Source organism: Beta vulgaris, chromosome 5, assembly GCF_026745355.1.
Source record: "Beta vulgaris subsp. vulgaris cultivar EL10 chromosome 5, EL10.2, whole genome shotgun sequence".
NCBI lineage: Eukaryota > Viridiplantae > Streptophyta > Magnoliopsida > Caryophyllales > Amaranthaceae > Beta > Beta vulgaris.
The window spans coordinates 10,250,589-10,388,469 of NC_079206.1; the positions used below are offsets into that span (position 1 = coordinate 10,250,589).

Below are 137,881 nucleotides of genomic sequence, written 5' to 3' on the forward strand. Positions count from 1 at the left end.
TCATCATAAATAAACGGATCGGGGCTAGAATTCTGAGCAGATTGACATTCAAATTGGGAAGAGGGGTCGAAACCATCTATTAATGTCACATCACAAGAAGAAAAATCATGAGAAGTAGACTGACAATTAGAACAATAAGGGGTGGTGACATGTAAGTTTGGGGTGAAAGAGCAGATGAAGACATCTCCCACTCATAAGTATCTCTAGCCAACCACTCAATTAAATCCCAACAATAATCAGGCGATTGGAATAGAAATCCTCCATCACACATAGATTCTACCACCATCCTAGTTTCTTCATTTAACCCCTCATAAATCACTAGGCACATATCCCATAATTCAATTCCATGATTAGGACCTATAAAATCACCAAGTCTGTGATAGTATTTCCAAAACAATTCATTCTCATATTGAGGAAAAGAAAAAATTGCTCTAGAATTACTAGCATATACATGGGATTCACATAACATATGAGGTAATTCAGGAGAACTCATGCAAAAATTGGGAGGATTTTGATATGATGCATCAAAACTGTAAACATGAGAATTCCAAAATTTGACTATGTTTCCTAGCAAAAGAATTATCCCATCATAAAATAACATGACTCCATGATACAAAAATTAAAAAAAAAATATTACAAAAGAGAAAAGAAAAAAAAATAATTTACAATTTAGTCTCACCAACAATAAAAAAACTAAATAGAAACAAAACCGTCTCCCCGGCAACGGCGCCAAAATTTGATAGGCGTGTCGCGCACCTAACAAAAATAAATAACCTAACTAATCCTCCTAACTATGTAGTAGGGTAAGTCAGAGTCGATCCCACAGAGAGAAAGTTGTTCTATGATTAGCCTTAAATAATGGTAAGACTAAAGGAGATTAATATCAAGAATAATGGTGGAATTAAACTATACTAATCAATATAAAAATAAAAGACTCTACAGTTAAGTATCCCCACTAGCACGAAATAATACAAAATAATTTCTACCCCAAACTAATAAATTAAATGTTCACAAGGAAAAGTACACCCTATAAAGTACCATAAACCTCTCCCGAGTATCTATGGCTTCTCTAATATGCATTCAAGCCTACTCCCGTGGAATCATGCAAATTAAAGACATTAAACACGGCACTTTAACTTCCTAACAATCCATTCTACCTACTCCCGTGGAGAACTTCATGTCCTTAATTGAAATACTCAAATCCGTCAAAATCCAACTCCCGTTGTGATCAAGACAATGGAATCATAACAATACTAGTTATCCCTAATCTAGTATTGGAATATGCACAATCAATTAAGCAAGAACAATTAACATTAATATGAGAATTTAAAGAAACAATCATGAATTAAATCATACTAGGGTTCAACTTAACCATAGATAAAAGAAACTACTCTATCATGAAATAAATAATGAAATCTAAAATCTACAGAAAACATAATAAAGAAATACAAGAAAGAAACTAATAAACTCATGAATTAATGAAAAAATAAAAACTAGGGTTTACACTAAAACTAGAGAGAAAAGGAGAGAGAAAAACTAAAACCTAAAACTAAAAATAACGTGAGAGAGAGGAGGAGAAGAAAAAAATGAAAACCTATCTAAATAAATATTCAATAACCTAATATGACTTGGAAAGTAATTTACAAGATAAGGAAAATCTTAAATAAATCATTAATACGCGGATTAGTGATCCGCGCGTACGCGTGGCATATTCCAGCAGAATCAGTGCAATCTTCCGAAAGGCATAACTCCTTGACTAAAAGTCTCCTCGGGGCGTGCCACCTATCGTTGGAAAGCTCTTCAAGTCTAGTTTCCAAATATGCTGGAATTACTCGATTCTAAGAATCACATCAAAAGTTATGATCAGAAGAGTAGACATGACTCCTTTTTCACATTTCTTCTAATGATTTTCCGCTTCGTTTTCGCTCAAATTCGTACTATAAAATATCTATGACGATCCTTATGCATTGTAGCTTCCTTCCAAGTGCTCCTAATCCTCAAGCTTAATTAATCATAATCCAAATACGTTCTCAATGCCTGAAATTCATCAAAAACAAGAAAACATACCGAATAGAAATAGAAAAACATAACTTAAGAATATAATGCACTAATGAAACTAAATATGAAACTAAATGCTCTAAAATGCAACCTAAATGAACCTAAAAACTATATATAAATATGACTTATCAACGAGCCTGTACAGTTTGTTTCCATGTCATCTCCATCGCTACTGATCTCTCTAATAGAAATGTTGCCAACAACACGCCCCCGACACGCCCCACCACTCGATATGGTCAATGATCTCCTTAAGCATCCGAATTGACAACACATGTCGTCAATAAATTCGGCAACAACATTTTCTCTCCCGGCGGGGGTGCTCCAAAACTTCACCATTGTATCAGGAATTTGGCTATTAACTTTGTAATACAAGTCTCTTACACTCCTAAACTTATTCTCCAAACCTTCAAATGTCAAGAATGTTATAATGGATTCAACAATAGTTTTAAAAATTAACTTGTTATGTTTTGTACAAATTTTACGCACCTGGAGAGAGTCGTGAGCATAGCTGTGCTGGGGAGGTTGTCGGTAAATGGAACTCTTCTTACTCCTTAAGGGCAGTTATAACCCAACAATCTTGGAATTTTGAAGAAAATCACGAAGTAACACAACCATAGGACCACGAGCTATCATTGTGCCACAATCAACAAGTTTAGGCTCAGAATTTTTTTTTGCTGCCGTGGTGAAAACCAGGGTTGAAAAAGAAGAAATCAGGGTTTAGATGAGGGGAAGGAGAAAAAAAATAGCTAATGAATTTTTACCTCGACGAAGAGGACTTCAGTAGAGAGAGATTAGGGATTGGGGATTGAGGATTGGGCAAATCCAACCGACGAAGATTTCAGCGTATCCTCCTAAGGTCAAATCCAACTGACAGAGATTTCAGCGTATCCTCCTAAGGTCAAATCCAACCGAAGGAGAATTTCCTCCTGATAAGTCATTTTTATATATAGTTTTTAGGTGCATTTAAGTTGCATTTTAGAGCATTTAGTTTCATATATAGGTTCATTATTGCATTATATTCTTAAGTTATGTTTTTCTATTTCTATTCGGTATGTTTTCTTGTTTTTGATGAATTTCAGGCATTGAAGACGTATTTGGAGTATGATTAGCTAAAATTGATGATTAGGAGCACTTGGAAAGAAGCTACAATGAATAAGGATCGTCATGGATATTTTATAGTACGAGTTCGAGCAAAAACGGAGTGGAAAATCATTAGAAGAAATGTGAAAAAGAGTCATGTCTACTCTTCTGATCATAACTTTTTATGTGATTCTTAGAATCGAATAATTCCGGCAGATTTGGAACTAGACTTGAAGAGCTTTTCAACGATAGGTGGCACGCCTCGGGGAGACTTTTAGTCAAGGAGTTATGACTTTCGGAAGATTGCACTAATTCTGCTGGAATCTGCCACGCGTACGCGCGGATCACTAATCCGCCTATTAATGATTTATTTAAGACTTTCCTTATCTTGTAAATTACTTTCCTAGTCATATTAGGTTAAAGAATATTATTTAGATTAGTTTTCATTCTCTCTCTCTCCTCCTCTCCCCTTTCACGTTATTTCTTATTATTCTAGGTTTTAGTTTTCTCTCCATTTTTTCTCTCTCTAGGTTTTTTAGTTGTAAACCCTAGTTTTCATCTCCTTCATTAATTCATGATTTCTTTTAGTTTCTTTCATTGATTTCTTTGATTATGTTTTCTTTTATAGTTTTAGATTTCATTATTTATTTCATGATAGAGTAGTTTTTATATCTAGGTTTTGGGAATCCATGTTTATATGCTATGATTTGATTGATATTTATTTGTGTTTGATTAGTTATTGATTTCTCTAATTGATTAGTGTTTTATTGTTAATCTTCAACTGATCAATTGTTTGATTAAATATTGTTAATATCGAGTCATAGATCGAGAGATAGTACTCTTTAGAGGCTTACCTACAATTAGCAAATCTGATTATGTTGAGCGACCGTACTAGCATATGTTGATTTGAGAGCGTTAATGCCTGACCAAGGATTAACCTGTGCTCTAGATATCTGATTAATTGAACCATTGATGATATTTTGATAGATTATAGTTATAAACATGGTGAACCATTACCCTAGATCTTTTTAGTTTGATTTTCGTAGTTTGATTAGTTTAGAACTTTAATTCAATTATTCTTGATCTTGTTTAGTTTCTCCATATCTTAGAAGCTAGATTAAAACGACCATCTCTCTGTGGATTCGACCCTACTTACCCTACTACATTGTTAGAAGGTTTTGCAGGAATTATTTTGACGGGTGTACGACAACCTATCAAATTTTGGCGCCGTTGCCGGGGAGACGGTATTGTTTTATTTAGTTTTTATTGTTGGTGAGACTAAATTGTATATATATATATTTTTTTTTCCTTTTTGTGAATATTTTTATTTTTTATCTATTTTTTTTTTTGTATCATGGAGTCATGCTATTTTGATGATGGGGATACTTATTTTGCTAGGCAACATAATAATAATTCTTGGAATTCTCATGTTTACAGTTTTGATGCATCATATCAAAATCCTCCCAATTTTTACATGAGTTCTCCTGAATTACCTCATATGTTATGTGAACCCCATGTGCATGGTAGTAATTCTAGAGCAATTTTTTCTTTTCCTCAGTATGAGAATGAAGTGTTTTGGAAGTATTATCATAGCTTGGTGATTTTATTGGTCCTAATCATGGAATTGAACTGTGGGATATGTGTCTAGTGATTTATGAGGGGTTAAATGAAGAAACTAGGATGGTGGTAGAATCTATGTGTAATGGAGATTTCTATTCCAATCACTGATTATTGTTGGGATTTAATTATGTGGTTGGCTAGGGATACTTATGAGTGGGAGATGTCTTCATCTGCTCTTCTACCCCAAACTTACATGACACCACCTTTAGTAGATGGTTTTGACCCCTCTTCCAATTTGAATGTCAATCTGCTCAGAACTAGCCCCAATCCGTTTATTTATGATGATAAGAGGGGTGGATATTTAATGAGAGCTATTTGGATGATGATAAGATTGAGAGAAGCGCTAATGTGATGGATGTTTTGCAGGAGGAAGAAATCATGGTTGAAATTTCCTCTTCGGAGGAAAGTCAAGTTGAGAGTGAGGTGATTTATGAGCCTTTATCGGCACTACATACTGTTTTTGAGTCTCATGTTCCCTTTTCACAACCACTTGACCTTATTCCTTCTTCTCCTATATTATATCGTTTCTTCTTTCTCCCCTTTTGAATGACTTTCATGATAATGTGAATAATGTACAATTAGTTTCTTTTCCTTCTTTTGAGTCATGTAAAAAGACTAACAATTTTTCTTTTCTTCTTCTTGTAAATATAATTTTTCCTTTGATTTTTCTTTTTGTAGTTTTAGTAATCTTTAGTACTAACTTTTTTCATTTTTCCTTTTCACTCTTATATAATATGCTCTGAGATGTCTGCAGGATCATATGATAAGCTTCTTCGAGCATTGAATAATTATGAATGGTCTACTAATCTTAAACGGTCATGCAAGACCTTAAATTTGCGCTTATCGGAAGGCAACTCGAGCTTTAACTTATTTTCTCTCTTCTTTTCTTTACTTTTTATTATTTACTCACTTTGATGTTGTGTTTGTTGTATCCTGTAGGTGGACCGAATTAAGAAATGAAAAGAAAAAAAAGAAAATTTGACGAAATCTTGACTGGGCAAGAGAGAAAATTCAAAAAAAAAAAAAAAAAAAAAAAAGAAAAAAAATCGCCCAAACCATAACCATCAATCCTCACACTCACTCACTCACTCACTCTTCTTCCCTTCATCCTGTTCAGGCTGTGTTCTTCTCATCACAGACCATAACCATCAAGAACCGGCACCACCACCGTTAAACACGGCCCTATAACCCACCACCATAGCCTGCCTCTCTCGCGTCTCCCTTCCGAACGCGCGACTCCCATTCACAACCGCCCCTGCTACTCCACTTCCATACCCGCGCCTCCTCTCCTTCTCTCACCACCTTCCCCACCATCAACCACCGCCATTCATCATCTTCGCACAACCAACACCCCGCCAATCCCCTCGCGACTCTCATTGCCTTCGCACCAGCAGCCCCCCTGTTTTTCGTCCCCTAATCCCCTGCTCTCTTCAACCGACCCCACGCACCACCACTAGCGCCACCGTATCCTTCCATCACCGACGACCACCCCACTTCTCTCTTTCGAACCCTTCCCGCCTGCTTCACTCCGTCGTCCTCTTCAGTTTTGACTCTTCACCCACCTCTGCACACCACCATCACCGATGAGCACCAACATCGTCACCTCGCCGTTGACTGTTGTGAGCGCACCATCATCAACCGTCGCCGTCGTCAGTTCGCAGCACCTCCCTCCTTTTTCCGACCATCCTTACGTCGCACAACAGCAGCCAATCCACCCTGATTCTCTCTTCTCGTTTAATTTTTTACTTTCTTATGTTTCATTTCCTTTTATTTTGTTTTTTCTGTTTTATTCCTTTTTTCTTTTGAATTCCCTTTTTTATTTTTTTTCTTTTTAATTAGTCTTCCCATTCTCTTAACCCTTCTTTGCATTTTGATTAATGGTGTTATAGGATTTATGCAAGTTAGCAACCAAATCGTTCAAGTTGGTCTTCCAAGAGTAATGCTATATGATTGTAAAGTTTATTCGACTCTTCATTGGGTTGTAAGTCTCTCTATTTTCTATTGTTAATACTCTTGATAATTTTGCTTGGATTTTTGTTTGAGATGACATACTTGTTGAATTCTTGTGACAACTTTAATGATCCATCGATTGTTGGGTTTCATATTAACGTGTGGCGTTAGTGGTGATTGGTGACTTGTGGTGATAGGTGGGTGATTTTGGTGTTGGATGATTGTTGGGGTTCAACTTTGTTCCTTCTCTAAATCTTGTTTCTTGCAGTGAGGACACTGCAAATTTTGGCTTGGGGGAGGAATATTCTATCTTTATTTGCTTTCTAGTGTAGATTTCATTGCTTTCGTAGGATGTTGCACGGTTTGTACTGCTTATTAGGAGTGGGAGTTTACGTGTAACCAAAAAAATTGTACTGCTTTTTTAGTTGCATTAGCATATTTCATCTCATATTAGCTTTCATATCATTTTAGTTGCATCTATGGGACTACTGCTAAGACTTTTTGTGAATCTTGTTGATATTTTACTACATTTGTTGAGTGTCACTCGTCTTGTTCATGATACTTCATAGCACGATTGTTTCGCAATTGATTGTTTGTGGTAAGATTAATTGATCTCTCTCTGACTCGATTTAACATTACTATGCAGACACCTTAACCTAAGTGAGCTTTTGTGCCTATAAATGACGTATCTGTGTCAGTTGTGTTCTTTCATGTGTGATTAGTTCCTCATTGTTGCATTGATCTTGACTTTGACTTGGTACTCCTTGATATTTTGATAGTGCATACATTTTGATATGATTAAGGCGTTTCATTTGATGATCTTAGCTCCAGAGTTATTCTTGTTTTCATATTATCCTTCCTCTAGCCCCGCTGAGCCTTTTCTGACTTTGTTTGATTAATACCTACATTACAAGCCATTGCCTCATTTGATTCTTGTCCCAAGCCTAGCTTGGGGGAGCGAGTATTAGTTTTGGTTTGGTTTGTATTGAATTGAAGTGCTCTATTTGTGGTTAGAAGGATGAAAAATATGTTTAGTGAGCTTGAAAATTGAAATGAAAGTTCGTGAAAAAGAAACACAAAAAAAAGGTGAAAAATGAAATGAAAAAAAGAAGTGAAAGAGTTGTGAATAAAGTGAAATAAAAAGGGTTATGATTGAATTTCTTAAGTCAAAAAGGTTGTTGATTAGATTTGGAGATTGTTAGTTGTTGCATGGAGTTATTATGACCTTTCATGCATGTTTTAGTTATATGATGCTCCCCCTTCTCTGGTTTTTCCACCACAATTCCCAAATTATTTCCATACTTTAACCTCAGCCCATTACAACCTTTAAAAGTCCTCTTGATCATTATGCATTGCATTGTTGAGTATTAAGTGAGTCAAAAAGTCAAAGTTAAAGAGTATTTGCTTCATCTGAGTCGACTTGTTTAGGTTGAGAGTCATTATTTAACCCTTAAACACATGAGAGATTTGAGTGCACATAACTATAGTGAGGTCTGTCATGTTTGGTTAAATCCAGTTTGGGAGAGATGGTTTGTGGTATGATTGGAGAGTCGATTGCGATACATGATATGCTATGCGGCTTTGTTCGAGATTGTTTCGATGCTTGTTTATGTAGTGATTATATCTCTTGTGTTCTCAATTGAGTTTTAGCCCTGTTGTAGTCCTATATTGTAGGTTGTCTAACTTTTCCGATGTTTATGTCTTATTGCTTGAGGACAACCAATGGTTTAGCTTGGGGGAGTTTGATAAGTCATTTTTATATATAGGTTTTTAGGTGCATTTAATTGCATTTTAGAGCATTTAGTTTCATATTTAGGTTCATTATTGCATTATATTCTTAAGTTATATTTTCTATTCTATTCGGTATGTTTTCTTGTTTTTATGAATTTCAGGCATTGAAGACGTATTTGGAGTATGATTAGCTAAATTGATGATTAGGAGCACTTGGAAAGAACTACAATGAAAAGGATCGTCATGGATATTTATAGTACGAGTTGAGCAAAAACGAGCGGAAATCATTAGAAGAAATGTGAAAAAGAGCCATGTCTACTCTTCTGATCATAACTTTTTATGTGATTCTTAAATCGAATAATTCCGCAGATTTGGAAACTAGACTTGAAGAGCTTTTCAACGATAGGTGGCACGCCCCAGGGAGACTTTTAGTCAAGGAGTTATGACTTTCGGAAGATTGCACTAATTCTGCTGGAATCTGCCACGCGTACGCGCGGATCACTAATCCGCCTATTAATGATTTATTTAAGACTTTCCTTATCTTGTAAATTACTTTCCTAGTCATATTAGGTTAAAGAATATTATTTAGATTAGTTTTCATTCTCTCTCTCTCGGCTCCTTCCCTTTCACGTTATTTCTTATTATTCTAGGTTTTAGTTTTCTCTCCATTTTTTCTCTCTCTTGTTTTTTAGTTGTAAACCCTAGTTTTCATCTCCTTCATTAATTCATGATTTCTTTTAGTTTCTTTCATTGATTTCTTTGATTATGTTTTCTTTTATAGTTTTAGATTTCATTATTTATTTCATGATAGAGTAGTTTTTATATCTAGGGTTTTGGGAATCCATGTTTATATGCTATGATTTGATTGATATTTATTTGTGGTTTGATTAGTTATTGATTTCTCTAATTGATTAGTGTTTTATTGTTAATCTTACAACCTGATCAATTGTTTGATTAAATATTGTTAATATCGAGTCATAGATCAAGAGATAGTACTCTTTAGAGGCTTACCTACAATTAGCAAATCTGATTATGTTGAGCGACCGTACTAGCATATGTTGATTTAAGAGCGTTAATGCCTGACCAAGGATTAACTTGTGCTCTAGATATCTGATTAATTGAACTATTGATGATATTTTGATAGATTATAGTTATAAACGTAGTGAACCATTACCCTAGATCTTTTTAGTTTGATTTTCGTAGTTTGATTAGTTTAGAACTTTAATTCAATTATTCTTGATCTTGTTTAGTTTCTCCATATCTTAGAAGCTAGATTAAAACGACCATTTCTCTGTGGATTCGACCCTACTTACCCTACTACATTGTTAGAAGGTTTTGCAGGAATTACTTTTGACGGGTGTACGACAGCCTATCACCTCCAAAGGTCAAATCCAACCGGCGGATATTTTCATTCTAAGCCTCCCGAGGTCAAATCCAACGTGAAGCGTCCTCACTTCAATAACAAATATAATACTGCACCATCTCGTATCCGCTTCAGCTTGCAAAAGAATAACTCACGGCTTCAACCTGAAACATATAAATTAGGGTGCTTTCTCTTATGAGAGTTATTGTTATTGTTGAGTTAATGAAGTTAACTATGATAATAATAACCATAAGTTTGGATTTCTGATAAATATGGGTTTACCAACTCAACTAACGACAATGTACGGCCATATACTATTGTTGTTGATATTGACCAGATAAGATTTCAGCACATCCTCCTAAGGTCAAATCCAACCAAAGGATATTTTGCCCCAAAAGTCAAATCCAACCAGAGGAGATTTTCATCCTATCCTCCCGAGGTCAAATCCAACCGACGGAGATTTCAGCATATCCTCCTAAGGTCAAATCCAACCGAAGGAGATTTTCCTCCAAAGGTCAAATCCAACTGGAGGAGATTTTCATCCTATCCTCCCGAGGTCAAATCCAACCGACGGAGATTTCAGCATATCCTCCTAAGGTCAAATCCAACCGAAGGAGATTTTCCTCCAAAGGTCAAATCCAACTGGAGGAGATTTTCATCCTATCCTCCCGAGCTCAAATTCAACCGACGGAGATTTCAGCATATCCTCCTAAGGTCAAATCCAACCGAAGGAGATTTTCCTCCAAAGGTCAAATCCAACCGGAGGAGATTTTCATCCTATCCTCCCGATGTCAAATCCAACCGACGGAGATTTCAGCATATCCTCCTAAGATCAAATCCAACCGGAGAAGATTTTCCTCCAAAGGTCAAATCCAACCGGAGGAGATTTTCATCATATCCTCCCGAGGTCAAATCCAACCGACGCAGATTTCAACATATCCTCCTAAGGTCAAATCCAACCGAAGGAGATTTTCCTCCAAAGGTCAAATCCAACCGCCGGAGATTTTCATCCTATCCTCCCGAGGTCAAATCCAATCGCGCCAAGACAAAGCACAAAAATGGCAAAGCAATTAATTAAGGGGACATTAAGCCATACAAAAGTATTAATTAAGGAAAGAATCAATCAAGGATAACAGTTGTAAAATCAGAGAAGATATGAAAACTGGTTTCGATTAAAAATAATAATTTATCTAAAATATTCCACAAACACAATTGCGCCACACATGCCCAAGGTAGGCCCGACCGGCTCTCGCACACGTGTGGTGACTAGTTTCTTCCCACACAAATCTCAACAATAAGGAAGGAAATTCTATATATAGAAGATAAAAAACACTCTAAACTACCAATGTGGGACAATGAGCTTTTTGTTCTTTTGAAGCAACTTTTGGAGTGAAAAAACTAACACTCCACTCATTAACTCCAGCACCTAAAAGCTACTCCAAAAGCTACTTCGCCAAATACTAAAATAATTTTTTAAAACTAAAAGTTACCTCAAAAGGTGCATCGAACACTCCCCAAGTCAAGGAATTAATACATGTACTCATTGGATAAGTTTTTTGCTAAAAATATATTATTAAGCATATTTTTTGCGGGTTGATTACTCACTGGATTAATAGAGTTTTTTTCCCGGTCAATTATCATTCAAAGGGGAAATCATTATTGAATTTGAAAGTTGCTCAAATTATCATTGATGTATGTGAATAGTACAATATTATGTGGAACATTTTTGTGTTAATTTGGATAAAATTAGCGTATTACGAGAATTTTTCAAGAAAATAAAAGGGTGTTTTGGATAGTATTTTTTTTAATATTGACAAAATTATTATTGTGATATGCACCATTCAAACATCTCAACGATCATTTGTTAGATTATTGTGCCTAAACACTAGACTCTTTAATTCTATATGGTAAAGTAGAATTATAATAATATCAGAAATGATTGGATGACAACATATAGTTAGAGTTTATCTATTGTAAATAAATATTGTATTGATTTTACTTTTAATGAAATAAAATGAGCCAAGAAGAAAATAAGTGTCTTTTTATGATGTGATTCAAATTTCAAATAGAATGTGAAATTCCCTGAAAAACATTTATGACAAGATTGACTCCTCCTATTATGAGATTTTAATTCCTTTTATGCGAATGTCACATGTATGCTATGCTCGAAGAGGCATCATTTTTGCTTCGAATGACTATCTAGGTATTTTCTAAAACTTCTAGAGTTTTGTAAAATGATGCTTCTTGTTGTATAATTCACTTTGAATTAAGAGTACCATACTCAATGAAATTTAACCTAAGATCATACAAGTATGTATTAATGGCTTTCTGAATATGAAGGATCATAAAATGTCACATTTGAGAAATAACATGAGTACATGACTATATATTAAAACGGACAAAACTTCATTACACAATGCAAATATCTATATAAAAGATTATCAAATAGCGACGAGCAATTTTAATTTCTAATTCAAACATTAAAAAGCAGTAAAAATAGTACATGTCATTTAATTTACTTGATAAAGTTTTATAAAATAATATTTAATATGTTACCTAGATTTGAAATAAAATCTCATTTACGTTACAACTAGGGGTGATAATGAGCATGACCTCTTCATCACAAATAGGGGTGTCAAATCTCAACTCGTTGTAGTTCGGCTCGAGGCCTTAACGAGCCAATCTAAATTATGACAAGCTCGGATAGAAAAGCTCGTGAACAAGCTCGATTACTTTTCTATATATGAAAATAATTTATTATGTATGTATACATAAATATTTATTCTAGATGTTACTCATTAATAAAATGATAGTTTTAATGTCAAAAAATAAACTCAAAAAACAAAAATATCCGAAAAAGAAATATACATTCATGAACGGTTCGGTAACGGCTCAGTCAATATCTAATCAGAACTCGACTTGATTCGTCAAATTTCGAGCTCGATTCGAATTCAAATGAACTTAAATGACCACGAGCCAAGCTAACAAGAGTCTCGACTCGACTCGACTCGAATCGAACGATAACACCCAGGAAAGAAAAGGAAAAAAAAAGAACAAGTTCGGGTGAAGCGAAGTTTTCTTTGTTCCAGTATCACCATTCACCATCATCTGAACACGAATCCAGTTCCTGAGTTGAGATCTGTTGGAGCATTTGAGTCCTTCAACAATGCCTGTAAGCTTTTTCTCTCTCCTCTTCTCTCTCTATTCTAGTAACTAATTAGATCTCTGACCTCTTTTTCAATTGGGCAATAATATGTATGGTATAAGGTTGGAAGATTGATAGAAGTAGCACCACCAAGCCCAGTAAGGTACTTGATCGGTGCAGCTGTGATGATGATCGGCGTTGTATTACCAGTTGGTTACATGATGTTCCGCAACAAGCGCGTTCCTTCTTCTTCTTCTTTCTCCAAACAGACGTAGGTATCTCTCTCTTCTTATCCCAATTTTCCCAGTAACAGATTACAATTTGCAATCAGTCTAATATTAGCGTCATTTAGATTTTCTCTTTGCTGGTAGAAATTAAGGGGGCGTTTGGTATAATCAATGTAAACGGAATGGGAAGGATTTGGATAAAGAGAGGAAATGGAAATAATAATTGTTACATTTACTAGTTGTTTGGTATCCTAGTGGAATGGAAAAAATTGGGAGGTTTATGATCTCACTAGTTTGATAAGGGTAACAAATGAGGAGGTTATGTTTCCCTTTGAGGGGTCGTTTGGTTCAAGGTATGGAATGGAAAGAGAATGGATACAAATAGAGGAGGGGAATGGTAAGGAATGGAAATAAAGGGTAACCATAAACTTCAAGTAATGGATTTTGTTACTTGAGGGGGAGGGAAGGTAACAAATTGGGGGAATCCATTACCATCAAGTAATGGTAATGGATTGATGAGGGGTTGAACCAAACAAGAAAAAAGGGAATCAGTAATTGATTCCGTTTCTCGAAACCCAAAAATAGTGAACCAAACGACCCCTGAAAGCGGTATTTGTTACTTAACGCTCGTACCAAACAATTAGAAATGGAAACGCTTATTTGAATAGTCAAACACCCTCGAAAGGTGTTTGTGATTTGGTGGGTTGATTGCATATATTGTAGATCCTTTTTCTTATTATTTGATGTGAGATTGGATTTGGTTGCAACTGTAATGGGTGTGCTGGTTGAAAATTTTGTTGTATTATAGGGGTAATTTAGTTGAATTAGGCTCTGAATTTGGTGTGATTTGATTGTATTTTCAGGAACAAAGGATTGATATAGAGTAGCTTTGATCTTAGAGGAGATTTATAGATGTCGTCGGCGTGTCCATTTGAGCATGAAGAGGAACACAAATACACAATGTGAAAGGGTAATGTAATGCACTGACATATCAGATAATAGTCATGTAAATGTGTGGAATTGCTGATTCTTGTTATATGAGAAAGGGATTTTGAATTTTATTTTACAAGTGTTCTTTGAACAATGAATGTTCTTGTATTGCTGTTGTATTGATCTTCTTTGAGCTTAATTCAATTTCAGCTAATATGGATTGTGATGACTCTTGCTGTCTTCATAGATGGAATGTCTGATGTCTCAGTATTTCATTGATGGATTTTGTTGTTCTACAGCCGATTTATTGCGGGTCCTGAAAGTCTTGCTTGAAATGTTAGTTGGTGGATGGTGAATGTCTTTTTGCTTTAAGCTATGTTACTCGGACCTGGGTACTCGTGTTGGGCAATGGGTACAGCCGATTTATTGCGGTTCCTGAAATTTTTGCTTGAAATGTAGTTGGTGGATGCTGAATGTCTTTTTGCTTTAAGCTATGTTACTCGAACCTGGGTACTCGTTTTGGGCAATGGGCACCAATGCGTGTCTAAGTGCCTGATTCATCAACTTTCTGTACTTTTTCCATGATTTTGACTTATAATGAAGTTTCAAAGTGCCTGTATCCAAATTAACATGTGGATGAGCCAACACGAGTACTTGAGATATAATAAAAAGCCTCATTAACATACGCTTTAAGCTTCTTTGGGGAATTTGGCATTTACATTTGATGCGAACTGTGGTGATTTACTAAAGATATCAATTTCTGAATTTTGATAATACATGCATACAGCCTAGAAACTCATCTTTCAGGATTAACTTTATAGTTGCATTCTGAGATTTAAGCCCAATCTAACCTTTCTCATCGGAATACCATTATCCATATCAACTTAAGTTCTTAATGGGAAATTCATGTTTTTAGTGGCTTGGAAAAGAGGATGATTTATTGGTTGTACTGCTCCTGTTTGAAAGCTTTCCTTGGCAGTATGATGGTGCACATGAGAATAATTTTTTAGGACAAAGTTTTTCCCTTTCAGGCATGATACTTCCTATAATGCAGACTATATATTCTTTTATTTATCACTTCATCTAGGTTATTGAATTCAAGCCATAAAGGTTCTGCTGTTCTGCATATCTACACAGCATTTGTGATTCACCTTATTTGTTTATGGGAGATTATATCTATTAGCAGTTTAGCACTAGTCTGTTGTCTCCTTAGTATCCCATACATCATCTAATATGCAGAGGATGTAAGCAAGTTCTCATTACTCTGGTCATCACCAATTGACAAGTGACAATAGGTTCATTAAAAGTGCTCTATACAGTGATACTACGTCATTACCTGCTCAACAAGCAGCAGAATGAGCGTGAAGAGAATTGTCTTTGCATTAAGTGAGAGAAAGAGCGAATCTCAAACGAGTTGCAGGACTGATGAACTTAAAATAAAGAGCATAGTGTAATCCCTCATTCTAATTATGCAATCAATCACTTTTCAGACGTGACCAAAACATTCATATTCTAAGTGGAGAAAATATTCTTTCTGTCAGTGTAGCTGTATTAACAGATGCAATGAATACATTTTCTATGATATTTTTCCTGTTACTACTGTAAGCCTGCTTCTACGAGTTCCCTCAATGGTCTTCAATCTTTCCATCTCCCAAGCGCTTCTCCCACACGGATTCTATCACCACGATTGATGTTGAATCTAAAGTCTGTTGATGATGCCTTGTCTTTTGATGATTTGGCTACTGGAGCCTGAAAGACAAGGACCACAGTCGATCCCATGTTGAAAGCTGCAACCTGTAAATTTTGGAAACATATAGAATGGCATGAGATTAGCAGGACTAAGTTAACAGTTCTCTAACACATTTTGGAGTTGAAGTAGACAACAACCAGTGTCAGCCTTCCAGAGTTCCAGAAATACACAAGATGATGCAACACACAAACATTTGTTGAAAATGGCAAAAACAAAGATTTATAAACAACATTTTGGAAATATCAAGAAAATCTAGAAGGGTAAACTAATTTTGAAGAGACATTCAGTTCCATTTCTAACCTCTTCCCCTTTCTTAACCATAAAGCCAACACCTTCTCGTTCATATATTCGCTCTTCAGGTGGCTCGAACTGTAGAAACTTCTTACTAGGACGATTTGTCCGCAGCTCTGGCTCAATGTAAAGCTGCCATGCAAGCAAATAAATCAAAATTCAAGAATTGACAATAGTCAAGAGAAGGTGTAAAAGTGAACTGGCTAGTCATAGATGATGTCTCATGAGGGTTGAACAATATCTCATTACATACATCAGTGGTCTTAGAGGAAAAACAATTTGAGATAATGATAGATCACCTCAATAGAGCCAATGTTCGTAGCACCTATTGCTGCAAGTGCTAAATACCCTTGTTGCCACTGACCTTCCAGCACAATCTGGAAATGACAAAAGAGAGAACTTTCAACTCAGGATGAAGTTAAAATCTCAGAGTTTTCTTAGTGTAGGAAAGTATGTCAATTCTGCAGCTGCAGTGTCTCTGCTGATGTTGAAATTAATACATGATCATAAAGCTGACTAGAAACACAGTCTAAAAGACTATCAACCTGCATATGACTCCCATGGTCCCGTGGAACTTCAACAAAAAGTTTATTTTTAAAGAGTGATGACAAAAGGAGCAACTTTGTCATATTATACTATAGATCACATCCAGAGTACTGAAGAAGCCTCAGCGGTATACCATTCTACCAAAATAATAACAAAAGGAAAGAAGAAAGGAAGGGCTTGATGAGTGCTGTAAAAGCATATTTTTAAGCTAAAGGAGTCTCCCAGTTTGACACTCACAAAAAAAAACTTCCAAGTTGACAAATGACTGTTGAATCCTGTTCTACACCTGCAATTGAAGTTAAAGAAGAAGTCTGCATACCCTTTCATTCTCGGTATAGAGGTTTCTGATTGTTTTGGTAGCACGCTCATTCACAGGAAAAAGACGACCTATAACAATAAAATGACCATCATTCAAGTTTCATCAATTAGATCAACAACCAACTGCACAAGGAAAGTGACAATTGAAGTAAAGCATAAAACTAATAGCAGCAGCAGGAGTGCATAACATCAGGTGGCGTTGCTCGCTCACGTCAGTTTGTTGGGGATAGGTGGACCAGTTAATAATTACAACTTATAAGTACTCAAGCAGCACGATCCAATACAGGAATGTCCTCTAATGAAGCAGTAAGAATCGTCTATGGTAACGTATGTTGCTTAACATCTTGAGAAGACAAGACACGGTGTTGTATCCTTCCGAAACTTCTAAATTCAAGTTCCAGCCTGCCAAAAGGTGACACAAACAGAGAGCATAACAATGCTTGCCAGAATCCTAAGAAAAACCTTCCATCCACTGATACTCCCTCTTCCCTCTTTGATTACCCTAGTTTTCTGACGTTTCTTTTTTGTTTGTCCCTTTAAGTTTACCCATACCATAGTTAGCAATGAGGGACCACCACTTTACTCTCACATATAACACTTTTGGTCCCAGCGGAAATCTCTCTCATCAACTCCACCCAACCAAAACATCAAAAAGTAAACATACTCCAATTGAGCAAACTTAGAGGAACGGCGGGAGTAACAGCTTAAACGACTTGAGTATATAAGAACATACTGGTTCAAGAACCTGAAGTTGCCATCCACACCATGAGTACTCAAATTATCCCTCTACACACAAATTCTTGTTCTAAATAGAGCTTTATATAGACAAATTGAATTTCTGAGTCACCTGAAAAATGTCTGCGGACAAGAACATTCCAGTCAACAGGTGAATGCACACGATGGTAGTCTCCAGGGCTCAGGTACAAGACACAATAAAAAAGACCCTTCATTGGGCTGCAAAATAAATCATGATGATCAGCGGAAATGAATATCTATGTAGTATGCACTAGTAAACTTCAAAGTGAAATTTGAACACTCCTACCAGAGACATGTGATAAGCAAACAAGACTGCAGAACCGAAGATATGTCTAGAATTCTTCTCTCAACAATATAAGTGTTTATGACAGGTGTTAAGTTATTTAGCTTATTAGCCACTCACCTAGCAGGTATTGGATCCTGAATTTTAGGTGAAGACAAAGAAACTCTCCACCATGACTTCTTAATTTGATCCTTGTGACTGTCTTCTACTTCTCCGTTCTTTTGAACCACATCTTTCCCAGAGACCATGGGAAGGAAAGAATTTAGTCCCAGAAGAGTGGACACAGAATAGGAAAAACCTTTAACTTGCTCAATCATGGCACCAGGTTCTTTCAACTCCCCGAATCTCACAACAATACCATCCACAGGGCTGATCTGTCATCAGGTAAGAAGAGCACCATACTAAGAACAAAGACAGATATCAGAAAGTGCTTATTAAACACATATGGAAACCAAGAAGCTGTTACCAGTTACCAGGCATTGAGGATCATTATCTATAGGTCTGCAACCCTCTCTCAGCCCCCGAGAAAAGAAATCCCGCATAGATGGATATTCTTCCAAAGGTAAAGCCACCTCCTCCAAGTCTGCAAATGACAGACTCAAATAAATTTCCTTTACAATTTTCTGAAAGAGCTCAATATGAATATAGACAGACATAGTAGATACATCATGGATGTCAACTGAACAAGGACGAGCACTCAGAGCAATGGAAGTAACTTTACTTGAATGAAATGCCCGCGCCCATGCTTTGTACACATAAGGCCTCATTTGTACAGGGAGTTCCTGCAACAAATTAAACAAGTGAAGGTCCATTTAGATCAACACATGACACAATGATACATTATAATAGATCAATGATGGCAAAGCATCTATGTCCTTGAGGTAAACAAGTTGCTCTAGTTACATAAGTGGAATCTGGAACTCACCACGCTCATCAAGGAACCCCAAATTCGAGAAATAGTGCGCAGTGGTAGGATATTCAAAAATGATGCCTAAAACGTCATATCAATCAAAATTAGAACACGTCAAACAAGTATCCAATGTTCGATCACTCGTGAAAAGCCATGCAAACAAGGAATTGAGCACATTACTTTTGCATCAGGTTGAAACCCAGGTTCTATGCCTCTCTCCTTTGCCTCCTCAACCTACCAACAAACAATTCTAATGTTTAAGACATCAAATCACTCTATCAATAACAACAGACATTTCACAAGCACACTAAGATAAGCAATATACAGGAAACCTCCCAAAGTTCATGAACCAAATGAATATGCAATACCTTAATAATCTAATCAACTGCTAAATTTCAAAGGAAAGCGGAATTTAACGATTGACCTGCAATTTTATTACTCGCTCTGTTTTTCGAAATACTCCAATTTAAGTTTAGCACTATTTATAGACTCTAATTTGACTATATATTTTTCTACATATGTATAAAACTCAATGTTAGCATACAAGATGACGTCGAATTTGTCTCGATGTATATAATTTTTTAGCAATGGATGATTAGATATTAATAGTTAAAGTTGTGCATCGGCAAATATGCCGGTCATAATAAGAAACCTAGATGAGCACGCATTGATAAAAAGCGTTCCCAAAGAACAAGCAATGCACACAGAACCAAAATAAGGAAACAAGTATGATAATTATCAAAGAATATAGAAAGTGAAATTGAATGAAAATAGACCTTCCTGTCATCGTAAAGGCGACGAGCATGAAGAGCACCAAACATTAGTATGGTAGCTACAGTTGCGCCTGGCAACAAAAATGTGTTTCCTGCATAAAAGAATGTTTCAACTTCATTTCAAATTATCTGCTTCAGTTACTGAAATTTCAAGTTATAGTAAGAGAGAGAGAGAGAATCGCACCATTAGAGCTGCTACTGTTATGGCCATCGTTAAGAGAAGCTTTAGTAGAAAAAGAGGTATGAAGCTTCTTGAGGAAGGAGGGATTAATGCGGTGAGATTGAAAGACGTTGAGATTGGAAAAGCGATTGAGATGATTGAATGCTGGAAATCTCCGATGAACCCTAAATTTCATTTTGGGGTTTTTTTTGTTGTTTATGGCTCCTCACTACTAAACTTAGCAATCAGCAGTGTGAGTTTGTTGCAGGACATGGAGATGGAAGAGGGACTTGTCTTGGCTGCCAAGACAGGTACAAGCGCACAGCGGAGTGTACACTGGGTAATTGGTATTGGTGGATTAATAGAATTACTAATGTTAATCACTTGGAAAATTTGAGGGTGAGGATAACCGTTTGGTTAGAGCTTCCCTCCGTGTTCAGGTGATTGTGGGGTCTATTCGTCTCTTCAAATTTACTTAACATCGCCTCAAAAAAAATTGAAATTATATTTCTAACCTTTTCCCTAAACCACCACCAACCACCTTACTCCACCACCATCCACCTCCTGCCACACCACCCCATTGCCACAGTCACCCACCAGCATCCCCCATCCTCCCCCTATCCCACCAGCCACCCCCATCCCTGCAAGCCCCACGAGCAGCACCCCCACCCCCTGCAACCCCCCACCCCCTGCAACCCCCACCAGCAGCCTAGATTGGAGTTCCCCATAATCTAAGCTCGAAGTCGTGGTGGATCGGGCCTTTAGCTTCTTCCTCTTCTCTTCTTTGGTTGTGCAAAGCCGTCGAAATTTTTTTAGGGACCATGGGTGAACGTCCAGTCCGGACATTCGCCTATGGTCCTTAAAAATTTCGACGGCTTTACAGGTGAGTGGTGGAGGAGGTGGCGGGTGGCAGTGGGGAGGTAGGTGATGGCGACTGGTGGCAAGTGGTGGTGGGGGTGGTGGGTGGTGTGGAAAAGAGGAAGGGTAAAATGGTCTATAAAAATGAACTTGGGGTGATTTAGGGCCTGTTCTCCCCATCTTATTTTCAGTTCAGTTCAATTCAGTTCAGTTCAGTTCAATTCAGTCCAGTTCAGTTCAATTCAGATCAGTTCAGATCAGTTCAGTTCAGTTCTTGACAATACTTTTACTCTCACATATCGCTATTCATTTCAGTTCAGTTCAGTTCAGTTTAGTTCAATTCAGTTCAGTTCAATTCAGTTCAGTTCAGTTCAGTTCAGTTCAGTTCAAATCAGTTCAGATCAGATCAGTTCAGTTCAGTTCCGTCCAGCTGTTTTATGCCGAAGAGAACAGGCCCTTAAAGTAATTTTGGGGAGACGTTAACCAATCCCATATTTGATATTCATCTTATCACGGGGTTTCTAAAAGGGTCCCAAAAAACATTTGCCAAAAAAATTATCAGTAGCCAAGCTCTTATCAGCCCCAACAAATGAAGTATTTTGAAATAAAAGAGAGATACTCCCAATGGTTTTTAGTCCCTCTATCTCATAATATAAGTCTTGTTTCCTTATAAGATGTCCCAAAATATAAGTCCTATTTTCAATCAATAATTATGCACACAATACCCTCATGAAAATAATTTGATTGCCAAAATATCCTCATAATTTCAGCTTTCAATGTATCATTATTAATGATAAAATTGAATCTTTTTACCCTATTAAACTTTTGTATACATTAAACCATGCAACATTAAATGTTCAGTTTTTACTTTTGTTTTTTAAAAAAGGCAAAAGTTATTTGCAACCCTTAGGGCTGCAAATAAGCATTAATTAGTTTCAAGATTCCTTCTAATTCCAACATAAAAATACAAAAGGGGCCATTGATTTATAGTGCAAATTAAATCTAAACTTTTTCAACACTTCCCAGTAATATTGTCAACCATATCAATTAATGACACAAGAACATAACGGGATTATAGCACCGACTATTTCATCATTGTCTTTACAAGTTCCATTATATGGACATCAAGCAAATTTCTATCAAAAGTTGTAGAAAAGCAACCTGATACTTTGGGCCAAAAAAGTAGAAGCCATATCAAAATTTCTCACTGAAAGCAAATTCTCTTTTCTTGGTTTTTCTCCCTTCCTTTTTTATCTATCTATATATATATTTAAAGTAGAATCCTTCAGGCCACGTGTCGTTCAGTTAGCGATTTCAATCCCACGTGGCATGCTCCTTTGATCAGTATTTTTTCGAAGCTCAATGAGAGTGTCCTCGTGTCAAAGGAATCAAAGAGTGTGAAATTCCCATAATCACGGATATCCCTTCCCTTAATCACGCATATAATTGATTCAGTAATTTATATAATTGACGTCAATTACGGATTCTAATTGATACGTAATCTATATAATTAAGGAAATAGTATCATGCTCCATTATTTAGGCTATGTTTAGTTCACCTGAAATTTTCTGATCTGAACTTATCTGATCTGAACTTATTTTTTCTGATCTGATCTGAACTTATCTTTTCTGATTACACGATCTTATCTTTTAGATTTTTCTCAATATATAAGAAAAAATATAGTCATGTGGGGTCTTGTTTGATTCGTCTCAGTGAGTACTTTATTAATATTCAATTATTATAATTTTTACTAATATGTAATGAAAGACATAATGATTTTTAAATATAAGCATGATCTGAACTGATCTGATCTGAACTTATTTTTTCTGATCTGATCTGATCTGATCTGATTAGATCTGAAATAAGCAAAAATAAGGTGAACTGAACATAGCCTTAGAAGCTCAATGAGATAGTCCACGTGGCAATAACCTCATTTTGAACAATTTCGGACAAATTAGGAGACTTAATTTCCTGAAATTATGCCTCTTAATTGAGATTTTAATTGTTGTATTTTAGGAAACACGTATTATAAATCACGGTGCAAAATTAAGATTTTCCATGATTTTAGGCAAATTTCTCCTTACGGTGCAAAAGATTTTCCATGATTTTAGGCAAATCTTCTGCTTAAATCACGGTCCAAATCTCCAATTTGCAACTGTGAACATTTTATTACAAACTTTTCTGTGCTTTTTGAACTAAAAAAAAAGAGAAGGGGAGAGAGAGATGGAGAAGATGAAACATCACCATACTCTATTTTACCACAATTCTGAATCGAAGAAGTAAAGAACATAATCGTAATGTCAAACTCGAAGAACGCTATCTTCTCATCTCAAATCTCAATCACGAGGTTTCTTAAAAACTCCTTTCTTGCTGAATTAGGATTTCAATATAAAGTTAGCATAATTTTTGAATTGTAATTGCTGTTTTTGTTTTATGTATCATCTTTGGAGGTGTAGGTGGAAGAAAAATCTAGACGTGGAAGTGGAGAGAGAGATTACAAGATATTGTGATGGTGAAGGTAGCTCAAATTGTTTCATCAAGGTAACTAACTCTATATTACATTACAGTAAGCTATTAGTATATCTTCTTTCTTTTTAGTTTTGATTTTGCTACATCTGCTTCGGAATGCATAATAAAAAAATTTATAATAACCACCATTACTCATATGCAAAAAAGAGAAGTGTGTTGGCTAGAAATTTTTACGTAATCTTATACATTTATTTTTATGTATAATTACAATTTAAAAATATAAACTGACTTGCCAACAATTGTAGTTCTCAGGTGGTGTAAACATGCTGCTGGAACTTTTTGTTAAAGTGCCCATCTTTGGAGCAGTCTCATATCTGGCAATGGCTGTTCTTCTCAGTTAAGCTTTCTTTTATGACATATTCTGGGTCTTCGTTTCCAAGTCGATTTTCCATGAGAGTGTTATTCTCAATTGGAGCTCTAGGAGACAGGGGAAGGTTTGTGGATGACCCTCCCACTGGACTTGAGAAAGCAGTCATCCCTCCTGGAAAGAATGTTCGATCAGCTTTGGGGTTAAAGGAAGGAGGTAAAATCTAAACACATATATATCATTTTCTAACTAATTTATAAATACAATTTATACAAATAATATCATGCTTTAATTTCTTTCATTCACTAAAGAAAAGTTCTCTTATAAGAAACATGATATAATATCCGTTTCGTTTTAAATGCAATAAAGGGGTATTATTTGTGAGATATAAAATATTCATTTGTTGCATTTAAATTAGTGTAAATCATCTAGACTCCCTTCTCTAATGCAAGTATATACGGGCGATTTTTAGTAAATACAGGTTTAGTAATTTTCACTATTCTTAGGGATAATTTTCTATGTCTCAATATAAATTAGTGTAAATCATCTAGACTTCCTTCTCTAATGCAAGTATATACGGGCAATTTTTAGTAAATACGGGTTTAATAATTTTCACTATTCTTAGGGATAATTTTCTATGTCTCGGTATAAATTACTGTAAATCATCTCGACTCTCTTCTCTAATGCAAATATATGCTGACGAATATGGGTTTAATAATTGTTTACTATTCTTAGGATCTCGGTATAAATTAGTGTGAATCATCCAGACTCCCACCCTAATACAAGTATTAGATTTGCTTTTCTTTTTTTGTCCTACTAATTATCAATATTTTTTTTGTGTTGGGAAGGTCCTCTATTTGGATTTACTAAATCAAATGAAATATTCGTGGGAAGATTAGCACAACTAGGATTTGCATTCTCCTTAATAGGAGAAATCATAACAGGAAAAGGAGCACTTGCACAACTCAACAGTGAGACTGGGGTTCCAGTAAACGAGATTAAGCCTTTAAATTAATTGTTAACTATATCGAATAAATTAGGGATACTTGAATTGTTGATGGTTTTCTTTTTGTAATGTCTTTTTTATTTTTAAAATTAATTAGGTAGTTTCTTTTTTTATTTTTTAATTAAAATAAGTAGCTAGTTTTTTCATTAAAGGAAGTAGTTATAATAGAGATGTTATGAGGGTAAAATGGGGTTTCTAATATTTTGGTGTTCTACCCCTCTTCCCATATAGAATAGAGAAAGTATATAGAATAGAGATAAAAAAAGAAAACTACCTAGTCTTACATGCACGCAATGCGTGCGATAATGTGTGATAACAAATGAAGTAGAAAATAAAATTAATTGGGTAGAAAAACCGTCTTTAAATTTTATTTTTTCAAAAAACTGATATTCAGTTTAAATGTCTTACTTTTCCCCCTTTTTCATTCAAATGAAAGAGTTAGTTATCCTCTAATTTATTTCCTTTTTTTCCTTTTTCAAATTTTTGGTGTCCACCATGTGTTGCCTTATATAATAGAGATTAAGCCTTTGGTGTTGTTGAACGTTTTGTTCTTCGTTTCCATATAGGTTGCACGTGGTGATAACAGTGGAGAAGATGGCATCCCAATGCTATTGCTTATTGGAATTCAGAGTAGATGATTATGAATTGCATTGTCCACCTGGGTAGCATACAATAGTTTCTTGAATGATGTATGTGGTAGGAGTTGTGAGCAGTTATTGTGAGTTCTGTTCTGTTTTAAACTTTGAGGGTAGTGTTAACTGCACTCTTCTTCACTTCCTATCAGAATATTTTTTCCATTGTCACGTGATTGCATTTTGCAGCGTTTCCTTCAGAGTTTTACAAATCCAAAAATCAACCACTATAATAAACACCACCACCGATAATTACCCAAAAAAAACCATCAAAACCCAAGATGATGATAATTGATAACATGCTTGATGATGATGAGATTAGTTTTAGGATTAAAAAAAAATGAAATCAGATGATTCTTGATGAGCGATCGGCGATCGAGGGTAACAATGCTTGATGATGATGATAAAACGATGCTTTATGATGGTGAGATCTTGATGATGATGATAACGATGCTAGATGATCGTGAGTGAGATTAATTTCAGGATTTAAAAAAAAAAAAGAAGAAAAGAAATAAGATGGAAGTGAGGGAGGAGGAGAGAGAATGCCTGAAGGGGGTGAGTATGTTTGGTAAAATGAGCGTCTTTTTTTTTTATTCCCCTACAAATATACCTCTTTTTTTTCAGCACATTCCAAACAGTTCTATCTATTGAAGGTGATTAAAATTTTCAGCACCTAATCAATCAATCAATCAATATATATATATAAAAGAGGAACTTTTCGGGAGCATAGAGCGCGCCACCTAGGATTGCCACGTCAATACGTCATCTTATTAATTTAGAGATAATAAAATTTAGAGTTTGAGAGATAAGAATTTATTCACTCTACGGCTATGACAAAAATCAAAAAATTTTAGAATTTTTTCCTTGAATAATGCAAAAATGGGTTTTAATTCCCAAAATATGCCCAAAAAAATTAAAATTCCCTACGTACCGTCCACGTAGGACGGCATGCGAGAAAATTGTTTTTTTTTTGTTTTAACCCACGGAAACCGCTACTCAAAGTAGCGGTTTAATTTTAAAATAAACCGCTACTCTGAGTAGCGGTTTATAAATATAAACCGCTACTCTGAGTAGCGGTGTATAAATATAAACCGCTACTCTGAGTAGCGGTGTACTTGCGCAAAATATGGTAAGCAGACATCAGTTTTCATAATAAACCGCTACTCCGAGTAGCGGTTTTACCTAGGTTGAAAAAAAAAAATTTCTCGGCACTTGTAAACCGCTACTGCAAGTAGCGGTTTTACTAAAAAAAAAAAATCTCGCGTGCCGTCCTACGTGGACGGTACGCAGGGAATTTTAAGTTTTTTGGACATATTTTGGGAATTAAAACCCACTTTTGCATTATCCAAGGAAAAAATTCATAAATTTTATATTTTAGGGATCTATTATAACTAGGAATCTTTTATACGTACTACTATACTGTATATTCACTCTACGGCTATGATTCACATATAAAATCACAAAATAAAATAAAAAAAATTGATTCATGAGATTTGCCTAAACCATACGATCGATAACATCTAATGAACTGCTGCAAATCTACTAAAGTAGCCAACATTTTCAATGACAACTTCTATGCATTTGTGGCCACTCAATATCTACTTTATTTTATTTTTAAACTTTTATTATAGTGATAAACTGATATGTTAATTAGTTGACAATACCGGTCAACATGCCTTAACTTATTAGAGATGGAAACAACCATTGCAATACTAACTTTATATCAACTTTTTATAAACTTTAATAATATATAATTAAAGATATTAAAGATAATCTAAAAATAAGGGTATAATGACAAATATTTTATCAATTCTTTTTCTACTACAATAATGGGTTTGGGCATGATTTTTAAGAAAATAAAAAAAATGTGTAGTTTATATTCCTTTAATTAACAAGTATAGGGGATAAGTAAATCCTTATAAAGTAAGCGCAACTTTATGAGGCAATTTGATGAATAACTAATGATGATTTTATTAACATAAAGTAAAGATAATATTGACAATTATAGTTGTTTTTTATTACTAAAAGTTGATTGGTCCAAATAGATAATTAATAGATGAAGTATGTAAATAAAATCGTGTTGGAAAATCTCATTTTACAGTAACAGAAAATCAATAATGTTAACAAAAAATTACAAAAAATATATATAAAAAAACAACCCGTGCAACGCACGGGCTTCAAAACTAGTTATTTAAGATAGCTGAAATGAGTAGAAGACATAATAAGTAATTTAGTATAATAATAATAATAATAATAATAATAATAATAATAATAATAATAATAATAATAATAATAATAATAATATATAATAATAATAATAATTAATATAATAATATAATAATAATAATAATAATAATAATAATAATAATAATAATAATAATAATAATAATAATAATAATAATAATAATAATAATAATAATAATAATAAAAGTGGACTTGACTAACATATCCTTAAAGATCATTATAATTTCTTAAAATCATAATTAAAGTACGGTACTTATTGAGGGGAAAAAATAGTTATTGTTTTTGTATTTGAAGTGAGGAAAAAAAGGACCCAAATTTGCATACCTATAGGCAAGAATTGTAATGTTGTGAATTTTGATTTTTTTTCAAAAAAAAGACTTCTGCAATGAATTGTGATTTTTTTTTTTGTATAATTCTGTTGTGAATTGTGAATTTTTTTGTGTATATGTGTTATAAGCAAGACACTTTTGTAACTTTTTTAATTTTGGTGTTGTTAATTGTTTGGTTGGTTAAACAAAACATGAAAAGTGAGATTTTCTAGGAAGCAGAAGAAGCCAAAGTGTATTGTTTGGTTGAAAAAATATGAAACTTAGAACTTTCTGCAAAATGGAGAAATTTACTTATTCTTTTGGGAAGTTAAAGATAAGGTTATACACTTTCTAGAAAATACAAGTTCATGTGAAAACAAAATTTTGGAAAAACTACTTCAGACGTTGGACTAAACAAGCACTTAATTTGTACTTCAATAGTTTTTTTTTGTAACGGGTACTATACAATAAATATTACGCATCCCTCATTCAAATTCCTGGATCCGCCTTAATCCTCGAGATTTGTAGACCAACTTTTGCACTTTTGGTTTTGAACTTTTGTGGAACAAAGGTCGAGCTATTGTAATTGATATAACAATAATAAAAGAGAGAAGAGAAAATAGAAACAAGTATCACAGAGCATTATAGCTATTGATAATTGATAGATCTCAACCATTGATAAGGTTGACTTTAGATTTATCAACATATTAATACTACGATTGATAAATTTTCCAAATTTGAATCAGTATAAACATCAATATCATCTTCTGATCAATAATCAAATCTCTCCCCTAATTTGAAGGACATTAATCATCCTCGCTTGATTTTGTTTGGCAATTATCAATGGAGGTTGAAATGTGATTGTAGAATCACAATTCACAAAAAGAGAAACTAACTAATACCGGCTTTCTAGTGATAAGCAAACAATTTGTAATTAGGTAGATCAAGAGAGAGAAAAAATCGTGGAAATTAGTTATACTGTTGAAGTAAATTAGATCTACAAAAAATTACAATAAAAATGGAAGGTATAAATCTAAGACTTTAAATGGATGGTTGTGCTGTAAAACATATGATAGTTAGGGTATGTTCTCCCCAACTTATTTTCAGTCCAATTCGATTCAGTCCAATTCGATTGTAAATAGTTCAGTTTAGTTCCAATGCACCTTCTAAATTGAGTATTTACAAATTTATAATAAATGGTATTGTGAGATATGCATAATTATATTAGTACTCAATTTTTTCCCCATTAGTCAAATTAACACATATGCTATCACATTATATGAGGCATTGATTAAGTTATTACAATTATATAAATCTCGCAACATTTGGTGAATCATTCATATTTTGTTGCTTCATTATTAGTCCATTACCCCATTCCTGGAAAAATTTTGTGTCAACATTTCATAGTTTGTTGCTTTTTTATCTTCACATTCCTATTCCATAAATCAAGTATAAAATAATGAAAAACAACCCTTAGAATATATCATTCCTTTCCAATAAGATAAGTATATTTTAGAAATGATAGTAATTGCATATCAGTTTTGATAACGATATTGAGTCGCTCTCCTACACTTCATCATCTGTAAATAAAACGTGGGTATAATAATATGAAAAAAGAACTGCTATAAAAAATTCTAGGTTATGTAATATGCAAGTTGCAATATCGAGAACTAAACACAACATAATATGCCTAAAAGTTTCTATATATTGTTTAACAAAGTATTACCATCAAGACATGATACAGTAGCTAATGAACGCAAAAAAACCCTTTGAATGAATGAAATGTACTCTACCGAATTCCTATATATAATCATATTTCTGGGGTTACAAAATCATAGTACAACATTGAAAGTTCATACAATGATCGTATATAGGAATTCAAGTATGGATGCATCACGTACTTCAATGTTAAATGTATTTTGGTGAAGAGTCAGTTAGGTTTAGGAGAATTCAGGTTGAGAGAACGCACCCCAAATTTTAAAGCATTTATGATATGGTGAATCATATGATACATTATCAATCACGAAAATCATGAAAAATATCATGAAAGATGACCATAAGTTTTTGGGGAGAGTTCATGTTGCAGATAGAAAACACTTGGAAAGTGTATTATGTATATTATACATATACATATTTACATGGGTAAAAGTATAATTATGTCTTACAATTATATAATCCAGAAAATATATATTATCTGTTAATTAATCTTCTACAAAAAAGAAATGAATATATATATTAAATGTTCATATAATAAAATTGGGTTAAATCATATTGAGCATTGAATAAAATGTGTGTGTGGTGTGTGTGTGGGTGTGTGTGTGTGTGTGGGGGTTAATATACTATGACTAAAATTTCGGGTCTAAGTTGCTAATTTGTAAAAGAGGGAGAGCTTAACTTGCCATATGAAAGATTGTCGTTAAATTTGTTTGGTGAAAGTTAACATTATGATAGCAAAAAAAGGTGGGAATGTAAGTATGCATATTTTTTGTAGGTAAAGGTATAGTTATATGTAATCAATTATTATACTTTTTTCTTATTTTTTGTAGGTAAAGTCCATAGATAACTTATATTCACTTTCATTAGAATCGATCACATTTATAAATATAATAGATTATTGTGTTAACATTTTCTTTATCTACTCATAATTTTGAAAATCGTGATTGTTGGTTGAAATGGATGTTAATAATGACTATCAAAATTTATTAAATTTATACACAACCATTAAATAAATATGTATTTAATTTTTTTTTTGAATTATAATATTCTCTATATCTAAAACAAAATCCTTGAAGCCACATGGTATGAAGTTAAGAATTTTTCAATGAAGCTAAAAAATTGAGTCATCAAACAAAATGGTAGATATCACTTGGTGAAGGAACACAAGATTATGAAGATATATATTTAGTCAAAAAAAAAAAAAAGATCAAAGAAAGTTCAGTTGATAACTCATAACATTATGGTTCAGATTTAAGGAATTCTTTAGATCTCAATGAGAAGAAAAATAGGTAACTATTTGATAACTTAAATAAAGTTTGTAGATGATTAGGAGATTTCATTTATGCAATTATGATATATTAAAAGAGAAGAAGTAGAAAGTTAGAACTCTTTAATCTCAATAAATATATGTTAAGATTATAACATAATTAAAATTAGTTTCATCATAAGTGGAGCATAATCACCTAGAACTAATGCATAACCAAGATTGAACTAGATCTATTATATCACATGAAATTTTCAAATGTAAAGAAATGGGTTGGTTATTTTATTGACACTTATCGAATCGTATTTATCATACTATAAGTTTAAATATTGACAAATCCAAACTTGGTGTATTAAACTTATTTAACACCTATATATTCAGATCATGATTTTTATAGTGGAACTAAATAAATGTCTATAATACCCCTTTGTTCTAGAGACAGGCGAATGTCAAGTATAAATTGAAGTCAATATTTTTGTTCTTTGAAGTTTATTGTATCATTAGTGGGGTGGCTATGGGAATAAAGTGAAAGGGATGAGGGTGGTTTCTATTTAAGGTTGGTTTACATTAGTAGGGCAAAACAATATGAAAAATAGTATATGCTAAATTCTAATTTTACTAAGTTGCATAATAGAGGTGTGTTTAGTGTGCATTTTGGTCGAGTAGGACCACTTTCTATTAGTAAGTTATGATATTTGGTAATATTGTAATCATAATTTTATGTTATTTCTTATAATTCTTTAAAGAAAAACCATAATTTTGTTTGAGTAAAATTAATGACTTTAAAATAACATGGATCATACAAATAATGAAATCGTGATGTATTTATCTCATGCCGTTTGAGTTTTTTTTATTGCACGGGCTATCTCATCCCGTGCATTTTTATTAAACGTAAATTATGAATTATTTAATTTTCTACAAAACAAGTCATATTTTCTACCAATGGGTAGCGTATTTCTTCTACTAAATTTGGTTAATTGTGGTACATGGATAATCGAACATTCATCTTCGAGGTCATAGACATGTTCAAGCTAAGGGGCTCCAAATAAAAGGAGACTACACTACTAAAATGAGAATAAAAAAAGATGGAAAAACAACCAATCAGGCGGTGGCAAGGACACGGGGTGGCTCAATGAGCCAACAACAAGAAAATCAATCACGTTAGTTTTTTAGCTGGATAAGGAAAATGATCCTATATCAGCTATATATAGTAGAAAATATATGTTCGGTATTTCCTAGAGAATGATTTAAAGGGGGTTTGAGTATGTCAAGGAAAGGGGAATAGTATGACACTCATTCTGTCAAATGGAACAAAATTTCCCTTGAATTGTGTTTTGCAATGATTATAAATAAAAGTCAAAGATATCCCTATCACATATGGTTTGTATCTCCCAAGTTCGGTTTTCAGCATAGCCAATTTTATGTGGTCATTCCTAAAGTCACGGGTAGAAAGTGTATAATAATACTAATTTGTGAGAAAGAACATGATATGTCTAATATTACAGCTAATGAAATATATAAATAAGTCTTCTACAACCTAAGAGTGTCATGTATTTGCAAAACAATTTCATAATTAACATAAAGGAGCATTTTTTTGTCTTTCTGTGTAAAGTGCATCATTGATGCTTTCTTTTTGGTTAAATATGTATAGGATTATTCTGTATTTCAATACATTGTTCAAAGTTTATTAATTTAATATAGTATAGAGGTTAAACTTATTTGAGTTTCAAGTAGTACATAAACATATATTAAATCGAGTGGACGTAGAGAATCTTTTATATGCTTTTACTGTAGTTGGTATATAAACATGCTCATTAAACAAAAAAGTTCCAGTGCATTTTTGCACGGGTCCAAAAACTAGTTTGTTTATAAATAAAAAATCCATATCTCCTTCAATTTAATTAGATCATATGTAACTTACGGCCTGTTCTCTCCAACTTATTTTCAGTTCAGTTCAATTCAGTTTGGTTCGATTCAGCTCTATACAATACTTTTACTCTCACATATCACTATTCAGTTCAGTTCAGTTTAATTCAGTTCAGTTCAGTTCAATTAAGTTCAGTTCAGTTCAACTGTTTCATGCCGAATAGAACAGGCCCTTAATCACTAAAAAAAATCTATATGCAAAAAATTGTATAGGTTGTGCCTACCACGTGTTCGATAATTTGCCTCTAATAATATTATCACTATATCTGTCGATTTTTTTTGAAGTGTTTTAATATGACATTGTTGGTGCAAAATCAGTTGGATGACTTTGCAAACAAGTCAATGCACACCCAGTAGTTAGATATTGAATGTCACAGGAGTCTTAGTCCCTAGGGTTTACCGGTTTTAATTAGATAAAACCTTGCTAACGTACTTTGTTATAGCCTAATGTAATTAAACTATAACGCCTAATAAATTCAGGCGATTAGTATTAAAGGAATCAGTTAATGCAATAATTAATTTATTAATTAAAGCTGAATATTCCCACATATATCACAAACTTCTAGAAAGATTCTTTTATAACACAAATGAAGATAAACCAGGCTGCACAATTTAAGGACAAACATGAAGATGAATACCTCCATGAATTTCGATTAAAACTGGAGATTGAACAAACTTGTGACTCAATACATTTTTCTAATTCTTGGCTAAGGACTAATTATAACCCCTGAAGAGGGTTGGCTACTCTAGGTTAAGCTACACTAGAGAAGAAAGTAAATTGCACGTTTGTTGTGTGATGTGTTTGTTGTCCTTGTTCTGATATTCCTTCTTGTATTTATACTACGGAGATGTGTATAACTTCCTCGCTTCTTGGAGGGAAGTGATTTGGATCACTAATGATTCAAATCACAACTGTCATCTTCTGGTGCCATAGTGATTGAATCCTTTTAGCCACATTCTTGCATGATCCATAATCAAGTTAACTTTCAACCACGTCTTTGTCTATATTTTGGCGTCGCTTGACTTATATCCCTTGACCATTCTTGAATGCTGGACTTTCATTTATGGGCTACTAGTTGTTTGACTTTTGTTGACTATTTATCATGGACTTCATTGTATAATTGGGCCTCCATACTTACATAAACATTAAATATTAAACCCTTTGGGGTTTGATATAATGTATCACAATAAATGTTATCTAAACATAAAAATGGTAGTAACGAATTACCCCCCTGATTTGTGAGGTGATGTGCTCAGGGCCCACAAATTATAAGCAGAGGAATATGCTCAATGGCTATACCCAATTTGTTTTAATAACATCCTGAAAGTAGCTTCTTCCATGATTCTAAGGTGATCGACAAATCTCTCTTTTGGGTGGCTAAATTTGGTTGAAAAGAATAATCTATCGTGTATTCCTTCTTCTTTTTTCTTCTAGCCAAAGTAAAAACCATTAGGAAAGTTTGTCTAGGATATGATCACATGGGATAACTTTGTAACATCCAATAGGGATCTAAACCAAGGACCATAAGATTATGCCATATTTGGCATGTACATATATATTGCATTACATCTCTTGAAGATGATCCATTCACCATTCGAAAGACTTTTATATTCTTTAATTTGTATTTCCTTTAACGAAGAGTCTTCTGAGATATCTCTAAAGCATATCTGGTTGCCAAACTTCTTCCATGATGGCTTTACTCCAAGATTTGCACACCAATAAGGAAGTAATTTAACATGGTCATTTGTGTCAAGTTTTGAAAATATACATGCTTGCATTAAATCTAAATCTGACCCTATTTGAAAGGCCTTAGATTTAATTACATGTTTTGGATCCTTTTGTAAATAGGATTTTTGCCAAAGCACTTTATCAATCGTAGTATTTCACTTAATGGATTCTTCCTTTATGAATTCATTCTTATCTCCAGACATAATATCCAATGCTTTATGATGATTTAAACATTTGGAGGGATAAGGTTTATATGTTGGAGATATTGGACGAAACATAGATAGACGAGTAAAATCCATCAATGACCTTCACGTATGTTGTTTCCTACCCTTCACATATGCTGTTTCCTAACCTTCGCATATGTTGTTTTTACATACATATATATAGACGAAGGCCTAAACTTTTATCCACTTATTTTCTTAACAGCTTAATTAGAAGGCACTTATTTAGAAAAAAGTAAGCATCAAAAGACACGTGATAACTTATTTAAATGCCATAAAATATAATTATTTTATTGATAATTTATCATTCCATATTAAATTTGAGAAATTACTTTTAGAAGTAATTTTGTAAATACTAACATTTATCTATTTGTAGATAAACATTATAATTTTAATCAAACGCTCTAATAGGGATCCTTTGGAGATGATCTCTACAAACAAGCCCTACCATGGCATGGTAGTTTTCATTCTTGATTTCATATCCTGCTGCATATCTTATGACAACAAAATAATAGCCATATTCAGGACCATAATTAAACCTTCCCTTGAAGATCATCTTGCGATAAGTATTATCCCAAGCATATCTCCTAGAGGGCGAGATACATCCAGGGGAAGAAACCTCGTGAGACCCATAACTCCCATAGTTGACACACACACTTAAAGTGTATTATTCTTTCCTCTAACTCGTCTTGGCCTGGTTCCACCCTTACAACCTTGACTGAGGTTTCATCCCCCATTTCCTACACACTAGTAGTAGTTTATCTTGTGAACTATTTAGTAGTCTTGGCCAAATAAAGGTAGCCAGTATATCCATGATGGCGCCAACTTTGGTAGCGCTGGATTTTACTAGCGCTGGATCTTCTGACTCCGCAGTTGGATCATCTCCAAAGATCCTAGCCATATGTTCACCCCATTAAACATATTGTCACAACGATGTGCAAGACAAAAAAAGAAAACTAATATTGTCACAAAAACGTGAAAAGTTTTCGCTTAATTTAGGGACTCAACAACCCCTATTTAATTCCACTAATTTTTGTCATTCATCTAACGGTATACATTTGCACTATAAAGGTTTTTATTATATGAAATATTATTGTAAGTTAAATGTAAAAATTATTATATCTATTCATATTATCTTCAGACGGATCCATTTTTCATTCAGCTTCAATGAGCACAGTTTTTAATGATTCAAGTATTGTTTGTACTACTCCAATGGTGTACATATATATGCTAATTCAATTGTAAATTTTGTTAACATTAATGAAATATCAATTATTAATTTTTAGAGTTGCAATCATCATCTTCCCAATCGTCTTTTGATGCACCGCTAGACACATTTACTTCTAACAATAATTCTACTAGCATTGTTATTAACGATATATGATTTATATATATTTTGGAATTAAGTGATTCTTATTTTTATTGAACGATAAAACAAAATTATATGCAAAATCTCATGCTCAAATTTATTTGAAATTTACTTTAGTGAAACAATCTACTTCACATATCACCAGAAATAAAAGAAAGCTCATTTTGTTAGAAAAAAGAAGTCGAGGTATGCATTATCTACTTTCAAAGTCATGATGGTATACGAATTATGTTCATTTATTTGTTTCGACTAACAAAAACGCAAAAATGATAAGCACTTCTATGATTTCTGGAGACATGTTGAATTGACACAACAGGTCCGTCTCGTATAATTTAGGGGCCTTGTGCTAAATTAGAAATGATTCCCACGGGTAAAAAAAAAGACATAATTATATACATATCAAAAAGTAAGCAAATCATATAATTTGGGATTAAGAAAATTAAACCAAGAAAAGTTGAGTTATGAAGGAGCTTTTTTTTAGCAGATTAACAGCATTATAGGATACTCCCAAAACTCTTTGTAGAACCAATCAGACCACTACCACTGTACCATAAAATCTGATTACCTAAATCAACCACATAACTTATTATATAAAAGTGTCCAGTTAAGAAATGAAAAATCGAAATTCTTCTATGATTTAAGTTCATCGATCCTCTGGTCTTTCTGTAAATTTACAGAGGATTAGAGAGAGACAAGATTAAGAACAAGCTTCATTAGAAAGAAATTATATTTTCCATGTACTTAGAATTGTATCCAACACTCAGTTTGCAAGAAACTTACAAAATCGTTGCTTTTCCAGAACATCAGTATGAAGAAGCAAAGTCAAACTCAACCAAAACTTTTTCTTATTCTACTACCTATTGCAAATACTACCATTCAATATGAGTGTGTTACAGAAGACAATAGTGACAACGACGTCAATGATATGGATATCGTTACAGATTGACATATCATTTCTACTACCTATTGCAAATCACGTGAAACTTCACAATGATTATTATTATTTGTTGTATTTTCTTATTCTTTAAAATTAATATCGCATATTTTATTAATGCATTTGTTTTTCACAGAGAGCTACTCAGATTTAGGAGACCCTACATATGTCTGTGAGTTTTGTAGGGGCGGAAATGTGGTTTGACGAGAGAGTCAACAAGAAAAACAAAACAATCAAGCTGAACTTTTCGTTATGTTGCATGCAAGGGAAAGTTCAACTAGCTCTACTAAAACATCCACCTCACATTCTTTATGATCTATTGAAAAAGAAGCACAATAGAAACAATCACTTTCTCGAAAACATAAGAGGATATAATACGATGTATTCGTTTACATCAATGGGTAGAAGAATTATTGCACCTATAACTAAAGGTCGCTGTCCATATAATTATAAAATTGGTGGTCAAAATCATCACTTGATAAATACTTTAGTTTATTGTTTGCTAATGGTGCACGACCTAAGTTTTTCCAGCTTTACATATACGATACAGAGGATGAAATCAAGAACAGAAAAACAGCTGCAAGGTACAACATACTAAATGGCTTTACGTATCATTTTTAGTTTAATTGTTTAAGTTGTATATTTTGTTTCACATGGTAACTTATTTTTTCTATATGTATTACCAGTACATCAAACCCCGATAAGTTTGAAGATCTCTTAGCCGAACAATTACAAGATATGACAAATCAGAATAACCCTTTAGCTCATAATTTTAGATTGGCTAGGGATAGGTTGACACCTAACACGTGTGAGAATTTGAAATTAAAACTTATTGGAAAAAGAGAGTATGATGGAAGAACTTACAATTTGCCAACGCCATCATAAGTTGATGCACTTATTGTAGGAGATATTGATAGTGCCGAGTGCCGAGTGGAAAGCTACATCAAATTTTCGAGCTTCATCCTTCTTACATACCTCGCTATGCAATATCCACCATTATTTCCATATGAAGAAAATGGATTTAGAACAGATATTATGCATAAGATAAGACTCCAACATACGGTTCAATAGGAAAGAGATTTAAACTCCCAATGCGTGAGTTCTTTGCATACAGATACAAGATCGAGCTTTGGAAGCTGCATCAATACTGTTATCTCGGAGGTTGTTACAACAATTCTTAGTAGATGCTTACACAATGATTGAAGCTGAAAGGTCACTAGTAGAATAAATGCTATTTGATGCGGTGGTATTGCTGCGGTTTTACTCATACGCAACAATATAGCACGTGAAAAGAAAAAATAAATATAAAATAAAGATATTGCTGCGGTTTTGGCCTAAATCCGCAGCAATATAGTATCTACTGGAAAATTTTTGAAAAAAAAGTTGACTATTTGACCGAAATATTGCTGCGGTTTTGGTAAAAACCGCAACAATATAATAAAATAATATTAAAAAATAACTTTTTAGTAAAAAACCGCAGCAACATTATTTAAAAATATTAGAAAACAGTATAAAAGACGCATTTCCTCACCACACGCCTTATACTTAGGGTTTTTTATTTTCCTCACCAGTCACCACACGCCTCTCTTTCTCTCTCTCTTCAACCTCTCACACTCTCTCACGCTGCTATCAACCTCTCATCTCTCTCACTCCTATATTTTCTCATCTCTCCTCTATAATCTCTCTCACTCCTCTCTCTTTCTCACTCCTAATCTGTCGTCATTATTCGCCGGCGAGCTTCATCACTCGTTCCTCACTCTCCGATCCAACGTCGGTCGTCGCAACACCGACGCTTCGCTTCGTCACTCGTTCCTCACTCTCCGTTCCAGATATCGTTCGTGTGCACTCGTGTTATTTCCTCGCTCCGGTTCGTTCATTGCTCCGGTTCGTTCGCTCGTGTTCGTCACTGTCAACACCGGTCGGAATTTAGATCCACTTTTTTTTTCCTTTTTTTTCGTTATTTTTGTTTTTTTTAGATATGTAAATTTTTGGGTTCATAATTTCGAATTTCTGTTCAATAGGTTATATAATTTAGATTTGTACATCTTCATTCGTAGTTTGCATCTGGTTGGTTTAAATCTCCATTTTTTAATGTTTAAGTTTTAATGTAGTTGGTTTTCGGCCTCCATTCCATGGTTGTTTTTTATTTTTTGTTTTAGTTCGTTTTTTTTTATTAGATCTGTTTATTGTTATGTTTAGATTTTTTTTGTTGCCTTTTCATCTTATTGTTTTGTAATATTCATGTAATTAGATTTTTCATTGTTATATATTGATGAGATTCATGTCATTTCATCTGTAGTTTGTATGCGAATTTAGTGGATGTTAGTTGTTTGATTTTAATATTACAAAATTTAATGGGCAAATGCAAAAAAAAAAAATTCTTTTTTTTCCCCGATATTAGGGTATATTGCTGCGGTTTTGGCTAAAAACCGCAGCAATATACTTGATTTTTTTGATATAAAATAATAATATTGCTGCGGTTTTGCCTAGAAACCGCAACAATATATTGGATTTTTCTGATATAAATTAATAATATTACTGCGGTTTATGCTATCAACCACAGCAATATATTATTTACCTATTGCTGCCCCCTTAATTGCTGCGCGCCCAAAACCGCAGCAATATGGCACTTTTTAACCACAGCAAATAGCATTTATTCTACTAGTGAGTGGTTGTCTTTTCTTAGACACAACCAACAGAGCTTGAGAGCCGTGAATGTCAAGAATTTAAGAGGTGTTGTCGAAAGAGGTGAAACATAAGGATCTTTGACGGGAAGTCGATATTCTTGCCAACTTCAGTCACATGAGGACATAATTATATGAGAGAAAACCATCATGATGCGATGGCTATTTGTAGATTGTATGGTTATCCAGACTTATTCATAATATTTACGTGTAATCCTAAGTGGCCAGAGAACACTAGATTCATAAAGAAACGAGGCCTCAGACTAGAGGATAGGACATACCTCATATGTCGAGTTTTTAAGATGAAACTAGACCAGCTGGTGAAAGATTTAAAAGATCGCAAAATATTTGGTCGAGTTAGGGCTGGTATGTTAGGCATCGTCCTTATTATTATTATTATTATTATTATTATTATTATTATTATTATTATTATTATTATTATTATTATTATTATTATTATTATTATCATCATCATTATTATTATCATTATCATCATTATCATTATCATCATTATTACTATTATTATTATTATTATCATTATTATTATTATTATCATTATCATTATCATTATCAATATTATTATTATTATTATTATTATTATTATTATTATTATTATTATTATTATTATTATTATTATTATTATTATTGTTGTTGTTGTTGTTGTTATCATTATTATCATCATTATTATTATTATCGCTATTATTATCATTATCATTATCATTATCATTATCATTATCATTATCATTATTATTATTATCATTATCATTATCATTATCATTATCATTATTATTATTATCATTATCATTATCATTATCATTATCATCATTATCATTATCATCATTATTATTAATATTATCATTATCATTATCATTATCATTATCATTATCATTATCATTATCATTATTATTATTATTATTATTATTATTATTATTATTATTATTATTATTATTATTATTATTATTATTGTTATTGTTATTATTATTATTATTATTATTATTATTATTATTATTATTATTATTATTATTATTATTATTATTATTATTATCATCATCATCGTTATTATTATCATTATTATTATTATCATTATTATTATTATAATTATTATTATCATTATCATTATTATTATTATTATTATTATTGCTATTATTATTATTATCGCTATTATTATTATTATTATTATCATTATTATTATTATTATTATTATTATTATTATTAATATTATTATTATCGCTATTATTATTATTATTGTTATCATTTTTATTATTATTATTATTATTTTTAAATTGCATTTTTAAAGTTATTTATTGTATATAATTTGAATGTGAAATCTTATTTTGTTGATCGTATGATTTTCAGTGTCTATATATACATTTGAATTTCAAAAGTAAACCGCAACACTTCAGCCTCTATTTTCGGCCATTCGCACTTCGATCTCTTTCATCCTCACCGAGAAGAAACCACCATGGCGAAACGCGAAACGATAAACGATAAACGCGCAGCACTTCAGCCTATATTTTTGGCCTTCGACGAAGCAAAGTTATTTTCGGCCTCCATTTTTTTTATTTCAGCAGTTTCTGTTTTTTTTTTTTTTTTTTTTTTTTCGTTTTTTTTAGATAAAACTGCCGGTATGCTTCGGCTCGCAACGACTTCAAACGGGTGGTGGCTCTCTATTTACTGGTAGATTTTTTTTAGGATTTTTTGTTTTTTTTTTCGATTTTTTTAGGTCTGTTGGTAGATTTTTTTTTAGGATTTTTTTCGTTTTTTAAGATCTGTTGGTAGATTTTTTTTTCTATTTTCGTTTTAGAATTTCTTTAAATTTTCAATTTCTTATTTTTTTAAATATATTTTTTGTTTGTATTGTATTTTTTGTAATGAATCATTTAGTTGTAATTGTTGTTTTTTCATTTATTTTTAGTTGCCTTGTTTTAATCTTTCAAATTTAATTGCGAAATGCAAATTTTTTTTTTACCTGTACCAGTACTTATTGCTGCGGTTTTGGGCAACAACTGCAGCTATAAGTCAAATTTATTGCTGCGGTTCCTAGTCAAAACCGCAACAATATGTATTTTTTAATAAAAAATAAACTTATTGCTGCAGTTTTGGTTAGGAACAACAGCAATAGCTTGGCCTATTGCTGCGGTCAAAAACCACAACAATAGGTTAATTACCTATCGTCGCGCCTTTAATTGATGCGCGGTCAAACCGCCGCAATGAGCCATTTAATGACCGCATCAATAAGCATTTATTCTACTAGTGTTTGGCCCCAACAATTGAGATAGTGGAGATAATAAATGATCATGTTCTATCTACCCTTCCTGGAGAAGAGCTATTTCAATTCGGATGTTATAAGCAAAGAGGAAGGAAACTTTGGAGTCAATGAAATATACTCTACTGAATTCCTCAATACAATAAGATGCTCAGGTCTCCCAAATCATACCATACGATTAAAGGTTGGTGCGCCAGTTATGCTTCTAAGGAATATTGATCAAACATTTAGATTATGTAATGGCACGAGGTTAATCCTCAATCATTTAGGCAATCGTGTTATTGAAGCTACTGTTATTTCCGGAAACAATGTGGGAGCAAAAGTATTTATTCCAAGAATGACATAGATCCCGTCGGACTCCACCAAATTTCCTATCAGATTTTAGAGACGTCAATTTCCTTTAATGGTTTGTTTTGCTATGACTATAAATAAAAGTCAAGGACAATCTTTGTCTCATGTAGGCCTGTATCTCCCGAGACTTATTTTCAGCCATGACCAATTTAATGTTGTTATTGTCAGAGTTACGAGCAAAAAAAGGTCTCAAGATCCTCCCTTTTGATAAAGAACACGGTGTGCGTACAAGTACAACACATGTAGTTTACAAAGAAGTGCTTGCAAACATATAGATTGATTTAAAAGGTTATATATGTAATTAACGTTTTTTATCACTCATATATGATGATATGATGCGTTATTTGCATCATTGTTATTTTTTTTTATTCCTTAATTATGTTATAAAGCAATAAATACACCCCGTGCATTATGCACAGGTCCTAAAACTAGTTTGCAATATAAATCAATGGCATAATATCAACTTTTTGTAAATTTTTCGTATTTATAATTATAGATATTATGTTTCAAATTTGTCTGGACAAATATGCACCATAGAAATGGGTAAATTAATAAAAGCTGGGGGGTAATTGATGAGCTTGTCTTGGCGTCCAACCGTTTGAGTCTTTTAGGGGACTCAAACGGGGGTAATTTGGTCATTTTATGCGTTGGAAGATTTCATGCGCGTGTGGCAAGGATTTGCTTGGTACCAATGCTAGGTTATAATGGTACCATTCTCCGAAAATATTAATACCTTGGTACCAGTCCTGATAACAATTTGATACCAATGTCAGGTTATAATGGTACCATTGTATGTTTTTTGGGTGTTTGAGTCTTTTTTTGGACTCAAACAGTTGGTTACCAAGCCTTTCTCAGTAATTGATAGACGACAATGCATTTCTGATTTCGTGTTATCCAAACAGCTATTTTTTCAACAATTCCTCCTCAAATTATCCGAGTCGCACCTGGCAAGTAAATAGTCACTACTCAGTACTCACTACAAGCTACCAAAATGGCAGATCCACTCTGACCGAAAATTTGTACAAAATTCTGTCAAAACTCAACTAAATACACAACACACAAACAATCAGCGCGCGCGCACACACAATAATGGCGGCAGCAGCAGCAGCAGCAGAAGAAGAAGAGAAGACAGTAAAGTATGGAATAATAGGACTAGGAATGATGGGAAGAGAACACCTTATCAACCTCTACCACCTCCGTGATCATCGAGTCTCCGTCGTATGCGCCGCCGATCCTCACCCTCCTTCTTTCGACTCCGCCCTTCATCTTGCCCACTCCTTCAATTGGCCTCTTCACGTAATTTTACCATCTAACTTCTAAATTTCTTCTTCTTTTTTTTTTCTCTGTTTTGTAATGAATTGTTTGGTTTTGATGAGATGTGTTTGGATCTGAAAGGTGTTTTCAGGGCATAAGGAGTTGTTGGACAGTGGGTTGTGTGATGTGGTAATTGTGTCATCTCCAAACATGACTCATTATCAAATTCTTATGGACATTATTGCCCATCCTAAGCCTCATCATGTTCTGGTCGAGAAGCCTCTTTGTACTACTGTACCACATTGTAAACAGGTAAACTTTCTACACATAATTTTAATTATAACTAGCAATTTGACTTGTGTGGACCCGGTTCACGTTAACATTAGTGTGCACCAGGCAAAACAAACATATCATTACTGAAAATCCACTATATTATGCAAAAACCCACCGTATTATGCAGAAATCCACTATATCATTCTATATCATTCAGACACACTATATCATGCAGAAACTCACTATATCATTCAAACACACACTAAATACAATTTGGTCTATTGGTTAGAACACGAGTAAGAAAAAAATTCATTTATTAATATTGTACTTTAAAATAATAACACTAAATACAACTAAATCATTCCATATGTTAGAACACGAGTAAGAAAAAAATTCATTTATTAATATTGTACTTTAAAATAATAACACTAAATACATCTTGGTCTATTGGTTAAACTTTAGTATATGAATTTGAGACGGGATTAAAACTTATACTTTGCAATTTTTAACTTTTTTTATTATACATGGATCACATGAACTTGTTTAGGAACGATTTTTAATATATTATGGGTTTGGGCGTCGCCCCGCGTTGGTATTATTTTCCGAACTTAATACGCATTTTTTTCCATTCTATTAAAATATATTAAGAAAAACTCAACATTTAAAAGGTACAAATATAATAATTACATACTTAAAACATGATTAAAAATTGGTTAAGCTGGTAATCGTGTCATGTATAATATCAAGAGGTCAAGGCTGTTGAGTAGTATAATTAAGCTTACAATTCGTCATATTAAAGGTTTCTAGCTTGGATTGGTTTTATTCTTGTTACAACTCATGATTCAATTTAAGAATTAAAATTGTTAAAATTGAGAGGTTAAGGAGGGAAGAAGAAGAAAAGAGTAACCATTGTTGTTGAGCTTTGAACAAAGAGAGGAGAGAGAAAGGAAAAATACAGAGATTCTATTATTCTGATGTATATTGAAATGAGTACAAATACATGTATTTATAACTACTAATCTAATAACAAAACACTACTTCGGCCTCTCCCGGGACAGAAACAGATCCGTGGGTGGTAGGAAACGAGGAGATTCTCAGGATGCTTCTCGACAAACCAACATTGTACAAAGGGATGAACATGCTCTTTTGGAATGTTAGGGGGATAGCTAGGCCTTCTTTTAAGCCAAATTTCAGACTCTTGGTTCAGCAACATCACCCATCACTAGTGATCCTTGTTGAGACATGGGTGGGGAGGGAAAAAACCGCAGAGATTATTCGGGACTGTGGCTTTGATTCGTGGTATCTGGTGGACCCGGTGGGTTTTGTGGGCGGCATCTTACTGCTTTGGAAATCACACGTGATGGATTTTCAAGTGGTGGGTCATGGCGCTCAGGGAGTATACGGTGTAACTGAGGTAATAGCTTCTAAAACTTCTTTTGTCATTTCTGCTATTTATGCTAGTACCAAATTTAGGATAAGGAAACAATTGTGGGATGATTTGGAAAATTTTGCAAATGATTTGAATAAGCCGTGGCTAGTTTTAGGTGATTTTAATGAGGTGATAAATCAGGGGGAAAAATTGGGAGGGAGACCTATTTGTAGGAGTAGGGCCGAGTTATTTGCTCGGAAAATGGATAACTGTAATCTAATGGACTTGGGGTTCACTGGGCCAAAATTCACTTGGACTAATAAAAGGAAGCGTAATCCGATATTTGAAAGAATTGATCGGGGGTGGGCTAATTCGGAATGGGTTAACTTATTTCCTAACGCTAGTATCTGGCACCTTCCTAGAGTGACTTCGGACCATTGCCCAATTCTCCTTAATTTAGATACTAATCTGGACCTTAATGGATCAAAACCTTTTAGGTTCGAACCTATGTGGACCCTTCATGAAAACTTTATGGAAGAGATTAGAAGATCATGGCCGGGAGAAGAGTTGGATATCCATGAAAAACTTAGTGGGCTTCAAAAGAGTTTAATGGAGTGGAATAAAAACACTTTTGGGAACATTTACAAAAAGAAAAACAAACTCTTGGCTCGGCTTAAAGGGATTCAAGCCTACCTTCAAACCAACCCCTTCTCTTTTTTTCACCAAAACTTGGAGATAGAAATCCAAAGAGACCTTCTTAGCACATTAGATCAAGAGGAACTGTTGTGGAGAACTAAGAGTAGGATGGATAGAATTGGGGAAGGGGAAAGAAACACTGCTTTTTTCCATAGAAACGTGCTAATTAAACGTAATGCATCTCGGATCCTTAGCTTGAGGGATGAGGTAGGAAACGATATCCAAGACCCAGATAGGATAAGGAGACTAATTCAGGACTTTTATCGAGCCTTATATACTTCGGAACACGTCTCTTGTAGCCAAGGGTTTTCTCACCAGGAGGCAAACATACATTTAGGCTACGTACCTGAACCCAGGGAAATCAGGAGAGCCTTGTTTGATATGAAACCGCTTAAAGCCCCGGGGCCGGATGGTTTCCACCCTATATTCTTTCAAAAGACCTGGGAAGTGGTGGGTACAGAGGTGTGTAGAAATATTCAACGATGGTTTAGGGACGGGAAAATTCCTGAACAACTATGTCAAGCCCTAATTTGCCTCATCCCTAAACAAGCATCGCCGGAAACAGTGAAACAATTTCGCCCTATTAGTCTGTGCAATACCCTGTACAAGCTTGTCACTAAAATTTTAGTCAATCGAATGAAACCCTTAATCCCTGATTGGATCTCCCCGAACCAAAATAGCTTTATCAAGGTAGGGGCCCAGACATTAACTTAGTAGTTGTATCAGAGATCCTTCATTCAATGAACGTGAAAAAGGGCAAATGGGGGTGGTTTGCTCTAAAGATTGACTTGGAAAAGGCCTATGATAGGGTCGAGTGGGTTTCGTTAGAAAATGCCTTCAGGACCTACACATAGACAATGAATCTATCAAACTAATTATGGATTGTGTCTCCAAAGCTTCATCTACAATCCTGATCAATGGTAGGAAATCTGAGAGTTTTAAACATTCTAGAGGCTTGAGACAAGGCGACCCTATGTCCCCATACCTATTCAATATATGCCTAGAAACACTCACCCAAATGATCAATGAAGCTTGCCAGGAAAAAGTATGGAGCCCCTTTAGGGTAGGAAAACGAAAAATTCCCATATCCCACCTAATGTTTGCTGATGACCTTATCCTTTTTGGAGGTGGATGAATCACAGCATTGATGGTTAGACAGGTCTAGATCAGTTTTGTCAAGTATCAGGTCAAAAGATTAATGAAACCAAGAGCAAGCTAATTTTTCCCCAAACACCACAAGTGAGCACCGAACCCTTTTCCAGGATACGTTGAAGGTTTGTGAAAATGAAACCCTTGGGATGTATCTAGGCCTTCCTATATCTCACAAAAGACCCACAGCACCCAAGTACAGTTTGTTGTTGATAAGGTTAGGGCCAAACTAGCTAAGTGGAAAACCAAATTCTTGTCCAAAGCCGGCAGATTGTGTCTTATTAAGTCCACTCTCTGTCAATGCCAGCTTATTACATGCAAGCAACTCATCTTCCTATAAAAACTTGAATGACTTGGACCAATTGTGTAATAATTTCTTATGGGGAGAGGAGAATAGCCAAAAGAAACTTCACCTAGTGAATAGAGAGACCACTTTTCTTCCTAAGGAGCAGGGGGGATTGGGAATAAGAAACCAAAAGTTCACCAATAGAGCCTACATGGCCAAATTAGGTTGGAAAGTTTCACAAGGTCAAAACAACTTAGCCCAGGAGTGTATAATCTCGAAGTACATTCATAATGATAGGGTTACCCAATTTAGAAATGGTTCTAATCTTTGGAAAAACATAGGCAAGGGGTGGGAACTTCTCAAGGAGACTAGCATGTGGAGTCTAGGGAATGGTGCGAGTATAGAGTTTTGGCATGATGACTGGTTATCTATAGGACCTATACGTGGGTGGATTCAGGGACCTCTCTCGATGGAAGAGAGCTATAGGAAAGTTGGAAGTGTGATCAAGAATGGAATTTGGGATATAGAAAACCTTACCATAGATCTGCCGGACCATATCCTTCACCGGATCCTATCTATTCCACCGCCAAACCGAAATGATGTAAGTGACCTTATGTCCTCATCCTTTGTCACTAGCTCGGGTTTCTCTCTCGGTCTTGCTTATAAGGCCCAACTCCCTTCTCATCATGACACCTCCGATCTATCTTGGATCTGGGAAGGTTTCATGGAACCAAAAATTAAATTCTTTATATGGTTATTGTGGCATGACCGTATTCCCCACAGGCACCTTCTCACTATACGTCGAATTACACAAGATTCCTCATGCCCTCGGTGTCAGGAGTTGGGGGAAGATTCTCATCACATAATTAAGACGTGTCAGAAAAGTGCGGAAATCTGGAACCTCCCAAACACCCCTCAGATTCACGAGGATGAGTTCAGAAGTTGGCTTAAGGAAAATATGAGCTCCAACAAATCCTTTCGCGGTATCCCTTGGAAATGTGTGTTCCCATACACATGTTATGAAATCTGGAAGGATAGGAATCAGTGTGTGTTTAAGAACCTTCACCCATCCCGATCCAAGTCATTAGCTTTAAAGCTAGTGGAGGTGCTAGAGACTACATTCTGTCAATTAAGGATACGAGCATGCTAGGTATTACAAGGAGACCATGATGTACCACCTCGAGAATTCCTATGTATCTATGTTGACGCTTCCTTTATTAGTCCTCTTGTTGTAGCTGGCCTTGGGGGGTGGTCATGGATCACGAGAAAAAATGGGTCCTGGGTTGGGGGAAAAAAGTTTACACTAATGATTCTCTTGCAGCTGAGTTACTAGGGATCTTGGAGGCATTATATATAGTGGAGGCTCACCACCTAAATCGCTCCATTATATACTCCGATTGCAAAGAAGCTGTAGATCTGGTTAATCACAGGAAAGAATTTGACAAAGTGGCAAATATGGTTAATGCTTGCAGGCAGTGGCGCACGAGATTCCCAGAGATTCAGATTAAACACTGTCGGCGCGAGGGAAACAGAACGGCGGATGCTTTGGCAAGAAACTGTAGGACTTCGGATATGGCTTGTGTTGTAACTAGGGTTCTCCCATCCCCCCCGAGTTATTGTAGGGACCTTTTAAAGTCGGATTGTATGAACCTTAATATTTGTACGGATCTTGATATGGATATGTAATTGAATTCTCTTGTTCACCAAAAAAAAAAAAAAAAAAAAAAAAAAATCTAATAACAAACTAACTGAAATTAAGGAAACTAACTAACAAACTTATACTAAACTATATATTCCAACAAAAATAGTTCAAGAAATAGGTCAACTGAACATACCCTTACTACGGCCTATTTTTGTTAAAAGATTTTGCACGGAAAGTCACATGTTCATGTCCTTGGTAGTGCTGTAGTGGAACTACTTTCTAAGCAAGTATTTTTCTTCGAAATTTCCATTAGACGCTTTCTTTAAAGAGGTAATAGAACATTAGATTGTAATGAAAAATGGAGAAGATAATACAGTGTTGGACAATTAGCATGGCACTTAGCTCACAAAGGTACTTATAAATTCATTGCAATTGGTCATTATCATCACACAGAACTGAGTCGCGAGAAATTGTATTGATCTCTGGAAGCCCCATGGAACCATTACTCATCTGATGCTCCTTACCAGGCAGGTGGAAGAGGGCAATAGATGTATGTAGTTAGCTGCCCAAATTGTGAACAAATCCTTCTAACTTTACACTTAGGTTCCGTTTGGTAGGGCGTAAAACATTTTCAGTGTAAAATGATTTTCATGGAAAACAATTTACAATGGAAAACACAATTTCAAAATTAGTTTTCCGTTGTTTGGTTCTATGTAAGACAAATGATGAAATGAAAGGAAAATGAAAGGGAAAGGAAGGAGGTAGTGAGAGGAGTGTACAAGAAATATAAGGAAAACAATTTTACCTTCATCTTGAAGCGAAAATGGTTTTCCATCATTGGGTGAGTAATTTTACTCCAAGGAACAATGATTTTATACTCCTTTACCATCCAAATAATGTAAAACAGAAAATAGAGGAAAACAATTTTCTAGGAAGATGTTTTACACCCTACCACACGGCGTCTTACAGATGACATTGACGTTAAATGTGACTTATTGGCCTACTTGTTTACAACAGATTAGAATATAATTAAGGATGGTTAAGGAGGTACTTGATTGAGTCCAATGTATGCCAAAACTGCAAATTGCCCTATAGAGAACAAATGGACTTGACAATTAAATACTACATGACATATATAAAGTAAATTACCAGAAGAATGCCGATTACGATACGTGGGATCTGTGCTCTTACCAGACTCTTGACCTAGTGTTTGTATGACTTTGGTATATGGAATTTCATCACACAATACTGAAATTCTACACTCTGCACTAAATTTAATAGATAGTTACACCAGACTCCTCATTCCATTTGATAGTATCTCCATAATCTAGCTTTATTTGTCAGGTGGTAGATGCTGCCAAGAAAAGACCAGATATAATGGTGCAAGTAGGTTTAGAGTACAGATACATGCCTCCAGTTGCCAAGCTGATAGAAATCATCAAGGCTGGAGAAGTAGGTCCAATCAGAATGGTGGCGATAAGAGAGCATAGGTTTCCTTTCTTGGTTAAGGTCAGTAGTGCTGCGATATTCGCGAACCAATCAGACCCTCACTGTAATCCTTGTTAGTGTTTTATCTTGTTTTATTGACCATATTATAGGTCAACAACTGGAATCGTTTCAATGCTAACTCAGGAGGTACTTTAGTGGAAAAGTGCTGTCATTTCTTTGATCTCATGAGATTGTTTGCGGGTGCAAATCCTGTTCGTGTGATGGCTTCTGGTGCCATGGATGTTAATCACAAGGACGAAGTTTATGATGGGAAGGTAATCATTTGCTCACTGAAATTCCTCAAATATGTGATTTTTAAAAGGAAAAAGCTAAATGCAGCCCTAAGGGTTGCACATAAGAAGCTAAAAATGAAAATAACAAGCATTAACTGATAATTTATTACATAGATTAATGCAAACTTTTGTCATAAATTCACAACTAAATTTCATTTTAAGCAATGTATTTATGTCTTATATGCAGCCCTTAGGGCTGCATATAGCATAACCCTTTTTAAAATTAATCTAATAAAGATATATTCTTTATGTCTTTATGTTATAAATATTAATTACTGCTGCTATATGATTGGTCAGGTCTCTTAATAAATGACTGCATTGGAAATTAGATCTGTTGTAGTTAATTAGTGTGCAACTTTTCGTAATTTTTTTCCCATCATGGCTGGGGTATTACTTAGTTGATAAAGTGGATCAATACAGGGATATCAAGGGAATGAGAATGTGATATTTGCTACGTTGATGACGAGGAAATTACGTAAGATAACACATTAAGTGGAGCTAGTGCTTACAGTTTGCACTATTCAGAACGGTGATGATAAATGGTTAAGTGTTGGAGTGTAATGGACTGATATTGACATATTGTTAGGGTAGATTAAAGATGAAAATTGAAGACTAAAGCTGATATTTGGTTGCTAATCTTGAAATTTACAGCAAAAAATAAACATAGTAATAGGCTTTCGAAGGCTTGTTTCTCTCCCAAAACTAACCCACCAAACTCTCCAATATTTTCATCCTAATTCCTCTCTCCTTAATCTTATCTATTTATAGAGTTTCTTCCCTACTAACTCTCTAACTTACTCAGTCCTCAAGCTACCCTTAACGAACATACCTAAAAAACCCCTCCCCCTTTGCATCAGTTCATAACACGAAGTTACTTTGCGTCTTCTCTGACACTTGATTTTTAACTAATTATATTTGTTGCATAGTATAACGTCAGGACCTAATTCTCTGGACTATGGTAGTCAAATTCCAAAAATGCTCATTGTGAAAATTGCAATGTAGAGACCATAACAATGCCATTGCCTTGGGGCTTGGAGACAGGTACCTGATATCATTGACAACGCATATGTTATTGTGGAGTTTGACAATGGTTCACGAGGTATGCTTGACTTGTGCATGTTCGCGGAAGGAAGCAAAAATGAACAAGAAATATCCGTTGTTGGTGATATAGGAAAGGTAATACCTAAATGCTGAATTCAGTCCACAATTTAAGTTTAATTTTCCAAGTTGATGTTTTCATTATTATACTACTGAATCTATGGGTATCTCCAACAGGGTGAGGCTTTTGTCCCAGAGGGCATTGTGAAGTTTGGTACCCGAGTGGCAGGCAGGGATGGTGTGCAAACTATACAAACAGTAGATAAACGAATAAAGTAAACTGCTCTATTTCTGAATCCTATTGCCTCGTGATGTATTGACCGATTCTGATCAGAGTCCGGCTATTTCGAGCATGGCTCTCCAACGAACAAGTGAGAGGGGGAAATTTGGTAAATCTACTTGAAGTGGTTCCCCACCAATTCCTCTTCTCTGTTCGTTCGACCATAAGCTCTCCATTTAGCCTTTTTCTATTGGTAACATAATGTTTTAGACTATTTTTCTAAATACTGCTACTTTGACATTATGTTACAGGTATGACGGATTGCATCATGGTTCAAGCTTCTTGGAGCACCTAAACTTCTTGTATGCCATCAGGAATAAAGGCACCAAGGCACCTGAGGTGGACTTAATAGATGGACTGGTTTCGGTAGCTATTGGAGTCGCTGCACAAGTTTCGATTGAGCAGGGTCGGTTTGTTACTATGGAAGAGGTCTTAAAATGATTGAGGTTGCTGGAAAATCATCAGTCTCTGACTCTGTGTATTACCAGTCGGGATATTGCCATTAACTGCTCCTATTGCATTATTATGGGGGTGTTCAGGTGTTGTCAATGTATTTTTCTTAATGTGCTACGAAATTACCTATATTTTGTATAATGAAATAATTGAATTATCTCTAGTATGGCAGGCTCTCAAGTTTGTCATAAAAATCTAAATACCTAAATCAGTACCTAAACTTGGCGTTATGTTATGTTTTAACCATTAATCCGATAAAATAAGTAATGGTTACTACAAAATTTTATAATTTTCCGTAACCTAACCATGGATAAACAAAATAAATTTAAATTTCGTCATTAAGTTCTTTGTTACATAACTACCATTAATTAAGTTGGTAAAGTCTTATGGGATGGTATATAAGACCTGAAACTGAATTTCGATTACATCACTGCATTTAGGCTATGTTTAGTTCACCTGAAATTTTTTGATCTGAACTTATCTGATCTGATATGAACTTAGGGCCTGTTTTCCCCAGCTTATTTTCAGTTCAGTTCAATTCAGTTCAGATCAGTTCAGTTCAGTTCAGCTCTTGACAATACTTTTACTCTCACATATCACTATTCATTTCAGTTCAGTTCAGTTTAATTCAGTTCAGTTCAATTCAGTTTAGTTTAGTTCAGATCAGTTCAGTTCAGTTCAGATCAGTTTAGTTCAGTTCAGTTCAATTCAGTTCAGATCAGTTCAGTTCAGTTCAGTCCAGCTGTTTTATGCCGAAGAGAACAAGCCCTTATTTTTTCTGATCTGATCTGATTTACAAGATCTTATCTTTTATAAAATATATTATTACTTTGTAATTCATTATTTTTTTTTTGGTAAAATGTAAGAAATATTATACCAAAAACAGATTAGTACCACCAATTACAGAGAGCAAAACATCAGCAAACACCAAAACAACAGAAACACACCCTACTAACTACCAATACACAGCATACCCAGTACACTACTGAGTGATACAATACTCACACCTTAATCAATTATATCTTGCATCTAGTTCAAGTTTGTCTAGCCATTCTATATCTTCTCTAGACCATTTACTATTCACCTGCTAGTACACACAGTCTTCTGAATATACCTGATAACAGTACTAGGACAAGGAACCTTGAGATTCCAAATTGCATTGTTCCTAGCCCTCCAAACTTCATAAACAACAGCTGCCAGTGTAGCATACCCTATCTTCTATCTTCTGTCTTCTCTTACTGCCATGGTTCCCGCCCCACTTCTTCCATTGTGTGTACACACATTCAGTTGCAGAGCTTTGTTTTCCTAACCACTGCATAATACCATGACACACTCTCTTGCTGAAAGGGCACCTAAAGAATAGGTGATGACTGTCTTCAGTAGCTTGTTCACACAAGGCACAATTGCTCTCCCTACGTACTCCAAGACTCATCAACTTGTCTCTAGTTTTAAGCTTTCCTTTCATAGCCATCCAAGCTATCTTTGTAATTCATTATTATGCAATACATTATAAGATCTTATTTTTAGTATTACTATTATTATCATTTTATTTTTATTACAATTTTTACACAACTTTTATTATTAGTGATAATAATAATTATTATCATTATTATAAGAACAACAACAATAATTATAATCATAATAATAATAATTATTACTAAAAATAATTATATAACCCAAGTTATTAATTTATAAGAGTACTTATACAATGTTTCACACTTTCCCTTTAAAAAAATATTTCACATTTGAGAAGTCGGCAGACTCAACTCTCTTTTTTCATATAAAATAAATTAAGATATACAAACAACTATGACTTGTGCAAGAAATAAGCAAAAATAAGTTTAACTGAACATAGCCTTGGTAGCTCATTTACACAAAATTAAAAACCATTATAATCATGATGCTATTAAATCTTGTGTCTAACTTGCTAGTTGCTACCCTCATCCCTCAATAACACATGGCAGTTGGCACCATATGAAAATAACAATAACAAGGTTCACCGTTCATGTTATGTTGAAAAAATTTGTGCATTGCACATGTTCAAAAACTATTCTTATTTAGTGAATCGGGAAAATGAAAAGGGGAGGGACAATTGTAAATCATAAAAAAAAAAAAAAAAAAAATAAAAAAAAAAAATAAAAAAATAGTTGAGAAAAAAAAATCTCGGCACTTGTAAACCGCTACTTCAAGTAGCGGTTTATTAATCAACTTGAGTTTGATATGTGCTTATTTTGCCCAAGTAAACCGCTACTTAGAGTAGCGGGCGTAGTGGTTTATATTTATAAATCGCTACTTTGAGTAGTGGTTTATATTTATAAGCCGCTACTTTCAGTAGCGGTTTTTACACATAAACCGCTACTCAGAGTAGCGGTTTATAAATAAAATAAACCGCTATTCAGAGTAGCGGTTTACTTGGGATAAAACAAAAAAAAAAACAGTTTCTCGCGTACCGTCTTACGTGGACGGTACGTAGGGAATTTTTATTTTTTTGGGTATATTTTGGGAATTAAAATCCACTTTTACATTATTCAAGGAAAAAATTCAAAGAGACTTTCTTATATTCGGTAAAAATAATAATAAAGGACTTAATTGAAAGGGAGAAAAAACCTAATAAATCTCCCCTTTCTCTTTCCTCCCAAAATTAAAGGAATTCCGTAAGGAAAGACATAATTAGTAAAAATTGATTTATCTTTTCCGAAATTTTACGTCAATCACGTTATATTTTTTCCATTTAAAATTACACAGTATAAAATAACCCTTTCTCTTCTCTCATCTCACATTCATCCATAGCCGTGCTGCTCCCACCTATACTTCATGATTTCAAGCCATATCTGATATCTACCATGCTAAAATAGTATGCTAAAGTAACTGGTAATGGTGCTTCTCTGAAAAAAAAAGTAACTAGTAATTGTTTGATTTACTCCCAAGTTTTCTCAAGTATGAGATACATATTGACAGCATAAGAAAAATAACTACAGTACGTTTCTTCATTGACACATTATGTTGTTTCTTGGAGTCATAAGAAAGATTTTTGATCTCAGATGAGCTGTTGCAAGCTGTTATATACTAGAATCACTAGTTACATAGATAAGTCATAATGTCAATTATCTTCCTGTTCTTTTCTTTTCTTTTATTTCATATAAGATTTTTTTGAATTTTGCTATTTAGTGTCCTAAAATTTTCTAGTAACACCCTAATATATATTTTTATACTGTATTTTATACTACCCTTTACCTCCTTTTCCTTTATCTTTCTCTTTCCTTTGACTTCCCTTACTCCCCAATCCTTCAAAAAATTATTTTCCGCCATTACTGGAGTGAGTTGGAGTTTCCAAGAAATTGGAATGAATATGATTGTTTTCAAATCAATTTTTCAACTGAATCAAACGGTAGATTTCTCTCTGTTACACCTACAAAAATTATGTAGTGAAACTGGCGAGGCCTAAGTCGTATCAGCTTTCACGCAAATTAAATCAATGCTGTCCTACACAAACGTCGTACAGGGTAGCAAGGTTCGATCCACAGAGAAGTAGGATTTGGTAAGGTTAAACATGTGTTGTGGTAACAATGGGGGGGTTTTCACTCAAAAGTATAACTAAGGACTAAGAAAACGGTAATCAAATAATAGGCAAATACTTGGCAATCAATCTTAACAACCAATTCAAACTTTGATCATAGAACAACTCAATTCCTATAGTTACTTGAATGACCTATTGCGAATCAACAGATTCAATCTCCTCTAACTTAGTGGTAAGATTAAGCGAGCGCTCTAATCCAATCCTTAACGGTTTAACAACCTAGTCCAAGCGTTCTAGATTCAATTAAACGATTAAATAAGAACTAAGGAGATGTCAATAGGATAAACTTGCATTCACACAAGCGGTCAAACACAAGTTTATGAGATGATTCCTTTTATGCACAACTATCCAAAAGCATGTGATAATTGAGCACAAAACTACAAATTCTAGATAATCTCAAAGCAGACAATTATCTAGATAGCAAAGATTGTAAAGAAACTACAAGTCAAATGATCAGATTAACTCAAAGTACAAAACGATCTAGCATGAGGATTATGAAGCATCATCAAACATTCAAGCAAACAAAAGGTAAAGATTGAACTCACAAAATGGATGAAGAGGTTGCTCCAATTGATTAACCAAGTTAGGAAATTAGTTCCTCATAATCTAAAATAAAAACTACAACTTTTCTTTTAATTGTTCTCTCTCCAAAAACAGATGAAAAACTAAGTAACAACACAAAAGACGAACTATGTTTTAATCCGCAAAACAGGGGAAACGAAAAGTTGTTTCCTCATTACAGGGGTCCGCGACTGCGGAGACAAGGCCCGCGCTCGCGGAGGCGTTCAGCGCTCGCGATGAAGTCGCGGATTAGCTCACGGCAATTTCCTTTGTTTTTTTCTCCGAATTCCGTCGCGACCGCGGTCATTAGCTCCGCGACCGCGGAGGCTGCCCGTACAACTTCCTTCTTCTTTCCTTGGAGGCTTCATCATTTGATTAATACTCACTCCCATCTTTGTTTCCTTGCCACTTACATGCATACTTTGATGACTTATTCCACTTGCACACTTGAGTTTGTGACTTGGCATTTTCTTCAATAGCAAATTGTTCCAATTGGACCCTCTCACCAACATAAAAGAAATTAAAGAACCCAAATACCAATTGTTGAGAAAGAGTTCAAAATCATACCAAAACATGTTCAAGTCCACACAAAAATAGTGAATTAATTACTGAAAAATCCATATGAACATGGCATATCAAATCCCCCATGCTTAGACCTTTACTCGTCCTCGAGTAAAATCCTAACTCCTTTCTATCTCCAAGGTCTATCAAGAAAAGCATGGAGAAATTCACAAAAATCCAACCTAACACCACTACTCCAATCAAAAGCGAATAAGTGATGAATCGCAACTAGCTAAAGTTTGAGCGGAAGTAATCTCAACGCACCAAAACTCTAGCCATCTTATCGCTCCACAATCCACAAGGATAGTTAACTTGGGGTGGAAATGACCTCAACACACCCAAGCTAACTTACACAACAAACCAAAGAGCAAGGGGGCTAACATGACTAAGTTCCCCAAGCTCAACTCACACACTACTCCCTCAAAAAAGCCTTGGTTGGAATAACACCTCAACCAAAAGCTTACCTCTTTAAACACCTCCGACTCCCCTTATGGCCTTATGGCTCCAAGATGAAAAACAAGAGGTTTCTAACCTACCACCATCTAAACCACAACCTCCTTATTTCAACAATGAGTGACCTACCCAAACGCCGCTTCAAACACCCTTCATATGCCACCACTCCGAAAAATAAGTGACATCCGAGTCCTCTCCTTTTGCCTAGGCGCCCTTCCGGGTTTTCACCTAGCCACTCATTTTTTTTTCTTTTCTTGTTTTTGCTTTTTGTTTCTTTTTCTTTTGTTTTCTCTCTTTGTTTTTTTTTTTTGATACAAAATGAAAAAGGAAATGAAAACAAATATTTACAATATAAACACATCATCAATAACTCCTCTCCCCCATGCTTAAAGGACACATTGTCCCCAATGTGTAAGAAAATCAAAAGATCAAGCAAGAGGGAGAAACAAACCTCTAGGGATCACCATGATATGCCTCACCGCTACCGGAGGCACCGGAGCCAGATGCTCCACCAGGGAAATCACCATATGGAACATAGGTACCACCATACTGTGCTGAAAGAAAGCATCCAAATGCCTCATGTAGCCCATGTAGCATTACCCTAGAGGTAAGAGCTGCAATGTTCCTCGATAGAGGAAAGCCTACTTCCTTCTCCTTGCTTCATCTCCATATCATAATCCATCACCTTCATCATCCTCATCCATCTCATCCAAAATCCCACCGCCTACCTCGGGCCTAATAAAGAAATCGGCCACAGTGGGGCCAAAAGGAAAATGCTCCCAAGGAAGGAAAATAAAACCATCACCACAGTGTATCTGGAAAGGGGGACTATCAGAACTCTTCAACATGTTCATCTTCAACAATGTGCGGGCATTAAACAATAGAAACTTATCAAACACCGGATCACAAGCATTATTAGGAGCATAACCCAACGTGTAATCAATGTGTAATCATACCTCCCATGCTTAGGTGCCACCCAACTTGGTTCGCACATCAATGCAAGACTTAAGCCAAGGTCACCCAATCCGGAATACCAACACTACCCGGAAGCAAGGCACGAAGATAGCACATCTCTAATTGGTTCAATTTCCCCGTCTCACCCTTGCAAAAGATAGTCATGCCTAGAAAATACGCAGCCATGCATAGACCAGGGTGACGGATACTACTAAGCTTCTCACCGCCACTGCTAAGGGGTAACCAGAAATGCGATACCAAAAGTACCACCTCCTCAGAAGGAACACCCATGGGGATAAAAGGGTTGTCGCTTGATGGAGCAACCCAACCAAAAGCCTCTCGAACTTGGCTCATAGAAATATCACGAACTCGAACATGCATCCTAAAATGAACACGGTTGTCTGCCCTATGCTTTACCAAGGTGAGAGTGGATAAAAATTCATAAACACACCTCTTATAGGTGCGAGGTGTATAATTAAGCATGCCCAACAATCCGCTCTACCCATCATCTCGAAATCCATCTAACAGTCCCAACTGAGCCAAGAAATTAGTGTCAATAAACTTGGTACACTGGACAACTCGTTTTGATCGACTAAGATTTCTCCAAGTAACCTTTTACTCGCGGTTTAGTCCAGTCAAACCCATGGTGTCAATTATCACCTCACTAGCAACAAGTTCCTCAGGAGCCTCAGGCTCATTGGAACTTTGGGCACGACCACGCTTCCTACCATTGTTATAGCAACCAAAAATCTCACCAAGACAACCCAAGTAAGTCAAACAACAATTCCACCCTCAACTTCTCAAATTAAACTCCCAACAATTCACTCCAAAATTCACAAATTCAATCCTCAACAATGTCTACACAACCACAAAGAGTTCTAAAACTCAACAATCCACCACAATCTCAACAATCAATCAACCACAACGAAAAATCAAGGCAACTTCCAAAAAGAGAATGAAGAATTGAAGTTTTACCTTATGGAAGAATCAATAGAATGGTTGACCAAGTACCCAAGTGAGAACAACACCCCAAGAATGCTCCTTGCTCCTTTAATGGCCCAATAACTCCAAGAATAAAAAACCCCCAAATTTTAGGGTTTCCAATAGATTTTGTAAAAAGAAAAGAAAAGTGGAGGTTTTTGAAGAGGATTGAGTGGGAAATGAAATGAGAGAGTGAGAAAAAGGGATCGAATGAGTGAAAGAGAGGAATTTGAGTGAAAGAATTGAAGGGAGATGAAAGGGGATGAGGAGTTGTGAGAATAGAGAGAGAGAGAGAGTCGAAATTGAGGGAAGGAGTAAGAAAGAGAAAAGGGCGAACAAGAAACAAACCTGGCGGAAATACGCGGGTCCACGACCGCGGAGGCGTTCAGCGATCGCGGGCAGGTCGCGGAACTGCTCACGACATTTTTGTGCTTTTTTCCGGGCCGCGCCCGTGGGTCCTTGCGTCGCGCCCGCGGGAGACGACTGCGGTCGTGGCTCCCCCGCGGAATTGCTCTCGGCAAAAACTCCAAATCTCCCCTTGTGTTGTCTCTCTCTCTTTTTTTTTTTTCCAGATGAAACACACTCCTTCCTACTCCCTTCTTAGCGCCCAAATGTACACCAACAAAAGTAAAAAACACAAAACCAAACATAACCAATTATCTAAAAATAAAATCAAATCAAATCACGGGTCGCCTCCCGAGAAGCGCTTAGTTTAAAGTCGGAAGCTCGAGATCATGCAAACACAAAAAGTTTTACTCATAGCGAGGGCATAGAGTTCCAAAAACTCTACATCCTCCACTTTCGCAAATTCAAAATAAGGCTTAAGCCTTTGGCCATTCACTTTGAAAACACTATCCGTACTCAAACTTCGGATATCAACTGCACCATGAGGGTAGACTTTAACAACTACAAAAGGACCATCCTAACGGGATCGAAGCTTACCCGGAAATAATCTCAAGCGGGATTGGTAGAGAAGTACCTTGTCACCCACCTTGAACTCTTTCCGCATAATCATTTTGTCATGCCAAGCTTTTGTCTTCTCCTTGTAGATGGCTGCATTCTCATAGGACTCTCGGCGGATTTCCTCCAACTCTTGCAACTGAAGCTTCCTATGGTCTCCGGCTCCATCAAAGCGCATATTCAGTTGCTTGATTGCCCAATAAGCTCTATGCTCTAACTCCACAGGCAAATGACACGCCTTACCGAAAACCAACCGATATGGAGACATGCCAATAGGGGTCTTGTAGGCAGTCCGATAAGCCCACAATCATCTCAAGACGGGAACTCCAATCCTTGCGGGTGGGATTCACGGTCTTTTCCAAAATAGACTTAACTTCCCTATTAGACACCTCGGCTTGACCATTTGTTTGAGGATGGTAGGGTGTTGAAACCTTGTGAGTAACTCCATACTTCCTCATCAAAGCTTCAATGGTCCGATTGCAAAAATGAGTGCCTTGATCACTAATCATAGCACGGGGTACACCAAACCGAGAGAAAATTTGTGACTTCACAAAACCTGCCACAACTTTAGCATCGTTAGTCTTGGTGGCCTTCGCTTCCACCCACTTGGAAACGTAGTCCACCGCAAGGAGAATGTAAAGATTTCCACTAGAGTTGGGAAATGGGCCCATGAAATCAATGCCCCACACATCGAAGATTTCACAATAGAGAAGAGAATTTTGGGGCATTTCATTCCGTTGGGAGATATTCCCAACTCTTTGACACTTGTCACAAACTTTACAAAAAGCATAGGCATCACGAAAAAGACTTGGCCAAAAGAATCCACAATCAAGTACCTTTCGCGTCGTTCTCTTGGCTCCAAAATGCCCACCACATGCATGAGAATGACAAAATTCAAGAGTAGAGGCTACCTCACTTTCCGGAATGCATCTCCGGACAATTTGATCGGCACAATATCTCCAAAGGTATGGATCATCCCAAACATAGTATCTTGCATCACTTCGTAGCTTATCCTTTTGCACCTTAGTAAACCTGGGGGGAAACTCATGAGAAACAAGAAAATTCACAATGTTAGCAAACCAAGGACGGACATCACGGATAGAAAACAAGGTTCATCCGGAAACTCTCCAAGAATAGCCTCTTGAGAGTGGGGTTTGTCCTCATCATGGACAAGACGTCAAATGATCAGCCACAAGATTTTCAACTCCTTTCTTGTCTTTAATCTCCACCTCAAATCACTAAGAAGCAAAACCCACCGAATGAGGCGGGGTTTGGCTTCTTTTTTGCCATCAAGTATCTAATAGCTGCGTGGTCGGTGTACACAATGACCTTGGTCCCAAGCAAGTAGGACCGAAATTTTTCAATCGCAAAAACAACACTAACATTTCTTTTTCCGTGGTGGTATAGTTTTTTGAGCCCCATTCAATGTCATAGATGCATAATGTATTACATGAGACGCTCTACCACTCTTTTGACCCAAAAAGCCCCACGACATAATCACTTGCATCACACATTATCTCAAAAGGGAAAGACCAAATGGGGGCTTGAATGACAGGGGCCGAAGTAAGCTTCTCTTTAAAGAGTCAAAGGCCTTCTTACAAGCATCATCAAACACAAAACTAACATCTTTTTGCAAAAATTTGCACAAAGGAGAGGATACCTTAGAAAAATCTTTTATAAACCTCCGGTAAAAACTGGCATGACCAAGGAAAGACCTAATTTCACGGACACTAGTGGGGTAGGGAGGGATTGAATCACATCGATCTTTGCTTTATCCACCTCTATCCCCTAGATGAAACAACATGCCCCAACACTATGCCTTGCTCAACCATGAAATGACATTTCTCAGAATTTAACACAAGATGAGACTCAATACAACGTTTCAAGACAAGGGACAAATGGTACAAGCATTGGTCAAAAGAGTCACCTGAACGGTGAAATCATCCATGAAAACCTTTAGAAACTGCCCCACAAAGTCAGAGAAAATGCTTACCATACACCTTTGAAAAGTGGCAGGGGCATTACAAAATCCAAAAGGCATGCGTCGATACGCAAAGGTGCCAAAGGGACATGTAAATGTTGTCTTTTCCTGGTCCTCGAGAGCAATGGGCACTTGAAAATAGCCTGAGTACCCATCAAGGAAGCAATAGAAAGCCCTCCCTGCAAGTCGCTCAAGCATTTGGTCAATAAAAGGAAGGGGAAAATGATCCTTTCTAGTTAGCAAGTTCAAACGACCATCTCGCCATTTGCATTAGGAATCACTGTGACACCACCTTTCTTTGGCACCACTTGCGTAGGACTTACCCATTTACTATCGGAGATGGGGTAAATAATACCCATTTGACACAACTTTATTACCTCCTTCTTTACCACCTCCATCATGGGTGGGTTCAAACGCCTTTGAGGTTGCCTCACTGACTTAGCTTCATCTTCCAACAAGATCCTATGCATACATGTGGATGGACTAATGCCACGGATGTCCGCAATTGACCATCCAATCGTCGTCGAATGCTCCTTGAGCACCTCCACCAATTTGCTCTCTTGCTCCAAGGTCAACTTATTAGAAATGATAACTGGTAAAGTCTCTTTCTCACTTAGGAAGACATACTTCAAATGCTCTGGAAGAGTTTTGAGCTCAACATCGGGGGCCTGCACAACAGAAGGAACCGGTCTTGTGCTAGGCACAATAAGCGGCATGGGGTTATAGTTTGAAGGATTCAAAGGAAGTTTGGAAAGCTCATTCAATTCAATAACAATTTCAAGCACATTATCTGGCAAAAAAAACTCCAAAGAATCAGCATTCAAACTAAAGTCCAAAACAATTTGCAAACCATCATCACGTAAGACATCAAACACACCTTGAACACATGACTCAAACACATCAATGGCACAGAGAGAGTGATCCTCAGTATTAGGGTATCTCATGGCATCATACATATTAAACTCAATGATTTGACCATCAAACTGCATGGCCAAAGAACCGGTGTCACAATCAATCTTAGTCTTAGCCGTTTTCAAGAACGGCCTCCCTAAAAGAATAGGGGTCGAATGCTTATCATGCTCCATATCAATCACATAAAAATCAACAGGAAAAGTCAACTTATCAATTACCACAAGAACATCTTCAACTACACCTCTAGGAATGGAAGTGGATCTGTCCGCAAGTTGGATAACAACATTGGTAGGAAGCAAATCACCAAGTGTCAAGGACTCATACAAAGAATAAGGAAGCACATTGATGGAGGCTCCTAAATCTAATATGGCCCTATCAATCTTAGTGTCACCAAGAGCTATAGGAATAGTAAACATGCCCGGATCATCACATTTCTTTGGCATTCTCTTTTGGAAAACAGCGGACACATGTTCACTAACCTTAACCATTTGTTTCCCTTTAACACTACTTTTCCTCTTAATTGAACACATCTCCATTAACCACTTAGCATACAAAGGCACAGTCTTAATCAATTACAGCAAAGGAATATTCACATTACATTGGCTAAAGTTTCATAAATATCCTTAGATAAATCAAGCTTACGATTGTCCTTAAGTGCATCGGGAAAAGGGGGTGTCGACTTGTAATCCGGGAAAGATTTTACCTCTTGGTGAGAGCTAGGACTCACCACTTTTTCCACCTCTTTGGAAGGAGTAAGAACCTCCACCTCCTCATCTTCAACTCTTGTCTTCTCTTCCACAACCTTGCCCTTTTCGGGTGCATGATCAATAAGCTCCTTGCCACTTCTTAATGTCACAACACTCACATTCTTCTTGGGGTTCACCTCGGTTTGAGATGGCAATTTCCCAGAATTTTGAGCCTCAAGCCTATTCATGACACTAGACATTTGGCCCATTGTGTCTCCAAGTTGTAAATGCTTGACTTGGTCTCTTGTTGAAATTGCACCATATTGGACTGCATGGTAGTCACATTCTTAGTCAAGGCTTTGATCATATCTTCAGTGGACATTGAGTTAGAGCTAGATGATTGCCCTTGAGGTTGATATGGTTGCTTGAATGGAGGAGGTCGATTTCCTTGTTGAAAATTTTGGTTCCCTTGAAAATTTTGATTCCCTTGAAAGTTTTGATTCCCTTGAAAGTTTTGATTCCCTTGCTTGTACCTGAAAGCCGGATGATCTTTCCAACCGGGATTGTACGAATTGGAATAAGGATCATACTTTCTATTTCCTTGATAGCCCAAAGCATTCACCTCTTGAGTGTCTTCTTGCAAGGTTGGGCAAGCATCGGTAGGATGACCGGTATTGGATCGAATTCCACAAGCTTTCACTTGTTGAGGTTTGTTACTCATCATGAATTGCCGGAACATATTCTTAAGGTCGGAAACCTCCGACTACAAAGATGATTCGGAACTTGCAGCTTTAACACCCCGGGTAGCATTCCTCTTAGAATAAGTGCGAGAACTCTCAGCAAATTCACTTATGAGCTCCATGGCTTGTTGTGGGGTTTTGTTATCAATGTTACCCCCACAAGCAGCATTCACCATCCTTCTCTCATCCGGAAGGAGCCCAGCAACTAAGTATAACACAAGATCCTTCTCGGCAAAACCATGGTAAGGACAACAAGCAAGGAGCCTCTTAAACCTCTATAAGTAGTCATAAAGGATCTCATCATAACCTTGCTCAATGTTGCTAATGGCCCTCTTAAGCTCATTCAACTTGCTTGAAGGAAAAAATTTCTCCAAGAAAGCTTGCTTCATCCCCCTCCATGTGTTGATACTATTGGGGCTCAGATGATAGAACCAATCATTAGCCTTATCCTTCAATGAAAAAGGAAAGACCCGCAGTTTGATTTGATCCTCTGTAACACCCCTTGGCTGCATACTAGTACAAACAGCATGGAATTCCGCAAGATGTTTGATTGGATCTTCCCCATTTAGACCATGGAAGCTTGGCAGTAAATGAACAAGACCCGACTTCAACTCAAAAGTAACATTCTCCCCAAACTCCGGATATTGGTTGGCCAATGCTGCCTGGTCCAGATTAGGAGCAGAAAGCTCCCTCAATGTCGGATCAGCTCTAGGCGGCATCTCTTCTTCCTCAATACCAATATAATAAGGCAACTCACGGAAGTGATCCCGAATTTCCTTTCTCCACCGATAGAGTGTCCTTTCGATCTCTGAATCAAAAAATAAAGCTCCTTAATTAGTAGAACGGGTGTATGTGAACCATATGAAAGGTTCACACACCAAAAATCAGAAACAAACACACAAATAAACAATCCAAACACGCTGCCTTCCCCGACAACGGCGCCAAATTTGGTGAGGCCTAAGTCGTATCAGCTTTCACGCAAATTAAATCAATGCTGTCCTACACAAACGTAGTACAGGGTAGCAAGGTTCGATCCACAGAGAAGTAGGGTTTGGTAAGGTTAAACGTGTGTTGTGGTAACAATGGGGGATTTTCACTCAAAAGTATAACTAAGAAGGACTAAGCAAACGGTAATCAAATAATAGACAAATACTTGGCAATCAATCTTAACAACCAATTCAAACTTTGATCATAGAACAACTCAATTCCTATAGTTACTTAAATGACCTATTGCGAATCAACAGATTCAATCTCCTCTAACTTAGTGGTAAGATTAAGCGAGCGCTCTAATCCAATCCTTAACGGTTTAACAACCTAGTCCAAGCGTTCTAGATTCAATAAAACGATTAAATAACAACTAAGGAGATGTCAATAGGATAAACTTGCATTCACATAAGCAGTCAAACACAAGTTTATGAGATGATTCCTCTTATGCACAACTATCAAAGCATGTGATAATTGAGCACAAAACTACAAATTCTAGATAATCTCAAAGCAGACAATTATCTAGATAGAAAGATTGTAAGGAAACCACAAGTTAAATGATCAGATTAACTCAAAGTACAAAACAATCTAGCATGAAGATTATGAAGAATCATCAAACATTCAAGCAAACAAAAGGTAAAGATTGAACTCACAAAATGGATGAAGAGTTGCTCCAATTGATTAACCAAGTTAGGAAATTAGTTCCTCATAATCTAAAATAAAAACTACAACTTTTCTTTTAATTGTTCTCTCTCCAAAAACAGATGAAAAACTAAGTAACAACACAAAAGACGAACTATTGTTTTAAACCGCAAAAGAGGGGAAACGAAAAGTCGTTTTGCTCATTACAGGGGTCCGCGACCGCGGAGACAAGGCCCGCGCCTGCGGAGGCATTCAACGCTCGTGGTGAAGTCGAAGAGTAGCTCACGATAATTTCCTTTGTTTTTTCTCCGAATTCCGTCACGACCGCGATCATTAGCTCCGCGACCGCGGAGGCTGCCCCTACAGCTTCCTTCCTTGGAGGCTTCATCATTTGATTAATACTCACTCCCATCTTTGTTTCCTTGCCACTTACATGCATACTTTGATGACTTATTCCACTTGTACACTTGAGTTTGTGACTTGGCATTTTCTTCAATAGTAAACTGTTCCAATTGGACCCTCTCACCAACATAAAAGAAATTAAAGAATCCAAATACCAATTGTTGAGAAAGAGTTCAAAATCATACCAAAACATGTTCAAGTCCACACAAAAATAGTGAATTAAGTACTGAAAAATGCCATATGAACATGGCATATCAGAAACCCAAATTTAACAATTTCGATTTTCCGATGACTCATGACAGCCACCTTAACAACAATCACCATATGTGATTCCAACAATCAGTCCACCACGCCCCATAGGCTCGCTAAACAAAAATCAGATCCACAAAATAAATCCCACACAAGAAAAATGAAGATTAGAGTTTATGAGAATTTTTTTTTTTTTTTTAAAAATATGGTGAGCGACTATGGTGGACGCCCCACCATAGGCACGTGCGCCCATGGTAGGCGCTTGCACCTGTGGTGGGGCGTCTACCATGGACCCCCCACCATAGGTGCAGGGGCCTACCATGGGCGCTTTTGCATGTGGTGGGGCGTGCACCATAGACGCCTCACCTTATTTTTTAGAAAAAAATTTCAATTTCTGAGTTGTTGGCGAAATGTCAAGCTTGTCGAAGAAGATGGTGTGTCTTCGGAGCGGTCATACTCGCCGGAAAATTGGTAGTGGTGGTGACTACAATGATGCTCTAATGGTGGTGGACTAGTGGTGGAAGAAGGAAAAAGGGAAGGGGAAGTGAGGGAAAAGGTAGAGATAGGATATACAAATACAATATAAAAATACTTAGTATCCACTCATCCGAATTTGATTACTCGAGCCGTCTCAAATAATTATGGGATTCTAGGGTATCAGTAAAATCTGACCCATAAAAAATGAATAGTGACTCAATTAATTAAAAATAAAAAAATTCATGTTAGAATACTGTCCAAACAATATTCTTGAGTTAAAGGTTTACGGATTCATATAAAATTTTCGTGACGGTAAACTGACCCCTAATTCTTATTGTTATTGACTATTTGACTTATCTAGGTTGGGAAGAATACATGAATTCATTTCTTTAGGCATAGGAATACATGAATTCATTTCTTTAGGCTTAGGAAATATATGAATTCATTTCTTTAGGCTCCATCATGATCACAATAGGTATTTAGAAAAGTCGTATAACTATATATTCATTCAAATTTTGTTACTTATGTTGTCTCAAAAAATCTAGGTGTTCTATGATATTGCTAAATGTATACCCATAAAAAAGATTAAGTGATCAAATTTCTCAAGAAAAAAAAAATCCATTTTGGAGTAACATTCATACAACTTTCACAAATAAAAGGTTTAGGGCCTGCTCTCTTCGACATAAAACAACTGAACTAAACTGATTGGAGGTTTTTCTTCTTCTTCGTACCTACAACTTTCCCCCGCTTAGTGATCCACCCGGACACTAACTTTGCCTTGAAATCTCTGAATATCTCGGCAACGGCGGATAGAGATAGGCTCTTCTTTGCTTCATCATCCTCGATATTGAAAAGATTCTACAACAAAACGCATTTCACTTATTAGTTTCCACAATCGTTGTAATTTATATGATATCATTAATGTTACACTTATATATAACTAAATAATGAATAAAATAAACGTTATTGTACGTGAACCTTACCATAGTATCCTCCCATAAACACTTCTTCAAGCCCTTGGAAACCTCTTTCCATGAGTATACAATGGAAAGTTTCCGCATGTAAAGACCAATTTGCATGCCATACTTATGCCTCCACTTTCCACAAGATTGCCCCAAATGACCGTACTCCAAAATCATAAATATATAATATTAATAATATTAATAATCATAAATTAATAATAATAATGATAATTAATAATAATTATTTTATATTATTTGTATTAATATATTAATACTAGATGATGATATATAATAATAATAATATCTAGGAAGTAAATTAATATTACTATTTAAATAATTAGATTTAATAATATAATAATATTTAGTAATAAAAATAATGATTGGGTTGGACCGCGAAAATTACATCATAAACCGTCTTGACGCGATTTGATTGGTTTATGGGCTAAAAAACGTGGGTTTATTTGTGCTTTGACCTAAACCATGTTCCTCCTAATAATAATAGTAATAATAATGAGTAAAGCTATAATAAACAAAATAATATATAGAAACAACAACAACAACAACAACAACAACAACAACAACAACAACAACAACAACAACAACAACAACAACAACAACAACAACAACAACGACAATAATAATAATAATAATAATAATAATAATAATAATAATAATAATAATAATAATAATAATAATATTAATAATAATACTTAATAGTAATGATATAAATAGTAATAATAATGAGTAAAGCTATAATAAACAAAAAAAATATATAGAAACAATAATAATAATAATAATAATAATGATAAAAATAATAATACTTAATACTCCCTCCGTTTCCTAAAGATCTTCCCACTTACTGTTCCTACAGATACCAAGGAAAATCAAGTTGTGTGGGGCATGGTGTGAGTAAAGTAGGAGAGAGAAAGGGGTTAAGATAAATAAACAAATAAAAAGGGTTAAAGTATGGGAGAGAAGAGTAAATTGAATTAATAATGTAATGGTGGACCATATGATAGTGACATGAGAGGGTAAATAGGGAAATTTGTTTTGCCAAATAAGGAATAAAGCAAAAGAGGGAAGATCTTTTGGAAACACCCTTAAACGGAAAGAGGGAAGATCTTCAGGAAACGGAGGGAGTAGTAATGAAATAAAAATAAAAAATAATAATAATAATAATAATAATAATAATAATAATGATAATAATAATAATACTTAATAGTAATGATATAAAAAAATAAATAATAATAATAATAAGAGTAATTAGTAAAATAAATTATACCAACATAATAATAATATTTAACAAAATGGTTATAAAAGAATGGAGCTGAACTGCACTGAACTGAACTAAACTGATTGGAGTTAAACTAAACTAAACTGAACTAAACTGAACCGAAAATAAGTTGGGGAGAACAGACCCTTACTGATTCATGTGAATGTTTCAAAATGGCAAGTTATTGCCAAATTGTTATTGTTATTATCTTATGTGAGTGGGGGTTATAGAAATTCAATTCTATGGGATCCATCATGATTGCAGTAGGTCGAATATACTATTTTCATTCATTCACCAAAATATGATTTCTCAGGCATTAGGAAAAAAATTAAGGGGTCTTATGGTAATGGTAATAATTGAAGCCTTATAAAATGAATTATGGCACAATTTTTTAAAATAGAAATAAACTTCCCTCGTTCCATAATGAATCAAGATAACCATTCGTTCCGGTATAAATAGTCATTACCTGTTCTTCTACCGTGAGTGGGGCAATCCACCCTTCTCCTCCAGAAGGTGATTTTAGTAAATAACCAAATATAATACTTGGACTAAGGGTAACGTTGGTAATTTTTCTTACATCTCCGCCTCCTGGAGCCCAGGTATCATATATGCCCCCAAAATAAAGAGCCTTAAATACTAGAAGCTTTATTACATTTTTTTTTTTCTGAAATGAAAAAAGCAGCCTTCTTTATGTAATGTAAGAAAAAGAAAGGCAGAATCGAAATTATAATTAGGCAACTAAATAAGTGTGAAATTCATTTTTTCACGTAACCCACTGTCTTTCTTTGATCATTAATATATTTAATTGTGTGCAAGTAAAAGTTATAAATAGTTGATATTTTGAAATTATACATTGTGACGAATCTAGTAATGGTCCACTTCACTATGACTTTGTTTATAAAATAGCAAGAAAATAGGGCAAAAGTTAGTAGATTAATAGTCTCAATTATTCATTTATTTAGAATACTAGAAAGTGTATTATAATATGATACAACCCAAAATTTTCAGTAACAGAGTTTAATGATTCATACCAATATTTTACCTTTTCCCTTAAGAGTATTATCGATCAAATTAACTAAGACAAGTCAAATCATTTAATAGGAGAAGTAATCTTTTTAACAAATCGAATAATATCTTCAAAAACCTATCATCTTCTAGAGTTGTGACTTAATTAGTCAGTCGAAATTCTATGATTATAACAATTGGGAAAGGATTGGCGATATAAAAAAAAACACAAACACACATACTCTGTTGAGTAGGTAAAAACATATAATTAGATCATTGTTTTGAAGTAGTACATAATCGCATAGGAAATGTGAACACTAGTGCAGGAATTTAGAATCCATGTTTTATTTAGTTATACTAGCTAGCTAGTATCACTGCACCGGGATTGATTGAAAACCATCCTAATTAGGATTAACCCCAAACTACATTGACTTCAATATAGTCATACTTTCCAGTAATGGGTTTCTTTCACTTTGACCAGCTGTTTTGACTAGAAACACAGCCTTGTCAGGAGAAAGAGTATCATAATCCATCAAGTACGCTGTAATCTCAAGTTCACTCGCTTCTCCAGGCACAACCATCTCATCCTTTTCTAAGGGAATGAATTCCCCAGGCCTTACTTCAATATATTCACTTTGGTTCTTATTAAATAATATGAACCGAGAGTTAATGCCGAAGCGATCAGATATATTTCCATAAACATCTGCCGGATCTTCTCCATCTCCATTGATGAGTTTCACACTAATCGTAGCTTGAACATTGTTGCCAAACTTCACCTTCATCGCTTGACATTGCTTAACGCTAGCCATCTTTAATTATAGGGTATATTATATTGTGTTCTCCTGTGGACCAAGAATTAAAAATTAGAATGTTAATTATACATATAAATTAAGATGAACAAGCTAATTATTCAAGAAGATCGATTAGGAATAAGCAATTGCCTTAAGTTGATATCAGGTTCTTCTATGAACTCCAACTAACTGTCTTACTTGCAAACAATAATGTCATACTTTCCCACCTTTATATAGGGCAGATATGCCTGCGAAATTCTTTTGTATGTGGGTCGCAAGGAAAAAACGTAATGTTCGATACTCTTCATAATACATGATAAGGTCATATAAATTCTTCTTTCTATCATCTAAATAATTATCGCGTGGGTATGTATATATGGATATAATTGGGTGTGTGGACTGGGGGCACCACAAATTTTATTCTTTCAAGCCGATAGATCAATGTTAATTCCAATACGTTTAACAAAATAAAATTTGACTATATGTTCATCCGAATCTGAGTTGTAGAACGTGTGAAAAATATTATGTTTATCCTTTACTCATGGTACTAATTAAATAATTTTAAAATTAGAAAACCTATCATTATATGATTTATACCAATTTTCTTTGGCAATAATTTAAATTGTTCATATCAATTTTCTTTTTGTCAATAAGTTTAATTGTTACTACCAATTCTCTTATTCGATTGGTTTAATTGCTCATACCAATTTTCTCAAACCTTGTTAGAGGATAGAGTAAAGTAAATTTTTTTTCTTTGTTTGAGACATTGACCTAATTTTTTCAATAAAATTTGATTATATGTGTTGGAACACAAGGTGACACTCAAGAAGGGAGGGGGGGTTTGAATTGAGTGACGAAATCTAATCGATTTTCGCAAAACTTCTATTTTGGCACTGTGCCAGACACTGTGCGAAACACTCGTAAATCTTTGATTTGAGTTTCTGCGAAAATTAAACTAAAATTATATGAAATAAATCACTCAAATACAAGATATAAACATGGTTCAATCTCACCTCTGAGATCTACGTCCACACGAACCAAACTCTTTTTATTTCTTTGAATCCTAAAATATCAGCCTCTTGATACAATAAGACTTCCCCACTACTAACCCTAGTAGTGCTCCCAACACTTAACTCTAAGTGTTGCGACTCTCTATAATTATGAGAATACAAAAAGAAAGGATCCTCAACGTGTGCTTCTTATTCAAGCAGATTAGAGGACAATTACAAACTTTGAATAGTTACTCAAACTGACTCAGATAGTGCTATACTCTGTATCTTAGGAAATTTTTTTCAGTTCTTAATATTTCCGATTTTTCCTCTCTGAAAACGTAAATTGTAAAACTGAATTATAACCCCTTGTATAGTACATGGACTGGTCGAAAATCGTTGAAGAAATACTTATCTTTTACTCCTTAATTTAAGGGATAAAACCTTTTCTTTTTAGAAATTAGAGTTTACCCTTTTCATCTTTATCTTAAATTCTAAAAGGATAAATTTTCTTTAAATCCATGTTTATCTATATGTTTGATAACCAATGAATTTTCTTTTTTTTTTTATCTCATATTACTTTGAAAATTCTTTTTCCTAAAACTATTTTCTAAAATCTTATTTTTATCAAAAACTTGTTTTACTTGTTTTTTTTTATCAAAAACTTATTTTACTCGTTTTTATCAAAAACACGTTTTAATTAAAACTCTTTTCTAAAACGTTTTTATTTAAACTTGATTTTCGAATTTTTTTTCCTATTACATAAATATATAGAATTAACATAATTATTTATTTCCTTAACTCTAAGAAAATAATAATCATCCTAATTTTATATTTCTATATTTGGCACATAATATATCACCTAGTTCAAGTACATTACACTTTGCATAAAGTAACTAAACTTTGACTTCAATTTTGATTCTTTCTTTCTTCAAAGTCTTCATTTATTTATTCATTTCTCAACCATCTATCACAAACTTTAATACTATAACATATTATATTATTTTTCATCATCAAAACTTAACATGCACATGTACAACAATGTAGTATCATCCTTATATATTTCTCTATCAAAAGGTTTAATTATTTATATTAATTCTTATTACATATTCACAGTAAGTTGGTCCCAAAGTTATCTTCTTATGTGGGTCGATGGGGGGCTACAAATTCTATCAATGGGACCCATATTATTCTTAAAAGGTCAATCAATCAATGTAACCGTTGTTCTTCAATGTAACCGTTGTTCTTTCATTCAAATGTGATTCCCAAGTCCAAGAAAAAAAAAGTTTTTTTTGATTCATCAGATTAATGCTAAAAATTGGCAAGACCCCTAAAAACTAAGCGATGACCGAAACATTATTAAAATAATAATACATTAAAAAATACCCCCCTCGGGTCTTTAGTAGTTTAATCGTTTCTTTTGCACAGAATTTTATGAGAAATAATATTGTGCGATACAGAAAAAGATAAACTATTATTTATATTAAAGTGGAATGTATGTGTGAAGGAATGTTAGTGGTCCCATTCCACAATCAGACACATTAAAATTGGGTAAACTAATAAGGGACATCTTAAAAATGAATACGAGTAAACGAATAAAGACCAGAGGAGTAAAATTTAGATCATTTGTTTTTCGTTAAAAATTTAAAAATTTATATCAATATTTCATAATGGTTCATAGGCCCAAATTTTTGCTTTTTATGTTTTTATATGGGTAAAGGGTTCTACGGATTCTTTTATTCTCTAGGGCCAACCATTGTTGCTATAGGTTATCAGAACAATTTTTCACTATGATGTAAATATATCGTTTATTGGACTATGATGTAGATAGGCGTATCAAAATTGTTTGTGGTGCAATCACAAAATTGGACTATGATGTAGATAGGGAATACATGAATTCATTTCTTTAGGCCTAGGAATACATGAATTCATTCTTTAGGCCCCATCATGATCACTATAAGTATATAAAAAGTAGTATAATTATACTTCATCCAAATTTTGTTACTTTTGTTGTCTCAAAAAATCTAGGGTTCTATGATATTGCTAAATGATACATGAAAAAAGTTAAGTCACCAAATTTCTCAAAAAAAAAATATCCATTTTGGAATAACATTCATAAATTTTCACAAATAAAAGGTTAACCAATTCATGTAATGTTTCATAATGGCAAGTTCATGCCAAATTATTATTGTAATTATCTTATGTTGGTAGGGGCTATATGAATTCAATTATATTGGCTCCATCATGATTACGTAGTCTAATATATTATTCTTATTCATTCACCAAAATATGATTCCTTGAGCAGCAGGAAAAAATTAAGTGGTCTTAGGTTAATGGTAATAATTGAAGCCTATAAAATGAATTATATGGCACAATTTTTAAAATAGATATAACCTTCCCCCTTTTCTAAATAAGTGTGAAAATTACTTTTTCACTTAGCCCAATGCCCTTCTTTAATCATTAATATATTTAATTACATGCAAGTAAAAGTTATAAATAGTTGATATTTTAAAATTATACTTTGAGAGGAATCTAGTAATAGCCCACTTGAATATGACGTTGTTTATAAAATAGCGAGAAAATAGGGTAAAAAATAATTGATTAATAATGTCAATTACTTGTTTATTTAGAATACTAGAAAGTGTATATAATATGATACAACCAAATTTTTCAGTCACACAATTTACTGATTCATACCAATTTCTTTTACCTTTTCTCTTAAGAGTCTATGTCGATAAAATCATCTAAGATAAGTCAAATCGTTTAATAGGAGACGTAATCTTTTTAACAAATATGATAATATCTTCAAAAATCTATCATGTTCTAGAATTGAGACTTAATTAGTCGGTCGAAATTCTACGATTATCACAATTGGGAAAAGATTGGCGATATAGGAAAAAAACACACATTCACGCATACTCTGTTGAGTAGGAAAAACATATAATTAGATAATTGTTTTGAAGTAGTACATGACCGCATAGGATACTTGAACACTAGTGCAGGAATTTAGAATCCATGTTTTATTTAGTTATACTAGCTAGCTAGTAACCTGCACCGGGATTGATTGGGAGCCATCCCAATCAAGATTAACCCCAAACAACATTGACTTCAATAGAGCCATACTTTCCACTAATGGGTTTCTTATCACTTTCACCAGCAGATTTGACTAGAAACACAGCCTTACCATTTGCAATTTCATCGTCGGAAGAAAGAGTATCATAATCCATCAAGTATGCTGTAATCTCAAGTTCACTCGCTTCGCCAGGCACAACCACCTCATCCCTTTCTAAGGGAATGAATTCCCCAGGCCTTACTTCAATATATTGACTTTGGCTCTTATCAAATAATATAAACTGAGAACCGATGCCGAAGCGACCAGATATATTTCCATAAACATCTGCTGGATCTTCTCCATCTCCATTGATGAGCTTCACACTAATCGTAGCTTGAACATTGTTGCTAAACTTCACCTTCATCGCTTGATATTGCTTAACGCTGGCCATCTTTAATTATAGGGTATATTATATTGTATTCTCCTGTGGACCAAGTATTAAAAATTAGAATGTTAATTATAGATATAGATTAAGTAAGAACAAGCTAATTATTCCAGGAGATCGATTAGGAATAGGCACTTACCTTAAGTTGATATCACGTTCTTCTATGAACTCCAACTAACTGTCTTACTTGCAAACAATAATGCCATGCTTTCCCCCCTTTATATAGGAAATATGCATGCAAAATTCTTTTGTATGTGGGCCGCAAGGAACAAACGTAGTATTCGATGCTCTTCATAATACATGGTAAGGTCATATAAATTCTTCTTTCTATCATCTAAATAATTTCCGCGTGGGTATGTATATATGGATTATGTGGGTGTGGACCGGGGCACCACACATTTTATTCTTTCAAGCCGATATATAAATTTTAATTCCAATACGTTTAACAAAAAAAAATTCGCTATTTTGTCATCCGAATCTGATTCGTAGACCGTGTGAAAAACTTCTGTTTATTCTTTGCTCATGGTACTAAATAAAAAAAAATTAAATTAGAAAACCTATCATTATATGATTTATACCAATTTTCTTTGTCAATAAGTTTAATTGCTCATACCAATTTTCTTTGTCAACAAGTTTAATTGTTCCTACCAATTCTCTTATTTGGTTTAATTGCTCATACCAATTTTCTCAAACCTTGTTTGACGATGGAGTAAAGTAAAAAACATTTCTTTATTTGAAAAATTGACCCAATTTTTTCAATATAATTTGATTATCTGGTATCATACTTACCTATTTTCTCTATCAAAAGGTTTAATTATTTATATTAATTCTTATCACATATTAACAGTAAGTTGGTCCCAAAGTTATATTCTTATGTGGGTTAATGGGGGGCTACAAATTCTATCAATGGGCCCCATATTATTCTTAAAAGGTCAATCAATGTGACCATTGTTGTTTCATTCGAATGTGATTCCCAGGTCCATGAAAAAAAGTTTTTTTGATTCATCAGATTAATGCTAAAAATTGGCAAGACCCCTAAAAACTAAGTGATGACCGAAACATTAAAATAATAATACATTAAAAAATACCCCCCTCCGGTTTTATTAGTTTAACCGTTTCTTTTGCACAGAGTTTTAGGAGAAATAATATTGTGCGATACAGAAGAAAACAATTATTTTATATTAAAGTTGAATGTATGTGTGATGGAATATTTAGTGGTCCCATTCCAAAAATAGAAACATGAAAAATGGGTAAACTAATAAGGGACATCCTAAAAATGAATACGAGTAAACGAATAAAGACCGGAGGAGTAAAATTTAGATCATTTGTTTTTCGTTAAAAAAGTTTAAACACTTATATCAATATTTTCATAATGGTTCATAGGCCCAAATTTTTGCTTTTTATGTTTTTATATGGGTAAAGGGTTCTACGGATTCTTTTATTCTCTAGGGCCAACCATTGTTGCTATAGGTTATCAGAACAATTTTTCACTATGATTAATAATATGCGTTTATTGGACTATGATGTAATTAGGCGTCTCAAATTGTTTGTGGTCCAATCTCAAAATTGGACTCGATGTAGATAGGGAATACATGAATTCATTTCTTTATGCCTAGGGAATACATGAATTCATTCTTTAGGCCCATCATGATCACCATAGGTATATATAGAAAAGTAGTATAATTATACATTCATCTAAATTTTGTTACTTTTGTTGTCTCAAAAAATCTAGGGGTTCTATGATATTGCTAAATTATACAAAAAAGGTTAAGTACCAAATTTCTCAAAAAAAAAAATATCCATTTTGGAATAACATTCATACAATTTTCACAAATAAAAGGTTAACCATTCTGTAATTTCATAATGGCAAGTTGATGCCAAATTATTATTGTAATTATCTTATGTTGGTAGGGGCTATATGAATTCAATTATATTGGCTCCATCATGATTACGGGTCTAATATATTATTTTTATTCATTCACCAAAATATGATTCCTTGAGCAGCAGGAAAAAATTAAGTGGTCTTAGGGTAATGGTAATAATTGAAGCCTTATAAAATGAATTATATGGCACAATTTTTTAAAATAGATATAACCTTCCCCCTTTTCTAAATAAGTGTGAAAATTACTTTTTCACTTAGCCCAATGCCCTTCTTTAATCATTAATATATTTAATTACATGCAAGTAAAAGTTATAAATAGTTGATATTTTAAAATTATACTTTGAGAGGAATCTAGTAATAGCCCACTTGAATATGACGTTGTTTAAAAATAGCGAGAAAATAGGGTAAAAATAATTGATTAATAGTGTCAATTACTTGTTTATTTATATACTAGAAAGTGTATAATAATATGATACAACCAAATTTTTCAGTCACACAATTTACTGATTCATACCAATTTCTTTTACCTTTTCTCTTAAGAGTCTATGATCGATAAAATCATCTAAGATAAGTCAAATCGTTTAATAGGAGACGTAATCTTTTTAACAAATATGATAATATCTTCAAAAATCTATCATGTTCTAGAATTGAGACTTAATTAGTCGGTCGAAATTCTACGATTATACAATTGGGAAAAGATTGGCGATATAGGAAAAAACACACATTCACGCATACTCTGTTGAGTAGGCAAAAACATATAATTAGATAATTGTTTTGAAGTAGTACATGACCGCATAGGATACTTGAACACTAGTGCAGGAATTTAGAATCCATGTTTTATTTAGTTATACTAGCTAGCTAGTAAACCGCTCACCGGGATTGATTGGGACCATCCCAATCAAGATTAACCCCAAACTACATTGACTTCAATAGAGCCATACTTTCCACTAATGGGTTTCTTATCACTTCACCAGCAGATTTGACTAGAAACACAGCCTTACCATTTGCAATTTCATCGTCGGAAGAAAGAGTATCATAATCCATCAAGTATGCTGTAATCTCAAGTTCACTCGCTTCTGCAGGCACAACCACCTCATCCCTTTCTAAGGGAATGAATTCCCCAGGCCTTACTTCAATATATTGACTTTGGCTCTTATTAAATAATTGAAACTGAGAACCGATGCCGAAGCGACCAGATATATTTCCATAAACATCTGCTGGATCTTCTCCATCTCCATTGATGAGCTTCACACTAATCGTAGCTTGAACATTGTTGCTAAACTTCACCTTCATCGCTTGATATTGCTTAACGCTGGCCATTTTAATTATAGGGTATATTATATTGTATTCTCCTGGACCAAGTATTAAAAATTAGAATGTTAATTATAGATATAGATTAAGATGAACAAGCTAGTTATTCAAGGAGATTGATTAGGAATAGGCACTTACCTTAAGTTGATATCACACTCTTCTATGAACTCCAACTAACTTTCTTACTAAGATAAGTTTGCGCGCTTCTCCCCTCTTTTGCTTTCTCTCTGCGTAACTCTTACGCAGGCAGCCATGGCAAGGAAATCGAAGGTAAAACAGAAGGCATCTCAGGCAAACTTAACAAAGATGAAAGGTAAAGGTCCTTCAGAGTCACAAGCTAAAAAAGTGAGGTTAGTTGATGAGGTTATGGGTATCGAAGAACTGGAAATAGAAGATGATGAAGTGGAGGAGATTATGGAGGAAATTTTATCACCGAAATCATCCTTAAAAGATTTGCAGAAACAATCGATGATAAGGAATAACTTCTCAGATTGGTTAGAATCTATCAAGATGTCTGGAGAGAGGATAGAGTCTTCCCAGAATCGCCGGTTTGAAGGTAAAATTGATCCAGTACCAATTTTATTCTCACCTGAAACTGAAATTGAAAATGTGACGAAAATAGAAATGACTGATATACAACAGGAGATAGATTATTGGAACTCAGCTGTATATTGTTTTGTTATTGGAGCTAACCCACCTGTTCATGTAATGGATGGTTTTTTCCGGAGAATATGGAGGAATATGGGAATAGAGAAGGTAGCAATGGCAAAGAAGGGAGTATTTGTGGTTAGGTTCTCTACAATGGAGAAGAGAGACCAAGTGCTTGTAGGGAATATTCCATTTTTTGATAAGAAACCTCTCGTTGTGAAACCATGGAGTGCGGATGTTGAAATGTGTAAGGAAGATGTTACAGTTATGCCTATCTGGATCCAACTGCAACTCGATTTTAAATATTGGGGGGTGGAATGTTTGGAGAAGATAGTGAAACCAATAGGTAAGCTTGTGAAGCTGGACCAGGCCACAAAGGAAAGAGACAAACTGATGTATGCTAGAGTCATGATAGAAGTGCACACTGGTCAGGAGTTCCCTGGGAGAGTTCATTTTATAAATGAAAAAAATCAAAGGATGGAGGTACCCATTCATTATGAGTGGAAACCCACTGTTTGTGATGCTTGTAAGCTGATGGGACATGAGGCTAGTCAATGTACTAGACCTCTTGTTCAGAAAGTTTGGAGGAAAAAACAAGTGAGAATTGAAGAGGGAGGTAATGTTGATAAAGGGGAAGTACCAAAGCAACAGGAATTTCATCAAGCCAAAAAACCTGTTAGGAGGCCTTTAACTAATTTGGAGGGAGCTGAAACTAGTAATTCATTTACAGTGCTTGCAGAAGTGAATGAAGATAGCATCAAGGAGGATATGGTGCAAAAAGTAAGTGAGGAGCTTGAAAATGGAAAGGAAAAGGATAAAGGAAAAGCAGTTTTGGTGGGTCAAGTTGAATGTGACTCAGGGGGTATGCTAGGGGGTGGAAGACCTCCTGATAAGAATGGATAAGATTCTGATATGGAATGTCAGGGGTCTCAACAGCCAGCAGAAAAAGAAAGATGTAAAGGTTATGCTTAATAACCAGAAGGCTGGGCTGGTTGGACTTCTGGAAACGAAGGTAAAAGCTCACAATATGGGTGAGGTTTATCTTAGTTTATTTAAAGGATGGTGTTTTACAACAAACTCTGCTTATCATAAAGGTGGCAGGATTGTTTTGGCTTGGAATCCTAGTAGTTTTCAGGTCACTATTATACATTGTACTAGTCAATTGATACATTGTATGGTTCAGCCTGTAGGAAATCAGAATACATTTCAGTGCTCTATAGTGTATGCAAGCAATGATGCACATGAAAGAGAAATGGTGTGGCAGGTGTTAGAAAGTATTAGGGATCGTATTCATACTCCATGGGTTGTTGTAGGAGATTACAACTGTATTTTACAGACTGATGAGAGAATAGGGGCGACTGTCAGACATCAGGAGATTGAGAGGCTCCAATTAATGGTTACTAGGTGCAATCTGCAGGATATGTCTAGTACAGGGAGTAGATACACTTGGAATAACAAGCAACAAGGTGAAAATCGAGTGTTTTGTAAACTTGATAGAGCTATGGTGAACTTGCCATGGCAGGAGAGGTTTCCATCAGCTGTCACTCACTTTCTCCCAGAAGGACAATTTGATCATTGTCCTATTGTGATTATGGTCTACCCCTCTCTAGAAATTGGGAAGCAACCTTTCAAATATTTCAAAATGTGGAGCTCTGCACCAGCTTTCTCAGAAGTGGTTAGAAGGAATTGGGAAACAGAAATTCAAGGGACTGTCATGTTCAATGTGGTTAAAAAGTTGAAACTGCTCAAACAGGATCTGAAGAAGCTTAATGCAGAGGGTTTTTCAGACATCCAATGCCAAGATAAGGCTGCATACCTCAAGATGTTAGCATGTCAGCAAGAATTACAGAGGAGGCCTCATGATATGGATGCAAGGAGAGAGGAAATACATGCTTGTCAGTGTTACAAGAGAATTCATAGTAGCTATCAATCTTTTCTTGCTCAAAAAGCTAAATTGCAATGGAGTAAGGATGGGGATGAAAACACTACATTGTTTCATCAGTCAATCAGGGCTCGAAAGCTGAATAATACAGTGTATGCTATTCATGATGAGAATGGCCAGTGGAAAGAGCAACTTCAGGAAGTAAATCAGGCTTTTCTGAATTACTATCAGCAGTTATTGGGGTCTAAGATGGAAAATAGAACAAAGGTGAAGCAAGTGGTGATTGAGAAGGGGCCAGTGTTGTCAAGAGATCATATGCAAACTTTAGAGAGACCTTATACTGCCCAAGAGGTCAAGGAAGCTCTATTTTCCATCCCAGGAGATAAAAGTCCTGGTCCAGATGGTTATGGAACTCACTTTTTTCGTGACTCATGGGCTATAGTTGGGGAAGAGATCACACAAGCCATCCTTGATGTCTTACACAATGGTAAACTCTTAACTGAACTCAATGCTACTGTTTTAACTCTTATTCCTAAGGTGAACTGTCCTAATTCAGTTACAGAGTTTAGACCTATAGCATGCTGTAACACAATGTACAAGTGCATTACAAAGATGATTTGTAACAGGTTAAGTCTTATCTTACCTGATATTATAGCTGAAAACCAGGGGGCTTTTGTAAAAGATAGATACATTGCATATAACATAATGGTTTGTCAGGACCTAGTGAGACACTATGGGAGAAAAAACGAAAAACCTAGCTGCATCATGAAGCTTGATTTGAAAAAAGCTTATGATACAGTAGAATGGGATTTTTTAGAAGAAATGTTAATTGCTTTGAAGTTCCCTGAGAAGTGCAGGAAGATGATCATGACCTGTGTCAGGACTCCTAAGTTCTCCTTAAGGGTGAATGGAAGCCTTCATGGTTTTTTTAGTTCAAAGAGAGGTTTGAGACAGGGGATCCTATTTCACCCCTGTTGTTTGTGATATGTATGGAGTACCTCACCAGGATAATGAAATGTGTGGAAGTTCATCCTTCTTTCAAATTTCACCCCAGGTGCAAGAAAAGCCAACTCACTCACATGGCGTTTGCTGATGATATTATATTATGCTGTGCTGGTGATATCCCTGCTATTTACACCATGCTTAAGGCACTTAAGCTTTTCTCAGCAACTTCAGGGTTGCAGATAAGTGAAGCTAAATCAAACTTCTATACAGCAAAGAATGAGGTTATTTGGAATCAGGTACTCTGGAGACCTGAAGCTGTTTACAAGAGATTAAAACTAAGTATTCAGCAAAGAATCAGAATGGTTCAATCAAAGAAGCTTAGTAATAGAGATCAAAGATGGTTGAATAGTAGGATGGAAAATGTATAGATGATGTTCTGTTATTCAGAGTTCCAGTTAATGAAGGGGCCAACCTAGTTGGGCTGTTTATTTCTGGAACTTCTGGTTAGGTTGTAAAAAAGTTTTTTGGTGATATTATATTTCTCTTACTTAGCAAAAAAAAAAAAAAAAACTTTCTTACTTGCAAACAATAATGCCATGCTTTCCCCCCTTTATATAAGGAACATATGCATGCAAAATTCTTTTGTATGTGGGCCGCAAGGAACAAATGTATTATTCGATGCTCTTCATCATACATGGTAAGGTCATATAGATTCTTCTTTCTATCATCTAAATAATTTCCGCGTGGTATGTATATATGGATATAAGTGGGTGTGGACCTAGGCACCACAAATTTTATTCTTTCAAGCCGATATATCAATGTTAATTCCAATACGTTTTACAAAATAAAAAATTCACTATATGTTCATCCGAATCTGATTTGTAGACCGTGTGAAAAACATTCTGTTTATCCTTTGCTCATGGTACTAATTAAAAAAAATTTAAATTAGAAAACCTATCATTATATGATTTATACCAATTTTCTTTGTCAATAAGTTTAATTGTTCATACCAATTTTCTTTGTCAACAAGTTTAATTGTTCCTAGCAATTCTCTTATTCGATTGGTTTAATTGCTCATACCAATTTTCTCAAACCTTGTTAGACGATAGAGTAAATTTAAAAAATTCTTTGTTTGAAACATTGACCCAATTTTTTCAATAAAATTTGATTATCTGGTATCATACTTACCTATTTTCTCTATCAAAAGGTTTAGTTATTATACTAATTCTTATCACATATTAACAGTAAGTTGGTCCCAAATTTATCTTCTTATGTGGGTCGATGGGGGGGGGGGGCTACAACTTCTATCAATGGGCCCCATATTATTCTTAAAATGTCAATCATTCAATGTGACTATTGTTCTTTCATTCAAATGTGATTCCCAGGTCCATGAAAAAAAGTTTTTTGATTCATTAGATTAATGCTAAAAATTGGCAAGACCCCTAAAAACTAAGTGATGACCGAAATATTAAAATAATAATACATTAAAAAATACCCCCTCCGGTCTTTATTAGTTTAACTGTTTATTTTGCACAGAGTTTTAGGAGAAATAATATTGTGCGATACAGAAAGAAAGATAAACTATTATTTTATACTAAAGTTGAATGTATGTGTGATGGAATGTTTGTGGTCCCATTCCAAAAATAGAAACATGAACAATGGGTAAACTAATAAGGGACATCCCAAAAATAAATACGAGTAAACGAATAAAGATCGGAGGAGGAAAATTTAGATCATTTGTTTTTTGTTAAAAAATAAAAATTTATATCAATATTTTCATAATGGTAGTAGGCCCAATTTTTGCTTTTTATGTTTTCATATGGGTAAAGGGTTCTACGGATTCTTTTATTCTCTAGGGCCAACCATTGTTGCTATAGGTCTATCAGAACAATTATTCACTATGATGTAGATATGCGTTTATTGGAGTATGATGTAATTAGGCGTCTCACAATTGTTTGTGGTCCAATCTCAAAATTGGACTCTGATGTAGATAAGGAATACATGAATTCATTTCTTTAGGCGTAGGGAATACATGAATTCATTCTTTAGGCCACATCATGATCACGATAGGTATATAGAAAAGTAGTATAACTATACATTCATCCAAATTTTGTTACTTTTGTTGTCTCGAAAAATCTAGGGGTTCTATGATATTGCTAAATGTATACCCATAAAAAGGGTTAAATGACCAAATTTCTCAAAAAAAATAAATCTATTTTGGTATAACATTCATACAAATTTCACAAATAAAAGGTTTACCATCTTGTCAATGTTTCATAATGGCAAGTTGATGCCAAATTATTATTGTAATTATCTTATGTGAGTAGGGCTTATGAATTAATTATATTGGCTCCATCATGATTACGGTAGTCTAATATATTATTCTTATTCATTCACCAAAATATGATTCCTTGAGCAGTAGGAAAAAATTATGTGGTCTTACGGGTAATGGTAATAATTGAAGCCTTATAAAATGAATTATATGGGACAATTTTTTAAATAGATATAAACTTCCCCTTTTCTAAATAAGTTTGAAAATCACTTTTTCACTTAGCTCAATGCCCTTCTTTAATTATTAATGTATTTAATTGCATGCAATAAAAGTTATAAATAGTTGATATTTTAAAATTATACATTGAGACGAATCTAGTAATAGCCCACTTGAATATGACGTTGTTTAGAAAAAAGCGAGAAAATAGGATAAAAAATAATTGATTAATAGTGTCAATTTCTCGTTTATTTATAATACTAGAAAGTGTATTATAATATGATACAAACCAAATTTTTCAGTCACACAATTTTATGATTCATACCAATTTCTTTTACCTTTTCTCTTAAGAGTCTATGATCGATAAAATCAACTAAGATAAGTCAAATCGTCTAATAGGAGACGTAATCTTTTTAACAAATATGATAATATCTTCAAAAATCTATCAGTGTTCTAGAATTGAGACTTAATTAGTTCGTTGAAATTCTACGATTATCACAATTGGGAAATGATTGGCGATATAGGATAAAAACACACATTCACGCATACTCGATCTGTTGAGTAGGCAAAAACATATAATTAGATAATTGTTTTGAAGTAGTACATGACTGCATAGGATAGTTGAATACTAGTGCAGGAATTTAGAATCCATGTTTTATTTAGTTATACTAGCTAGCTAGTAACACTGCACCGGGATTGATTGGGAACCATCCCAATCAAGATTAACCCCAAACTACATTGACTTCAATAGAGCCATACTTTCCAGTAATGGGTTTCTTATCACTTACACCAGCAGATTTGACTAGAAACACAGCCTTACCATTTGCAATTTCATCATCGGAAGAAAGAGTATCATAATCCATCAAGTATGCTGTAATCTCAAGTTCACTCGCTTCTCCAGGCACAACCACCTCATCTCTTTCTAAGGGAATGAATTCCCCAGGCCTTACTTCAATATATTGACTTTGGCTCTTATTAAATAATTGAAACTGAGAACCGATGCCGAAGCGACCAGATATATTTCCATAAACATCTGCTGGATCTTCTCCATCTCCATTGATGAGCTTCACACTAATCGTAGCTTGAACATTGTTGCTAAACTTCACCTTCATCGCTTGATATTGCTTAACGCTGGCCATCTTTAATTATAGGGTATATTATATTGTATTCTCCTATGGACCAAGTATTAAAAATTAGAATGTTAATTATAGATATAGATTAAGATGAACAAGCTAGTTATTCAAGGAGATCGATTAGGAAGGCACTTACCTTAAGTTGATATCACGTCTCTTCTATGAACTCCAACTAATTGTCTTACTTGCAAACAATAATGCCATGCTTTCCCCCTTTATATAGGGAACATATGCATGCAAAATTATTTTGTATGTGGGCCGCAAGGAACAAATGTGTTATTCGATGCTCTTCATCATACATGGTAAGGTCATATAGATTCTTCTTTCTATCATCTAAATAATTTCCGCGTGGGTATATATATATGGATATAAGTGGGTGTGGACCGGGGCACCACAATTTTATTCTTTCAAGCCGATATATCAATGTTAATTCCAATACGTTTACAAAAAAAAATTCACTATATGTTCATCCGAATCTGATTTAGACCGTGTGAAAAACATTCTGTTTATCCTTTGCTCATGGTACATAATTAAAAAAATTAAATTAGAAAACCTATCATTATATGATTTATACCAATTTTCTTATCAATAAGTTTAATTGTTCATACCAATTTTCTTTGTCAACAAGTTTAATTGTTCCTAGCAATTCTCTTATTCGATTGGTTTAATTGCTCATACCAATTTTCTCAAACCTTGTTAGACGATAGAGTAAATTAAAAAAAATTCTTTGTTTGAAACATTGACCCAAATTTTTCAATAAAATTGGATTATCTGGTATCATACTTACCTATTTTCTCTATCAAAAGGTTTAATTATTTATATTAATTCTATCACATATTAACAGTAAGTTGGTCCCAAAGTTATATTCTTATGTCGGTCGATGGAGGGCTACAAATTCTATCAATGCGCCTCATATTATTCTTAAAAGGTCAATCAATCAATATGACTATTGTTCTTTAATTTCATTCGAATGTGATTCCCAGGTCCATGAAAAAATATTTTTTGATTCATCAGATTAATGCTAAAAATTGGAAAGACCCCTAAAAACTAAGTGATGACCGAAATATTAAAATAATAATACATTAAAAAATACCCCCTCCGGTCTTTATTAGTTTAACTGATTATTTTGCACAGAGTTTTAGGAGAAATAATATTGTGCGATACAGAAAGAAAAACTATTATTTTATACTAAAGTTGAATGTATGTGTCATGGAATGTTAGTGGTCCCATTCCAAAAACAGAAACATGAACAATGGGTAAACTAATAAGGGACATCCCAAAAATAAATACGAGTAAATGAATAAAGATAGGAGGAGTAAAATTTAGATCATTTGTTTTTCGTTAAAAAATCTTAAAAATTTATATCAATATTTTCATAATGGTACGTAGGCCCAAATTTTTGCTTTTTATGTTTTCATATGGGTAAAGGGTTCTACGGATTCTTTTATTCTCTAGGGCCAACCATTGTTGCTATAGGTTATCAGAACAATTGTTCACTATAATGTAGATATGCGTTTATTGGAGTATATGATAATTAGGCGTCTCACAATTGTTTGTGGTCCAATCTCAAAATTGGACTATGATGTAGATAGAGAATACATGAATTCATTTCTTTAGGCGTAGGGAATACATGAATTTATTCTTTAGGCCCCATCATGATCACGATAGGTATATAGAAAAGTAGTATAACTATACATTCATCCAAATTTTGTTACTTTTGTTGTCTCGAAAAATCTAGGGGTTCTATGATATTGCTAAATTTATACCCATAAAAGGGTTAAGTGACCAAATTTCTCAAAAAAGAAAAATCCATTTTGGAATAACATTATACAATTTCACAAATAAAAGGTTTACCGATTCTTGTCAATGTTTCATAATGGCAAGTTGATGCCAAATTATTATTGTAATTATCTTATGTTGAGTAGGGGCTATATGAATTCAATTATATTGGCTCCATCATGATTACGTAGGTCTAATATATTATTTTTATTCATTCACCAAAATATGATTCCTTGAGCAGTAGGAAAAAATTAAGTGGTCTTACGGTAATGGTAATAAATGAAGCCTTATAAAATGAATTATATGGACAAATTTTTAAAATAGATATAAACTTCCCCCTTTTCTAAATAAGTTTGAAAATCACTTTTTCACTTAGCTCCAATGCCCTTCTTTAATTATTAATGTATTTAACATGCAAGTAAAAGTTATAAATAGTTGATATTTTAAAATTATACTTGAGACGAATCTAGTAATAGCCCACTTGAATATGACGTTGTTTAGAAAAAAGCGAGAAAATAGGATAAAAATAATTGATTAATATGTCAATTTTCCGTTTATTTATAATACTAGAAAGTGTATATAATATGATACAAACCAAATTTTTCAGTCACACAATTTTATGATTCATACCAATTTCTTTTACCTTTTCTCTTAAGAGTCTATGATCGATAAAATCAACTAAGATAAGTCAAATCGTCTAATAGGAGACGTAATCTTTTTAACAAATATGATAATATCTTCAAAAATCTATCATGTTCTAGAATTGAGACTTAATTAGTCGTTTGAAATTCTACGATTATCACAATTGGGAAAAGATTGGCGATATAGGGAGAAAACACACATTCACCCATACTCTATCGTTGAGTAGGCAAAAAATATAATTAGATAATTGTTTTGAAGTAGTACATAACTGCATAGGATAGTTGAATACTAGTGCAGGAATTTAGAATCCATGTTTTATTTAGTTATACTAGCTAGCTAGTAACACTGCACCGGGATTGATTGGGAACCATCCCAATCAAGATTAACCCCAAACTACATTGACTTCAATAGAGCCATACTTTCCATAATGGGTTTCTTATCACTTCACCAGCAGATTTGACTAGAAACACAGCCTTACCATTTGCAATTTCATCATCGGAAGAAAGAGTATCATAATCCATCAAGTATGCTGTAATCTCAAGTTCACTCGCTTCTCAGGCACAACCACCTCATCTCTTTCTAAGGGAATGAATTCCCCAGGCCTTACTTCAATATATTGACTTTGGCTCTTATTAAATAATTGAAACTGAGAACCGATGCCGAAGCGACCAGATATATTTCCATAAACATCTGCTGGATCTTCTCCATCTCCATTGATGAGCTTCACACTATCGTAGCTTGAACATTGTTGCTAAACTTCACCTTCATCGCTTGATATTGCTTAACGCTGGCCATCTTTAATTATAGGGTATATTATATTGTATTCTCCTATGGACCAAGTATTAAAAATTAGAATGTTAATTATAGATATAGATTAAGATGAACAAGCTAGTTATTCAAGGAGATCGATTAGGAATAGGCACTTACCTTAAGTTGATATCACGCTCTTCTATGAACTCCAACTAATTGTCTTACTTGCAAACAATAATGCCATGCTTTCCCCCTTTATATAGGGAACATATGCATGCAAAATTATTTTGTATGTGGGCCGCAAGGAACAAAGTGTTATTCGATGCTCTTCATAACAATGGTAAGGTCATATAGATTCTTCTTTCTATCATCTAAATAATTTCCGCGTGGGTATATATATATGGATATAGTGGGTGTGGACCGGGGCACCAACAATTTTATTCTTTCAAGCCGATATATCAATGTTAATTCCAATACGTTTAAAAAATAAAAAATTCACTATTGTTCATCCGAATCTGATTGTAGACCGTGTGAAAAAACATTCTGTTTATCTTTGCTCATGGTACTAATTAAAAAAAATTTAAATTAGAAAACCTATCATTATATGATTTATACCAATTTTCTTTATCAATAAGTTTAATTGTTCATACCAATTTTCTTTTGTCAACAAGTTTAATTGTTCCTAGCAATTCTCTTATTCGATTGGTTTAATTGCTCATACCAATTTTCTCAAACCTTGTTAGACGATAGAGTAAATTAAAAAAAAAATTCTTTGTTTGAAACAGTGACCCAATTTTTTCAATAAAATTGGATTATCTGGTATCATACTTACCTATTTTCTCTATCAAAAGGTTTAATTATTTATATTAATTCTTATCACATATTAACAGTAAGTTGGTCCCAAAGTTTATCTTCTTATGTCGGTCGATGGAGGGCTACAAATTCTATCAATGGGCCCCATATTATTCTAAAAGGTCAATCAATCAATATGACTATTGTTCTTTATTCATCGAATGTGATTCCCAGGTCCATGAAAAAATGTTTTTTGATTCATCAGATTAATGCTAAAAATTGGAAAGACCCCTAAAAACTAAGTGATGACCGAAATATTAAAATAATAATACATTAAAAAATACCCCCCTCCGGTGTTTATTAGTTTAACTGTTTTTTTTGCACAGAGTTTTAGGAGAAATAATATTGTGCGATACAGAAAGAAAGAAAAACTATTATTTTATATTAAAGTTGAATGTATGTGTGATGGAATGTTAGTGGTCCCATTCCAAAAACATGAACAAGGGTAAACTAATAAGGGACATCCAAAAATAATACGAGTAAATGAATAAAGATAGGAGGAGTAAAATTTAGATCATTTGTTTTTCGTTAAAAAATCTTAAAAATTTATATCAATATTTTCATAATGGTACGTAGGCCCAAATTTTTGCTTTTTATGTTTTCATATGGGTAAAGGGTTCTACGGATTCTTTTATTCTCTAGGGCCAACCATTGTTGCTATAGGTCTATCAGAAACAATTATTCACTATGATGTAGTATATGCGTTTATTCAGTATGATATAATTAGGCGTCTCACAATTGTTTGTGGTCCAATCTCAAAATTGGACTACGATGTAGATAGAGAATACACGAATTCATTTCTTTAGGCGTAGGGTATACATGAATTTATTCTTTAGGCCCCATCATGATCACGATAGGTATATAGAAAAGTAGTATAACTATACATTCATCCAAATTTTGTTACTTTTTTTGTCTCGAAAAATCTAGGGGTTCTATGATATTGCTAAATTTATACCCATAAAAAGGGTTAAGTGACCAAATTTCTCAAAAAAGAAAAAAATCCATTTTGGAATAACATTCATACAAATTTCACAAATAAAAGGTTACCGATATTCTTGTCAATGTTTCATAATGGCAAGTTGATGCCAAATTATTATTGTAATTATCTTATGTGAGTAGGGGCTATATGAATTCAATTATATTGGCTCCATCATGATTACGGTAAGTCTAATATATTATTCTTATTCATTCACCAAAATATGATTCATTGAGCAGTAGGAAAAAATTATGTGGTCTTACGGGTGATGGTAATAATTGAAGCCTTATAAAATGAATTATATGGACAAATTTTTAAAATAGATATAAACTTCCCCCTTTTCTAAATAAGTTTGAAAATCACTTTTTCACTTAGCTCAATGCCCTTCTTTAATTATTAATGTATTTAATTACATGCAAGTAAAAGTTATAAATATAGTTGATATTTTAAAATTATACATTGAAACGAATCTTGTAATAGCCCACTTGAATATGACGTTGTTTAGAAAAAAGCGAGAAAATAGGATAAAATAATTGATTAATAGTGTCAATTACTCGTTTATTTAAATACTAAAAGTGTATATAATATGATACAAACCAAATTTTTCAGTCACACAATTTATGATTCATACCAATTTCTTTTACCTTTTCTCTTAAGAGTCTATGATCGATAAAATCAACTAAGATAAGTCAAATCGTCTAATAGGAGACGTAATCTTTTTAACAAATATGATAATATCTTCAAAAATCTATCATGTTCTAGAATTGAGACTTAATTAGTCGTTTGAAATTCTACGATTATCACAATTGGAAAAGATTGGCGATATAGGATAAAAACACACATTCACGCATACTCTGTTGAGTAGGCAAAAACATATAATTAGATAATGTTTGAAGTAGTACATGACGCATAGGATAGTTGAATCCTAGTGCAGGAATTTAGAATCCATGTTTTATTTAGTTATACTAGCTAGCTAGTAACACTGCACCGGGATTGATTGGGAACCATCCCAATCAAGATTAACCCCAAACTACATTGACTTCAATAGAGCCATACTTTCCAGTAATGGGTTTCTTATCACTTCACCAGCAGATTTGACTAGAAACACAGCCTTACCATTTGCAATTTCATCATCGGAAGAAAGAGTATCATAATCCATCAAGTATGCTGTAATCTCAAGTTCACTCGCTTCTCCAGGCACAACCACCTCATCCCTTTCTAAGGGAATGAATTCCCCAGGCCTTACTTCAATATATTGACTTTGGCTCTTATTAAATAATTGAAACTGAGAACCGATGCCGAAGCGACCAGATATATTTCCATAAACATCTGCTGGATCTTCTCCATCTCCATTGATGAGCTTCACACTAATCGTAGCTTGAACATTGTTGCTAAACTTCACCTTCATCGCTTGATATTGCTTAACGCTGGCCATCTTTAATTATAGGGTATATTATATTGTATTCTCCTATGGACCAAGTATTAAAAATTAGAATGTTAATTATAGATATAGATTAAGATGAACAAGCTAGTTATTCAAGGAGATCGATTAGGAATAGGCACTTACCTTAAGTTGATATCACGCTCTTCTATGAACTCCAACTAATGTCTTACTTGCAAACAATAATGCCATGCTTTCCCCCTTTATATAGGGAACATATGCATGCAAAATTATTTTGTATGTGGGCCGCAAGGAACAAAGTGTTATTCGATGCTCTTCATCATACATGGTAAGGTCATATAGATTCTCTTTCTATCATCTAAAAATTTCCGCGTGGGTATAATATATGGATATAGTGGGTGTGGACCGGGGCACCACAAATTTTATTCTTTCAAGCCGATATATCAATGTTAATTCCAATACGTTTTACAAAATAAAAAATTCACTATATGTTCATCCGAATCTGATTTGTAGACCGTGTGAAAAAATTTGTTTATCCTTTGCTCATGGTACTAATTAAAAAAAATTTAAATTAGAAAACCTATCATTATATGATTTATACCAATTTTCTTTATCAATAAGTTTAATTGTTCATACAATTTTCTTTGTCAACAAGTTTAATTGTTCCTAGCAATTCTCTTATTCGATTGGTTTAATTACTCATACCAATTTTCTCAAACCTTGTTAGACGATAGAGTAAATTAAAAAAAAATTCTTTGTTTGAAACATGACCCAATTTTTTCAATAAAATTGGATTATCTGGTATCATACTTACCTATTTTCTCTATCAAAAGTTTAATTATTTATATTAATTCTTATCACATATTAACAGTAAGTTGTCCCAAAGTTATCTTCTTATGTCGGTCGATGGAGGGCTACAAATTCTATCAATGGGCCCCATATTATTCTTAAAAGGTCAATCAATCAATTGACTATTGTTCTTTAATTTCATTCGAATGTGATTCCCAGGTCCATGAAAAAATATTTTTTGATTCATCAGATTAATGCTAAAAATTGGAAAGACCCCTAAAAACTAAGTGATGACCGAAATATTAAAATAATAATACATTAAAAATACCCCCTCCGGTCTTTATTAGTTTAACTGTTTTTTTGCACAGAGTTTTAGGAGAAATAATATTGTGCGATACAGAAATAAAGAAAAACTATTATTTTATATTAAAGTTGAATGTATGTGTGATGGAATGTTAGTGGTCCCATTCCAAAAACAGAAACATGAACAATGGGTAAACTAATAAGGGACATCCCAAAAATAAATACGAGTAAATGAATAAAGATCGGAGGAGTAAAATTTAGATCATTTGTTTTTCGTTAAAAAAGCTTTAAAAATTTATATCAATATTTTCATAATGGTACGTAGGCCCAAATTTTTGCTTTTTATGTTTTCATATGGGTAAAGGGTTCTACGGATTCTTTTATTCTCTAGGGCCAACCATTGTTGCTATAGGTCTATCAGAACAATTATTCACTATGATGTAAGATATGCGTTTATTCGAGTATGTATAATTAGGCGTCTCACAATTGTTTGTGGTCCAATCTCAAAATTGGACTACGATGTAGATAGAGAATACATGAATTCATTTCTTTAGGCTAGGGATACATGAATTATTCTTTAGGCCCCATCATGATCACGAGAGGTATATAGAAAAGTAGTATAACTATACATTCATCCAAATTTTGTTACTTTTGTTGTCTCGAAAAATCTAGGGGTTCTATGATATTGCTAAATTTATACCCATAAAAGGGTTAAGTGACCAAATTTCTCAAAAAAGAAAAAAAATCCATTTTGGAATAACACTTATACAAATTTCACAAATAAAAGGTTTACCGATTCTTGTCAATGTTTCATAATGGCAAGTTGATGCCAAATTATTATTGTAATTATCTTATGTGAGTAGGGCTATATGAATTCAATTATATTGGCTCCATCATGATTACGGTATAGTCTAATATATTATTCTTATTCATTCACCAAAATATGATTCTTGAGCAGTAGGAAAAAATTAGTGGTCTTACGGGTAATGGTAATAATTGAAGCCTTATAAAATGAATTATATGGCAATTTTTAAAATAGATATAACTTCCCCCTTTTCTAAATAAGTTTGAAAATCACTTTTTCACTTAGCTCAATGCCCTTCTTTAAGCATTAATATATTTAATTGCATGCAAGTAAAAGTTATAAATAGTTGATATTTTAAAATTATACATTGAGACGAATCTAGTAATAGCCCACTTGAATATGACGTTGTTTAGAAAAAAGCGAGAAAATAGGATAAAAAATAATTGATTAATAGTGTCAATTTCTCGTTTATTTATAATACTAGAAAGTGTATTATAATATGATACAAACCAAATTTTTCAGTCACACAATTTATGATTCATACAGATTTCTTTTACCTTTTCTCTTAAGAGTCTATGATCGATAAAATCACTAAGATAAGTCAAATCGTCTAATAGGAGACGTAATCTTTTTAACAAATATGATAATATCTTCAAAAATCGATCATGTTCTAGAATTGAGACTTAATTTGTCATTTGAAATTCTACGATTATCACAATTGGGAAAAGATTGGCGATATAGGATAAAAACACACATTCACAATACTCTGTTGAGTAGGCAAAAACATATAATTAGATAATTGTTTTGAAGTAGTACATGACTGCATAGGATACTTGAATACTAGTGCAGGAATTTAGAATCCATGTTTTATTTAGTTATACTAGCTAGCTAGTAACACTGCACCGGGATTGATTGGGAACCATCCCAATCAAGATTAACCCCAAACACATTGACTTCAATAGAGCCATACTTTCCAGTAATGGGTTTCTTATCACTCCACCAGCAGATTTGACTAGAAACACAGCCTTACCATTTGCAATTTCATCATCGGAAGAAAGAGTATCATAATCCATCAAGTATGCTGTAATCTCAAGTTCACTCGCTTCTCCAGGCACAACCACCTCATCTCTTTCTAAGGGAATGAATTCCCCAGGCCTTACTTCAATATATTGACTTTGGCTCTTATTAAATAATTGAAACTGAGAACCGATGCCGAAGTGACCAGATATATTTCCATAAACATCTGCTGGATCTTCTCCATCTCCATTGATAAGCTTCACACTAATCGTAGCTTGAACATTGTTGCTAAACTTCACCTTCATCGCTTGATATTGCTTAACGCTGGCCATCTTTAATTATAGGGTATATTATATTGTATTCTCCTATGGACCAAGTATTAAAAATTAGAATGTTAATTATAGATATAGATTAAGATAACAAGCTAGTTATTCAAGGAGATCGATTAGGAATAGGCACTTACCTTAACTTGATATCACGCTCTTCTATGAACTCCAACTAACTGTCTTACTTGTAAACAATAATGCCATGCTTTCCCCCCTTTATATAGGGAACATATGCATGCAAAATTATTTTGTATGTGGGCCGCAAGGAACAAATGTATTATTCGATGCTCTTCATCATACATGGTAAGGTCATATGGATTCTTCTTTCTATCATCTAAATAATTTCCGCGTGGGTATATATATATGGATATAAGTGGGTGTGGACCGGGGCACCACAAATTTTATTCTTTCAAGCCGATATATCAATGTTAATTCCAATACGTTTTACAAAATAAAAAATTCACTATATGTTCATCCGAATCTGATTTGTAGACCGTGTGAAAAACATTCTGTTTATCCTTTGCTCATGGTACTAATTAAAAAAAAATTTAAATTAGAAAACCTATCATTATATGATTTATACCAATTTTCTTTATCAATAAGTTTAATTGTTCATACCAATTTTCTTTGTCAACAAGTTTAATTGTTCCTAGCAATTCTCTTATTCGATTGGTTTAATTGCTCATACCAATTTTCTCAAACCTTGTTAGACGATAGAGTAAATTAAAAAAAAATTAATTGTTTGAAGCATTGACCCAATTTTTTCAATAAAATTGGATTATCTGGTATCATACTTACCTATTTTCTCTATCAAAAGGTTTAATTATTTATATTAATTCTTATCACATATTAACAGTAAGTTGGTCCCAAAGTTATCTTCTTATGTCGGTCGATGGAGGGCTACAAATTCTATCAATGGGCCCCATATTATTCTTAAAAGGTCAATCAATCAATATGACTATTGTTCTTTGATTTCATTCGAATGTGATTCCCAGGTCCATGAAAAAATGTTTTTTGATTCATCAGATTAATGCTAAAAATTGGAAAGACCCATAAAAACTAAGTGATGACCGAAATATTAAAATAATAATACATTAAAAAATACCCCCTCCGGTCTTTATTAGTTTAACTGTTTATTTTGCACAGAGTTTTAGGAGAAATAATCTTGTGCGATACATAAAGAAAGAAAAACTATTATTTTATACTAAAGTTGAATGTATGTGTGATGGAATGTTAGTGGTCCCATTCCAAAAGCAGAAACATGAACAATGGGTAAACTAATAAGGGACATCCCAAAAATAAATTCGAGTAAATGAATAAAGATCAGAGGAGTAAAATTTAGATCATTTGTTTTTCGTTAAAAAAGCTTAAAAATTTATATCAATATTTTCATAATGGTACGTAGGCCCAAATTTTTGCTTTTTATGTTTTCATATGGGTAAAGGGTTCTACGGATTCTTTTATTCTCTAGGGCCAACCATTGTTGCTATAGGTCTATCAGAACCATTATTCACTATGATGTAGATATGCGTTTATTCGAGTATGATATAATTAGGCGTCTCACAATTGTTTGTGGTCCAATCTAAAAATTGGACTATGATGTAGATAGAGAATACATGAATTCATTTCTTTAGGCGTAGGGAATACATGAATTTATTCTTTAGGCCCCATCATGATCACGATAGGTATATAGAAAAGTAGTATAACTATACATTCATCCAAATTTTGTTACTTTTGTTGTCTCGAAAAATCTAGGGGTTCTATGATATTGCTAAATGTATACCCATAAAAAGGGTTAAGTGACCAAATTTCTCAAAAAAAAAAAAATCCATTTTGGAATAACATTCATACAAATTTCACAAATAAAAGGTTTACCGATTCTTGTCAATGTTTCATAATGGCAAGTTGATGCCAAATTATTATTGTAATTATCTTATGTGAGTAGGGGCTATATGAATTCAATTATATTGGCTCCATCATGATTACGGTAGGTCTAATATATTATTCTTATTCATTCACCAAAATATGATTCCTTGAGCAGTAGGAAAAAATTAAGTGGTCTTACGGGTAATGGTAATAATTGAAGCCTTATAAAATGAATTATATGGGACAAATTTTTAAAATAGATATAAACTTCCCCCTTTTCTAAATAAGTTTGAAAATCACTTTTTCACTTAGCTCAATGCCCTTCTTTAATTATTAATGTATTTAATTGCATGCAAGTAAAAGTTATAAATAGTTGATATTTTAAAATTATACATTGAGACGAATCTAGTAATAGCCCACTTGAATATGACGTTGTTTAGAAAAAAGCGAGAAAATAGGATAAAAATTAATTGATTAATAGTGTCAATTCTCGTTTATTTATAATACTAAAAAGTGTATTATAATATGATACAAACCAAATTTTTCAGTCACACAATTTTATGATTCATACCAATTTCTTTTACCTTTTCTCTTAAGAGTCTATGATCGATAAAATCAACTAAGATAAGTCAAATCGTCTAATAGGAGACGTAATCTTTTTAACAAATATGATAATATCTTCAAAAATCTATCATGTTCTAGAATTGAGACTTAATTAGTCGTTTGAAATTCTACGATTATCACAATTGGGAAATGATTGGCGATATAGGATAAAAACACACATTCACGCATACTCGATCTGTTGAGTAGGCAAAAACATATAATTAGATAGTTGTTTTGAAGTAGTACATGACTGCATAGGATACTTGAATCCTAGTGCAGGAATTTAGAATCCATGTTTTATTTAGTTATACTAGCTAGCTAGTAACACTGCACCGGGATTTATTGGGAACCATCCCAATCAAGATTAACCCCAAACTACATTGACTTCAATAGAGCCATACTTTCCAGTAATGGGTTTCTTATCACTTACACCAGCAGATTTGACTAGAAACACAGCCTTACCATTTGCAATTTCATCATCGGAAGAAAGAGTATCATAATCCATCAAGTATGCTGTAATCTCAAGTTCACTCGCTTCTCCAGGCACAACCACCTCATCTCTTTCTAAGGGAATGAATTCCCCAGGCCTTACTTCAATATATTGACTTTGGCTCTTATTAAATAATTGAAACTGAGAACCGATGCCGAAGCGACCAGATATATTTCCATAAACATCTGCTGGATCTTCTCCATCTCCATTGATGAGCTTCACACTGATCGTAGCTTGAACATTGTTGCTAAACTTCACCTTCATCGCTTGATATTGCTTAACGCTGGCCATCTTTAATTATAGGGTATATTATATTGTATTCTCCTATAGACCAAGTATTAAAAATTAGAATGTTAATTATAGATATAGATTAAGATGAACAAGCTAGTTATTCAAGGAGATCGATTAGGAATAGGCACTTACCTTAAGTTGATATCACGCTCTTCTATGAACTCCAACTAATTGTCTTACTTGCAAACAATAATGTCATGCTTTCCCTCCTTTATATAGGGAACATATGCATGCAAAATTATTTTGTATGTGGGCCGCAAGGAACAAATGTATTATTCGATGCTCTTCATCATACATGGTAAGGTCATATAGATTCTTCTTTCTATCATCTAAATAATTTCCGCGTGGGTATATATATATGGATATAAGTGGGTGTGGACCGGGGCACCACAAATTTTATTCTTTCAAGCCGATATATCAATGTTAATTCCAATACGTTTTACAAAATAAAAAATTCACTATATGTTCATCCGAATCTGATTTGTAGACCGTGTGAAAAACATTCTGTTTATCCTTTGCTCATGGTACTAATTAAAAAAAATTTAAATTAGAAAACCTATCATTATATGATTTATACCAATTTTCTTTATCAATAAGTTTAATTGTTCATAACAATTTTCTTTGTCAACAAGTTTAATTGTTCCTAGCAATTCTCTTATTCGATTGGTTTAATTGCTCATACCAATTTTCTCAAACCTTGTTAGACGATAGAGTAAATTAAAAAAAATTATTTGTTTGAAACATTGACCCAATTTTTTCAATAAAATTGGATTATTTGGTATCATACTTACCTATTTTCTTTATCAAAAGGTTTAATTATTTATATTAATTCTTATCACATATTAACAGTAAGTTGGTCCCAAAGTTATCTTCTTATGTCGGTCGATGGAGGGCTACAAATTCTGTCAATGGGCCCTATATTATTCTTAAAAGGTCAATCAATCAATATGACTATTGTTCTTTAATTTCATTCGAATGTGATTCCCAGGTCCATGAAAAAATGTTTTTTGATTCATCAGATTAATGCTAAAAATTTGAAAGACCCCTAAAAACTAAATGATGACCGAAATATTAAAATAATAATACATTAAAAAATACCCCCTCCGGTCTTTATTAGTTTAACTGTTTATTTTGCACAGAGTTTTAGGAGAAATAATATTGTGCAATACAGAAAGAAAGAAAAAATATTATTTTATATTAAAGTTGAATGTATGTGTGATGGAATGTTAGTGGTCCCATTCCAAAAACAGAAACATGAACAATGGGTAAACTAATAAGGGACATCCCAAAAATAAATACGAGTAAATAAATAAGGAAAAATTGACAATAGAGGTCTGAACTTTGGGCGATAATTTTTAAAAGGTTTGAACTATTGATTAACCTGTGTAGGTCCCAACTTTAGGGGGTTTTAACTTTTAGCGGGCCTCGGTGACTTAAAACTGACGCTTTTTTTTTGAATCTCACCTAGTTCCTACTTCCCTCCCTCAATTAACCCTTCTGGTGTGACCCAAGTTTTACAAGTTATGACCTATTAAGCCAGTTTCAAGTCACTAAAGCCCGCTAAAAGTTAATACCCCCTAAAGTTGGGACCTACACAGGTTAATCAATAATTCAAACCTTTTAAAAATTATCACCCAAAGTTGAGACCTTTATCGTCAATTTTTCCAATGAATAAAGATCGGAGGAGTAAAATTTAGATCATTTGTTTTTCGTTAAAAAAGCTTAAAAATATATATCAATATTTTCATAATGGTACGTAGGCCCAAATTTTTGCTTTTTATGTTTTCATATGGGTAAAGGGTTCTACGGATTCTTTTATTCTCTAGGGCCAACCATTGTTGCTATAGGTCTATCAGAACAATTATTCACTATGATGTAGATATGCGTTTATTCGAGTATGATATAATTAGGCGTCTCACAATTGTTTGTGGTCCAATCTCAAAATTGGACAATGATGTAGATAGAGAATACATGAATTCATTTCTTTAGGCGTAGGGTATACATGAATTTATTCTTTAGGCCCCATCATGATCACGAGAGGTATATAGAAAAGTAGTATAACTATACATTCATCCAAATTTTGTTACTTTTGTTGTCTCGAAAAATCTAGGGGTTCTATGATATTGCTAAATTTATACCCATAAAAAGGGTTAAGTGACCAAATTTCTCAAAAAGAAAAAAAATCCTTTTGGAATAACATTCATACAAATTTCACAAATAAAAGGTTTACCGATTCTTGTCAATGTTTCATAATGGCAAGTTGATGCCAAATTATTATTGTAATTATCTTATGTAGTAGGGGCTATATGAATTCAATTATATTGGCTCCATCATGATTACGGTAGTCTAATATATTATTCTTATTCATTCACCAAAATATGATTCCTTGAGCAGTAGGAAAAAATTAGTGGTCTTACGGGTAATGGTAATAATTGAAGCCTTATAAAATGAATTATATGGACAAATTTTTAAAATAGATATAAACTTCCCCCTTTTCTAAATAAGTTTGAAAATCACTTTTTCACTTAGCTCAATGCCCTTCTTTAATTATTAATGTATTTAATTGCATGCAAGTAAAAGTTATAAATAGTTGATATTTTAAAATTATACATTGAGACGAATCTAGTAATAGCCCACTTGAATATGACGTTGTTTAGATAAAAAGCGAGAAAATAGGATAAAAAATAATTGATTAATAGTGTCAATTTCTCGTTTATTTAGAATACTAGAAAGTGTATTATAATATGATACAAACCAAATTTTTTAGTCACACAATTTACTAATTCATACCAATTTCTTTTACCTTTTCTCTTAAGAGTCTATGATCGATAAAATCAACTAAGATAAGTCAAATCGTCTAATAGGAGACGTAATCTTTTTAACAAATATGATAATATCTTCAAAAATCTATCATGTTCTAGAATTGAGACTTAATTTGTCGTTTGAAATTCTACGATTATCACAATTGGGAAAAGATTGGCGATATAGGATAAAAACACACATTCACGCATACTCTGTTGAGTAGGCAAAAACATATAATTAGATAATTGTTTTGAAGTAGTACATGACTGCATAGGATACTTGAATACTAGTGCAGGAATTTAGAATCCATGTTTTATTTAGTTATACTAGCTAGCTAGTAACACTGCACCGGGATTGATTGGGAACCATCCCAATCAAGATTAACCCCAAACTACATTGACTTCAATAGAGCCATACTTTCCAGTAATGGGTTTCTTATCACTTCACCAGCAGATTTGACTAAAACACAGCCTTACCATTTGCAATTTCATCATCGGAAGAAAGAGTATCATAATCCATCAAGTATGCTGTAATCTCAAGTTCACTCGCTTCTCCAGGCACAACCACCTCATCTCTTTCTAAGGGAATGAATTCCCCAGGCCTTACTTCAATATATTGACTTTGGCTCTTATTAAATAATTGAAACTGAGAACCGATGCCGAAGCGACCAGATATATTTCCATAAACATCTGCTGGATCTTCTCCATCTCCATTGATGAGCTTCACACTAATCGTAGCTTGAACATTGTTGCTAAACTTCACCTTCATCGCTTGATATTGCTTAACGCTGGCCATCTTTAATTATAGGGTATATTATATTGTATTCTCCTATGGACCAAGTATTAAAAATTAGAATGTTAATTATAGATATAGATTAAGATAAAAAAGCTAGTTATTCAAGGAGATCGATTAGGAATAGGCACTAACCTTAAGTTGATATCACGTTCTTCTATGAACTCCAACTAACTGTCTTACTTGCAAATAATAATGCCATGCTTTCCCCCTTTATATAGGGAAATATGCATGCAAAATTATTTTGTATGTGGGCCGCAAGGAACAAAGTATTATTCGATGCTCTTCATCATAAACATGGTAAGGTCATAAGATTCTTCTTTCTATCATCTAAATAATTTCCGCGTGGGTATATATATGGATATAAGTGGGTGTGGACCGGGGCACCACAAATTTTATTCTTTCAAGCCGATATATCAATGTTAATTCCAATACGTTTACAAAATAAAAAATTCATAATGTTCATCCGAATATGTTGTAGACCGTGTGAAAAACATTCTGTTTATCCTTTGCTCATGGTACTAATTAAAAAAAATTTAAATTAGAAAACCTATCATTATATGATTTATACCAATTTTCTTTATCAATAAGTTTAATTGTTCATACCAATTTTCTTTGTCAACAAGTTTAATTGTTCCTAGCAATTCTCTTATTCGATTGGTTTAATTGCTCATACCAATTTTCTCAAACCTTGTTAGACGATAGAGTAAATTAAAAAAAAATTCTTTGTTTGAAACATTGACCCAATTTTTTAAATAAAATTGATTATCTGGTATCATACTTACCTATTTTCTCTATCAAAAGGTTTAATTATTTATATTAATTCTTATCACATATTAACAGTAAGTTGGTCCCAAAGTTATTTCTTATGTTCGATGGAGGGCTACAAATTCTATCAATGGGCCCCATATTATTCTTAAAAGGTCAATCAATCAATATGACATTGTTCTTAATTTCATTCGAATGTGATTCCCAGGTCCATGAAAAAATGTTTTTTGATTCATCAGATTAATGCTAAAAATTGGAAAGACCCCTAAAAACTAAGTGATGACCGAAATATTAAAATAATAATACATTAAAAAATACCCCCCTCCGGTGTTTATTAGTTTAACTGTTTTTTTGCACAGAGTTTTAGGAGAAATAATATTGTGCGATACAAGAAAGAAAAACTATTATTTTATATTAAAGTTGAATGTATGTGTGATGGAATGTAGTGGTCCCATTCCAAAAAAGAAACATGAACAATGGTAAACTAATAAGGGACATCCAAAAATAATACGAGTAAATGAATAAAGACGGAGGAGTAAAATTTAGATCATTTTTTTTCGTTAAAAAAGCTTAAAAATTTATATCAATATTTTCATAATGGTACGTAGGCCCAAATTTTTGCTTTTTATGTTTTCATATGGGTAAAGGGTTCTACGGATTCTTTTATTCTCTAGGGCCAACCATTGTTGCTATAGGTCTATCAGAACAATTATTCACTATGATGTAGATATGCGTTTATTCGAGTATGATATAATTAGGCGTCTCACAATTGTTTGTGGTCCAATCTCAAAATTGGACTATGATGTAGATAGAGAATACATGAATTCATTTCTTTAGGCGTAGGGAATACATGAATTTATTCTTTAGGCCCCATCATGATCACATAGGTATATAGAAAAGTAGTAACTATACATTCATCCAAATTTTGTTACTTTTGTTGTCTCGAAAAATCTAGGGGTTCTATGATATTGCTAAATTTATACCCATAAAAAGGGTTAAGTGACCAAATTTCTCAAAAAAGAAAAAAAATCCATTTTGGAATAACATTCATACAAATTCACAAATAAAAGGTTTACCGATTCTTGTCAATGTTTCATAATGGCAAGTTGATGCCAAATTATTATTGTAATTATCTTATGTGGTAGGGGCTATATGAATTCAATTATATTGGCTCCATCATGATTACAGTAGTCTAATATATTATTTTTATTCATTCACCAAAATATGATTCCTTGAGCAGTAGGAAAAAATTAAGTGGTCTTAGGTAATGGTAATAATTGAAGCCTTATAAAATGAATTATATGGACAATTTTTAAAATAGATATAACTTCCCCCTTTTCTAAATAATTTGAAAATCACTTTTTCACTTAGCCAATGCCCTTCTTTAATATTAATTATTTAATTCATGCAAGTAAAAGTTATAAATAGTTGATATTTTAAAATTATACATTGAGAAATCTTAGTAATAGCCCACTTGAATATGACGTTGTTTAAAAAAGCGAGAAAATAGGATAAAAATAATTGATTAATGTGTCAATTTCTCGTTTATTTATAATACTAGAAAGTGTATATAATATGATACAAACCAAATTTTTCAGTCACACAATTTATGATTCATACCAATTTCTTTTACCTTTTCTCTTAAGAGTCTATGATCGATAAAATCAACTAAGATAAGTCAAATCGTTAATAGGAGACGTAATCTTTTTAACAAATATGATAATATCTTCAAAAATCTATCATGTTCTAGAATTGAGACTTAATTAGTCGTTGAAATTCTACGATTATCACAATTGGGAAAGATTGGCGATATAGGAAAAAACACACATTCACGCATATCTCTGTTGAGTAGGCAAAAACATATAATTAGATAATTGTTTTGAAGTAGTACATGACTGCATAGGATACTTGAAACTAGTGCAGGAATTTAGAATCCATGTTTTATTTAGTTATACTAGCTAGCTAGTAACACTGCACCGGGATTGATTGGGAACCATCCCAATCAAGATTAACCCCAAACTACATTGACTTCAATAGAGCCATACTTTCCAGTAATGGGTTTCTTATCACTTCACCAGCAGATTTGACTAGAAACACAGCCTTACCATTTGCAATTTCATCTCGGAAGAAAGAGTATCATAATCCATCAAGTATGCTGTAATCTCAAGTTCACTCGCTTCTCCAGGCACAACCACCTCATCTCTTCTAAGGGAATGAATTCCCCAGGCCTTACTTCAATATATTGACTTTGGCTCTTATTAAATAATTGAAACTGAGAACCGATGCCGAAGCGACCAGATATATTTCCATAAACATCTGCTGGATCTTCTCCATCTCCATTGATGAGCTTCACACTAATCGTAGCTTGAACATTGTTGCTAAACTTCACCTTCATCGCTTGATATTGCTTAACGCTGGCCATCTTTAATTATAGGGTATATTATATTGTATTCTCCTATGGACCAAGTATTAAAAATTAGAATGTTAATTATAGATATAGATTAAGATGAACAAGCTAGTTATTCAAGGAGATCGATTAGGAATAGGCACTTACCTTAAGTTGATATCACGTCTTCTATGAACTCCAACTAACTGTCTTACTTGCAAACAATAATGCCATGCTTTCCCCCTTTATATAGGGAAATATGCATGCAAAATTATTTTGTATGTGGGCCGCAAGGAACAAAGTCTTATTCGATGCTCTTCATCATACATGGTAAGGTCATATGATTCTTCTTTCTATCATCTAAATAATTTCCGCGTGGGTATATATATATGGATATAAGTGGTGTGGACCGGGGCACCACAAATTTTATTCTTTCAAGCCGATATATCAATTTAATTCCAATACGTTTTAACAAAATAAAAATTCACTATATGTTCATCCGAATCTGAATTGTAGACCGTGTGAAAAACATTCTGTTTATCCTTTGCTCATGGTACTAATTAAAAAAAATTTAAATTAGAAAACCTATCATTATATGATTTATACCAATTTTCTTTATCAATAAGTTTAATTGTTCATACCAATTTTCTTTGTCAACAAGTTTAATTGTTCCTAGCAATTCTCTTATTCGATTGGTTTAATTGCTCATACCAATTTTCTCAAACCTTGTTAGACGATAGAGTAAATAAAAAAAATTCTTTGTTTGAAACATTGACCCAATTTTTTCAATAAAATTGGATTATCTGGTATCATACTTACCTATTTTCTCTATCAAAAGGTTTAATTATTTATATTAATTCTTATCACATATTAACAGTAAGTTGGTCCCAAAGTTATCTTTCTTATGTGGTCGATGGAGGGCTACAAATTCTATCAATGGGCCCCATATTATTCTTAAAAGGTAATCAATCAATTGACTATTGTTCTTTGATTTCTTTCGAATGTGATTCCCAGGTCCATGAAAAAATGTTTTTTGATTCATCAGATTAATGCTAAAAATTGGAAAGACCCCTAAAAACTAAGTGATGACATAAATATTAAAATAATAATACATTAAAAAATACCCCCTCCGGTCTTTATTAGTTTAACTGTTTATTTTGCACAGAGTTTTAGGAGAAATAATATTGTGCGATACAGAAAGAAAAAAAAACTATTATTTTATACTAAAGTTGAATGTATGTGTGATGGAATGTTAGTGGTCCCATTCCAAAACACAGAAACATGAACAATGGGTAAACTAATAAGGGACATCCCAAAAATAAATACGAGTAAATGAATAAAGATCGGAGGAGTAAAATTTAGATCATTTGTTTTTCGTTAAAAAAGCTTAAAAATTTATATCAATATTTTCATAATGGTACGTAGGCCCAAATTTTTGCTTTTTATGTTTTCATATGGGTAAAGGGTTCTACGGATTCTTTTATTCTCTAGGGCCAACCATTGTTGCTATAGGTCTATCAGAACAATTTCACTATGATGTAGATATGCGTTTATTCGATATGATATAATTAGGCGTCTCACAATTGTTTGTGGTCCAATCTCAAAATTGGACTATGATGTAGATAGAGAATACATGAATTCATTTCTTTAGGCGTAGGGAATACATGAATTTATTCTTTAGGCCCCATCATGATCACGATACGTATATAGAAAAGTAGTATAACTATACATTCATCCAAATTTTGTTACTTTTGTTGTCTCGAAAAAACTTATCCTAAAACAACTAATGCATATTATTTATAAATAATTGACCAAGTAGAGATTTATTAAGAAATAAACTCTAAATAAATTCTTATAGATAAAGATAATATATGCATTAGATTTATTGACTCTTAAATACTTTTGACTCTAAGTTCGACGAGTTCCTTTATCTTTACGAGTTTCTTTAGACCTTGTTCCTTTACCTTTTACGTTTCCACATACTTACATGAATCCTAGAAAATAAACTCATATTTTCTGCCTTCATGCTCCATGCTGCTCCAACTCAAGAACCGCATGTTGATGCTCCACCCTTGGAACTTCAGTGTGCTAGTTCCTTTAAGAAACTTCGCACTCATAGTTCCTGCTCAGGAACTTCTTGTTTCAACTCTGAAACGTTATATTGCTGCTCCCACTCAGCAACTGTTCCAGAACTTCATATTCAATATTCCTCATAGGATGTACCTAGGAACCGCTCTATTTGTGTTCCTTATAGGAACTCTTTTAGGAACTTCACTTGTTGAAAAACCTTCATGATGTGATATATTCAACCTTTGATGACTTGTTTCATGTTAATGTAATATGCACACCTCAAACACACATGTTAGTTAGATAATCATCATTTGTTTACAATCATCAAAATACTACATGACTTAACAAATTCAACCAAAACTTTTTCTTTTATGGCAAACCAAGGTATCAACAATGAATTGTAAAAACCCTCAATATATTCAAGTTAAAGAAAAACCATCTTTTTCTCAAGCTTGATTACTGTGATTTCCATTTTCTCTGTAAATTTTATAGTCATTTATACAAATATATTAAAAGGCGTGTTTAACAACGTCTATGCGCCATGTGGCACCCTTAAATAAATATGCTGAAATTTGGGCTCAACCCCTGACCTTATGTAAAGGTTTTCAAAGAATCACCATCTGATCTAACGTCTCTTAGTGATCTACATTTCCACAAAATTACAGATATGTGTTGTAATTAGTTAATGTTATTAAACATATCCCTTGCATCCTTAAAAATAAATAAATTCGCATGTTCATTAAAATTAATTATGTATGCATGATACCATTTGAAGAGCTGACCACTACAACACTACATTTATATTTATAGTAACACTATAAACGAAATTTTGAAAAGCGTTCCTTAGGACGTATATGTGCCACGTGTCACGATTCCTCATTGAGTAACATTCTATCCACGTATTTCTCATATAGTAAAAAAAAAAAGTAGCATACATGAACATTCGAATCCACAACCTCAAGTATGAAAGAAAGAGATACAACCATCACTCCACTATACTATTATTGCTTATTTAATCAATGTTAAGGATGATGTATGAAAAGAGAACTTTCGAAATCCATATAATGAATGACATGCATGACTTTTTAAATGAGTATGAGATGACTTATTTAACTACTACTAAATTGTAGCACGGAAAAATCCTGGGACATCGTTCGGGCCTAAACACTAGTTGCATTTGATAAATTGTGGGTTTTGGTTTACCATTTGTACAGAAGAGGGTTAAGAAATGTTTATCTCCAATAATTTATTTAATGATGCCATAAGTAGGATTTTGGAGAAGGAGTCATTAATGGATTTTGGAGAAACTAAAGAGCCGAAGAGGTGGAGGAATTAGGGAAGCGTGAATTGTGGTATATGGGAAGTTTAATGCGTGATTCTTGAAACTAATTTTTTTAAAAAAAACTTTGGGCGTCAACACACAAAATTGGGCCCTCATATTTTTTGGGACCCTGTGCAGTTGCTCACCCTGCACAGGGCCTTAATCGGGCTTGTGACACAATCTCATAGTCAGGTTAGATCTAAGAGACATATGGTTCGAAGTTCAAATATCCTTAAATCAATTACATGCAGCACTAGTAGAAAAAATGCTTATTGCTGCGGTCATTAAGTGGCATTTTGCGGCGGTTTTGGCCGCGCAACAATTAATTAAGGGGGCAGCAATAGGTATTTAATATATTGCTGCAGTTTTAAACCGCAGTAATACCTGAACATATTGCTGCGATTTCTAGCCAAAACCGCAACAATATGTATTTTTTTAATATTAAAAAAGTGCACCTATTGCTGCGGTTTTATGTCTATTATAAATGGTATTAATTTATTTATTTATCTATTATAGGTATGTATGATATGCATTACTTTCATATCAAATCTAAAATGTATTATTGTTTATGAATTTTATAAAGATGAAAATATTGAATCAATTACCTGTGACCAATCAAATACTACCATTCAATATGAGTGTGTTACATAAGACAATAGTGACAACGACGTCAATGATATGGATATCGTCACAGATTGGCATATCATTTCTACTACCTATTGCAAATCACGTGAAACTTCACAATGATTATTACTATTTGTTGTATTTTCTTATTCTTTAAAATTAATATCGCATATTTTATTAATGCATTTGTTTTTCACAGAGAGCAACTCAGATTTAGGAGACCCTACATATGTCTGTGAGTTTTGTAGGGGCGGAAATGTGGTTTAACGAGAGAGTCAACAAGAAAAACAAAACAATCAAGCTGAACTTTTCGTTATGTTGCATGCAAGGGAAAGTTCAACTAGCTCTACTAAAACATCCACCTCACATTCTTTATGATCTATTGAAAAAGAAGCATAATACAAACAATCACTTTCTCGAAAACATAAGAGGATATAATACGATGCATGTATTCGTTTACATCAATGGGTAGAAGAATTATTGCACCTATAACTACAGGTCGAGGTCCATATAATTATAAAATTGGTGGTCAAAATCATCACTTGATAAATACTTTAGTTTATTGTTTGCTGATGGTGCACAATCTAAGTTTTTTCAGCTTTACATATACGATACAGAGGATGAAATCTAGAATAGAAAAACAGCTGCAAGGTACAACATACTAAATGGCTTTACGTATCATTTTTAGTTTATTGTTTAAGTTGTATATTTTATTTCACATGGTAACTTATTTTTTCTATATGTCTTACCAGTACATAAAACCCCGATAAGTTTGAAGATCTCTTAGCCGAACAATTACAAGATATGACAAATCAGAATAACCCTTTAGCTCATAATTTTAGAATGGCTAGGGATATGTTGACACCTAACACGTGTGAGAATTTGAAATTAAAACTTATTGGAAAAAGAGAGTATGATGGAAGAACTTACAATTTGCCAACGCCATCATAAGTTGATGCACTTATTGTAGGAGATATTGATAATGCCGAGTGCCGAGTGGAAAACTACATCAAATTTTCGAGCTTCATCCTTCTTACATACCTCGCCATGCAATATCCACCATTATTTCCATATGAAGAAAATGGATTTAGAACAGATATTATGCATAAGATAAGACTCCAACATATGGTTCAATAGGAAAGAGATTTAAACTCACAATGCGTGAGTTCTTTGCATACAGATACAAGATCGAGCTTTGGAAGCTGCATCAATACTGTTATCTCGGAGGTTGTTACAACAATTCTTAGTAGATGCTTACACAATGATTGAAGCTGAAAGGTCACTAGTAGAATAAATGCTATTTGCTGCGGTGGTATTGCTGCGATTTTTACTCATACGCAGCAATATAGCACGTGAAAAGAAAAAATAAATATAAAATAAAGATATTGCTGCGGTTTTGGCCTAAAACCCAGCAATATAGTATCTACTGGAAAATTTTTGAAAAAAAAGTTGACTATTTGACCGAAATATTGCTGCGATTTTGATAAAAACCCGCAGCAATATAATAAAATAATATTAAAAAATAACTTTTTATTATATTGCTGCAGTTTTTTTTACCAAAACTGCAGCAACATTATTTAAAAATATTAAAAAACAGTATAAAAGACGCATTTCCTCACCACACGTCTCATACTTGGGGTTTTAAATTTTCCTCACCAGTCACCACACGCCTCTCTCTCTCTGTCTCTCTCTCTTCAACCTCTCACACTCTCTCACGCTGCTATCAACCTCTCATCTCTCTCACTCCTATATTTTCTCATCTCTCCTCTATAATCTCTCTCACTCTTCTCTCTTTCTCACTCCTAATCTGTCGTCATTATTTGTCGGCGAGCTTCATCACTCGTTCCTCACTCTCCGATCCAACGTCGGTCGTCGCAACACCGACGCTTCGCTTCGTCACTCGTTCCTCACTCTCCGTTCCACATATCGTTCGTGTGCACTCGTGTTCGTTCCTCGCTCCGGTTCGTTCGCTCGTGTTCGTCACTGTCAACACCGGTCGGAATTTAGATCCGCTTTTTTTTTTCCTTTTTTTTTCGTTATTTTTGTTTTTTTTAGATATGTAAATTTTTGGGTTCATAATTCGAATTTCCTGTTCAATAGGTTTTATAATTTAGATCTGTACATCTTCATTCGTAGTTTGCATCTGGTTGGTTTAAATCTCCATTTTTTAATGTTTAAGTTTTAATGTAGTTGGTTTTCGGCCTCCATTCCACGGTTGTTTTTTTATATTTTGTTTTAGTTCGTTTTTTTTTTTATTAGATCTGTTTATTGTTATGTTTAGATTTTTTTTGTTGCCTTTTCATTTTATTGTTTTGTAATATTAATGTAATTAGATTTTTCATTGTTATATATTAATGAGATTCATGTCATTTCATCTGTAGTTTATGCGAATTTAGTGGATAGTGAATGTGTTAGTTGTTTGATTTTAATATTACAAAATTTAATGGGTAAATGCAAAAAAAAAAAATCTTTTTTTTTTCCGATATTAGGGTATATTGCTGCGGTTTTGGCTAAAAACCGCAGCAATATACGTGATTTTTTTGATATAAAATAATAATATTGCTGCGGTTTTGCCTAGAAACCGTAGCAATATATTGGATTTTTCTGATATAAATTAATAATATTGTTGCGGTTTATGCTATCAACCGCGACAATATATTATTTACCTATTGCTGCCCCCTTAATTGCTGCGAGCCCAAAACCGCAGCAATAGAGCACTTTTTAACCGCAGCAAATAGCATTTATTCTACTAGTGGGTGATTGTCTTTTCTTAGACACAACCAACAGAGCTTGAGAGCCGTGAATGTCAAGAATTTAAGAGGTGTTGTCGAAAGAGGTGAAACATAAGGATCTTTGACGGGAAGTCAATATTCTTGCCAACTTCAGTCACATGAGGACATAATTATATGAGAGAAAACCATCAGGATGCGATGGCTATTTGTAGATGGTATGGTTATCCAGACTTATTCATAATATTTACGTGTAATCCTAAGTGGCCATAGATCACTAGATTCATAAAGAAAAGAGGCCTCAGGCTAGAGGATAGGACATACATCATATGTCGAGTTAAAAGATGACTAGACAGCTGGTGAAGATTTAAAAGATTCGCAAAATATTGGTCGAGTTAGGGCTGGTATGTTAGGCATTATTTTATTTATTATTTTATTATTATTATTATTATTATTATTATTATTAATTATTTATTATTATTATTATTATTATATATTATCATTATATTATCATTATATATATCATTATCATAATTATCATTATCATTATCATTATCATTATATTCATTATCATTATCATTATCATTATCATTATCATTATCATATCATTATCATTATCATTATCATTATCATTATCATTATCATTATCATTATCATTATCATTATCATTATCATTATCATTATTATTAATTTATTATATATTATTATTATTATTATTATATTATTATTATTATATATTATTATTATTATTTATTATTATTATTATTATTATTATTTATTATTATTATTATTATTATTATTATTATTATTATTATTATTATTATTATTATTATTATATTATTATTATTATTATATTAATATTTATTATTATTAATTATTATGATTATTATATTATTATTATTTATATTATTATTGTTATTATTTATTATTATTATTATTATTATATTATTATTATATTATTATTATTATTATTATTATTATTATTATTATTATTATTATTATTATTATTATTTTATTATTATTATTATTATTATTATTTTATTATATTATTATTATTATTATTATTATTATTATTATTTTATTATTATTATTATTATTATTATTATTATTATTATTATTATTATTATTATTATTATTATTATTATTATTATTATTATTATTATTATTATTATTATTATTATCATAATCATCATCATCATTATCATTATCATTATCATCATCATCATCATCATTATCATCATCATCATTATTATCATCATCATTATCATTATCATTATCATCATCATTATCATCATTATCATTATCATTATCATTATTATCATCATCATTATCATTACCATTATCATTATTATCATTATCATCATTATTATTATTAAAATTATTATTATTATCATTATTATCATTATCATTATCATTATCATTATTATCATCATTATCATTATTATTATTATCATTATTATTATTATTATTATTTTTTTTATTCATTCATATCATTTCATCATTATCATTATCATATCATTATCATATTATTATTATTATTATATTATATCATTATCATTATCATTATTATCATTATTATTATTATTATTATTATTATTATTATTATTATCATTATTATTTTTATAATTATTATTATCATTATTATTATCATTATCATTATTATTATCGCTATTATTATTATTATTATTATTATTATTATTATTATTATTATTATTATTATTATTATTATTATTATCGCTATTATTATAGTTATTGTTATCATTTTTATTATTATTATTATTTTTTTTTTTTTGAAATTGCATTTTTATAGTTATATATTGTATATAATTTGAATGTGAAATCTTATTTTGTTGATCTTATGATTTTTCAGTGTCTATATATATATTTGAATTTCAAAAGCAAACCGCAACACTTCGGCCTCTATTTTCGGCCATTCGCACTTCTCTTTCATCCTCACCGAGAAGAAACTACCATGGCGAAACGCGAAACGATAAACGATAAAAGCGCAGCACTTCAGCCTATATTTTTGGCCTTCGACGAAGCAAAGTTATTTCCGGCCTCCATTTTTTATTTCAGCAGTTTCTGTTTTTTTTTTTTTCTTTTTTTCTTTTTTTTTTAGATAAAACTGCCGGTATGCTTCGGCTCGCAACGACTTCAAACGGGTGGTGGCTCTCTATTTATTGGTAGATTTTTTTAGGATTTTTTGTTTTTTTTTCCGATTTTTTTAGGTCTGTTGGTAGATTTTTTTTTAGGATTTTTTTTCGTTTTTTTCGTTTTTTAAGATCTGTTGGTAGATTTTTTTTTCTATTTTCGTTTTAGGATTTCTTTAAATTTTCAATTTCTTATTTTTTTTTAATATATTTTTTGTTTGTATTGTATTTTTTGTAATGAATCATTTAGTTGTAATTGTTGTTTTTTCATTTATTTTTAGTTGCCTTGTTTTAATCTTTCAAATTTAATTGCGAAATGCAAATTTTTTTTTTTACCTGTACCAGTACTTATTGATGCGGTTTTGGGCAACAACTGCAGCTATAAGTCAAATTTATTGCTGCGGTTGCTAGCCAAAACCGCAACAATATGTATTTTTTAATAAAAAATAAACTTATTGCTGCAGTTTTGGTTAGGAACAACAACAATAGCTTAGCCTATTGCTGCGGTCAAAAATCGCAGCCAATAGGTTAATTACCTATCGTCGCGCCTTTAATTGATGCGCGGTCAAACAGCCGCAATAAGCCATTTAATGACTGCATCAATAAGCATTTATTCTACTAGTGCTTGACCCCAACAATTGAGATAGTGGAGATATAATAATAAATGATCATGTTCTATCTACCTTTCCTGGAGAAGAGAAAATCTATTTCAATTCGGATGCTATAAGCAAAGAGGAAGGAAACTTTGGAGTCAATGAAATATACTCTACTGAATTCCTCAATACAATAAGATGCTCAGGTCTCCCAAGTCATACCATACGATTAAAGGTTGGTGCGCCAGTTATGCTTCTAAGGAATATTGATCAAACATTTAGATTATGTAATGGCACGAGGTTAATCCTCAATCATTTAGGCAATCGTGTTATTGAAGCTACTGTTATTTCCGGAAGCAATGTGGGAGCAAAAGTATTTATTCCAAGAATGACATAGATCCCATCGGACTCCACCAAATTTCCTATCAGATTTTAGAGACGTCAATTTCCTTTAATGGTTTGTTTTGCTATGACTATAAATAAAAGTCAAGGACAATATTTGTCTCATGTAGGCCTGTATCTCCCGAGACTTATTTTCATGACCAATTTTATGTTGTTATTTTCAGAGTTACGAGCAAAAAAAGGTCTCAAGATCCTCCCTTTTGATAAAGAACACGGTGTGCGTACAAGTACAACACATGTAGTTTACAAAGAAGTGCTTGCAAACATATAGATTGATTTAAAAGGTTATATATGTAATTAACGTTTTTTATCACTCATATATGATGATATGATGCGTTATTTGCATCATTGTTATTTATTTATTATTCCTTAATTATGTTATAAACCAATAAATACACCCCGTGCATTATGCACAGGTCCTAAAACTAGTTTGCAATATAAATCAATGGCATAATATCAACTTTTTGTAAATTTTTCGTATTTATAATTATAGATATTATGTTTCAAATTTATCTAGACAAATATGCACCATAGAAATGGATAAATTAATAAAAGCTGGGGGTAATTGATAGACGACAATGCATTTCTGATTTCGTGTTATCCAAACAGCTATTTTTTCAACAATTCCTCCTCAAATTATCCGAGTCGCACCTGGCGAGTAAATAGTTACTACTCAGTACTCACTACAAGCTACCAAAATGGCAGATCCACTCTGACCGAAAATTTGTACAAAATTCTGTCAAAACTCAACTAAACACACAACACACAAACAATCAGCGCGCGCACACACACAATAATGGCGGCAGCAGCAGCAGAAGAAGAGAAGACAGTAAAGTATGGAATGATAGGAGTAGGAATGATGGGAAGAGAACACCTTATCAACCTCTACCACCTCCGTGATCATCGAGTCTCCGTCGTATGCGCCGCCGATCCTCACCCTCCTTCTCTCGACTCCGCCCTTCATCTTGCCCACTCCTTCAATTGGCCTCTTCACGTAATTTTACCATCTAACTTCTAAATTTCTTCTTTTTTTTTTCTCTGTTTTGTAATGAATTGTTTGGTTTTGATGAGATGTGTTTGGATGTGAAAGGTGTTTTCAGGGCATAAGGAGTTGTTGGACAGTGGGTTGTGTGATGTGGTAATTGTGTCATCTCCAAACATGACTCATTATCAAATTCTTATGGACATTATTGCCCATCCTAAGCCTCATCATGTTCTGGTCGAGAAGCCTCTTTGTACAACTGTACCACATTGTAAACAGGTAAACTTTCTACACATAATTTTAATTATAAGTTTATAACTAGAGATCTGATTTATGTGGACTTGGTTCACGTTAACATTAGTTTTTACCATGCAAAACAACATATCATTACTGAAAATCCCCTATATTATGCGAAAACCCATTATATTATGCAAAAATCCACTATATATCATTCTATATCATTCAGACACATATTATATCATACAGAAACTCACTATATCATTCACACACACTATATCATTCAAAAACACAATATATCATGCAGAAACTCACTATATCAAGTAGAAACTCACTATATCATTCAAACACCATTATATCATGGAGAAACTAAATTATTCCATATGTTTGAACACGTGTCATGACATATAGTACGCAACTTAGATTTTCTTGTATGTTAAAACATTTTAATTAATTGTCTATTATATTGCATATAATTTCACATTATGTTTTCCGTTAATGAAATATACTATATTGTATATAAGTTCACTATATCTCTGTCAAATTCACTATATAAAGTTACTATCTTACCAACCCGGTGTACACTAAGTTAGTGTGCACCGGGTCCATTTGAGTTTTTTTATATAACTAGTTATTAGGCTCAGGCTATGATCGAGTAAAGAAAAATTTCATTTACTAATATTGCGTTTTAAAATGATAATATTAAATACAACTTGGTAGAACAGTTAAACTTTAGCATATGAACTTGAGGTTATGAGATCAAAATTTATATTATGTAATTTTGAATTTTTTTTTATCATACGTAGATAACATAAACTAAAACTCCTTTGGGAGAGTGTCACGTGACACCGTTTCTTATTAGAACGCCATTTAATATAGATGTACTAGTTATTAGGCCTGGGTTGCCTCGAGTAAGAAAAAATTTCATTTATTAAAATTATACTTTAAAATAATAACACTAAATACAACTTGGTCTATTGGTTAAAACTTTAGTATATGAACTTGAGATCACGGGATCACATATACTTTTTTAGGAATAGGTCAACTGAACATACCCTTACGACGGCCTATTTTTGTTAAAAGATTTTGCACGGAAAGTCACATGTTCATGTCCTTGGTAGTGCTGTAGTGGAACTCCTTTCTAAGCAAGTGTTTTTCTTCGAAATCTCCATTAGACGCTTTCTTTAAAGAGGTAATAGAACATTAGATTGTAATGAAAAATGGAGAAGATAATACAGTGTTGGACAACAAGCATGGCACTTACCTCACAAAGGTACTTATAAATTCATTACAATTGGTCATTATCATCACACAGGACGAGTCGGGAGAAACTGTATTGATCTCTGGAAGCCCCATGGAACCATTACTCATCTGATGCTCCTTACCAGGCAGGTGGAAGAGGGTAATAGATGTATGCAGCCTTAGCTGCCCAAATTGTGAACAAATCCTTCTAACTTTACACTTAGCTTCCGTTTGATAGGGCGTAAAACATTTTCAGTGTAAAATGATTTTCATGGAAAACAATTTACAATGGAAAACACAATTTCAAAATTAGTTTTCCGTTGTTTGGTTCTATGTAAGAAAAATGATGAAATGAAAGGAAAATGAAAGGGAAAGGAAGGAGGTAGTGAGAGGAGTGTACAAAAAATATAAGGAAAACAATTTTCCCTTCATCTTGAAGCGAAAATGTGTTTTCCATCATTGGGTGAGTAATTTTACTCCAAGGAAAAATGATTGTATACTCCTTTACCATCCAAATAATGTAAAACAGAAAATAGAGGAAAACAGTTTTCTAGGAAGGTGTTTTACACCCTACCACACGGCGTCTTACAGATGACATTGACGTTAAATGTGACTTATTGGCCTACTTGTTTACAACAGATTAGAATATAGTTAAGGATGGTTAAGGAGGTACTTGATTGAGTCCAATGTATGCCAAAATTGCAAATTGCCCTATAGAGAACAAATGGACTTGACAATTAAATACTACATGACATATATAAAGTAAATTACCAGAAGAATGCCGATTACGATACGTGGGATCTGTGCTCTTACCAGACTCTTGACCTAGTGTTTGTATGACTTTGGTATATGGAATTTCATCACACAAAACTGAAATTCTACACTCTGCACTAAATTTAATAGATAGTTACACCAGACTCCTCATTCCATTTGATAGTATCTCCATAATCTAGCTTTATTTGTCAGGTGGTAGATGCTGCCAAGAAAAGACCAGATATAATGGTGCAAGTAGGTTTAGAGTACAGATACATGCCTCCAGTTGCCAAGCTGATAGAAATCATCAAGGCTGGAGAAGTAGGTCCAATCAGAATGGTGGCGATAAGAGAGCATAGGTTTCCTTTCTTGGTTAAGGTCAGTAGTGCTGCGATATTCGCGAACCAATCAGGCCCTCACTGTAATCCTTGTTAGTGTTTTATCTTGTTTTATTGACCATATAAATTATAATAGGTCAACAACTGGAATCGTTTCAATGCTAACTCAGGAGGTACTTTAGTGGAGAAGTGCTGTCATTTCTTTGATCTCATGAGATTGTTTGCGGGTGCAAATCCTGTTCGTGTGATGGCTTCTGGTGCCATGGATGTTAATCACAAGGACGAAGTTTATGATGGGAAGGTAATCATTTGCTCACTGAAATTCCTCAAATGTGTGATTTTTAAAATTAATCTAATATAGATATATTCTTTATGTCTTTATGTTATAAATATTAATTACTGCTGCTATATGATTGGTCAGGTCTCTTAATAAATGACTGCATTGGAAATTAGATCTGTTGTAGTTAATTAGTGTGCAACCTTTTAGCTGGGGTACTTGCCGTACTACTTAGTTGATAAAGTGGATCAGTACAAGGATATCAAGGGAATGAGAATGTGATATTTGCTACATTGACGACGAGGAAATTACGTAAGATAACACATTGAGCGGAGCTAGTGCTTACAGTTTGCACTTCAGAACGGTGATGATAAATGGTTAACTTGTCGGAGTGTAATGGACATATATTTGGGGTAGATTAAAGATGAAAATTGAAGACTAAAAGCTGATATTTGATTGCTAATCTTGAAATTTACAGCAAAAAATAAACATAGTAATAGGCTTTCGAGAGGCTTGTTTCTCTCCCAAAACTAACCCACCAAACTCTCCAATATTTTCATCCTAATTTCTCTCTCAATCTTATCTATTTATAGAGTTTCTTCCCTACTAAGTCTCTAATTTACTCAGTCCTCAAGCTACCCTTAACGAACATACCTAAAAATCTCTCCCCCTTTGCATCAGTTCATAACACGAAGTTACTTTGCGTCTTCTCTGACACTTGAAACTTTTAACTAATTATATTTGTGCATAGTATAACGTCAGGACCTAAGTCTCTGGACTATGGTAGTCAAATTCCAAAAATGTTCATGGTGAAATTTGCAATTTAGAGACCATAACAATGCCATTGCCTTGGAGACAGGTACCTGATATCATTGACAACGCATATGTTATTGTGGAGTTTGACAATGGTTCACGAGGTATGCTTGACTTGTGCATGTTCGCGGAAGGAAGCAAAAATGAACAAGAAATATCCGTTGTTGGCGATATAGGAAAGGTAATACCTAAATGTTGAATTCAGTCCACAATTTAAGTTAGAATTTTCCAAGTTGATGTTTTCATTATTATACTACTGAATCTATGGGTATTTCTAACAGGGTGAGGCTTTTGTCCCAGAGGGCATTGTGAAGTTTGGTACCCGAGTTGCAGGCAGGGATGGTGTGCAAACTATAGAAACAGTAGATAAACGAATAAAGTAAACTGCTCTATTTATTGACTGATTCTGATCATAGTCCGGCTATTTCGAGCATGGCTTCCAACGAACAAGTGAGAGGGGGAAATTTGGTAAATCTACTTGAAGTGGTTCCCCACCAATTCCTCTTCGGCTCTTCTCTGTTCGTTGGACCATAAGTTCTCCATTCAGCCTTTTTCTATTGGTAACATAATGTTTTAGACTATTTTTCTAAATACTGCTACTATGACATTATGTTACAGGTATGACGGATTGCATCATGGTTCAAGCTTCTTGGAGCACCTAAACTTCTTGTATGCCATCAGGAATAAAGGCACCAAGGCACCTGAGGTGGACTTAATAGATGGACTGGTTTCGGTGGCTATTGGAGTCGCTGCACAAGTTTCGATTGAGCAGGGTCGGTTTGTTACTATGGAAGAGGTCTTAAAATGATTGAGGTTGCTGGAAATTCATCAGCCTCTGACTCTGTATTAACAGTTGGGATATTGCCATGAACTGCTCCTATTGCATTATTATGGGGGTGTTGTCAATGTATATTTCTTAATGTGCTACGAAATTACCTATATTTTGTACAAGGAAATAATTGAATTATCTCTAGTATGGCAGGCTCTGAAGTTTGTCATGAAAATCTAAATACCTAAATAAGTACCTAAACTTGGCATTAACGACCCTTCAAAAAAAATTGTCATCAATGAATTATCGTTAGGTTCACCCGTTTTAAGTGTGAGTATATGTTATGTTTTAACCATTAAGCCGATGAACTAAGTAATGGTTACTACAAAATTTTATAATTTTCCGTAACCTAACCATGGATAAACAAAATAAATTTAAATTTCTGTATTAAGTTCTTTGTTACATAACTACCATTGTAATCATGTTGTGGATGTCCACTAATTTAGTTGGTAAAGTCTTATGGAATTGTATATAAGGCCTGAAACCGAATTTCGATTACATTACTGCATTTAGTAGCCCATTTACACAAAATTAAAAACCATTATAATCATGATGCTATTAAATCTTGTGTCTAACTTGCTATCCTCATCCCTCAAGTGTGTTCAGGCCGCTTCATGCAATTTTCAGTTGATACGTTAATTCTTTCATGTAGCTCTATTTTTGTTTCATTTAGCTCTATTCTGGTTTTATTTAGCTCTATTTTTGTTTCATTTAGCTCTATTATGGTTTCATTTAGCTCTATTTGTTTCATTTAGCTCTATTCTAGTTTCATTTAGCTCTATTTTTGTTTCAGATAGTTTTAATTTTATTTCAGTTGATTTTTATATATTTTTAACTGAAACTCAAATACATCTAAATGAAACTCAAAGAGAAACCAACTGAAACTTAAATACATCTAAATGAAACTAAAACTTATATACATCTCAAGACTAGGACTTTCTTTAAAGAGTCTTTAAAGAAAGTCCGAGTCTTTAGATGTATATAAGTTTCTAAAAGTTTCGAAACTTTAGAGTCATTCTTCGAAACTTTCACTGCATATAATTCACTGTAATTATAAGTTTCGAAGACTTATTTTGCTGCATTATTTCAGTTGGTTTCATTTAAAGACTCTAAAAACTTATATACATCGATCTAAGTGAAAGTTTCGAAGAAAGCTGATTTAGGTCGGTCGAGTGTCATAGATTATAAGAATTTTCAAATGTCTTGATTAAGAGATTAATGAATAGCAGCAAAACAAGTCGAAAAATGCAATGAATTACAGCCAAGAACGTCATAGCAGGGATATTTGAACAATGGTCCGATCAAAAGTTTCAGTCAAACCGTCTGATATAATACTTTCACTTTTTATTTAGTGAATCGGGAAAATGAAAAGGGGAGGGACAATTGTAAATCATAATAATAATAGCAATGATTAACAAATATTAGATCAAATTGTTACATAACGAAGGCGTTTTTGCTCTCCTTTTGTAATCGTCTTCCTTTGGTTTTTTCTTTCTTTTCGTCTCTCTTTACAGTGTGTTTGGTAGAGAGGAATTGGATGGAAAAAAAGGAAATGGAAAGAAAAAAGAGACTTTCTTATATTTGGTAAAAATAATAATAAAGGATTTAATTGAAAGGGAAAGAAAACCTAATAAATCTCCCCTTTCTCTTTTCTCCCAAAATTGAAGGAATTTTGGAAGGAAAGACATAATTAGTAAAAATTGATTTATCTTTTCCGAAATTTTACCTCAATCACGTTATATTTTTTCCTTTTAAAATTACACAGTATAGAATAACCCTTTCTCTTCTCTAATCTCAAGTTCATCCATAGCCATGTTGCTCCCACGTCCCACCTTATACTTCATGATTTCAAGCCATATCTCTTGGTTTACTGAGACAAAACCATGCTAAAATAGTATGCTAAAGTAACTGGTAATGGTGCTTCTCTAAAAAAAAGTAACTAGTAATTGTTTGATTTACTCCCAAGTTTTCTCAAGTATGAGATACATTTTGACAGCATAAGAAAAATAACTATAGTACGTTTCTTCATTGACACATTATGTTGTTTCTTGGAGTCATAAGAAAGATTTTTGATCTCAGATGAGCTGTTGCAAGCTGTTATATACTAGAATCACTAGTTACATAGATAAGTCATAAGAAAAATGGATCAGAATACCCCCAATTTTGGCCCGTCCGCTTTTAATACCTCCAACTATGAGTTATTTCTAAATACCCCCAACTATTGAGGAGGTCCGCCAAAAATGCACCCAGATGACTTGTAACCTGTTAACAAGGTAATTTTTTTATTTCTCGTTTATTTTTAATTTCGACTCATACCCACCACCACTTCAACCACCCTCTCCCCCCACCCTAGACCCTCCCTCTCCCCTCCCCGGCTGCAAACCCTCATGCCAGCCCAACCATCCCCCCCACTCCCATCCCCTAGCAGTCCCCCCACTCCCTCCACCCCCGCACCCCCTCGCCACTCCCAACCCAGCAGCCCCCAATCCCCCAACCCCCATCCCCCACAACAGCAGCCCCCCCACTGCCCTAACACCCTTCGGAACCCCCCTCCCCTAACCCCCATTGAAATCTCCCTCCCCTTTCCTTCGATTTTCGCCCCCACTGCCCTAACCCCCGTCGAAATCTCCCTCCCCTCCCCCTCGATTTTCGCCACCCCCTCGCCACTCCCAACCCAGCAGCCCCCAATCCCCCAACGCCCACCCCCTACAGCAGCAGCCCCCCCACTACCCTAACACCCTTCGAAACCCCCCTCCCCTAACCCCCGTCGAAATCTCCCTCCCTCCCCCTCGATTTTCTCGGTTTCTGACCTCTTCCTTCGATGGGGATTTGCTGGAAATCGAGGAGGGTGCAGGTAGGAATTTCGAAGGGGGTTAGAAAATTCGATGGGTGGTGAGGGGAGGGGGAGGCTGTTAGGGGACGCTAGGGGTAGGGGGAGGGGCTGGGGAGAAAGATGACCAGATGAGCTGAGGGAGAAGAGAGAAATGGTGGTCAGGGAAGGTGGTAGTGGGGCGTTGGGGGTAGGGGGATGAGGAGAGGAGAGAGAGAGATGAGCAGAGGGGGGTGGTTTTTTGGTTTACCAGTTCATCCGGTCATAACAGGTAAATGGTACATTTTTGGCGGACCACCCCCAAAGTTGGGGGTATTTAAAAATAATCCAAAGTTGGGGGTATTAAAAGCGGATCGCCCAAAGTTGGGGGTATTCTGATCCATTTTTCCTAAGTCATAATGTCAATTATCTTCCTTTTCTTTTCTTTTCTTTTCTTTTATTTTATATAAGATTTTTTTTTTGGATTTTTCTATTTAGCGTCCTAAAATTTTCTACTAACACCTAATATATATTTTTTTTCTCTTTCCTCCCCTTTCCTTTGACTTCCTTACTCCCCAATCCTTCCAAAAATTATTTTCCGCCATTACTGGAGTGAGTTGGAGTTTCCAAGAAATTGGAATGAATATAGTTGTATTCAAATCAATTTTTCAACTAAATCAAACGGTAGATTTCTCTCTGTTACACCTACAAAAATTATGGTGTGAAACCCAAATTCAACAATTTCAATTTTTCGGTGACTCATGACAGCCACCTTAACAACAATCACCATCTGTGATTCCAACAACCAATCCACCGCACGCCCCATAGGCTCGCTAAACAAAAATCAGATCTACAAAATAAATCCCACACAAGAAAAATGAAGATTAGAGTTTATGAGAAAAAAAATTTGATTTTTTTTAAAATATGGTGAGCGTCTATGGTGGACGCCCCACCACAAGCACGTGCACCCATGGTAGGCGCTTGCACATATGGTGGGGGCGTCTACCATGGAACCCCCCCCCCCCACCACCACAGGTGCAAGCGCCTACTATGGGCGCGTTTGCATGTGGTGGGGCGTCCACCATAGACGCCTCACCATATTTTTTTTAAAAAAAATTTCAATTCTGGGTTGTTGGTGAAATGTCAAGCTTATCGGAGAAGATGATGTGTCTTCGGAGCGGTCACACTCGTCGGAAAATTGGTAGTGTTGGTGACTACAATGGTGCTCTAATGGTGGTGGACTAGTGGTGGAAGAAGGAAAAAGGGAAGGGGAAGTGAGGGAAAAGGTAGAGATAGGATATACAAATACAATACAAAAATACTTAGTATTCACTCATCCAAATTTGATTACTCGAGTCGTCTCAAATAATTATGGGATTCTAGGGTATCAGTAAAATCTGGCCCATAAAAAATGAAGGGGTGTGCTATGTATAACAAAAAAAAAGCTAAATACAGCAAAACATCTTAAAAGACTAACCTATCCTTTGGGGGGTCATCTATGACAAATGACCCCCTTTTGGGGGGGTCATCTATGACAAATGACCCCGCTTTGGAGGGGTCATCTATGACAAATGACCCCTTTATACGAGGGTCATCTATAACAAATGACCACCCTATAGGGGGGTCATCTATGATAAATGACCTCATTCCCGCCATACCTCTACCGTAGGTCAAACATATAATATAACCTAACACGAAAACTTTAAGCGTCGGCTATTATGTTAGGGGGGATGCGATAGACCCATTTCAGAATTTTTCCCAACCCTAACACATCCAACTTTATAAATAAATTTGACACGTTGGCTTGTGTGCACAAGTACTTATGGTAACGTATTTTGCTGCACTCCTGTGTACGAGATTTTTTTTTAATTAAAAAAAATAAAATTAACCATAGTTAAGTTAAACATAATTTTATATGCGGTATTTAGCCTTTTTTTTTGCTATATATAGCACTTATGAAAATAAAAAGTGACTCAATTAATTAAAAATAAAAAAAATTCATGTTAGAATACCGTCCAAACAATTTTCTTGAGTTAAAGGTTTACAGATTCATATAAAATTTTCTTGACGGTAAACTGACCCCTAATTCTTATTGTTATTGACTATTTGACTTATATAGGTTGGGAAGAATACATGAATTCATTTCTTTAGGCATAGGAATACATGAATTCATTTCTTTAGGCTTAGGGCCTGTTCTCTTCGGCATAAAACAGCTGAATTGAACTGAACTGAACTTATTGGAGCTGAACTGATCTGAATTGAACTTATCAGAGCTTAACTGAACTGAACTGAACTGAATTGAATTGAATTGAAATAAATTAAATTGAAATAAACTGAATGTAATAAATATATTAATAATATTTTAAACAATAATAATATGAATATTAAATAATAATTATAATGATAAGTAATAATAATGAATAATAATAATAATAATAGTATTTTGGATATTTTAAATGATAGTTATAAATAAATAATATTAATAATCATAAATTAATAATAATAATTGTTATTATTAATGATAATAATGATAATTAATAATAATTATTTTATATTATTTGTATTAATATATTAATACTTGATGATGATATATAATAACAATAATATATAAGAAGTAAATTAATATTACTATTTTAATAATATTTAATAATATAAAAATATTTAGTAATAAAAAAATGATTGGGTTGGACCGCAAAAATTACATCATAAACCGTCTTGACGCGATTTGATTGGTTTATGGGCTAAAAAAAGTGGGTTTTTTTGTGCTTTGACCTAAACCATATTCCTCCTAATAATAATAGTAATAATAATGAGTAAAGTTATAATAAACAAAATAATATATAGAAACAACAACAACAACAACAACAACAACAATAATAATAATAATAATAATAATAATAATAATAATAATGATAATAATAATAATAATAATAATAATAATAATAATAATAATAATACTTAATAGTAATGATATATATTTAAATAATAATAATAATAATCGTAAGAGTAATTAGTAAAATAAATTATACCAACATAATAATAATATTTAACAAAATGGTTATAAAAGAATAGAGCTGAACTGAACTGAACTGAACTGAACTGAACTTATTGGAGTTGAATTGAACTGAACTGAAGAGAGCTGAACTGAACTGAACTGAAAATAAGTTGGGGAGAACAGGCCCTTAGGAAATATATGAATTCATTTCTTTAGGTCCCATCATGATCACAATAGGTATATAGAGAAGTCGTATAACTATATATTCATTCAAATTTTGTTACTTATGTTGTCTAAAAAAATCTAGGTGTTCTATGATATTGCTAAATATACCATAAAAAAGGTTAAGTGATCAAATTTCTAAAAAAAAAAATCCATTTTGGAATAACATTCATACAACTTTCACAAATAAAAGGTTTAGGGTCTGTTCTCTCGGCATAAAACAACTGAACTAAACTGAACAGAACTGCATTGAATTGAATTGAATTGAATTAAATTGAATGTTATAAATATATAAATAATATTTAAACAATAATAATATGAATATTAAATAATAATTATAATGATAAGTAATAATAATAATAGTATTTTGGATATTTTTAAATGATATATATAAACATATAATATTAATAATCATAAATTAATAATAATAATAATAATTAATGATAATAATGATAATTATTAATAATTATTTTATATTATTTGTATTAATATATTAATACTTGATGATGATATATAATAACAATAATATCTAAGAAGTAAATTAATATTACTATTTTAATAATTAGATTTAATAATATAATACTCCATCCGTTTCCTAAATATCTTCCCTCTTTCCGTTTAAGGGTGTTTCCAAAAGATCTTCCCTCTTTTGCTTTCCTTATTTGGCAAAACAAATTTCTCTATTTACCCTCTCATGTCACTATCATATGGTCCACCATTACATTATTAATTCAATTTTATACCCTTTCTCTCTCCTACTTTAATCCCTTTTTATTTGTTTATTTATCTTAACCCCTTTCTCTCTCCTACTTTACTCACACCATGCCCCACACAACTTGATTTTCCTTGGTATCTGTAGGAACAGTAAGTGGGAAGATCTTTAGGAAACGGAGAAAGTAATATTTAGTAATAAAAATAATGATTGGTTGGGACCGCGAAAATTACATCATAAACCATCTTGACGCGATTTGATTGTTTATGGGCTAAAAAACGTGGGTTTATTTGTGCTTTGACCTAAACCATGTTCCTCCTAATAATAATAGTAATAATAATGAGTAAACTTATAATAAACAAAATAATATATAGAAACAACAACAATAATAATACTTAATAGTAATGATATAAAAATAAATAAATAATAATAATAATAATAATAATAATAAGAGTAATTAGTAAAATAAATTATACCAACATAATAATAATATTTAACAAAATAGTTATAAAACAATGGAGCTGAACTGCACTGAACTGATTGGAGCTGAGCTGAACTGAACTAAACTGAAAATAAGATGGGGAGAACATGTCCTTACTAATTCATGTGAATGTTTCAAAATGGCAAGATATTGCCAAATTCTTATTGTTATTATCTTATGTGAGTGGGGGTTATAGAAATTCAATTCTATGGGCTCCATCATGATTACAGTAGGTTGAATATACTATTTTCATTCATTCACCAAAATATGATTTCTCAGGCATTAGGAAAAAATGGTCTTATGGTAATGGTAACTAGTTTTTATATGCACGCGATGCGTGCGAACATACGTACAAAATAATTTTTTTAGGAGATGAAAAAAATTAAATTAATTATTTCGAATAAATTAGGAATATTTGAATTCTTGATGGTTTTATTTTTGTAATATTTTTTATTTTTAAAACTAATTAGGTAGTTTTCTTTTTTATTTTTTCATTAAAAGAAGTAGTTATAATAGAGATATTATGAGGGTAAAATGGGGTTTCTAATATTTTGGTGTCCTATCCCTCTTCCCATATAGAATAGAGATAATTGAAGCCTTATAAAATGAATTATGGCACAATTGTTTAAAATAGAAATAAACTTCCCTCGTTCCTAAATAAGTGTGAAATTCATTTTTTCACGTAACTCAGTGTCCTTCTTTGATCATTAATATATTTAATTGCGTGCAAGTAAAAGTTATAAATAGTTGATATTTTGAAAGTATACATTGAGACGAATCTAATAATAGCCCACTTGACTATGACTTTGTTTATAGAAAAGCAAGAAAATAGAGTAAAAGTTAATTGATTAATAGTCTCAATTATTCATTTATTTAGGATACTAGAAAGTGTATTATAATATGATACAACCCAACATTTTCACTGACAGAGCTTAATGATTCATACCAATATTTTACCTTTTCCCTTAAGAGTCTATAATCGATCAAATCAACTAAGACAAGTCAAATCGTTTAATAGGAGAAGTAATCTTTTTAACAAATCTGATAATATCTTCAAAAACCTATCATCTTCTAGAGTTGTGACTTAATTAGTCGGTCGAAATTCTATTATTATAACAATTGGGAAAGGATTGGCGATATAAAAAAAACACAAACATGCATATTCTGTTGAATAGGTAAAAACATATAATTAGATCATTGTTTTGAAGTAGTACATAATTGCATAGGAAATGTGAACACTAGTGCAGGAATTCAGAATCCATGTTTTATTTAGTTATACTAGCTAGCTAGTATCACTGCACCGGGATTGATTGAGAACCATCCCAATTAGGATTAACCCCAAACTACATTGACTTCAATAGAGCCATACTTTCCAGTAATGGGTTTCTTATCACTTTGACCAGGTGTTTTGACTAGAAACACAGCCTTACCATTTGCAATTTTATCGTCGGGAGAAAGAGTATCATAATCCATCAAGTATGCTGGAATCTCAAGTTCACTCGCTTCTCCAGGCACAACCATCTCATCCTTTTCTAAGGGAATGAATTCCACAGGCCTTACTTCAATATATTCACTTTGGCTCTTATTAAATAATATGAACTAAGAATTAATGCCGAAGCGACCAGATATATTTCCATAAACATCTACTGGATCTTCTCCATCTCCATTAATGAGTTTCACACTAATCGTAGCTTGAACATTGTTGCTAAACTTCACCTTCATCGCTTGACATTGCTTAATGCTGGCCATCTTTAATTATAGGGTATATTATATTGTATTCTCCTGTGGACCAAGTATTAAAAATTAGAATGTTAATTATACATATAGATTAAGATGAACAAGCTAAGTATTCAAGGAGATTGATTAGGAATAAGTAGTTGCCTTAAGTTGATATCAGGTTCTTCTATGAACTCCAACTATCTGTCTTACTTGAAAACAATAATGCCATGCTTTCCCACCTTTATATAGGGCAGATATGCCTGCGAAATTCTTTTGTATGTGGGCCGCAAGGAAAAAACGTAATGTTCGATGCTCTTCATAATACATGGTAAGGTCATATAAATTCTTCTTTCTATCATCTAAATAATTATCGCGTCGGTATGTATATATGGATATAATTGGGTGTGGACTGGGGCACCACAAATTTTATTCTTTCAAGCCGATATATCATTGTTAATTCCAATACGTTTAACAAAAAAAATTTGACTATATGTTCATCCGAATCGGATTTGTAGACCCTGTGAAAAACATTCTCTTTATCCTTTGCTCATGGTACTAATTAAATAATTTTAAAATTAGAAAACCTATTGATTTATACCAATTTTCTTTGTCAATAAGTTTAATTGTTCATACCAATTTTCTTTTTGTCAATAAGTTTAATTGTTACTGCCAATTCTCTTATTCGATTGGTTTAAGCAATCATACCAATTTTCTCAAACCTTGTTAGACGATAGAGTAAAGTAAATTTTTTTTTCTTTGTTTGAGACATTGACCCAATTTTTTCAATAAAATTTGATTATATGTGTTGGAACACAAGGTGACACTCAAGAAGAGGGGGGGGGTCGAATTGAGTGACGAAATCTAGTCGATTTTCGCAAAACTTCTGTTATGGCACTGTGCTAGACACTGTGCGAAACACTCGTAAATCTTTGATTTGAGTTTTTGCGAAAATTAAACTAAAACTATATGAAATAAATCACTCAAACACAAGATATAACGTGGTTCAATCTCACCTCTGAGATCTACGTCCACACAAACCAAACTCTTTTTATTTCTTTGAATCCTAAAATATCAACCTCTTGATACAATAAGACTTCCCCACTACTAACCTTAGTATTGCTCCCGAACACTTAACTCTAAGTGTTGCGACTCTCTATAATTATGAGATTACAGAAAGAAAGGATCCTCAACGTGTGCTTCTTATTCAAGCAGATAAGAGGACAATTACAAACTTTGAATAGTTACTCAAACTGACTCAAACTGTGCTATACTATGTGCCTTAGGAAATTGTTTTCAGTTCTTAATATTTTTGATTTTTCCTCTCTGAAAACATAAATTGTAAAACTGAATTATAACCCCTTTTATAGTACATGGACTGGTCGAAAATCGTTCAAGAAATATTTATCTTTTACTTCTAAATTTAAGAGATAAAACCTTTTCTTTTTAGAAATTAAACTTTACCCTTTTCATCTTTATCTTAAATTCTAAAAGGATAAATTTTCCTTAAATCCATGTTTATCTATATCTTTGATAACCAATGAATTTTCTTTTTATCTCATATTACTTCGAAAATTCTTTTTCCTAAAACTATTTTCAAAAATCTTATTTTTATCAAAAAATTGTTTTACTCGTTTTTTTTATCAAAAACTTATTTTACTCGTTTTTATCAAAAACACGTTTTAATTAAAACTCTTTTCTAAATAGTTTTTATTTAAACTTGATTTTCGAATTCTTTTTTCCTTTTATATAAATATATAGAATTAACATAATTATTTATTTCCTTAACTCAAATAAAATAATAATTATCCTAATTTTATATTTCTATATTTGGCACATAATATATCACCTAGTTCAAGTACATTACACTTTGCATAAAGTAACTAAACTTTGACTTCAATCTTGATTCTTCCTTCTTCAAAGTCTTCATTTATTTATTCCTTTCTCAACCATCTGTCACAAACTTTCATACTATAACATATTATATTATTTTTCATCATTAAAACTTAACATGCACATGCACAATAATATAGTATCATCCTTACCTATTTTCTCTATCAAAAGGTTTAATTATTTATATTAAATCTTATCACATATTCACAGTAAGTTGGTCCCAAAGTTATCTTCTTATGTGGGTTGATAGGGGGCTACAAATTCTATCAATGGGACCCATATTATTCTTAAAAGGTCAATCAATCAATGTAACCGTTCTTCAATGTAACAGTTGTTCTTTCATTCGAATGTGATTCCCAAGTCCAAGAAACTTTTTTTTTTGATTCATCAGATTAATGCTAAAAATTGGCAAGACCCCTAAAAACTAAGTGATGACCGAAACATTAAAATAATAATACATTAAAAAATACCCCCTCTGGTCTTTATTAGTTTAACCGTTTTTTTTGCACAGAGTTTTAGGAGAAATAATATTGCAATATAGAAAGAAAGATAAACTATTATTCTATATTAAAATTGAATGTGTGTGTGATGGAATGTTAGTGGTCCCATTCCAAAAATAGAAACATAAAAATTGGGTAAACTAATAAGGGACATCCCAAAAATGAATACGAGTAAACGAATAAAGGTCAGAGGAGTAAAATTTAGATCATTTGTTTTTCGTTAAAAAAGTTAAAAAATTTATATCAATACTTTCATAATGGTACGTAGGCCCAAATTTTGCTTTTTATGTTTTCATATGGGTAAAGGGTTCTACGGATTCTTTTATTCTCTAGGGTCAACCATTGTTGCTATAGGTCTATCAGAACAATTATTCACTATGATATAGATATGCGTTTATTGGACTATGATGCAGATAGGCGTCGCAAAATTGTTTGTGGTCCAATCTCAAAATTGAACTATGATGTAGATAGGGAATACATGAATTCATTTCTTTAGGCCTAGGAAATACATGTATTCGTTCTTTAGGCCCCATCATGATCACCATAGGTATATAGAAAAGTAGTATAATTATACATTCATCCAAATTTTGTTACTTTTGTTTTCTCCAAAAATCTAGGGGTTCTATGATATTGCTAAATGCATACCCATAAAAAGGGTTAAGTGACCAAATTTCTCAAAAAAAAAATTACATTTTGGAATAGCATTCATACAACTTTCACAAATAAAAGGTTTACCAATTCATGTCAATATTTCATAATGGCAAGTTGATGCCAAATTATTATTGTAATTATCTTATGTGGGTAGGGGCTATCTGAATTCAATTATATTGGCTCCATCATGATTACAGTAGGTCTAATATATTATTCTTATTCATTCACCAAAATATGATTCCTTGAGCAGTAGGAAAAAAAAAGTGGTCTTAGGATAATGGTAATAATTGAAGCCTTATAAAATGAATTATATGGCACAATTTTTACAAATAGATATAAAGTTCCCCCTTTTCTAAATAAGTGTGAAATTCACTTTCTCACTTAGCCCAATGCCCTTCTTTAATCATTAATTTATTTAATTGCATGCAAGTAAATGTTATAAATAGTTGATATTTTAAAATTATACATTAAGAGGAATCTAGTAATAGCCCACTTGAATATGACGTTGTTTATAAAATAGCGAGAAAATAGGATAAAAAATAATTGATTAATAGTGTCAATTACTCGTTTATTTAGAATACTAGAAAGTGTATTATAATATGATACGAACCAAATTTTTCAGTCACACAATTTACTGATTCATACCAATTTCTTTTACCTTTTCTCTTAATAGTCTATGATCGATAAAAATCATCTAAGATAAGTCAAATCGTTTAATAGGAGAGGTAATCTTTTTAACAAATATGATAATATCTTCAAAAATTTATCATGTTTTAGAATTGAGACTTAATTAGTCGGTCGAAATTCTACGATTATCACAATTGGGAAAAGATTGGCGATATAGGAAAAAAGACACACATTCACGCATACTCTGTTGAGTAGGCAAAAACATATAATTAGATAATTGTTTTGAAGTAGTACATGACCGCATAGAATACTTGAACACTAGTGCAGGAATTTAGAATCCATGTTTTATTTAGTTGTACTAGCTAGCTAGTAACATTGCACCGGGATTGATTGGGAACCATCCCAATCAAGATTAACCCCAAACTACATTGACTTCAATAGAGCCATACTTTCCACTAATGGGTTTCTTATCACTTTCACCAGCAGATTTGACTAGAAACACAGCCTTACCATTTGCAATTTCATCGTCGGGAGAAAGGGTATGTATATATATGGATATAAGTGGGTGTGGACCGAGGCACCTCAAATTTTATTCTTTCAAGCCGATATATCAATGTCAATTCCAATACGTTTAACGAAAAAAAATTCGCTATTTGTTCTTCCGAATCTGTTTTGTAGACAGTGTGAAAAACTTTCTGTTTATCCATTGCTCATCATGGTACTAATTAAAAAAAATTAAATTAGAAAACCTATCATTATATGATTTATACCAATTTTCTTTGTCAATAAGTTGAATTGTTCATACCAATTTTCTTTGTCAACAAGTTTAGTTGTTCCTACCAATTCTCTTATTCGATTGGTTTAATTGCTCATACCAATTTTCTCGAAGATTGTTAGACGATAGAATAAAGTAAATAAAAATCCTTTGTTTGAAATATTGACCCAATTTTTTCAATAAAATTTGGTTATCTGGTATCATACTTACCTATTTTCTCTATCAAAAGGTTTAATTATTCATATTAATTCTTATCACATATTAACAGTAAGTTGGTCCCAAAGTTATATTCTTATGTGGGTCAATGGGGGCTACAAATTCTATCAATGGGCCCCATATTATTCTTAAAAGGTCAATCAATCAATGTGACCATTGTTGTTTCATTCGAATGTGATTCCCAGGTCCATGAAAAAAGTTTTTTTGATTCATCAGATTAATGCTAAAAATTGGCAAGACCCCTAAAAACTAAGTGATGACCGAAACATTAAAATAATAATACATTAAAAAATACCCCCTCCGGTCTTTATTAGTTTAACCGTTTCTTTTGCACAGAGTTTTAGGAGAAATAATATTGTGCGATACAGAAAGAAAGAAAAACTATTATTTTATATTAAAGTTGAATGTATGTGTGATGGAATTTTAGTGGTCCCATTCCAAAAATAGAAACATGAAAAATGGGTAAACTAATAAGGGACATCCTAAAAATGAATACGAGTAAACGAATAAAGACCGGAGGAGTAAAATTTAGATCATTTGTTTTTCGTTAAAAATGTTTAAAAATTTATATCAATACTTTCATAATGGTACATAGGCCCAAATTTTTGCTTTTTATGTTTTTATATGGGTAAAGGGTTCTACGGATTCTTTTATTCTCTAGGGCCAACCATTGTTGCTATAGGTTATCAGAACAATTTTTCACTATGATGTAAATATATGCGTTTATTGGACTATGATGTAGATAGGCGTCTCAAAATTGTTTGTGGTCCAATCTCAAAATTGGACTACGATGTAGATAGGGAATACATGAATTCATTTCTTTATGCCTAGGGAATACATGAATTCATTCTTTAGGCCCCATCATGATCACCATAGGTATATAGAAAAGTAGTATAATTATACATTCATCCAAATTTTGTTACTTTTGTTGTCTCAAAAAATCTAGGGGTTCTATGATATTGCTAAATTTATATCCAGAAAAAGTGTTAAGTCACCAAATTTCTCAAAAAAAAAATATCCATTTTGGAATAACATTCATACAACTTTCACAAATAAAAGGTTAACCAATTCATGTCAATGTTTCATAATGGCAAGTTGATGCCAAATTATTATTGTAATTATCTTATGTTGGTAGGGGCTATATGAATTCAATTATATTGGCTCCATCATGATTACAGTAGGTCTAATATATTATTCTTATTCATTCACCAAAATATGATTCCTTGAGCAGCAGGAAAAAATTAAGTGGTCTTAGGGTAATGGTAATAATTGAAGCCGATAAAATGAATTATATGGCACAATTTTTTAAAATAGATATGAACTTCCCCCTTTCCTAAATAAGTGTGAAAATCACTTTTTCACTTAGCCCAATGCCCTTCTTTAATCATTAATAATTTAATTGCATGCAAGTAAAAGTTATAAATAGTTGATATTTTAAAATTATACTTTGAGAGGAATCTAGTAATAGCCCACTTGAATATGACGTTGTTTATAAAATAGCGAGAAAATAGGGTAAAAAACAATTGATTAATAGTGTCAATTACTCGTTTATTTAGAATACGAGAAAGTGTATAATAATATGATACGAACCAAATTTTTCAGTCACACAATTTACTGATTCATACCAATTTCTTTTACCTTTTCTCTTAAGAGTCTATGATCGATAAAATCATCTAAGATAAGTCAAATCGTTTAATAGGAGACGTAATCTTTTTAACAAATATGATAATATCTTCAAAAATCTATCATGTTCTAAATTGAGACTTAATTAGTCGGTCGAAATTCTACGATTATCACAATTGGGAAAAGATTGGCGATATAGGAAAAAAAAAACACATTCACGCATACTCTGTTGAGTAGGAAAAAACATATAATTAGATAATTGTTTTAAAGTAATACATGACCGCATAGGATACTTGAACACTAGGCAGGAATTTAGAATCCATGTTTTATTTAGTTATACTAGCTAGCTAGTAACACTGCACCGGGATTGATTGGGAGCCATCCCAATCAAGATTAACCCCAAACTACATTGACTTCAATAGAGCCATACTTTCCACTAATGGGTTTCTTATCACTTTCACCAGCAGATTTGACTAGAAACACAGCCTTACCATTTGCAATTTCATCGTCGGAAGAAAGAGTATCATAATCCATCAAGTATGCTGTAATCTCAAGTTCACTCGCTTCTGCACGGCACAACCACCTCATCCCTTTCTAAGGGAATGAATTCCCCAGGCCTTACTTCAATATATTGACTTTGGCTCTTATTAAATAATGTAAACTGAGAACCGATGCCGAAGCGACCAGATATATTTCCATAAACATCTGCTGGATCTTCTCCATCTCCATTGATGAGCTTCACACTAATCGTAGCTTGAACATTGTTGCTAAACTTCACCTTCATCGCTTGATATTGCTTAACGCTGGCCATCTTTAATTATAGGGTATATTATATTGTATTCTCCTGTGGACCAAGTATTAAAAATTAGAATGTTAATTATAGATATAGATTAAGAAGAACAAGCTAATTATTCCGGAGATCGATTAGGAATAGGCACTTACCTTAAGTTGATATCACGTTCTTCTATGAACTCCAACTAACTGTCTTACTTGCAAACAATAATGCCATGCTTTCCCCCCTTTATATAGGGAAGATATGCATGCAAAATTCTTTTGTATGTGGGCCGCAAGGAACAAACGTAGTATTCGATGCTCTTCATAATACATGGTAAGGTCATATAGATTCTTCTTTCTATCATCTAAATAATTTCCGCGTGGGTATGTATATATGGATATAAGTGGGTGTGGACCGGGGCACCACAAATTTTATTCTTTCAAGC

At 33.5% G+C, this 137,881-nt stretch overlaps 10 protein-coding genes, 3 long non-coding RNA genes and 1 pseudogene across 14 annotated transcripts; 5 read left to right on the forward strand and 9 right to left on the reverse strand.

The window, feature by feature from the left end:
• Positions 1-12,806: 12,806 nt before the first annotated feature.
• Positions 12,807-14,333, forward strand: LOC104892766 (uncharacterized). 2 transcript variants are annotated; one of them, XM_010678766.4, is made up of 3 exons: positions 12,807-12,974; positions 13,070-13,222; positions 14,038-14,333. In XM_010678766.4, exons 1-2 carry the CDS (start codon positions 12,969-12,971, stop codon positions 13,220-13,222), a joined length of 159 nt encoding a protein of 52 aa, XP_010677068.1. In that variant the 5' UTR covers positions 12,807-12,968; the 3' UTR covers positions 14,038-14,333. The 2 variants fall into 2 exon arrangements, with proteins under 2 accessions (XP_010677068.1, XP_010677067.1); XM_010678765.3 differs by having other exon boundaries at positions 12,813-12,974; positions 13,070-13,218.
• Positions 14,334-15,535: 1,202 nt separating this feature from the next.
• Positions 15,536-20,238, reverse strand: LOC104892767 (phosphatidylserine decarboxylase proenzyme 1, mitochondrial). The gene is made up of 12 exons (XM_010678767.4): positions 19,916-20,238; positions 19,735-19,823; positions 19,139-19,192; positions 18,974-19,039; positions 18,770-18,830; positions 18,522-18,631; positions 18,169-18,422; positions 17,857-17,963; positions 17,011-17,078; positions 16,445-16,522; positions 16,155-16,277; positions 15,536-15,898 (listed from the first exon to the last, which is right to left on the reverse strand). Exons 1-12 carry the CDS (start codon positions 20,085-20,087, stop codon positions 15,740-15,742), a joined length of 1,341 nt encoding a protein of 446 aa, XP_010677069.2. The 5' UTR covers positions 20,088-20,238; the 3' UTR covers positions 15,536-15,739.
• A 2,693-nt stretch (positions 20,239-22,931) lies between these two features.
• On the forward strand, positions 22,932-24,589 carry LOC104902605 (uncharacterized). Its single transcript, XR_791382.4, has 3 exons — positions 22,932-23,290; positions 23,524-23,801; positions 24,434-24,589. It is a non-coding gene; the product is annotated as an uncharacterized LOC104902605 (long non-coding RNA).
• A 15,400-nt stretch (positions 24,590-39,989) lies between these two features.
• On the reverse strand, positions 39,990-113,998 carry LOC130591334 (uncharacterized; annotated as a pseudogene).
• LOC125497605 (uncharacterized) lies at positions 43,145-52,682 on the forward strand. The gene is made up of 7 exons (XM_048644957.2): positions 43,145-43,531; positions 43,631-43,801; positions 50,249-50,413; positions 50,503-50,667; positions 51,727-51,861; positions 51,961-52,058; positions 52,315-52,682. The coding sequence occupies exons 1-7, from the start codon at positions 43,325-43,327 to the stop codon at positions 52,502-52,504; spliced, it is 1,131 nt and encodes a 376-aa protein (XP_048500914.1). The 5' UTR covers positions 43,145-43,324; the 3' UTR covers positions 52,505-52,682.
• LOC130591564 (uncharacterized) lies at positions 44,845-48,955 on the forward strand. Its single transcript, XM_057394964.1, has 2 exons — positions 44,845-45,176; positions 48,735-48,955. Exons 1-2 carry the CDS (start codon positions 44,862-44,864, stop codon positions 48,768-48,770), a joined length of 351 nt encoding a protein of 116 aa, XP_057250947.1. The 5' UTR covers positions 44,845-44,861; the 3' UTR covers positions 48,771-48,955.
• On the reverse strand, positions 68,183-69,517 carry LOC125497355 (uncharacterized). The gene is made up of 2 exons (XR_008969348.1): positions 68,620-69,517; positions 68,183-68,494 (listed from the first exon to the last, which is right to left on the reverse strand). It is a non-coding gene; the product is annotated as an uncharacterized LOC125497355 (long non-coding RNA).
• Positions 75,497-76,359, reverse strand: LOC125497604 (uncharacterized). The gene is made up of 2 exons (XM_048644956.2): positions 76,293-76,359; positions 75,497-76,192 (listed from the first exon to the last, which is right to left on the reverse strand). The coding sequence occupies exon 2, from the start codon at positions 76,157-76,159 to the stop codon at positions 75,743-75,745; it is 417 nt and encodes a 138-aa protein (XP_048500913.2). The 5' UTR covers positions 76,160-76,192; positions 76,293-76,359; the 3' UTR covers positions 75,497-75,742.
• Positions 85,848-86,481, reverse strand: LOC125497602 (uncharacterized). The gene has a single exon (XM_057394962.1). It carries the CDS (start codon positions 86,446-86,448, stop codon positions 86,032-86,034), a length of 417 nt encoding a protein of 138 aa, XP_057250945.1. The 5' UTR covers positions 86,449-86,481; the 3' UTR covers positions 85,848-86,031.
• LOC125497603 (uncharacterized) lies at positions 89,082-89,925 on the reverse strand. Its single transcript, XR_008969347.1, has 2 exons — positions 89,791-89,925; positions 89,082-89,691 (listed from the first exon to the last, which is right to left on the reverse strand). It is a non-coding gene; the product is annotated as an uncharacterized LOC125497603 (long non-coding RNA).
• On the reverse strand, positions 92,368-93,096 carry LOC130591563 (uncharacterized). The gene is made up of 2 exons (XM_057394963.1): positions 93,009-93,096; positions 92,368-92,909 (listed from the first exon to the last, which is right to left on the reverse strand). The coding sequence occupies exon 2, from the start codon at positions 92,874-92,876 to the stop codon at positions 92,472-92,474; it is 405 nt and encodes a 134-aa protein (XP_057250946.1). The 5' UTR covers positions 92,877-92,909; positions 93,009-93,096; the 3' UTR covers positions 92,368-92,471.
• LOC125497596 (uncharacterized) lies at positions 95,510-96,351 on the reverse strand. Its single transcript, XM_048644946.2, has 2 exons — positions 96,221-96,351; positions 95,510-96,122 (listed from the first exon to the last, which is right to left on the reverse strand). Exon 2 carries the CDS (start codon positions 96,087-96,089, stop codon positions 95,625-95,627), a length of 465 nt encoding a protein of 154 aa, XP_048500903.2. The 5' UTR covers positions 96,090-96,122; positions 96,221-96,351; the 3' UTR covers positions 95,510-95,624.
• LOC125497597 (uncharacterized) lies at positions 102,351-103,085 on the reverse strand. Its single transcript, XM_048644947.2, has 2 exons — positions 103,063-103,085; positions 102,351-102,963 (listed from the first exon to the last, which is right to left on the reverse strand). Exon 2 carries the CDS (start codon positions 102,928-102,930, stop codon positions 102,595-102,597), a length of 336 nt encoding a protein of 111 aa, XP_048500904.2. The 5' UTR covers positions 102,931-102,963; positions 103,063-103,085; the 3' UTR covers positions 102,351-102,594.
• A 2,540-nt stretch (positions 113,999-116,538) lies between the features above and the next one.
• LOC104892768 (hypothetical protein) lies at positions 116,539-121,585 on the forward strand. The gene is made up of 7 exons (XM_010678768.4): positions 116,539-116,964; positions 117,061-117,231; positions 119,398-119,562; positions 119,659-119,823; positions 120,659-120,793; positions 120,894-120,991; positions 121,231-121,585. The coding sequence occupies exons 1-7, from the start codon at positions 116,767-116,769 to the stop codon at positions 121,418-121,420; spliced, it is 1,122 nt and encodes a 373-aa protein (XP_010677070.2). The 5' UTR covers positions 116,539-116,766; the 3' UTR covers positions 121,421-121,585.
• The last annotated feature ends 16,296 nt before the right edge of the window (positions 121,586-137,881 follow it).

Excerpts from the sequence above, each read along its gene's own strand:
- LOC130591563 (XM_057394963.1), bottom strand. The coding sequence starts at position 92,876 with ATGGCCAGCGTTAAGCAATATCAAGCGATGAAGGTGAAGTTTAGCAAC.
- LOC125497604 (XM_048644956.2), bottom strand. The coding sequence starts at position 76,159 with ATGGCCAGCGTTAAGCAATATCAAGCGATGAAGGTGAAGTTTAGCAAC.
- LOC125497602 (XM_057394962.1), bottom strand. The coding sequence starts at position 86,448 with ATGGCCAGCGTTAAGCAATATCAAGCGATGAAGGTGAAGTTTAGCAAC.
- LOC125497597 (XM_048644947.2), bottom strand. The coding sequence starts at position 102,930 with ATGGCCAGCGTTAAGCAATATCAAGCGATGAAGGTGAAGTTTAGCAAC.
- LOC125497605 (XM_048644957.2), top strand. The coding sequence starts at position 43,325 with ATGGCGGCAGCAGCAGCAGCAGCAGAAGAAGAAGAGAAGACAGTAAAG. Across the intron at positions 43,802-50,248 it reads CTGTACCACATTGTAAACAG|GTGGTAGATGCTGCCAAGAA; the intron begins GTAAACTTTCTA and ends TTTATTTGTCAG. Across the intron at positions 50,414-50,502 it reads GGTTTCCTTTCTTGGTTAAG|GTCAACAACTGGAATCGTTT; the intron begins GTCAGTAGTGCT and ends ACCATATTATAG.
- LOC130591564 (XM_057394964.1), top strand. The coding sequence starts at position 44,862 with ATGCTTCTCGACAAACCAACATTGTACAAAGGGATGAACATGCTCTTT. Across the intron at positions 45,177-48,734 it reads GAGTATACGGTGTAACTGAG|GCAGTGGCGCACGAGATTCC; the intron begins GTAATAGCTTCT and ends TAATGCTTGCAG.
- LOC104892767 (XM_010678767.4), bottom strand. The coding sequence starts at position 20,087 with ATGAAATTTAGGGTTCATCGGAGATTTCCAGCATTCAATCATCTCAAT. Across the intron at positions 19,193-19,734 it reads GCCTTTACGATGACAGGAAG|GTTGAGGAGGCAAAGGAGAG; the intron begins GTCTATTTTCAT and ends GTTTGTTGGTAG. Across the intron at positions 19,040-19,138 it reads GGTTTCAACCTGATGCAAAA|GCATCATTTTTGAATATCCT; the intron begins GTAATGTGCTCA and ends ATGACGTTTTAG.
- LOC125497596 (XM_048644946.2), bottom strand. The coding sequence starts at position 96,089 with ATGGCCAGCGTTAAGCAATATCAAGCGATGAAGGTGAAGTTTAGCAAC.
- LOC104892768 (XM_010678768.4), top strand. The coding sequence starts at position 116,767 with ATGGCGGCAGCAGCAGCAGAAGAAGAGAAGACAGTAAAGTATGGAATG. Across the intron at positions 116,965-117,060 it reads CCTTCAATTGGCCTCTTCAC|GTGTTTTCAGGGCATAAGGA; the intron begins GTAATTTTACCA and ends TGGATGTGAAAG. Across the intron at positions 120,794-120,893 it reads TTGTTGGCGATATAGGAAAG|GGTGAGGCTTTTGTCCCAGA; the intron begins GTAATACCTAAA and ends TATTTCTAACAG.